This window comes from Helianthus annuus, chromosome 16 (genome assembly GCF_002127325.2).
Source record: "Helianthus annuus cultivar XRQ/B chromosome 16, HanXRQr2.0-SUNRISE, whole genome shotgun sequence".
NCBI lineage: Eukaryota > Viridiplantae > Streptophyta > Magnoliopsida > Asterales > Asteraceae > Helianthus > Helianthus annuus.
Genome location: NC_035448.2, coordinates 73,728,342 through 73,872,520, shown reverse-complemented (window position 1 = coordinate 73,872,520; position 144,179 = coordinate 73,728,342). Strand labels below are relative to the sequence as shown.

Genomic DNA, 144,179 nt, shown 5'->3' with positions numbered 1-144,179 from the left:
ATGAATCCTTAAGCAATCCCATCTTGAAGGCCTCAACAGCTGTGGCCATATCCAAGTTAGGAATATCCAAGGATTCTTTACTAAACTTGGTTATGTAATCCCTTAATGATTCATTATGACCCTGAGTTACCCTATATAAATCACTAGTCAATCTTTCAAACTTTCTACTACAAGAGAATTGATTATTGAATAAATTAACTAAATTAGCAAATGAAGTAATAGAGTAAGGGGGAAGACTTAGCAGCCATTTAAGAGCTGATCCAGTAAGAGTGGATCCAAATCCTTTGCATAAGCATGCTTCCTTTAACTTTTCTGGAATTGGATTGATCTCCATCCTCTCCCTGTATTGTGCTATGTGTTCCTCAGGATCCGTTGTACCATCATACAGCTTCATAGTAGGGATATGGAACCTTTTGGGTATCTCAGCATCACAAATTGGTGGTGCAAAACGAGATACCTTATGGCTTCCATCTGCAATCTCCGGGATAGGTTTGACTACCCCTGGAACACTTGATATCATATCCTTCAGTTTTTGTAGTTCTCTGGCCATAGCATGATTGATACCTGTATCCTGCATTAATCCATGGTTAGTGGTAAGAGAATTATTAAAAGTGTTACCTCCCATCGGGTTCAAGTTAGGAACATTGGGTGTGAATCCATATTGCTGGGATTCCAGGATAATGGATGGACCAGTGGAAGCAATGGTCTGCATTGGAATAAAATCTCCTTGATGGACATCTAGACTTCCTGTTTGCAAATTCTTCAAGGATCCTGGTATCTGAAGGGATCCTTGAACCTGGGATGATCCTGGAACGATGGAGGATCCTTGAACCTGGGATGATCCTGGAACGATGGAGGATCCTTGAACCTGGGATGATCCTGGAACGAAGGATGATCCTTGAACCTGGGATGATCCTGGGACGAAGGCGAATCCTTGAACCTGGGATAATCCTGGGACGAAGGAGGATCCTTGAACCTGAGATGATCCTCGAACGAAGGAGGATCCTTGAACCTGGGATGATCCTGGAACGAAGGATGATCCTTGAACCTGGGATGATCCTGGGACGAAGGAGAATCCTTGAACCTGGGATAATCCTGGGACGAAGGAGGATCCTTGAACCTGAGATGATCCTGGAACGAAGGAGGATCCTGAGTTCATGAAGGATCCCATATGTTGAGTATAGGATCCTGCCGGTTGGAAATATGATTCTGATGCCTGAGTCACTGCTGCTGGGCCGAAATGCATTCCTCTTGATCCACCCACATATTGAATGTCTGGGACCTCTGATGGCTGAGAAGTAATCATTGGAGTATCAAAATTCAAAGATTTGGGCATCAGTGGGGAATGATCCTCTGCCGTTTTCTTTTGTCTTTTGAGATCTCCGATTTCTCTGAGGATCCTGTCATTAGTTTCATCCTGCTGCTGCATACGATCCCTCATCTGCAAAATCAAAGTAAATATATCACTAGTACTGGGAACAGAAGAAGTTAGAGCAGAAGATGATGGTTTAGAGGAGATAGAAGTTGGTCTCTTCTCAGCATTTTTCTGAGATCCGGCTGGTGGTGGAGGCAAAGGTGGAATGCCAGTAGATGAATTGACTGCCGACATCGCTGTGGAGGTATTCTTCAACGACGAAGCCATGCAACACTCCGGAATGGTCATCAACAGAAAAACTTTTTATGAATGAAGCACCAATTGCCCCACGGTGGGCGCCAAACTGTTTTGGTCAAAAATCACACAAGGATAATGCAACCAAACTTTATGTAAACGGGGAATGATGCTTGGTATGATGAACAAAGTGAAGGATCACTTAAATATAAAATGCACAAATGACACAAGGATTTATACGAGGAAAAAGCCCTTGATCAATGAATGATCCCCGGCATAAAAAACCTCGGGTGATGGAAACTACCGATCACCAAACTTCAATATAACAAATAAAGGTTACAACTTCGGATGGTAACGAGCTAAGTACAAGGATCACTATAGTATCGTGTGTCAAAGCGTGAGGGAAGTGTGTTGTGTCTTCCGAATGTGGAAGAGAGCTATTTATACAAGTGTGAGTGGCCCTATTTTAGGTAAATAGACTAACTATTAGCTCGTTACCCTTTTAGGAATAAAAGTAAATCTAGCCTAAATTATCGCCCTTAAATTATGCCGAGTTTCCATATCGTCCACAACGTTCATCTCTGATTAAGCATATGCCAAAGTTGTAAAGACGAGTCCCTTGTTTACGTTGCTAAGAGCGGATCCTGCCAGACATTCCTGCAAGATAACATTAAATCCAATGAAAACAACTGTTAGTATGAGGATCCCTGTGATGGTCTGTGATCCTGATCCTGGAACTCTTCTGAGGATCACTATCTGCCAAAGAAATAAGGATCACTGGTTAGGATCATATGTAAGGATCATAAGTCATAAAAATCCAGCCCTAACAGTTAGTAGCAGGAATTCACACCTAATAGCCTGGGGTAATATGTCCCCCTGTGGCGATTTTAGTAGTATTCCTAATCCTACTCCTCTTACATTAGATGCACCATCAGTATATAATGTCCAGGATTCTAAGTTTTCTCCTAGTTGTTGCACTTCTAGGTCTACTTCATTTTGAATATCACTACTGAAATCAGCCACAAAGTCTGCTAGAGCCTGAGACTTTATTGCATTTCTAGGTTCATATATTAAATCATAGGCACTTAATTTTACCGACCACTTAGCCATTCTGCCTGACATCTCCTGTTTCCTAAGCACATTCTTAACAGGATAATTAGTTTTAACATGGATCTTATGTGTTTCAAAATAATGTCTAAGCTTCGTTGATGCCATGACCAATGCTAGTATTAATTTTTCTAAGTGAGAGTACCTAGTTTCAGCATCTAATAAACTTTTGCTAACATAATAAATAGGATACTGCTGACCTTCGTGATCCTTTACGAGTACTGCACTTACTGCATTCCCTGATACTGCAAGATACAGGGATAATGGTTCACCATCCTCAGGCTTCATCAATAGAGGCGCAGTTGAGAGATATTGCTTCAAATCCTGCAGGGCTGCTTCATGCTTCTCGCCCCATTCAAATTTCTTATTCTTTTTCAGGATATCATAGAATTCTTTGCACTTTTCCGAGGATCTTGAAATAAACCTATTCAAGGCTGCCACTCGTCCTGTTAACCGTTGAACATCCTTCATATTCGAGGGTGACTTTATATCCAAGATAGCTTTGATCTGCTCCGGACTTGCCTCTATCCCCCTTTTTGTCACCATATATCCAAGAAACTTTCCTGCCCCCACTCCGAAATGGCATTTAGCAGGATTTAGCTTCATGTTGTATTGATCCAGGATATCAAATGCTCCCTTGATATCCTGGAGGTGATCCTCAGCCTTTTTAGATTTCACCACCATATCATCGATATATACCTCCATGGTGTCCCCCAGTTTGTCTTTGAACATCATGTTTACCAATCTTTGGTATGTTGCACCTGCATTTTTCAAACCAAAAGGCATAGCCGTATAACAATAAATACATGTTGGTGTCATGAAGGCAGTATCCTCCTGGTCAGAAGGCTCCATTTGGATCTGTTGAAATCCTGAAGATGCGTCCATGAAAGTTAGCATTTCATGCCCGGCAGTGGCATCTACCATCGAGTCTATATGAGGCAGAGGGAATGGGTCTTTTGGACAAGCTTTGTTCAGGTCTGTGTAGTCTACATAGACTCTCCACTTCCCATTCTTCTTTTGAACCACTACCACATTTGCTAGCCATCTAGGGAATTTGACTTCTCTAATCATCCTGGACTTCAATAATCTTTCAACTTCCTCTTGGATAATTGCATTCCGCTCAGGGGCGAATTTCCTTCTCTTTTGTTGTATAGGCTTGAATGACCTGTCAATTCCAAGCTTGTGTGTAATAATGTCTTTGGATATACCTGTCATGTCCTCATGCTTCCATGCGAATGTTGACATCCTGCATTTCAGAAAGTTAGTTAATTACTCTTCAATATCCTGAGGGATATTGGTCCCTACGAGCACCGAGATATCAGGATTATCCTGATCCAGGATAACTTTCTTCACATCCTGCTCCGGATTCTCCACGATATCCTGGGCCCGCATCTTTAATTGCTATGCTGCACTTGGTTTGGTCGAGGATTTCATTGAGGATGAGTAACATTCTTTCGCCTCTTGCTGATCACTGTCGATCTTGACAACTCCCCAAGGGGTAGGGATCTTGATGCATTGGTGATATGTTGATGGTACGGCTTTCATATCGTGAATCCACGGTCTTCCTAGGATGATGTTATAGCAGGATAGAGAATCCATCACACAGAAACGTTGTATCTTGTTGACTCCTTCAACGTATACTGGCAACTTTATCTCTCCCACTGTGTTTCTAGCCTCTCCACTGAACCCAACAAGCACGGTAGACTTTGAAGTGATATCCATTGGAGATACATTCATTCTCTTCAGAGTTTCTAGTTGGATTATGTTGACGGAGCTGCCATTATCAACCAGTATCCTGCGTACAAAATGGTTAGCCACATATAACGTTATTACCAGAGCATCATGGTGAGGATCCTGGACAGTATCCCTGTCATCTGCATCAAAAGTGATCACTTTGTCAGTTGTGAGGGTAGTCATCCTGACAGATTTGTCTCCCCTCTCAGCCTTAGCTTCTTTTGCATGTCTCTTCGCCGCCGAATACGAAGTCCCACAAATGTCTGATCCTCCCGAAATAAAGTTGATTATCTTGGCATCCGCGGGAGGTGAGGCTGCTCGTTCAGGATCCTTTTCAGTATCCTGTCCTTTATTCTTCTTTCTTCCCAAGAGATCTTTTAGATATCCCTTGCTCAGAAGATAGCTTATTTCCTTCCTCAAGGCAATGCAATCCTCCGTAATATGTCCGAAATCCTCATGGAAGGCACACCATTTGGATTTATCCTTCCAATCAGCTTTTTATTGATTCTTCCGAGGCCACCTGGCTTTATCTCCCAGACCCTGCATAGCATACATTAGTTCAGGTATATTAACAGAAAAACAATATTCGGATAATTCAGGATATTCTTCGGGATCCTCGTCTTCAACAGCATTCACTCTCTTGTTATCATTTCTGCCATATGGCTTGGAGCGGTAGGGATTGTACGAGGATTCTGACTTCCTGTTAGTTGATTCGTATGTTGAGGATGCATTCATCCTTTCTTGCATTTTCTTGTCGTCCTCCAATCGAATATATCTTAGAGCCCTGTTACGAGCCTCGTCGAGATTCCTGCAGGGATTCATTACAAGATCCTGATAAAACTGAGAGTCCTTTTGCAACCCCATCTTAAAAGCTTGCACAGCTGTTGCAACATCAAGATGTGGGATATCCAAGGATTCTCGACTGAATTTGTTCACATAATCCCTCAAGGATTTCTGAGGTCCTTGAGTTATCCTGTAGAGATCACTGGTTAGTTTTTCAAAACTCCGACTGTAAGAAAATTGACTATTAAATAAATTCACTAAGTGGGCAAATGATGTAATCGAATGCGGAGGAACATTTAACAGCCATTTTCAGGCTGATCCTGTCAGAGTAGAACCGAAACCCTTGCACAGGCAAGCTTCCTTGAGATCCGGAGGGATAGGGTTGATCTTTATCCTTTCCCTATATTGGGCAATATGCTCTTCAGGATCCGTGGTTCCGTCGTAAAGCTTCATGTTCGGAGTCTGAAATCTTTTTGGGATTTCAGCATCACATATAGGACGTACGAACCGAGATATCCTGTGGCTATCCTGGGATACTTCAGGAATTGGCTGCACCACCCCAGGTACACTGGATATCATATCCTTTAGCTTCTGAAGCTCCCTGGATAATTCGGACGTTACAGCTGTATCCTGCAAAGATCCAACACTGTTAGTGGCAATAGCATTATTATTATTAGATACGTTACCAGTCGGAGGATTCTGCCCATATCCTGAAGCATATCCTGAGCTCCTCACGGTTGACATCCTAACCGAGGAGGGTATTTCAGGAGTATGATTCTGAGGAAGGCTGGGCACAATATTCCCCCTATTATCCTCAGTATACACAGCTGAACTAAAGTTCAAAGTTCTGGGCTGTAATGGAGTGACGATATCCTCAGCAGGTCTGCTCGAGCCGGATTTCAGGAGTTGTATCTCCCTCAACAGCATCTGGTTTGTTTCCTGTTCCTGCCTCATTTGTTCCTGCACACTCCCAAATAAGGTTAGAATTTCATCATTAGAAGCCAAAATCGGAGCAGATCCCTGAACATTCCGAGTAGGGGTAATGTCCTGAGGTTGCGAAGAAGATTGCATCCTTGGAGGAGGTGGTGGAAGCACCGGACCAGTAGTAGCAGAAGTTGTAGCAGACACAGTGGAGGAACTCATGTTTGATCTTGAGGCCATTATGGACAATGTGGCAAAAAGTTTTGAAAATAGAAAACTGATTAGCGATTTGACAAAAATTTTTAGTAATGAGAGCACCACTTGCCCCACGGTGGGCGCCAAATTGTTTTGGTCAAAAATTACCGAAGCAATTAAGTGATCAAATTAGTTAAGTGAGGTAGTGTGCTAAGAGAATGTGTTCAAAAAAGTGTTAATTGAGTTATTTGCAAATACAGTTTCAGGATACGGCTCAGGATATTGAGTCGTATCTGTGATCAAACAATGAGCAAAAAAGTAAAGTAAACGACACGAGATGTACGAGGAAAGCCCTTGATCAATCTAGATCGCCGGCATAAAACCTCGGGAGCTGACAATCGCAGCTGCCTTGTTCTTCTATTGCTTCAAATATCAGGATACAGTGCAGGATGCGGTGCGGATCGACTAAGTGTTACAACGAAATTTGAGTACAAGTGTGGTGTTTGCAATGAGCTAGAAAGTGAAAGTATGCGAGAGTGTTAGTGGAGATTGTGTGCCTTAAACTGATCCGCCCCCATCTATTTATAGTAAAGATAAAATAACAAACTATCCTAAACTTCCGGGATCCACCGAATATTCCTTCATCGAACGTTGCAGTCCTGGTCTTTCGGGCTCAACGTCTCTCCTTCAACAAACTCGTCCGAGTCTTGAGAAGAAGAAGTCCTCTTGACCGTTAGCAAGTCTCAGCCTTTAACCTGCACGTGGTTAATTAATAAACCTCAGGATATCGCCCAAGATGTTAGCAATATCCTCTTCCAGCATCCTGGTCACAAATAAACAAACAAAGGCAGGATATTAGTCAGGATATGTATGCTTAGAAAGCCATAACATATATTAGTGGACTTTTATTAGAAATAATATTCCGGAAAGTTTAACACAAAATTAAGTATAAGAATACTTAACTATTACAAGAAGATACGTATTATCGTACGTATAAATTCACACCGGAATACGACGCCAATACATGGCAAGTTATACAAATACAAATATACCCATCCTTGGGAAGGATATACATGTTTAAATACTTGAGAAGTATGATTACAAAAATATTGTTTAGCGATTATTCCAAAATTAAATATAATTTAAAGTTAAGATATTTATTATTTTAACAAATAATTATATATTTGGAATAACATTGATGACACTTTGAAAACATAACTCAAAGACACTAATCATTACTAAGTCAAGGCACGACCCGCTCGTCTAATAGACCGTAGTACGCATGTAGGTAGTCGTGCACTTGTAACGCCCCAAATTTCATATCTTTTAATATAAACTATATGTATAATGCCGTAAGGGTAGATGGTAATTTTAGACTATTACAATAATAATAGTCGGTTAATTTTGCTAGTAAGTCTAATTATTTAGAATGAATAAAACTAAATAAGAGGAAAGTAACTTGGTTAATGGTTAGATATGTAAATGACATGTTATGAAAACATGAGGGGCTGAAAGTGAAATATGGCTATGAAAATAATAAAACACAAACTTTTAGCAAATGGTGGGCATTTTATGTGTGTGTGTCGAGTTCAAGCAGGAAAGAAATAAACAAAACCCACCTCTTCAACTACATGTAGAAATTCAGCAAATTGAGGATGAAATAGGACAAGATTCTTATGCATGTGATGAAATTCTTAATCATCTAAGAGTTCTCTACATAAGGTATGTTGAAATTTGTAATTTGGTGAAGTTGTATGAAGTGGGTTATGATTAATCCGTGAATTTATATGAAATTAAGCATGATTGTGTGTTAGAATCACCAAATAGAACTTGTGTTGGGAAGGATTTTAAGTAATTTGATGATTAGAAGTGAAACCCACTTCTATGGTGAAGATGATGACATAGGTGTTTCACCCATGTCAAATCCTTGCTTGAATCATCAATGTGTATGTTGTATGTAATGGACTATTGCTAGATAGGTTGAGTATGGTATGTAATTTAGTTTATTCTAGTTTCATTTGATGAATTATGTATGAACTTGGAAGATCATGCATAAATTAGTTGTACATTGTGCATAGCTAGTAGTACGCACGCCAAGTGTTTGATGAAATGTCTAGGTGAAGTTAGGATGTGAGATTGTATGAAATGGCTTGACATATATGAATGAAACATGATAATGATGTAATTAGTAGTATACTAACTTGAGGAATGTGCTTTAGATGGAACTCATACAAGAATTCGGGTTGAAGGTATGTGTTGGTCAAGACTATGCATTAGAAGCTTGTACATTGTGCTTGAACGGGCGATGCTCCCCATGTGTTTTTATTAATCACTTAATTTCAATCAAGAAGTGAATGTGTACTAATATATAATATATGACCATGCTAGTAAAGGATGATGTTATGAATTACGTTAGGTTGTCTAACTGAACAATGTGGTTGACAATTTATGTTGTATGCGTGTTAGTGAAAGTCAATGTAGATAAGAGCTGGAAAATGTGTATTAATATGAATAAGCATGAGTACTAACATTATTATGGCATGACGACATGAAAGGATAGGAACCACACTAGCATGGACCAAGCATGAAAGGCTAACGGGTCGAAATGGGGCAAGGAAGCGGTTACGAACATGGATGCACGAGGTAAGTGATTTCCGTAATCACTTCGTAGTACAAGTAAGTAATAAAGTGTTGTAATGAATTAAATATGATGTTTGAGGTCAAATATGTGTTAAAGTCTTTCGTCGTAAATGATGGGTTTAAGGTTGACCAAAATGCCCATGATGGGTATTTTGGGGTAAACGAACTTAAAGGTGGTTTAGAAGCAAGTTGTTCGATTAGAGTAATGTTTTGGGCAGGTCTGGAAGTGGGGATGATGGTTTGGTCAGTCATAGACCAATTAATGCGCGAATACCCTTAACGGGTCAAATAGTTAGAAAATAGTTAAGTCGAATGTATGTAAGTTAAGGATTTCCGTAATCCGGAGGTAAGATTTTATGTTCATATGATAGAATGTGAATTTACAAGCATGTAGGAAGAAACGGGAGGTCAAACGGGTAAACGGTTCAAAAGTTACGTGCGTTTTAGTGCGTACGGACGACGAAACGAACCTGCAGAAAACTGCAAAAACTAGAGGGCGTCGCCGACGGGTAGGGGTACCCAAAGGTGGGATCCTAAAGAAATATGTAGTAATATGGTACCCAAAGGTGGGATCCTAAAGAATATGTAGTAATATGGTACCCAAAGGTGGGATCCTAAAGAATATGTAGTAATATGGTACCCAAAGGTGGGATCCTAAAGAATATGTAGTAATATGGTACCCAAAGGTGGGATCCTAAAGAATATGTAGTAATATGGTACCCAAAGGTGGGATCCTAAAGAATATGTAGTAATATGGTACCCAAAGGTGGGATCCTAAAGAAATATGTAGTAATATGGTACCCAAAGGTGGGATCCTAAAGAATATGTAGTAATATGGTACCCAAAGGTGGGATCCTAAAGAATATGTAGTAATATGGTACCCAAAGGTGGGATCCTAAAGAATATGTAGTAGTATGGTACCCAAAGGTGGGATCCTAAAGAAATATGTAGTAATATGGTACCCAAAGGTGGGATCCTAAAGAATATGTAGTAATATGGTACCCAAAGGTGGGATCCTAAAGAATATGTAGTAATATGGTACCCAAAGGTGGGATCCTAAAGAATATGTAGTAATATGGTACCCAAAGGTGGGATCCTAAAGAATATGTAGTAATATGGTACCCAAAGGTGGGATCCTAAAGAATATGTAGTAATATGGTACCCAAAGGTGGGATCCTAAAGAATATGTAGTAATATGGTACCTAAATGTGGGATCCTAAAGAATATGTAGTAATATGGTACCTAAATGTGGGATTCTAAGTTAAGAATTTCCTTAAGTAGATACGTATGAAGGTATGTATGTATGTATGTATGTATGTGTGAATATAAGTGGTATGTATGAATGAATGTATGTATGTATGTATGTAAGTGTGTATGTAGGTAGTATGTGTATGTGTATATATATATCCAAGTGAGTATGTACGAAAGTGTGTGCACGTATGTAGGGTTGTGAGAAGGCATGTAATAGGTATGTATGTAGTCATGTATGCATGTATGTATGTAGGTATGCACGTATGTAGGAACGTACGTATGAATGTAGGTACGTAGGTTTGTAAGTAGTTATGTGTGAACGGATGCACATATGTAAGTATGTATGAAAGTATATACGCATGTATTCAATGAAATTGAGTATTGACGATAATAATAGTGTGCCTTGTGAACGAAGTGTAACGCAGGTACAATGAGAAAGTCTCACCACGGAATGTACGATCAGATGGAAAGCTGGGATGTAAAGAATTAACGGAACAAAAGTAAACGTGAATAAATCTTGTATGTTTATAATGCGTACTAATGTTATGAATTTAATGTGGTGAGCGCAGGTAGTACGAGTCATGAGGATCATCAAGGAACAGAGATCGAGGATCGAGTCACTAGTGAGATTGTACGGGAACGTTGATGTATATAATGTAGTAAACATAAGCTATGTTTTTACTTAGTAAATAAGTCGATTGATGGATTTATGTGAAAGAGTTATGTTAAAGTTAATTTTTAAATAAGTTAAGGTGTTATAATGAAAGAAAGTTTATGGCTTGAACTTCCGCTGCGACTTTTAGTCAAATACGTATTAGGGCGTAACAGCGTTCTAGAGGAAGCTTTGAGTTACATCGGATACAAGGAACGCAAAACTGTGAGTTCATGTCCCCCTTTTCTCTTAACTGTTTTCAGTTTTATAACTTCGGGGGTGAAGTACATGTTTCAAACGATTACAAATGCTTACAAACAAATACAATTGGTATGGTTAGCTAAGGAAAGTACAGTAGATCATGTGAATGGGTAGGCGCATACTTAAGGCCATTAATCCTCGTAGTAGGACCGAGGGACATGAGTAATAGATCTATTTGGGTGTAGCGAGCCCCATCCATGAGTCCGTCGAATGGGCCATGTGGTGACTATGTCTCACAGCCGGAAGCCCGGTACAAAGTCTGCTAGGTTTGAGTCTTCCTGCACCATGTCACGTATATTAATGTGTTAGCTACACATTAATTAATCTGTTTCCTTGTTGCTTTCATACCGGGACTTATAAACTTACATACATACTTACAATTATTTCAAAGGTTTATACACATACTCAAACAAACACATGAACTCGCTCAACTTTTGTTGATGTTTTCAAACTACATGTATTTCAAGGAACTAGTAAATGGATCTGGCGGGCGTTGAAAGTTTTATGCTGCGATAGGGATAAAGATGTCATCCATGGTCTTTAGGTTTGGTCAGTGTGTCTTATTCCTGGACGAGACACGTCTTCCAAACCTTAGTTACATTTAATATCTTTTGACGAGTCCTTAGTGAACACATAAATAATTTGTATGGTTTGTAAAACTAGAAATTGAAGTCTATGTTTTCAACAATGTTGTTTGTTTTAAACTCATTTAATGGATGACAAATCTATGGTTTTATCATATAGTTGTTGTTATGATTGAATGCAATGGTATTAAGAAGGTCACACCATAATCACGCTTCCGCAAAAGTCAGGGTGTGACACCACGCGTACCCTTTCTTCGACCGCCCGTTCCTTCGCCTTCGCCTTTTGGGCTGTGACCTCCATATAAGCTTTGAATTGGGCCATAAACACCTCCATCTTCGAATCGCCACCCATTTCGTTTTTTTCTTTGAAGCCGCCTCCCTTTTTTATTTGTCCCAGCCTGGGGGACGTTTCTCCTCCCGTACGTCGTACTCTTCTTCGTCAAACTCGGCGTCGTCGTTTAAATTAATTTGACATCTTGCGTCCGAGCCGCCGACACTAAAACTACTGGTCTCCGAGGTTTTTTGACGTTTTGTCATCTCAACCTCATTCGGAACCGGCGCCCACTTTTGGGCCGTTCGCAAAACTTCCCAAGCCCGAATATATGGGAAAGCGGTTCTATGGTTCGTCTTGTATTTATCCATTGCCACTTTGAAGACATCGTCGTCGCTCATCACGCTACGGCGCCCACTTATATATAATTTATTATATTCCTCCGAAAACCGGTTCACGACCGTACTCATCTTTCGCCACTTCGAAGATATCGAGTCGATATCTCGATTCCTTGTTCCATTATCTCAAGGAACTTTGTTACTACCGCTTTCCAAAACCCCTCGCCCGTTTGGTTGTTACCTACATTTAACAAAAGTATATATTAAAAAAAATTTAAATTAATATTAAAAAGTATATACTAAAAAAAATTAAGTTAACTTTACGTATCTTTAATGGGGTGTGTGGATGAGCTAATATACGCCTTCACTAAGAGATTGGATCTTTGTTTTGCCTTCTAGTGGGTTGTCGAGGACGTCTGGTTGTTGCCGTTTGGGACGACGACGGGGTGAGGGGAAATGGAGGGCAGGGCGGCGACGGTGAAGGATAGGGCAGGGACGAAGCCCGTACCACACAGCCTAAAGGTTCAATTACACAAAAAATAGGGGAAAACAAAGAATTAACAGCAAAACGACAATCATAATCAAGGCAACCTCAACATGATTTATGGTTTACATGTTCAAAACCCTAGAAAAATTAGGACAATCTGCTTCCGCCAACAAACCACAGTAAAACAATCACTTTCTGATGGTAATAAGATTTACTTTTATATTACTTTTCACTTGTAAACTATTTACACTAACATTTTTATTCCTTTGGAGATAAATTGAATGTTACCAATTCATTTTTTATACGGTCGAGTAAACATACATTAAAAAACATATATCCTTAACTATAATCGAAGTAGCCACTTCACGCAAATTACCTTAAACCATCCGTAGTGGGGGTGGTTTGGGCGCTTTTTTCACCTAAAACGCCCCATAAAGCCCCATTGACCGCCCCCGAGGTGTTTTTTTCGAAAATTTTTGGTTGGGTGTGGCCACAAAAACGTCAGATTGTTGAATTTTTGACTAATAACAAATTTCCAACTCCTTTATTTGTTTTATTTTTCTAAAAACGGTAATAATTAGGTAATCATTATTGGGGCATTATGAGGCATTATACCACTACACATCTTTTTAACTTCAAACCTCATAATGCCTCTTTACTGACTAAGCGGCCATGTGTCACTTCATGCCAAAGGGTGGGACATTTGTTTCACTCACCACCACACATGGTCTTATGATGTATTGGCAGCCCCATAATCTTTTATTGTGGATTGAGATTATGAGTTCGAGTCTCACTAGTAAAAATCTCTAGGTTGAGCCAAGGGTTTTATCATACATTAAAAACATTTATCTTCCATTTGTTGTACATGCATAACTTTTAGGGATATTAATTCCAATTTAGAGAAACTCCATGAATGGGCACCGACATACTTTTATGGTTTTATCTGTATGATTTTTACATAATAATATCGATACTGGTATTGATATTTTTTAAACGGGTACTAGTATTCTTATATCATAGTTTTCAATTCATATAAAATATAGTCCTAGCTCTTGAGCATATCTTTTTTTATTTTTATTCAATAGTGTAACGAACTAAATTATCACCTACGTAATGTCCACTGCAGCGCTTGAGGCATCCTACCAGTCACAATAAAAGTTGCAATCTTTTTTCTTTTTTTTGTGAGACAAAATACGTGAAGAAAAACATCACCTTCAATTAAAAATAATAAAATAGCAAACTCACAAAAAGAAAAAAAAAAAATCAAATATTTTATAGATATTAATTATCACATATTCCAGTAGGAGTAGGGCGGCTGAGTTACATCATCATAATCACACCACCACCTCAAAAAGAGATGGAGAGATAGATCCCACAACGCATACGCCAAGGTTACCCAACATATCGTCTTCATTTTTTTTGTTGATAATTATAATGCATTTTATTGGTGTTTCAGTGCCTGAACACTGAGAGTAATGGCCACGAGTAGGAGAAGTGGAGCACCTGCAATCGGCATTGACCTGGGAACCACGTATTCATGTGTTGCAGTTTGGAGAGATGACCGAGTAGAGATCATAACCAACGAGTACGGAAACCGAACAACTCCATCTTGTGTTGCTTTCACTGATGCTGAACGTCTCATTGGTGATGGTGCTATCAATCAGATCACTTTCAACCCTAATAATACTGTATACGGTTAGTCTGCAGGTGTTTTCTTTTTCGTCTTTTTTTTTTTTTTTTTTTTTACTTTGTATTTATGTATTTTATTTTGTTTTGATTCAGATGCGAAGAGGCTTATAGGCAGGAGATTCAGTGAGATCATGATGCAAGATGACTTGAAGTTGTGGCCTTTTAAGGTTATACAAGGAACTAATGACATGCCAAAAGTTGTGGTTAACTACAAAGGTCAAGAGAAACAGTTTACTACAGAAGAAATCTCATCAATGGTTCTTGCCAAGATGAAACAAGTTGCAGAGACATATATTGGTGAAACCGTTAAATCCACTGTCATCACAGTTCCAGCTTACTTCAATGATTGTCAACGTCAGTCAACAAAGAATGCAGCCACCATTGCAGGCCTAAAGGTCATGCGTATGATCAATGAGCCAACTGCAGCTGCAGTTGCTTATGGTGTGGCCCATAAGTCGCGAATTGTTGGAGAAAGGAATGTGCTTGTATTTGATCTTGGTGGTGGCACTCTTCTCTCCATTGGTGAAGGCAGTTTCTTTGAGGTTAAAGCTGTTGCTGGTGACACTCATTTGGGGGGTCATGATTTTGATAACAATTTGGTGAGTTATTGTGTTGAGGAGTTTAAGAACAAATGGAACAAGGATTTGTCTGGAAACAAAAAAGCGTTGGCGAGACTGAAAGTTGCGTGTGAGAAAGCAAAGATAATTCTTTCATTTGCCACCACAACTTTAATTGAAATCCATGGTTTGCATGAGGCTATTGATTTTTCTTTGAGAATTACTAGGGCCAAATTTGAGGATCTAAATATGACTATTTTCACCAAGTGTATCAAGAAAGTGGATACATGTTTAGCCTATGCAAAGATGAACAAAACAAGTGTACATGAGGTGATTCTCGTTGGTGGGTCGACTAGAATACCAAAGGTCCAAAGTATGTTGCAGGAGTTCTTTGATGGGAAGGAGCTATGCAAGAGCATCAACCCTGATGAAGCGGTTGCATATGGAGCAGCGGTTATGGCTGCAATGTTATCTGGTGAAACTAGCGAAATCCTAAACGAGTTAGTGCTATTGGATGTTACTCCTTTGGCACTTGGTGTTGAGGTACTAGGAGAGAAAATGTGTGTTGTTATCCCACGGAACACTTTGATACCTACATCGTTTACTAAGAAATTTGTAACAACCAAAGACTACCAATCTTCTATAAGGTTTAAGGTGTACCAAGGTGAACGGACAAGATCTACAGATAATTATTTGTTGGGGCAGCTTTTAGTTTCTGGAATTCCAGCTGCTCCTAAGGGAGTCTCAGTAGTTGAGATTTGCTTTGAAATAGATGCTAATGGTATCCTTACAGTCACAGGAAAGGTAGTTCTTACCGGAAAGACTGAAACTCTTACTGTCACCAATTATAGAGGTCGATTGTCGAAGCAAGAGATTGAGAAAATGACTAAAGATGCGGAGAAGTTTAAAGTTGAGGATCACGAGTACAAGAGGAAAGTGGATGCATGCAATGGCTTGGAAGACTGTTTGTATGTTTTAAAGAAGAAGTTGAAAGGAGATGATAGGACCCCAAAGGTGTTAAAGAACATGAAGTACGCATATGAAGAAACCAGGAAATGGCTCGCTGATAACAAAACTGCAACAGGTGATGAAATCGAGGCTCGGAAGGAGTATCTTGAATTCGTATCCTCCCTTGCATTTTCAAACTAACTTGCATGCTGGTGTATTTGCATGGTGTTTTGCTGATTTTTTGGGCTGGTAACACATGTTTTTGTACATGTAATGAATATGACTATAACACATGTTTAATTTTGTACATGTAATGACTAATGAATATGGCTTTCTCATGTAATGAATATTACTTCAATGCCAAAGTAATCTATTAGTCGCAGATGTGATAATGCGCTTTGAGGTCCTGCATTCAAGTTGATATAGCGTTTGTTGACAGTTATTTTAATCTTTTATGAGAAATGGGTGGACAGAGTTCGGTTGCACTCCATGATTGGATTGTTTTACAGCTGGTATAGTTAGTTGTTTAGCGTATAGCTGGTTACAAAAGAATCATCCGCGAGTATCGACCAGTCACCAATGTTGAGTTCAAGCGACATATGCGAGAGTGGCAATGTGTTTGTTGGAATATATGCAAATGGACTGATCAAGATTTAAAATAGAAATCCTTAATGGTAATGGGCTTTCACTAACCCTTTGAAGACCTATTGATAAAGATTTTTGTACATTGATCATTGTAACTAGGGCCACAGTCGAAGCTCAAAACTATATTTAACAATCCTATAGTGAAAAATGTATACATTTTTATGCAGTTTTTCTTGCTAAATCTTCGTTCCAAAGTCTACTCGCTCTAGGCCATAGTTACAACAGGGAAAATGTCAAACAGTTTGAAGCAAAGCATCCAAATTTCTTTTGTGGTTTAACCGGGTTTGAAACTTTGAATCTTAAAGAAAATAAGATCAAACAGTTTAAAACCTCATAACAAATGGTTTTTTGCTGTCTATGATGAAATCTTGCTGCAAAACTGCTGTTTCTTGACCTTTGAAATATTTAATTCTTCATCATCTAGGGTTCAGAGTTATGAACTTGATCGATATGGGTTCATAAACCTAATGCTCTAAATTTCTTGCTGTTTAATTTTGTGAAAGTTGCTGCACTAGGGTGTGAATTGAGTACAGTTTCTTACAAAAATGGCATATTTTCATGGTAGCAATTTTTCTACATTTTTGTTCATGTGATCACAATTTACAAATATGGGAATACTTGTTATATTTTTTACCTTTTTTACTTATATTTTTAGTTTCATGTTTGGTGTTGAGGATTTTGTGACAACGTGCTCTTTATAATTCTGATGTTTTCAAAGCATAATGGATCATTCATATAAACATGTGCTCTTTCTTGTGGGAACTTGTGTGTTTCCTTGCAAACTTGTTAGCTTTTCTGCAATTCTTGGAAGCTTGCTTGTTTATGAAAAATCTAGTGATTTGCACAAAGTGAAGGTTAGTTTCTGTTTTCTCCTTGGTGCTGTTATTATCCTTATTTGTACCATTGTTATTGTGATTATTTATGGCTACGGTTATTAAACCTATCTCTCTTTGAACTTTAAACACTACAATTTCTAAAATCACGCTTCTGTTGGTTCTCTGGTATCGTTACGAGAATAAGACCCCACTCCATTGTTACTTCCGACCTCAAATTCATTTAGAAATCTCCGAATCAAGATCTGGAAGCTTTAAAACTGGCCTTCAAAGGCAAGCCATAAAAAAGCATAATAACAAGAAGTTCGAGGTTGTTACGGTTTGTGTGAAGTGGATTCCATCAATTTTTTTTTTTTTTTGATCCACCTCTATTGAAAGAGCAAGGTAGCATATCAATGTTGACCCGTTCACCTTCTAATGGGTTGGTTTGGCTTTTTGTATAATGTGTCAAATTAGTCGATATTATTGTGGTTCAGATTTTGCGCTTGATTCTAGATGATCTTGATGATATAAGAATGAAATGGCATCAACTTAAGTTCAAGGGCTTGATATGTCTGGAGATAAAACAAGAGTTACTAGAATCACATACAGAAAATGGTGATTTTGGCCCTATAACTGCAAAGAAAAATGTTGAGAGTCTGGACTACAAAACATTGCATGATGTGAGTTTTCACCTCTTAAAATGGGCTGAAAGTGGCACAAGTATTTTTTAAACAGAAAAATCTCCTGATGAAGCACATGTAGACAGTTCATAAGGTATATGATCCATATTACTTTGTAATTGTTTTATAAATTATAAATTACTTTCTATTATTGGACAGATTTAGAATAATGCTATACAAAAAAATCCACTCTTATTGTTGTAGAATTTCGGTTCAACCTTTTTTTTCAGTATTACCTTAAAAGCTTGTATAAAATAATGACCACCAGATTAGGGTACTTTTGTATTTATTAATGGTTATTACTGATCACTAGATTTTAGTATTTTGTGGGGTTCTACTTGTTCTTTTTTTAATAATAGTTTGTTTTCTACATATTTTTTTTTCTGATTCTAGTGGTGAAAAAACGTCAACAAAGGAATGGTCTGGTTCAATGGAGATTAAGGGTAAGTGAGACTTGACGCATTTGAAAAGTTTCTTAAAAACATCCTTTACGTTGGTAATTTAGTGTTATCAATGGATTTTAGGATATTGGTTTTGCTTGTCAATCGAGATGATAACGTTAGTGATTAATCGAGTTAGGTGACGCGGGAATATAGACTTGTTTAATGCTAATGTTATTTGGGCCGTGTAAGTAGCAATTGATTTGTGTATAATAAATGATTATTTTGGGCTTAATATATTTTAGTGGACTTAATATTACTGTTTTAAAAGTCCATTACATTATTAATAGTCGGTTCACAGTATCTTATTAAAAGTAGACAATAGGTCATTGTACTTGTTAGAATAGCTAGTTAACTATTTTGATAAACATCCATGGAGAGAGAAGAGGGTGAGATAGCGGAGAGTTCCGGCAAGGAAAACGCAAATCAATATGGAGATTTTAATAAGGAAGAGGCAACAACTTTCTACATATCAAACATCCACCCCTATCTTTCCGATGGGGAATTATGGATAGAGTGTAGAAACTACGATCATCTTGTGGATGCTTATATCGCAAGAAAACTTGATGGGGGGGGGGGGGGGTGCGCTTCGGATTCCTTAGGTTCGTGAGGATCAAGGATGTGGAGAAGATGGTCAAGGCACTAAACCATTAAGCTTTTTTCGGCCGGAGGATTAGGGCTAATGTGTCAAAGTTTGTCAAGATTATTCAGAAGACAAAGGAACATACAAACACTTACCTGAAACAAGGAATGACGTGGGCAGACATTGCGATAGGGAAAAAAGTGCAGCAGGGAGACGAAGGGTGGCTAACTTTCACAAACGAATCCAAGGCGTATGTTAATTGGAGAGGGAAATCAGTTATTGGGGGATTCAAAAATCTTGAACTTCTCAAGGAAGCAAACATTATGAAGAAACAACTGGGTTTGGTGGATGACCAAGTAAGATATGTAGGGGGACTGAATGTTCTAATATTGTTTAACACAATAGAAAAAGTGGAGGATTTGCTGAAAAACGAGGATGATAGTTGGAAACGTTGGTTTAACAGCATGAAGAAGTGGAACGGTGAGCACATTTCGTTCCAAAGAGTAGCATGGCTGAGGACTAGAGGTGTTCCATTGCAGTTATGGATCGACGGGGTCTTCAACTGTATAGGGAAAGGTTTGGGAGAGTCTTAAAGGCATCTTGTGCAAATGAGAATGACTTAACCTGAACTATGATATGGTCGGAGTTCTTACGAACAACGGAGCAACGATTAATGAAAAGGTTATCATGGAGATCATGTTCTTGTTTAAGTGGTATTTTATATTTATTAAAAGATTTCAAAAATATAATATCTATTAAAATTAACAGATTTCGAAATCCTAATTAGATAAAACTTAACCAAAAACGGAAAACATCCTTTGATCCTCAATTTATTCCAAATTATAGGAATCTATTCGAATTTTCTTAAGAACCCTAAAAACATAAACTTGAATTCTGAAATCCAAATCTGAAAATTTTTAATACATTAAGGCAGATTTCGGAACACTGATTAACACATTTGAATTTAGGAACAATGATTTACACATTAAACATAAGATCCGAACTGTAACAGTGTTTCGGAAAAAGGTTTCGAATTTTATTAGGTTTTTCATAAGTTCTGTTTTCCAGATTTTAATTCCAGATTTCATGGATACAAAGAGAACTGATTTATCAACACATGCTCTGATACGACATGTTGACCAGTTCTGCTTAAACATAATGAAAAGCATATAAGAAATACCTGTAACTGCAGACAGCCCAGCAGAGAATCCAGTCAGAGCGTAGCCATGGAGTTCGACATAATTGTCAGAATGATCTGATTCCTCCTTATGGTGTAAGATGATGATGGTGAAACCAAATTCAAGGGAAGGAATTCGGATGGAGATAGAGAAGTAGAGGGGCAATTATAGTGATGTTATGATTAGTGTCTAACCTTTAACCTCTCTAGTTATCTCCTTATATATACACCCAAGACGAAATCTAATTAGTTAATAAGGGTAATATGGTCCATCAACAATTACCAACTAATTATATAATAGGTATAATATATTTTGATCTATATAATAGAAATGATTATAATGGCTACACAATTAAATATAACACTATAATTATATTTAATCTTACACGGTCATTTCAGGTAATCAACATCAAGCTGAACATGATGTAATTGAATTTCCAAGCGATAGTTTTGTCACTTCTGAAAATGGTGATGATTTTTTTTTGTTGATTATGTTGAGCCGGAAACTAAAATTGATCATTCTGGAAACGATGATGATACTTCTTTAGAGGACGACGATGACTCTGGAATCATTTCTAAGCTTAGTTACCGAATTGTAATGTTTCCATTAAACCTTAGCTTACATTTTACTGTTTTTTAATTTTTTAATCTTTTATTAATAGTTTTATTACCAGAAGAATGAGAAGGCATTGCAGCATTGGCTTGATCATGATCTTGAAGTGGTGAATATTACTAATATTTATGATGAAACATGTGTTTCATTATGAATTTATTGAAGTTTTATTTTTACATTTTTCCTATGCGTGCTGCACTTGAGAAGAGCTATCGGTTCTCCAACAAGTCGATGAGTTTGCAACAAAAGGAGTTAGCGCACCAAGAGGAAAGACCGGTTTCATACCAACTATTTTCAAACTGAAAACTGTTGGTATATTAATTCAACGTGCTCACTGTTGGACATTTTTGTCATCCGAAATCCGACTCGAGTTTACTCACAGACCGATTAAACCGCATCCAATAAATCCGATTGTTATTCAGTTCGGTTAGGGATAAATTTTCTATTGAAAAAATTGTTTTTGCTCAGTTTTTAGGTTATTTTTTGGGACTTGGTTCAAAAAATACACTAGAGGTAGATGATTGTATGAAAATTCTGCAAGAGATGCAAGAGGGTTTGGTATTGCTGCCAAAGAACTTGTAGAGTTCAATGGTAGAAATGGATGGAGAAAGAACTTGTTGTGAAGTTGGATGTTTCTTTTGAACCAGGGCGCACAGACATTAAAGTGCATATTATTAAGGAATGCAGAAGTAATTTGCTCCATCTTGGTATTTGGATGCGTGTTTTTAGAATGATAACTTCAAGTCATAATGTTCTGTTTTTAGTGTTTGGATTTTTTTTGCTGGAAATTATAGCTTCTTCTAAAACTAGCATAGGGACCTAGCACCTTTAATGGGTGTATAAAGAGAACTCTTTTGGTTGTTGACTTGTTTCCAAACAAAGCTGTTAGAATTGGTTATAACAATTTCCCGCATCATGCGTTTAATGTAAACTAAGGACCCTTATAAACATTTTGTTGTGCCATGATGTATAAAGAACGTAGCATGTTATGATTTTAACCATCCTTTGTAGCATTTAAAAACATACCCCGTCGTGAAGTGCATGTGCTTATATATATATATATATATAGGGTAAGGTTCCAGCGTGAACAACCTCCTAAGAGTGAACTGCGTGAACAAATCTTGATCGCTGATTAATATGATCTTGATTATTTAAAGGGGTGGCATGATTGTAATTAATATGTTAGATTTTATTGTTTTACTAAAATTAAAAGGGTAGAAATGTAATTATATTATTTTGCTTATTTAAAACTAGGAAAGCAAATTATTTCCAATAATAAGAGAGTAAATCCCGTAAATATACCATGTATTATACACATGTGTACATCGTGTTGGAATATATAGAATAGTAGAACACAGCAGTACACATGTGTACTACGGAGCTAAGACAACAATGTTGCGGGTCACATGTGTACTATACCATGTATTATACACATGTGTACTATCGTGTTGGAATGTATAGAACACAGCAGTACACATGTGTACTACGGAGCTAAGAGTTATACACAATAAAAAAGATGACTGAAAACTCTAGTTCAACAAAAAAAAAACTAAAACTATAATTCGAATCTTGCTACTATGACAAAAAACAATGACAATATTAAAATAAGTTAAGATTATCCTAACATATTTAAAATAAGTAATTGTTTTGTAGATGTCGAAAATTTTGGTAACTGATGATGATTTAAATATGTTAGGATTTTGAAATTAATAAGACAATAATTTAAATTCAATATTTATATAAAGTTACAATCTTACCCTTATTAAATGTATATGAAATCAATGGTTCAGATCAGTTCACGCGGTTCACTCTTAGAAATTTGTTCATGTTTGAACCTAATCCTATATATATATATATATTGTAACACCCTAAAATATAAAATTTTATATGTGTGCGTGTGTGTATACACATGAGTTGGTCGTAACCAAGGGTGACTTAACTAGGAATAAATAACCTAGTTAACTAAATGTTAGTAGATAACAAAGGAAAATAAGAATAAATGCACTTTTTAAAATAACCTTCAAACTTGAGGGGTTAAAAGGGGCAAAAATGAAACAAGTTTTTAGTTAAAACATTTAAAACACCAAAACACACACATATGTGTGTGTTTAGTCGTTGTTTACAGGAGAAGAGAAAGGGGTTCTCTTCAAGAACCCTAAACACTAAAAATTTTAACAAAATCAAGGAGAAATCGAGCTAAGAATTGGGGCTATAACTAAATTCGTGATCACCTAAGCTAGGAGATCACAAGGTATGTCGAATTTTGTAATTTGGTGATGTTTTGAATTTATGATAAACACTCATAATCGAAATTCTAAAGTGAATGTTGAACGTATGAGTGATATTGACATGAGTACAAGTCTAGGAACGAACCCTAGATGTAAACTTGTTAAATTATTGCCATGAATTAGTAATTTGGTTAGCTAATCATGTATGTGCTAAGTGGGTTTTATGATAATATGATGAACACTTGAATTAGAGTGTTAAATGGATGAACATTGATGTTGTGAATGCAAGTTCTAGATGTAGTTCATGAACACTAGACATAGATATTTGATTTTTGATGTTAAAATTGGTTAAAAGAATGACCATGAGATTAGATAAAAGAGGCATAAGAATCTTGCCCGCAAGATGTTTGTTAAAATGCCCGAATGAATGTAGATATGAATAAAATTATGAAAGAAACGCGTAATTGCCTAATTTGATTAATTACGTGTGATATGCGATAATACGGGTTCTAATAATGACGTTGATTTAAATTAATTGTGCATATCATATGATTAAAGGTAGTTGACTTTTGAAGGTCAAACTAACCAATGATGAAGTCGAATAGTAGTTTAGACATAAAATCCGTAAGATGTATTAGCCGTAAGTAATGATGACTAATCTAACCGTCTTACGAATTATGATGATAGTTTGACGCTTGACAAGCTAGGTGAAGCTTGGGAAGGAAGCGGGTTAAACGAATCAAGCATGAAGGAAAAGCGTATGTAGGATGCAAGGTAAGTAAAGCTTACACCCATTTATAAGATACGTATTTATTTTATAGGTTATAAATACGACAAAGGTTATATCCGAAATATGGGTTCTGACACGAAATGATATGAGTCGGAACGAATAAAATGATGAAAACCATGTTAATGGTAAAAAGGGTCGAAATGGTAAATTAGTCATGAGACGACATATATAAAAAGAGTTTTTGAATGGCTGCTTTATAAGGTAAGCCTAAACGAATAATAAGGGCAAAATGGTGATTTAGTCACGTATGTACGGATAAAATTTGAAGTTTAAGCGACACCATACTGCATAAGTCATGTTGGGTTGAACGCGTAAGAAATGGATTTAAAAGATATAACCATATGGTGAGAAATCCGAAATGGGTTAAATAATGAAATGGTAAATATATACCATTCAAATATAAGTGTAAAATGTTTGGTCGTTAGACCAAACGGGTCAAATGGTGATTTTAACGCCATTTGACAAATAACGACTAATAAGTACTTGTCGAGTCTAATGCTCACAGGGTAAAACGACTTATGGAATTTGCATTGCTATGGATTAGCAAATCATTAAGGCAAGGTATTAAAACGGGTCAATATTTTGACCCGAGCCAGCTACGCGTAAATAAGATTATAGTTAAACATGCGATTTTGGTCAAATAGCTCATTAAAAGTCCTTCGTTGTGAAAGGAGGGACTAAAGTTGACCAAAACGCCCTCGATCGATAAATCGGGTAAACGACCCTTAAGGGTTGTTTAGGAACATGTATTATGATCATGTAAGCTTTTGATAAGTATAAAAGTTATATGCATAAGCCTTTTTGGGTCAACCGCCTATAAAAGGGTCTTTTCCGTAAAATTGACTAACCGAAGGGTAGACTTCGGAATAGTTAGATTACCAAAGTAAATCCACCACAAATATAGTTGTGGTGGAAAGCAAATAGATATCTTAACGTAGAAATAAGATGCGAGTAATGATGAGCGAAATTTATGCTTATATGCTATAAACCTCTACACGGGTCAAAATAAAGTAAGTGGTTAAATGTTGGTTTAAGTGTTCATAAAATTTCAAAATAAACCAGTGAATGTAAACGCGTACACAAACCATGTAATGGGAGCGAAAACTCTAATTTTTGATAAGCTCGGGACGGGTAAAAATGATAAGAAATGACCATTGTTATATAATATGTAGTGTGATGTCAAAATGAAACGGGTCGAATAATCACATAGAGGATTTATAAGCCAATAGCTTATAAATCAGATTTATTGCAAACCAAGGTGATAAGTGTATCTGTAATTGTATTACGGTCGCATAGAAACAAGAATCACGTAAATCGGATAAGTAGATCGAAAGTTATGCAACTTTTAAGTTGAAATATTGTTTGAAATCATAGCTGGGCAAAAATGCAGCAAGAAAAAGGAACTTTCTGTCGAATTTGTGACAACTCGAACTTTAGACCTACTTTGTGTAACGATACGTGTTTATGAGAACTTTATTAATTAAATGATTATGTGTTTATGCTATATGTGATGTGCATTATACATGTTTGAATGAACCCGAACCACACACCATAACCCGATCGCACAACACACACAACAATCGCACAAGCCCAAGTTGGGCCACATTGCTCGCACACGGTTCAAGGGCAGCCCAAGCAAGGGCCGGCCCATTCCTCTTATGCGTACAAACACCCTTAGGGACTTGTTTTTCTCATTTGTTACAAAATACCTTACACACACAAGAAACCCTAGTTCTTTCTCTCTCGCTCTCACGAACTCACGGCAGCCGGTTCTAGCACCTCGAAGACTTCTCGTTGTTGATCGGTTCACCCACCTTCAATCGGTTAGTGTTTGCTTATGCTTTCTTGATGAATGATGTTATGATATGCTTAGGTTAAACCGATTAGAATTGCACATGCGATGATAGGCTAGGAACTGTGTGTGATGTTCTTGTGAATGATATGTGTTTAGGCTTGAGTAAAGGTAATCGGCTATACATGTATTTTATTCGAAATCCGAATGGTTTGGTTATTATACTCATGAAATCAGCTTGCATATGAATATGGATTTGGTTGTGTTAATCGGAATTCATACTAGGATTAGTTCAGGATGCTAGAATTAATTCGACTAAATGTTGTGATGCTTGTTCATGTTATGAATAAATGATGATTAGGGTTTGTGGAATTACATGTTACAAAGCCGTTTGATCGATGATTGCTTGAAAAAGAAACTGTTGATTGATAGGATAAGTTTGGAAACCTTGTAACTGATTGACTATAGTAACAATATTGCTTGAATTATGGAAATAAGATAACTGTTTGGCAAATTTCGGATCACACAAGTCCAGTCGCACAACATGGTTACAATCACGCAAGTTTGCCCAGTCGCACAAGGCATCTTGGTCACACAAGATGTCTACACGCACAAGCAGGTCAGTCGCACAAGCGGATCTGGTCGCACAAGAGGCCCTGATCGCACAAGGGCTATCCAGTCGCACAAGGACCAAGGATTTTGTAACTGGGCCATAGTCTTGGGCTGGGTAATGAAGCTGGACCGCACAAGTGTTATGATTTTTAACTATTGGGCCGGGTATTATAGTTGGGCTGGGCTAATCAAATCGTACAAGATTTTACCGGATCGCACATGTCACTTAAATGTTTCTTGTTGGGCCGAGCAGGCTATTAGACTGTTTTTGTTATTGGGCCAGATGCAAGGCCGATCGCACAACCCATTGTGGATCGCACAAGTCGTGCGGATCGCACAATAGGTTGGGCCGCTATTTGTTGGGCTTTATCTTTGGACTATACAAATTAGACGTGGTGGGTACTTGAATGCTACTGTCAATGTGATAACATGAATTATGTGTTGCCATGATCTATACGTGCTTGCAATGTGTTAGCTTATGTGGTACATGCGTGCAATACTTGAAAACAAAACCTGACTTGTATGGTAACCCTGTTAGGACGTGGTTGACCACTTTAGTTCAAGAACCCTCTCTCTCTTTGTGTATCTGCCGAGCAAACCAAGGTGAGTTCACACAGCCAAGGCATGGGGTTCCCAGGGTGGGAATGGGATTGGATGATTATTTCGTTCGTACATAGTTAATGGAACCTAATGATATGGTCCTCAGGGTGAGGATGGTAAATGATAAGATACAGCTAGACTAGTATACCTACTTGAACTGATCTTCGCACACACGCCAAGGGTTGGCTGCGATATTATGACTGATTTTCGCACACATGCCTTAGGGAGGCTGGGAACTATACATACTAAACGTCGCACACATGCCAGGGTGGCCAGCGATACAAATATACATAGTCTAGAATACTTGAGAACTTTCCTTAATCTTCGCATACATGCCTAGAGGGCTGCGATGGAAACCAATACTATACATGAACAATGAACGAACATAATACGACTCATACAATTACTATTACTGAACTTACTTTCTGTGAACTCGCTCAACTAGTTGTTGACTCTCTGCTGCATGCCTTGCAGGACCTTAGGTACTAATGGAGCTTGCACAAGGAGGAGCAGGTCGTTGTGGGCAATGGATTGATAAACACTTTATACGTTTCAAACATTTATTACTTATGATTGGGTTTTTACTTTAATGCTTCCGCTACACTTAATTATGTTGGTTTTGATAAACACCTTTCGTATTGATGGATAACTATTACTACTTATTACATGTTCAATATGATTGGTGGCTTGATCCTGGTCATGTCACGCTCCCAAGCGGTGGTACTCCGCGTGTGGATTTTTGGGGGTGTGACAGATTGGTATCAGAGCCATTGGTTATAGAGAACTCGGTTTTAATATGGGAAAAACGTTTTTATTAAAACCAGACTATAACCGGAACAGTGCTATCAACGATCCACAACGACGCTTCGCTCCACGTGCAAGACTCGACATCCTAGGTAATAAGGTTTATGTTTATTACCTGCATGCTAGAACTATATAGAACTTTGCTCGCATTACGTTTAGATACACATGACTTTATTACATGAGAATACCTACGTGCTTACACTTTTCTGTCATCGCCCTACTCGCGAACCACTCTCACTTACGTTACTTTTACTATGAAGATCATGTCTGGACGAATTAACATGACTCAAGCCCAGCTAGAGGCTCTCGTTCAAGCTCAAGTTGCTGCGGCACTTGCAGCTGCTCAAGCAGGTAGTATATCCTGTAGTCATAACTTACACTAGGATCTTTAGATCCTACACTCCTAAACTAGCCCTTGTATTTAAACTTTGCCCTATTCGTACACAATAGGTCAACACGCGCAGCAACCTGTCTGCACTTTCAAGAACTTCATGGACTGTCGTCCAAGTACTTTCAGCGGCACAGAGGGGGCAGTGGGACTCCTCCACTGGTTTGAAAAGCTCGAGTCTGTATTCGAGATGTGTGAATGCCCGGAGGCTCGCAGGGTGAAATACGCCACTGGTACGCTAGAAGGAATAGCACTAACTTGGTGGAACGCCCAAGTTCAGATCTTAGGGTTGGCAGTTGCTAACGCCACACCCTGGAACGACTTCAAGGAACTCATTAAGAGGGAATACTGCACGCGTGATGACATCCACAAGTTGGAGAATGAGCTCTATCACTTGAAAATGACGGGGTCAGAGATTGAAGCCTATACGAAACGATCAAACGAACTGGCCATTCTGTGTCCAACTATGGTGGACCCTCCAGTGAAGCGCATTGAGTTGTATCTCAAGGGACTTGCGCCAGAGATCCAGAGCCATGTTACATCGGCAAACCTCGACAACATCCAGGACATCCAGCGTCTTGCTCATCGACTCACAGATCAGGCAGTAGAACAGAACAAGCTGCCCAAACGCGTCAGTGCAACTACTACTCCAGCTGCTACTTCTGCTACACCCAACGACAACAAACGGAAATGGGATGGGGATTCCAGCAGGGGATCAGTTTCCGTTCAATCTCAAGCACAGCAGCGCAGGACGAACGACTACCAGAATTCGAGTCAGCAATCATCTGGCAGTCAGGGGCAGGGTGGATACCGGGGAGTTCACCCACTATGTAACAAGTGTAACAGGCACCACAGTGGAAGGTGTCGCAAAGAACGTTGTCAGAGATGTCTCAAGCTAGGGCACGAAGCCAAAGATTGCAGGAGCTCACGACCTGCGAACCAGAATCAGCAACTTCCACCACCAGCTCCTCAAAACCACAGCAGCAGCAACCACAACGTGGAAACCGGGGATGTTTCCAGTGTGGGGCAGAAGGTCATTACAAACGCGATTGTCCTCAGTTGAACCAGAACCAGAACCGCAACAACAACAATAACCAGGGCAACGGGCACAACAACGGTAGGAACAACAACAATGGCAACGAGGCAAGGGGTCGAGCCTTCGTGTTAGGACGAGGAGATGCAGTGAACGATCCCAACGTAGTTATGGGTAAGTTTCTCCTCGACGATATTTATGTTACTGTTTTATTTGATTCGGGTGCGGATACAAGCTATATTTCTGTGAAAGTCTGTAAATTGTTAAAACGTACATCAACACCCCTAAACACCAAACACGTCGTAGAACTAGCTAACGGTAAGAGTTTAGAAGCCACGTAGATAGTCAGGGGCTGTAGTATTGTCTTAGCCGGTCAAGTTTTCTCCATCGACCTTATTCCCATAGTCTTGGGAAGTTTTGATATCGTCATAGGGATGGATTGGTTATCCCAACATCAGGCGGAGATCTTGTGCAACGAGAAGATTATTCGCATTCCACGTTCTGGTCAAGAACCTCTCGAAGTTCAAGGTGACAAGAGTGGTGCTGTGGTTGGCATCATCTCTTTCTTGAAGGCTCAGAAGTGTCTGCGGAAGGGTCATACCACAATCTTGGCACTCGTTATAGACGCATCAGCAAAGGAAAAGAAACTGGAGGATATTCCAGTTGTACGCGACTACCCTCAGGTGTTTCCTGAAGATTTACCTGGATTACCGCCTCACCGTCAGGTCGAATTTCAAATCGAGCTCGCTCCAGGAGCAGCACCCATAGCTCGCGCACCATATCGTCTAGCTCCATCAGAATTGGAGGAACTGTCAAAGCAGCTACAAGAGCTCTTGGAAAAGGGTTTTATTCGTCCAAGCTCTTCGCCTTGGGGAGCTCCAGTACTTTTCGTGAAAAAGAAGGATGGCACTTTCAGGATGTGCATCGACTACCGGGAACTGAACAAGGTAACGGTGAAGAACCGTTATCCTCTACCACGCATAGACGACCTATTCGACCAGTTGCAAGGGTCGTGTTATTACTCCAAGATAGACCTACGGTCAGGGTATCATCAGCTGAGAGTCCGGGAGGAGGACGTCTCCAAAACCGCATTCAGAACTCGTTATGGTCACTACGAGTTTCTTGTCATGCCGTTCGGGTTAACGAACGCGCCTGCCGTATTTATGGACCTTATGAACAGGGTGTGCAAACCCTATCTTGACAAGTTTGTCATTGTCTTCATCGACGACATCCTAATCTACTCCAAGAGTCAGGAGGAACACGAGCAGCATCTACGCCTTATTTTGGAACTTCTTCGAAAGGAACAGCTGTACGCTAAGTTCTCGAAATGTGACTTCTGGCTTCGTGAAGTCCACTTTTTAGGCCACGTAGTGAACAAGGATGGGATCCATGTCGATCCATCCAAGGTAGACTCAATCAGGAATTGGCCTGCACCGCGTACGCCAACGGAAATACGCCAATTTTTGGGTTTGGCGGGGTACTACAGACGCTTTATTAAAGACTTTTCAAAGATTGCTCAGCCACTTACACTACTGACACAGAAGGGTGTCACCTATCGCTGGGGAGAGTCCCAGGAGACTGCTTTTCAGCACCTAAAGGATAGGCTTTGCAGCGCACCTATTCTCTCTTTGCCAGAGGGCACGGACGATTTTGTAGTATATTGTGACGCATCAATACAGGGTCTGGGTTGCGTATTGATGCAGCTGGATAAAGTTATTGCCTACGCTTCTCGCCAACTAAAGGTTCATGAACGAAATTACACGACGCACGATTTAGAGCTGGGAGCTGTTGTTTTCGCGCTTAAGATATGGCGACACTACCTGTACGGTACCAGGTGCACGATTTACACCGATCACAGAAGTCTCGAGCATATTCTTAAGCAAAAGGATTTGAACATGCGTCAACGAAGATGGGTTGAACTACTTAACGATTACGAATGCGCCATCAAGTATCATCCAGGCAAAGCCAATGTTGTGGCTGATGCCCTCAGTCGGAAAGACACTTTACCACGGCGCGTGCGAGCGCTACAGCTTACGATTCAGTCTAGCCTTCCTGCACAGATACGAGATGCTCAGGCAGAAGCATTGAAACCAGAAAACATCAAGGCTGAAGCCCTACGCGGCTCAAGGCAACGATTAGAACAGAAGGCAGACGGCGCCTACTATGTGACGGGGCGTATTTGGGTCCCACTTTACGGCGGTCTACGCGAACTTGTAATGGATGAAGCTCACAAGTCTCGCTACTCAGTACATCCAGGGTCGGACAAGATGTACCACGACATCAAAACTACTTATTGGTGGCCTAGCATGAAGGCCCACATCGCTACTTATGTCGGCAAGTGCTTGACCTGTGCGAGAGTCAAGGTTGAATACCAGAAACCAGCGGGTCTACTTCAGCAACCCAAGATACCGCAATGAAAATGGGAAGAAATTTCCATGGATTTCGTTACGGGCTTACCCAGATCCCAGCGTGGGAATGATACCATATGGGTGATCGTGGATCGACTCACCAAGTCTGCACACTTCCTAGCCATAAAGGAAACGGATAAGTTCTCCACTCCCGCAGACATCTATCTTAAAGAAGTCGTTTCGAGGCACGGGGTGCCCACTTCCATCATTTCGGATCGGGATGCACGATTCACGTCAGAGCTATGGCAAGCAATGCACAAATCTTTCGGCTCACGATTAGACATGAGCACAGCATATCATCCTCAGACGGATGGGCAGTCTGAGCGAACGATTCAAACACTTGAAGACATGCTTAGGGCATGCGTTATCGATTTCGGCAACGGCTGGGAAAAGCACCTCCCTTTGGTGGAGTTCTCATGCAATAACAGTTATCACACCAGCATACAAGCCGCTCCATTCGAGGCATTGTACGGACGTAAATGCCGGTCACCTCTCTGTTGGGCAGAGGTGGGGGATAGCCAGATCACGGGTCCAGAGATTGTAGTGGACGCCACAGAAAAGATTTCACAGATACGACAATGCATGGCGGCAGCACACGACCGTCAGAAAGCCTACTCGGACAAGCGTAGAAAGCCTTTGGAATTTCAGGTCGGGGACCGGGTTTTACTTAAAGTCTCACCCTGGAAGGGTGTGGTACATTTTGGCAAACGGGGCAAACTGAATCCGCGGTATGTCGGACCGTTCGAAATCATTGAGAAGATAGGCAAGGTAGCCTACAAGCTAAACCTACCAGCTGAACTCGGGGCAGTTCACAATGTCTTTCACGTGTCGAATCTGAAGAAGTGCCTATCAGATGAGACTCTTATCTTTCCTTTCAAAGAACTCACTATCGACGAGCGGCTGCAGTTCGTCGAGGAACCAGTTGAAATCACGGACCGGGATGTGAAGGTCCTCAAACACAAGAGAATCCCTCTTGTTCGAGTACGTTGGAACTCCAAACGTGGCCCAGAGTACACCTGGGAACGCGAAGACAGGATGACAGAAAAGTACCCCCAGTTATTCGGAACCTATGCAACCACTGCTGAGACTGAAGCTACTACTGCGGAATTTCGGGACGAAATTCCAGATCAACGGGGGGAGGATGTGACACCCCAGGAAAACCAGTGAACGATTGAACTTACCTAGCTTCCTCAGTGAGTGCATACCAAATTTCGAGACGAAATTTCTTTTTAGTTGGGGATAATGTGACAACTCGAACTTTAGACCTACTTTGTGTAACGATACGTGTTTATGAGAACTTTATTAATTAAATGATTATGTGTTTATGCTATATGTGATGTGCATTACACATGTTTGAATGAACCCGAACCACACACCATAACCCGATCGCACAACACACACAACAATCGCACAAGCCCAAGTTGGGCCACATTGCTCGCACACGATTCAAGGGCAGCCCAAGCAAGGGCCGGCCCATTCCTCTTATGCGTATAAACACCCTTAGGGACTTGTTTTTCTCATTTGTTACAAAATACCTTAAACACACAAGAAACCCTAGTTCTTTCTCTCTCGCTCTCACGAACTCACGGCAGCCGGTTCTAGCACCTCGAAGACTTCTCGTTGTTGATCGGTTCACCCACCTTCAATCGGTTAGTGTTTGCTTATGCTTTCTTGATGAATGATGTTATGATATGCTTAGGTTAAACCGATTAGAATTGCACATGCGATGATAGGCTAGGAACTGTGTGTGATGTTCTTGTGAATGATATGTGTTTAGGCTTGAGTAAAGGTAATCGGCTATACATGTATTTTATTCGAAATCCGAATGGTTTGGTTATTATACTCATGAAATCAGCTTGCATATGAATATGGATTTGGTTGTGTTAATCGGAATTCATACTAGGATTAGTTCAGGAAGCTAGAATTAATTCGACTAAATGTTGTGATGCTTGTTCATGTTATGAATAAATGATGATTAGGGTTTGTGGAATTACATGTTACAAAGCCGTTTGATCGATGATTGCTTGAAAAAGAAACTGTTGATTGATAGGATAAGTTTGGAAACCTTGTAACTGATTGACTATAGTAACAATATTGCTTGAATTATGGAAATAAGATAACTGTTTGGCATAATTTCGGATCACACAAGTCCAGTCACACAACATGGTTACAATCACGCAAGTTTGCCCAGTCGCACAAGGCATCTTGGTCGCACAAGATGTCTACACGCACAAGCAGGTCAGTCGCACAAGCGGATCTGGTCGCACAAGAGGCCCTGATCGCACAAGGGCTATCCAGTCGCACAAGGACCAAGGATTTTGTAACTGGGCCATAGTCTTGGGCTGGGTAATGAAGCTGGACCGCACAAGTGTTATGATTTTTAACTATTGGGCCGGGTATTATAGTTGGGCTGGGCTAATCAAATCGTACAAGATTTTACCAGATCGCACATGTCACTTAAATGTTTCTTGTTGGGCCGAGCAGGCTATTGGACTGTTTTTGTTATTGGGCCGGATGCAAGGCCGATCGCACAACCCATTGTGGATCGCACAAGTCGTGCGGATCGCACAATAGGTTGGGCCGCTATTTGTTGGGCTTTATCTTTGGACTATACAAATTAGACGTGGTGGGTACTTGAATGCTACTGTCAATGTGATAACATGAATTATGTGTTGCCATGATCTATATGTGCTTGCAATGTGTTAGCTTATGTGGTACATGCGTGCAATACTTGAAAACAAAACCTGACTTGTATGGTAACCCTGTTAGGACGTGGTTGACCGCTTTAGTTCAAGAACCCTCTCTCTCTTTGTGTATCTGCCGAGCAAACCAAGGTGAGTTCACACAGCCAAGGCATGGGGTTCCCAGGGTGGGAATGGGATTGGATGATTATTTCGTGCGTACATAGTTAATGGAACCTAATGATATGGTCCTCAGGGTGAGGATGGTAAATGATAAGATACAGCTAGACTAGTATACCTACTTGAACTGATCTTCGCACACACGCCAAGGGTTGGCTGCGATATTATGACTGATCTTCGCACACATGCCTTAGGGAGGCTGCGAACTATACATACTAAACATCGCACACATGCCAGGGTGGCCAGCGATACAAATATACATAGTCTAGAATACTTGAGAACTTTCCTTAATCTTCGTATACATGCCTAGAGGGCTGCGATGGAAACCAATACTATACATGAACAATGAACGAACATAATACGACTCATACAATTACTATTACTGAACTTACTTTCTGTGAACTCGCTCAACTAGTTGTTGACTCTCTGCTGCATGCCTTGCAGGACCTTAGGTACTAATGGAGCTTGCACAAGGAGGAGCAGGTCGTTGTGGGCAATGGATTGATAAACACTTTATACGTTTCAAACATTTATTACTTATGATTGGGTTTTTACTTTAATGCTTCCGCTACACTTAGTTATGTTGGTTTTGATAAACACCTTTCGTATTGATGGATAACTATTACTACTTATTACATGTTCAATATGATTGGTGGCTTGATCCTGGTCATGTCACGCTCCCAAGCGGTGGTACTCCACGTGTGGATTTTTGGGGGTGTGACAGAATTAGGCTTGTCACGCTACGCGACAGCAACCCAGTTCCATAGTCGCGTCAAGCGACATCTGTCGCGCCCCGCGAAAGAGAGGGGTGTTGCCTCTCGTGCCCCGCGAGGGACCAATTAACTGGCAAAAGTTTGTTTCATGTTCGTTTTGATATTCGAACTTGATTTAAACATGTTATAAGCTTGTATGACTAACCATTTCATGGTTTATAAAATGTAGGTATATCTTGGGATGCCGGATGACGATCAAGCTCAACGAAGAACCGAACACGATCAAGATACAAGCTTCCGCACTGTGTTTTGTTGTCGTTTTAAAACGACTAATTCATATATATTATGTTGTATTGTTTTAAAACTGAAAATGTTTAACAATCCCGTATTTTATAAATGTATATGTAATCGTAATTACACGTTTATCCTCGAGACTTATATGAAAACTGTTAAATAGAAGTAAGGGTCTTACATATATACATGCAACGTATATATGTTTTTTTTATCATTTTAAGATTTAAATTATATTCCTGCCCTGTATTGTCGGCTCCACTGCAACGCGCGGGTTTCCTACTAGTATATAACAAAACGCTTTCTATAATAACTCCCATTTAAAAAGTATGTGGTTACAACATTGAGTTTATTGCATAAATGGCCCCTATTGTTTGGTCAAGATCACACCTTTAAAGTACAAGTGTTAAAAGTTACAAGTATGGGGTTTGTGATTTTAGTTTTGTAAGATATTTGAGTTTGATACTAGCTTTTGTTAACTTTTTGATTAAATTTAAGAGTAAAGTAAAATTTTAGTCCCTAGTGTTTACACCCAATCAAACTTTCAACACTCATTTGAAAAAAATCAACACTCCGGTCCCTTTGGTTGTCGATTGCTCGCAATCAGGTCTCTCCCACTAATTTCTGTTATTCAACTGTTAGTTGACTTGGATATTTGTGTCTTTTTACTTAGAAACTTAAGGGTAAAATCATCTTTTCGTCATGTATAACCTTAAACAACCAGCGTCCTCCTCTCCATAACCCCACCTCCACCCTCCACCCTCCACCGGCTCCACCTTTCACCACCATACCACCACCACCACAACACCTCTACACCACATAACACCATCGCCTCTATCTTTCAGAAGATCCGTGAATCCGAAACGGCGCAAAATTTGTTAGATCTGATTTGTACAGCGGTAGTTGCTTCTCTGTCAACCTTTTCGGCCAATAGTTCTTGCTTTTCTGATCATTCTCTTGCTTTTCCGATAAATTTCTCTGCTATTTCTCTTACAAATCTCATTCTTTTTCTTACATATCTGATTTCTGTTCTTATTCCTGTTACATATTTTACCGCAACCACATCAAATTCAACTTCATTCTCACCAGAATATCATATCAGATGTTTGTTGTAAATGTTAAAAATCAAGATATCAAACCTAATTACAATCAATAGCAGCTATAGCGACTTTGATTTTCAGACTACATCAGAACAATAATACTTCGTCTCAGTCGTTGTTACCAGTGAACAACTTTTAATTGTTCTTATCAAGAAATCAATGTTTCTCTCAATCTTTCAATCCTTTAAATAATCCCCAACTCATATCATTCAACACCCTCCAACCTTCAATTTCTTCAGTCCATGATTTGCTTGCTATAACTGTTGTCATTTAACATAAAAGATGTTGTGATGAAGTTGAATTTTTTTTTAGATTATTTGCTATCCATAATGGTTTTCCTATAAAGTTAAGAGGGTGTGATTATGAAGCTGAATAATTGTGTGTTGCAGGGACTATAAAGGGGTTATGACTTATTCGTATTGTAATTTCAGTCCCTTAAGGGTATTATGGCCTTTTAACCATAATCCTAACGTTCAACTAACGGCAGTTAATGGGAGAGACTTGACTGCAAGCAATTGACAACCACAGGGACCGGAGTGTTGAATTTTTTCAAATGAGGACTGAAAATGTGATTGAGTGTAAACCTAGGGACTGAAATTGTGCTTTACTCTAAATTTACTAAAATGACCAAATTACCTTGATATAATACAATGTGTAGTTAATTGTATCTTAATTACATATATTGTACGTGTAAATAACTCAAACAAACAAAAAATCACCCCTTTATCAACTCCCATTCCACGTTCGTTTTTTCCTTCAAATCTACTACTTCTAATAAAACAAAACCATCTTAGGCCACTTGACAGGCTCTTACACCAATTATTGCCACCTGGCATCTCCTTAGGCCTTCTTTTGTTTGTTTAGGAGGGAAAACTTCTTCCGCTTCTTTTCTAAAGCCGTGATTGAACAATCCGTTTTACAAACCCCGCTCAAACCCTAAAAACTATAACGCCGCACATTGCATTTCTTCAATCGATCTCTTCAATCCTTTTATTTGATTTTATCCTGTAAGTAAGAAGGCTCATAATTTTCCAAATAGCGATTGACAACCACATAGCCAACATTGCCCATGAAATCAGGCCTAAGAAGATATGAAATGGTCGCCATACTTGATACCAATGCTTGGATTGTATGAATCGCCCTATCTGCTCTCTTTGTCTCAATCATCACAAGGACCAACAAACCATTTAGGTTATGATTCCTCTTTTTTTGCCATTAATGACGTATCGATCTGAATTGAATCAGTGTTAGGATTAGGGTTTAGAGCGTTTTTTTTTTGTATGAATAATGTTGATGTGTATATGTGATTAACATTGTAGGAGTTTTGAAGCATGATGACGAGGGTTTGAATGCTAAATCTCTTTCATCTTCTACATTTGAGATTCGAAAATTGGGTTTTTAGGCATGTAGTCGGGGCTCCTTACAGAATGCAGATTGCATTCTTTTTTTTCCAAATGAGCACCAATTTCCTTCACAATTGGGTTTTATCGTGAGGTTTCTTTTAGCTGGTAAACTTTTAGATTTTCTTCTTTGTACTCCCTCTTACTCTGTTAGTTGTTTTTCGATTTGGGTTTTTTAATTACACTATTAACCGAGATTTGAAGGACATTTTAATAAAGATTATCACTTTGCTTGAATCTTCAGTAATCTTGGATTACAATGTTGCAGTGACTCAGTTGATGAGTTATAGCGGCTGAAAGGAAGGCTAACTTAAATAATGAGCAACTGTGATGCAGCTGATGCTTTGTGTCTTCATTTTTCTACAGGTAAAATGTAGCTGATGCTGATGCTTTGTGTCTTCATTTACCCCTCTTTTAGTTTTTAACCTAAACGGGTTCACTGAAACTGACCCGTCCTGCAGTTTGTGTAACCACAGTTAAAAACAAAATGAAGGCTAACTTAACATGTAGCTGATACTTTGTGTCTTCATTTTTATACAGCTATAAGGGGGTAATATGATTAAAGGAAGGCTAACTATTTTTTATACAGGCTAACTTAAATAATGAGCAGCTGATGTTGTTCATATGCTTTTGGTATTCCTTTTGATGTCTTGAATATTTTATTTATTTATTGTCACATTGCTGAATTGTAAGTTGAATTCTTTTTATAGTACTATGTTCATCTTGGAGTGATATCTGGTGATTTAGCAAGATTTGAGTAGTGGGAGATTTAGTAAAGACTTATCGAGATATCTCTGGTGATTCTACCAAATCTTAGGTAATTGTTTTTTAAAATTATATTGTTCTTTAAAATTCTAAATACATAGAGAGAGGAGTATGGGACGGACCAAGAGAGTGGAAGGGGTAGTTTACTATTAATGTTTTTTAATTACATTTACCTCTGTTATTATTACTTTTTAACTCAAAAGTTGTATATACATTATTATTTTCTAAATAAAGCCATATCATAAACCAAAGGGGTGGTGGTTGTGACCCATTCGCTAAAGGCAAAGCTTTTAAGACCAAGCGTAGTCGTAGCAAAACAGGGCGTTTTTTTGCCCGAAAATGCAAAACAACGGCCGAGTCGCGGCCCCCGGGGCGTTTTTCTTGGATTTTAAAGTGTGTTTACATAAGGTTAAGATGTTTGTGTTAAAAGGGTATAATAGTAAAATTGTAGGTAGATATTGTTTAGTAGTCAGTTTACCCCCCGGTACACCTAACCTGCATTTAATAACACGTAACCAACACTGCGCATAACCGACACCTAAACGCATGAAACGACGCCAAAATGCGCGTAACAGGCATTAAACACATGTATCTGGCACTGGTTACTCGTGTAAAGCCGGTTTCGTGTCGAGTGCTGCTTCAGTGCTTACCAGGCTGGGTTACGCACGTGTCCCAGCCCGGATACGCGTAACTAGAGTAAAAAACGCGTAATAGACGATTATGGCTATTTACTCTTGGATTTATGATGTAATTTTTTGTTTATTTTACTACAGATGACCACCCACTAGGTTGAATGGGTCGTGTTCGGATCAACCCACGAAATCTCGGTTTGTGTTCGGGTTCATATGTATGATACGATTTTCGGGTTCGGGTCGAGTTTGGGTTCGTGTAAATTTTCGGGTTCGGATAGGGTTGAACCCGCCAATCTGCGAACACGACCCGAATCCACCGCATTTAATCTCACTTGATATATGTATTTATCTGTTAGCAATATGTTTTTATTTAGAAAAATCTCGATATATGTGTTTGTTTGTTAGCAATCTGTTTTTTTAGAAAAATCGTGATTTTCTTTACGTATTTGCAGATTTTCTTTCCTGCAATGACCAAAATCATTTCAACTTTAGGTCCTCGGTCACATTTCATCTTTAGCAGTGTGACATCTTTTGTTTATACTGACAACATCAACACCAATTTATAAACTAATAGACGGGTATAATGATGTAAATTATCGATGTTGTGATTGTCATTCATAACCTAATTAACATAAAGCGGAACAATTTATAAACTAATAGACGAGTATAATGATGTAAATTATCGACTCCGCCGCAACGCACGGGTTTCCACTAACTTAAAAAGCTTCTTCTCAAGTATACAACTTAACTTAAAAGGACTACCTGATGTGAGATTGATTTTGTTGTATTATTGTAGGAGCTCAAGAATGGTGATGTTGCAGCTGAAAATGAAGCTGATTCAGACGACGGTGCCAGTTCGGATGAAGTGCATGAGCTTTTATATACGGTTTAAGGTTTTAATTATAAACATAATTACTTTTGTTACAATAAATGTTATCCTACCGAAGAATGTTGTAGAGCTAGACTCTAAAGCAGAAGAGGGGAGCAGTGATGATGCGAGGACTCCGAGGGCTCAGGCGGAGAAGATGATGGTTCTGAAGAGGAGGATGAACCTAAAACCATAAAGATAACCGTTTATGTTCCATCAGCAACAAAAGCGGTTGGTGTTTTGTGTTCATATTTGTTTTGATTAATTTTAATGTGTATGGTTGTTTCACTAATAAATGTTACATATGGCAGCCTCAAACTCCAGCAATATGATCCAAAGCTTTGTTTGTCGGCAATCTAAGTTACTCTGTGGGAGAAATTGATATGTATGTACAGCTTATATATAAATTTTGCAACTTCACCGCCGTTTGACTGTTTTTGGCTACCAATTAATTACCTTGTGGACTTAATTTTTTCAAAGATGCGGGTGAAGTTGTTGAGCTCCGACTTTCCTTGAGAGATGGTCGATTTGTAGGTTATGCGCAACTCAAAAGGTTTATTTTAATCCTTTTCTTTATTATTTTAGTTAAATTCGGCATATTTCTATTTGCAGGCCCTTGAACTCAAAAATGAATTATTACGCGACCGTGCTGTGAGATTTGATTTAGCAAAGGAAAAGGGTGCTTACACTCCTGGGTACTGATTCTTTCTTATTAAGATTTCATATCTGATTAAAAGTTACAACATGAATCGACGATTGAAAATTTATTATGTTTACTCGACCGTGCTGTGAGACTTGATTTAGCAAAGGAAAAGGGTGCTTACACTCCTAGGTACTATTTCGTTCTTATTAAGATTTCATATCTGATTGAAATTTACAACATGAATCGACGATTGAAATTTTATTATGTAGCAATGATAGGTCATCACAAAAGAGTGGGCGATCTCAACTACGACCTATATTTGTAAGGGGAGTTGGTACCGATGACGGTTTTGACGATGGTCGTCTGGGGGTTCGCCGCGGTTCATTGCTGTGCTTACACACTAGGCTACCCTTTTCTGAAAGCTCTTGCATATCATAATTCCACAAGTCTCTGAGTTATACACTCCGGTGTTATTATTTAGAATCTTTATTTTTGGTCTGTTGCACAGGTTAAGAGTAGCCTTAAGGAGCAAAAGTGAAAGTGCACTAATTTAACGTTATTTTACTAATTTCGTGAAAATAACGTTAAAAGATGAGGACGGTTAATCATGCAACATTGGTGGCGTTGATAGCTGAAAGATAAAAGGGTACATGAACTAATCGGTCTTTGTCCCGATTGCTGAGTGTTATGTGCCTTATGTCCAAGGCTTGATGCAAAACTACGATCGAGCCAGGGGTCTCACTGGAAGCAGCCTCTCTATTCCTACGGGGTAGAGGTAAGGTTGTCTACATCTTACCCTCCTCAGACCCTACCTTTGCTTTGCTATTGGTGGGATTTACTGAGTATGATGATGATGATGGAAAGATTTCAAGGATGGCTATTCCTAAAGATTTTGAATCGGGTGCTTCTAAAAGGTATTTTTTTTTTAAATTTAAAAGTTAAATATGTGTATTTTGATCTTTGTTGTAATAAATTAATTTCGGGGACAAGATGACGGTGTGAAGATTGACTTTTGACTTTATTTGGAAAACCAGGGGTAGAATTAGGGGTGGTGGGAAAATCGACAAAGAGGGTGATACGAAACTCCAGCAAGCAGAAGTATTAGAGCAATAGGCTTTCAATTTATATTTCAAACCACAAAAACGGATTTCCTTCATTTACTTATCCTTTCAGTTATTTTATATCTATAGTACGTTGGTTCGTTTGGGTTATGTTTTAGAAGTTTTAACAAATATCTCAAATGTGTCGTGTATGGTAAAAAGGGAACTGGCCAAATAGTTGGATATTTGTGTTCTTTTATACACCGATTGTTTATGAATTTTGTCAATTTACTTAAAGTGAATTACTTGAAAAGATATCAATATTGAAGATGCTTTGGTAATTTGCCAATCATTTTGCAGCCAAATGATGATTCTGAAACCATTTTTTGGTTTTCTATATATGCCATTTAATGTGTCTTTTATATTTAATTTTTTGTTAATAAAGATGTTTTTTTTCACATGATTGAGACCTTCTGGATACCCAATTCATTTTCAAATCTTAATCTATTCATAATGTATGTTTAGATACTGTATATATTTACAATTCTTAGATTATATTTCATTGGATTTAAATGTTGTGTTTTTATAATGTTGAAGTGATAAAATTTATGGTTGGATGATATGCTTCCTTCGTTCGCAATGGCAGAGCTGTCGTCTCATCAGAGTGGGCGGTTGAAGAAAATTTGGTCAGGATTGTGTGCAAATTGAGAAGAGGGAAAGTAGGTTGAGCTGTTGACGCAGTTATGTTGGATGCTTTCGATTAAATGGAAGATTCACTAAGCACGTTTTTGTGGATTTCTTTGTGCATGTGCTTATGGTACTAATGACCGTGATTTCTTATATCGATTCTTTTCAACAAGAGTCCAGGTATACATTACACATTGATGCTCATTATGTTAGATGTACGGAAGAAGGGATGTATTTTTAAGTAAATATTGAGATATTGACTTTTTGTTATGTGTCGCAGCATGTGGCATTATCTACTGCAGCGAACATGTGTAAAAACTTCCATATGATGCAACTAATTTTGTAATGAATGACGTTCCCTTATTGACTAATCTTCTTTAGCACCATGATGCCAAAGTGGGTACTCTCAAGTTTAAATTTTATCTGTTGAAGACTGGTTAACTGATTTTCTTTTTATTTTACTATATTTTAAGGTTTTGGAGTGTGCTTCGGTTTGTTTGATTCGAATTGCGAAGGCGTTTGCCTCATCATCTGATCAGCTAGACAAGCTTTGTATCCATGGATTGGTTAAACAAGCAACCTCTCTCATTTCAACCAGCTGTTCTGGCCTCAGTACATCTACATAACATATACTGTACATACATGATTTTCTTTTCTTTTTTGATAAGATAGTATTACTATTTAGGGGCAGCATCACTTAAAGTTATCCAATGCAGGGCTTAATCTGATTGATATCCTATATGTGCATCTGGCTCTCCCTTAGGATCCAAAACTTTCTCTTTCTAAGGATCATTGGGGATTCTCAAAGGCATATCATCCGTTTGTTGCAACAATGCATGTGTCACCTTCCTTGAGTAGACCACCAGAGGAGGTAATATTGTTTTACATGTCTTATCTTAATTACCACAGTCTACTTTCATCACTTACACTCACGAACGACGTGTATTGAATAAATTTGTTTCATTTGGGTGTGCATATTTTTGGGATTATGAATTCGGCAAACATATCCAAATTTCATGTGAATTTAAACATATGCATTAGACTAGAGAGTGCCAAGTGAACAAAAAAAAGTTTTTGTTAACAAACTTTGGGTTAAAAATCTGAATCATGTTTCCATTGGGATATGTTATGACAAAGTTACAAGTCAAAAGTGAACAAAAGGTGTTGATCAGTTACCCACTTGCGGCATGGTTGAAGAAATCTTCAGGTCTTCGTGCAAAAGCACTTGACAAGATACAAATTTATTCATGTCATGGTAAGTTAAAGAAATCCACTTAATCTTCTTTATAAAATCACATTTAAATGTGTCGAAATTATGCAACGTTTTTTTGTCAAAAACATCATTTTCTGGGGTTTAAAGCAGTGTTTGTTTCAAATTTATGCACTTTTTGGGTCATAAAACGACACTTTTATGCGTCAAAAAAGTGAACTATTATGGGTTAAAAAACTGCAACGATAGTTTCAAAATGTTACACTTATGGGTCAAAAAATTAACTTTTAGGGTTAAAAAATTAAAGTGTGTGTTTCAAACTTCTGCACTTTTAGGGATTAAAAACCTGCAGCGTTTGTATAAAAATCTACAATTTGTGGGTAAAAAAACTTCACTTTTAGGGGTAAAATTTCTGCACGTCTATGGGTCAGAAAACTGCATTTTTATGGTTTAAATAGTTCAGTTTTTTCTGGTTAAATTTCTACACTGTTTGTATCTATTTTGTAGTTGCAATATTCAGCTTTGTAGGTAATATTTTTGCAACTATGTTCATGTGTATGCTAAAGTGAAAAAGGGAAAAGAGATGAGAAGTGAAAAAAGACAAAAAAGGCTATAAATTAAAAAGCATGTGGGCGAAGGAAACGTCTTTTCATCATCCCAAAAATATATGTATCTAATCTAATTTGGTTGTTTTATATCCGGCTTCATTTGGTCATTTACAAGTGTCTTTATTCCTTCTTATACTTACTTTTTGATATATAAGTAGTCACATATAGTTCTGAATGAAGTTGGGAACCAAATGTAGTGGATGATCTTAACGTGTCAAACGGTTTGGATACGGTAACTCTTGATACAAAAAAAGAATATCTAATGTTACAATTGGTTGCTTTTGTTGGTGTGGTTTAATTGGAATCATCACATAGTGGTGTATAATATCTTTTGAGGTTCATTCCTGGTCCATGCTTTCATTTATAAAAGCCAAAAGGTTCATAATGGATGGATTTTGTAGCCATCTTAATGTAACAAACCTACAATCTTGAATTCAACAAGCAATTGGGAGTTATTTTTTTGGGTAGTTTTGTTTGACCAGATATATTTTTAAACTTCTTGATGCTTAGATTATTGTTATTTTTTTAAATTATTGTAGGACAACGCGTGAGGTGTTTCCGGCTGTTGACAGAGGGAAGTGTTGAAACTAGCAACTCAGAGTAAAATTGATTGTCATCTTCACCAAAATTTATGTCGTGTCGTGGTTGATGTCTGAGCATTCAATTAAAGCTCCGATTGCGCCAAACGTTGGGATTGCTGTGAGGCATGTGCATCGCTCGCATTATGGAAAAAAAAGGTGTGTGTAGTTTTCATAATTAGGAATATATTCTTTTGGTATTGCTGTTTTGCCTAATGTTGAACATAATGAACGCTAAAATAAATAAAATACTAGCGCATAATGAGCAGGTTAAGTAGGCGCCAGTCTTTTTCATCTGGTAGGCTTAACATGTTTGGGAATACATTACATAGTTTTCCTTCATTTAACCAAAGTATTTCCGGAAAAAAAATCACCTCAGCATCTCGTGGTTCGTTTAGTCGAACTAGATTTGGGTTAAGGTAGGTTGTGGCAGCAGTGAGAGGGGTAGGTCGCAGCAGCGTTCATGTCTGGAGAGTGCATAGAATGGTGGTTGGTGGTATTTGTCGATTTAGATCTTTATCAGTTCATAGGTTTCATGAAATCTTAATTAGTTATATAACTTAAATTGACCCAAATCAACCTACTTTAAACACAAAAAATACCCAAAGCAACCCAACAACTCATATTTTTTTTTAGAATAAATCATGTCTACCATGAGTAGTTCAATTGATAACTTTCAAAATTATTGGACAGACTATTATTTTATGTCCAGAAATTACAATATAAAACAGTTGCCTGCTTTTTGTTTAAACAGTTAAAACTAACACAAGAGCATGATTTGGTTTTGAAAGATGAACTTATAAATAAATACTCCCATTTTAGCTTTTCAACAACCTACATTTGTCAACTAGAATTCTACTAGATATATTTATGTCACATTTGACACAACCGAACCAATGCTCACATCTGCTTGCTTTTTGAACCTTGATTTTTTGAAGTTTTGTTTTTCATTTATCTAAACTTTTAATAGATTTAGTTTCTTTGTGCTCGCAAGGACTATTTATCAATTATCATAGAAAACCTAAGAATCATTGCTATGAGAAAAAAATGATTTTACACAAACTTTAATATGTGTATGTGAAAAAAATAATAACTATAGAATATTTAAATATTATTTGTTAGGGTGCTCGGAGTGGGAGCCATGGAGGTTGCATTGGCACAATACCTGTAGTGTGTAAATAACATGTTTATAGCAGAAGTTTCTACGGGAGGTTGCTAGCCGAACACTTAATAGCTTAAGGACAACAAATAAACCAAAGGCTATTTGGCTTTTATTATGTTGTCCGACCCATTGTCCACCTATAGTCAATATATATATATATATATATATATATATATATATATATATATATATATAGGATAGGAGTTGGCCAGAAAGTCCAAATTTCCTAAAAAGTGTAAAAAGTCATAAAACACCATAATGTCAACCATAAAACACACCAAAAACCCACAAATAATATGATGAAGATTACTAAAACATCATGTATGTGGGTTTTGTGTTGTGTTTTAGATGTTAAGGCTCTGATTGTGGAATGACAAATATTATTGTGTTTTATGTTGTTTAGCATTGTGTGTTTTATACTCATAGTTCTACGATGGTGTGTTTGAAGTTTTTATGGACTATTAGAGTTTGAATATGGTGTTTTAGTAATATTCATTCTATTATTTGTGAGTTTTAGGTGTGTTTTATGCCTGAAATTATTGTGTTTTATGACTTTTTACACTTTTTAGGAAAAACACACTTTCCGTAGGATCCCCACTCTATATATATATATAAAGTATAATGTACAAAAGGGGTAATCGTACTTCACGTACGCTAATATGCTGACCGTCAGATCTGTTTGATCATCTCGCAATTAAGGTTTAATCATTAAGGGCAGATTAGTATTTTTCATTCTTGTCACAGGGGTAATTCAGACATTTACTAAAAACAAGGAAATTACGCGAGTTCGTTATCTCCAGCATCCCGGTAATTACGATCAGTATCAGTTTCAATTAATTTCCATTTTCAAATTATAAAATTAGCGGTTATTGGTGGGCGAGTAGGGTTTCATCAGTTTTTTCTTTGTAATGGATCCACAGAGTAGTAATGCTCGAAACATAGATGATGTCGAATTTGAAGATGCTGAGGTCGATACCGGACATGATGATGCAGAGCAATATCGGAATCCGACATCAGACAACAACGTTACCTTAGACGATCAGACTAGTAAGTTGTAAAGTAAATGGCTTTATTAAATGTGTTGTGTTTTATCTCCATCATTTTCACAATTATTAGTTTTCTTAAATGTATTTTTAATCACAAGTGTTTGTTTGAATTCAAGAGAAGTTTAATTTACTGGTTGTTTTTTGTTTATGCGGTATTAGATTCTGAAGCGTTATTATATTACATGCGTTATTTATAGTTGATGCGTAATTTTTTTTTTGTTTCAATTTTCATGATTTTATTTTATTTCTATGTATGTTTATAATATTTTCTTGTTGTCATTTTTTAAATTTAGATGAAAGATTGTATATCCCAGAGGTAGCTTCATCATGTGTTCCTGTTATTGGAATGGAGTTCTCTTCCATAGAACAAGCATATGTTTTTTATCAGACATATGCCAAGAAGGCAGGGTTCTCCGCTCGAAAAGGAGGTGAACATCATGTTGGTGGTATTATCAAGTCTAAATATTTTGTGTGTTCAAAAGAGGGGCATAAACCACAGGTATTTGATGAGAATTATTCGAAGTTGTCTAAGCCATATAAACGTAGGAACAGACCGACTATTCGAACCGGCTGTAAAGCACAAATTAAGCTTTGTTCGACGGATGGGGTGTTGTTTAAGGTTGATAAGTTTGTTCAATCTCATAATCATTCATTCGTGTGCCCCAAAGATATGCACTTATTACCAGCTTATAGACATCTGTCTGAGACACAAGAAGAGATGATATGGGAGCTTGGTACATTGAATCTTGGGCCAGTGAAAGCCTTTAATATAATGAGAAAAAGATACGGAGGGTTTGAAAATGTAGGCGCAACTAAAGACGATTGCAAGAATTTTAGAGCTAGGATACATAGCTACATCGGACAGTATGATGCAGATATGGTTATCAATAGGTTGACCGATAAAAAGCAGTTTATGGTTGATTATTCATTCTTTCATTTGGTTGATGAAAACAAACGATTAACCGGCCTGTTTTGGGCCGATGGCTTGTGCAAACGTAATTATGCTGAGTTTGGAGATGTCATATCGTTTGATGCTACATTTAAAACCAACAAGTTAGTCATCACTTCAAGCTTATTACTGTTATTTTTTTTATAATCATCTTGTTTTTTTATTCATTTTTTGAATTCACATTTTGAAGGTATAAAATGGTTTTTGTACCTTTTACTGGTATTGATAATCATCGTCGAAATGTGACACTTGGAGCCGGGTTGTTAGCATCCGAAAGCATTGAATCATACAAGTGGCTTTTACAGTCATTTTTGAACTCATTTGGTAAGCAGTCGAATGTGGTTGTCACTGATCAGGATCCCGCGATGAAACAAGCCATCGAAGCAGTGTTCGATAAGAGTAGGCATAGATTATGTATGTGGCACATAATGAAGAAACTTGCTGATAAGGTTAGGTTCAAATAGAGTATGCGTGATTATGTTTAGAACTGGATTAATAGTTGTATTGGCTTCATATGTTTATTTGCCCAGACTAAAAGTATTCATCATGCATTATTATTTTCATCATGCGTTATTATGTTCATTATTCATTTTTTTCATTACCCTTGTTCAATAAGTTCCAATTCTTTGGTTTAATAGGTCGGACATCAGCTGTGCAATAACGAAGACTTTAAGAGACGTATGTGTGACATTGTATGGACAGATTCGATTACGCCAGAAACGTTTGAGAGAGACTGGAAGCTGATAATGATTGATTTCGGTCTAACTGAGAATAAGTGGATTGATGATATGTTTGGCATGAGATCTTCGTGGATCCCAGCGTTCTATCGTCATGAGCCTATGTCTGGGCTTATGCGGACCACTTCTAGATCAGAGAGCGAAAACCATTTTTTCTGTCAAGTGGCGAATTCTCAACTTACCCTTGTTGAGTTCTTTAACCATTTTGATGGTGCAATGGACATTCAAAGATTCAACCATCGGAAGAATGACCATATATCTAGAAATACAGTCCCCGATAACTTTTCTGAATCTACTCTAGAGGATGATGCCATGAAAATTTACACCAGGTCAATTTTTGCTGATCAACAGGCAGAGTTACAAGGAACACTGTCCGAGTGCCTTCCGATGGAGACTAAAATTGAGGAACCTTTTTTGAAGATAAGTATGAAGGATTGGAAAGCTCACGGCGACGGTTTATTAGAGGTAATAGTATATACACCAGCTAATATGCGTTTATTGCCAAACCATGTTTCCTTTTTATTTTATTTTTATTATTTTTTTTGTGTAGGAATGTTTCAAGAAGGGGGAGGATGTAATTGCATTATGCACTTGTCGCAGGTTTGAACAATATGGATTGTTGTGCAAGCATATATATTTCGTGTTCAAGATGTTCAAAGTGAAGGAAATTCCCAACAAGTATGTAATGAGAAGATGGACTAAAGATGTGGTACCGAATGATCTTAATAATACATTTGATATTACTGTTGACGGTGATGATGCGCATAAAAAGGCCAAAGAGGTTGCGTATGAGATTATGCAGACTGGAGAGTATCTTATTGGTAACCTGATCAAAGATTTCGATCATCTACTTATAGTCAGGGATCGGATGAGAGAGATGAAAGAAATGGTTGATGAACTTCGCATAACCAAGCCCATCGACCCTAAGTTTGATAGATATTCAAGGTTAATTGGTTACGAGAAACCAAACACTGACGATCCACCTACAGTCCGTGTGCCAACTGGTATTAGAAACAAAGGACGTGGTTCACATAAGCGCATTAAATCAAAAAAAGAGAAAATTATTAGTCTAAAAGGCAAGAGAGGTCGGACATGCAGTCACTGCAATATCAAAGGTCATGACATTCGAACTTGCAAGGTGTTGAAGGGTGAAGCTACTGCTGCTGATAAGGTTGCCAATAAGGAGGGGAGGAAAAGAAGAGCAATTCAGTTAGAGAAGGATCCTAATTTAGTTGATGAAGAGGACGAGGAGGTTGAAACTGGTGACGAAGAGGAGTTTGAGGAGTCCGACGAAGCAGAAGATAGTGATTTTGAATGCGAAGACGAGTAGTGTTTGAACAACATAAACATTCCATATTTAATGATTTTGTTATGACTGAACTTTATGTAATCTATGACATTCACATGTTTTTTTTTACATGATATGCGTGATTAAATATCTCAATTGATTTTTTTACCCCTTTTTGTGATTAATCATAACCATACACAGGACTATTTGAAATGGAGACTTCAAGTGACCAAACACTGATTCTCATCTCCATAACTAGCGTAATAAAATAAAAACTCATGCGTGATAATAATTAACATGCACTTTTTTCATATCAATATTGCTAAAGCAACATTCAAAAAAGTATGAGACATCAAGTGACATAACACTGATTCTCATCATCATAACTAGCTATGGGTGGATGATTTGCCAAAATATACCCCCACATATAAGTTCAATACACATAAAACTAGACTTAAAACTACCATTGTTCAAAATACCAACAACACATTAGGTCATCCCGAAAATCAACAAAATAGTGTATTAATCAGCCATACCACCTACTTCGGTGACATTATCTTCCCAACCTCCTTCTCGGACGTCTCCATCTTCTCTTCAACGGTCTCCACTGCATCTTTCAGATATGAGTATACCAAGTTATCTGCAGATGCTTGATCCTTCATCAGTTGTATTCCTTTCTCCCTCAACAAAGACTTTGGTTCTTCCAGCAGCATTCCCCACACTTCCTGGTTTTTTTTTGTTGTTCTAATAGCCTTCCCTGCATATCCAGAATACTGTTACAAGAGTTAACATTAGAAGCAAGTTCCGTTAACCTGCGGGTATTCAAGAGCTCCTTGATTGCTTCGTTCGCGGGATCTGTCGACATTGTTGTTTTTGAAGAGAGTTTGATATATATTTTTTTTGAGTATATGCCTAATGGGGGGTGAGTGAATCATATATGTGTGTTACTGCGTAATTAATTTTGGTAGTTGAGAGATATTTTGGTAAGTTAAATTTAATATTTTACATCATTACAAGTCATATCGACTTAACAGTAGTCTATCTAGTTATAGGGTTTCATTATTTGGAGTGATAAGTATTTTATATATCAAGTTGTATACTGATAATGTTTGTCTAATTATCACTTCATGCGGGATAAAACTTGGGCATGCGTTATTTTTTTTAATTCCTGCGGTATAAATTGGACATGCGTGATTTCCTAACTTCAAGCGTTTTTTTTAATATAAAAGGAATCTAACTTGCGGTATAAATTGGACATGCGGTATAAAATCACGCAAGATACAAGTTAGATTCCTTTTATATTAAAAAAAACGTATCTTGCGTGATTTTACATAAAAGCAATCTAATTTGTATCATGCGTGATTTTTTGTTACATAACATATGTACTTGTAATGGGCCAAGAAAACTACAAAAAAAAAAAAAGAAAAGAAAAAACAGCTGTCATGGTCAATAATTTTATATTGTCCTCTTGCTCTGCAATTCCCTTTTATATATCGTTGGAAAACCGTTCAATTTTTATCCGTTCAATTTTTATTTTAAAATATGGCAGATTCTTGTAATTCATCGAGTGGTTCGTCTTCGTCATCTGGTATGCGTGCTTATCTAAAAAAGAGAATCGAGGATCAAATAGCTGAAGACAAGTCTTGTAAAGACTTGCTGGAAACTAACATTCATAGGGTTAGAGAGAACATGAAAAGGAGAGAAGAGATACTGAATTTGTTGTCTGGTATGTCAGATTCAAGTGTCAAAGAGGTGGCTATGATGTTTATGGTTGATCTTGGCAAGCGGGATGAGAAACAGTTAAAACAACTTGCGGACGCCATTACCGTCTTAGGATGCTCTATGGAGTTGAAGATCCAGTTTTTAGAGACTTATTTCTGATGGTTATTATGTATCGTCAATCATATGGGGTGTGAAATCATGTCTATCTAAGTGTTTTATATTTTGTATGAAAGTTGTGTGTTTGAATAATGAAAATGTCCGACTAGTTTATGTTTATAACCAGAAATTATTAGAATTATAAATAAAAATAAAAAATCCAACATGTCAAAGATGTTTGGAACAAAAGACAGCAAGATAGTAGTCCTACGACTTTTCATTTTGTTTCCCCTTTTTGAGGTTGAAGAACTGATCCAATCTGTTACTTATTTTGCTATCTAGATCGTGCAAAGCATCTGCGGGTATCGAATTCTTCATAAAGTCCGTAGCTTTGTCGTATACCTCTTTCCTTATAAGATTGTAGTCGGACAATACAATCTTACTAAGATACCTGTACCGCAAAAACCGTAGTTGTGAATCTTGCATCTTCTTTTGGTCTTCCGTTTTAAACCCTGCATTCCATGGAGATTTGCCCTTGTATGTCTCCATATGTCTCATAGTGAAGACACCACAGTCACAACCGTTTTGAAGAGTTCTCCAATCCATTTCCTTTCGAATTATTTTTGCCTTTTCCAACTTTGTTATCCACTCTTTTTGTCCAATTTTGCCTTTTAGGTATAGTATTAGAACTCTCCGCTATAAGCATGATAAAAAATCATATTAGTACCTATTCATCATAATAATAAAAAGCTACTTAGAATTACCAGCTTTTCGGGGCGTCCACGGTAGCGTTTGGTAAACGATTCGGCATACCTAGAGTTATCTATTAACTCGATATCTCCATTTTTCATGTTAAAGCATATGATCAGAAAGTAGTACTGGAATGAAGATGAGATCAAGTTTGTCAACTTTCTTCACCTGATACTTACACAATATATCGTCTACGCTTGGTCCGAATACTTTCAATCGATCACTATCTGTGATTTTTGGCTCAAACATTTCGTCTTGCTGCAAGAATTTTCGTGATTTTTCTCATTAAAATCCATCGCTCCATTTAAGCGTTAACAAGAGTGATTATAATATAGAATGGTTGGGTAACATTAAACATGTATTCATTATTAAACATTAATAGACGGGTGTGTAATATATAAAAATGCAACCATGCGTGATTAACATATTAAATTTTCAACCTTGCGTGATTATTGTTGAAAAACTTACCAATATTGTAGTTGGCAAGAACAGCCTGTAGGGTGAAGATTTTTTGTCCCTTTTTTTCTCTTCAAAGTTTAAAACATCTACAAATGCGTCCATTCCACCATATGATATGTATTGCGATGGGTGGAAGGTTTCAAATATGATTTTTAGCGTTTCGACTCCACTGTCAGACTTGTATATCAATGTCCTGTTTTTTAATACCAACAAAGAAAAGTTTAAAAAAAGATGAAAATTTTAAACTAATTATTAGGGTTAAAAATCTTACCCAATATCTCCCACCGGAGCTAAGAGATAACAGATGATTGTTTGGTCACGTCCCAAAAGTGGCTCATATAAGTCGGTTACCCTGTTGCAGTAAGGTGATCTGTATGCGTCACCTAGTTCTGCCATCCGCTTTTCGTTCTTTTCCCTGATCATGTTGATACGCGTTCTCACTAGGTGTGTATGCCTCTCGTCATCCGTTTTATTTGTGTTCGCTGACACAGGAGTCTTTTGATTACTTGCACTTGATGTTTGTAGGATTGGAGCCAATTTTAAAAGTGTCTCAACCGACTGCATTTCTGCTTCGGTCACTTCATCAGGTTCATCAGCTGATGTTGTCGGAGGCTTTTCTTTATCATAGGCGTCGGTTATTGTATTCTGTTTATGTGCTTGTTGCTGACTGCACTCTGCCAAATTTACATGTTGGTCCATGTTGTTTACCACATCTGCTTGTGCCACTGTTTTTATGTTTGATTTGGTTAATTTTTTTGTAATCACAAGCTACAAAAATGTACCTTTTTTTAGTAATGAACGTATTTTTGTTACCTTCTGTAGCCTGTCTGTATACGCCTGGTTCGATGGTTTGTAAGGCAGCCAGGCATGAGTCCGAAATACCACCATCATCAAATGGGGTATTATGAACATCATCACATCCTAGAAAATCCCAAACGTTTTGGTTTTTATTAATCATAATTTCCTGTAAATATTAACAAATAAGAGAAATTATTATATACCTTTATCTTTCCCTGTGTTTTCATGTTCCAACCTTGCGTCTCCATCGCCCTCTAACTCTTGATTTGTTTCGCCACCCTGTCCAACTTTGTTTTGAACCACCTCATCACCAGCAGAGCTTACGTCATCAGGTATCGAAACTGTATTTTTAACCGCATCATTCCATTTTTTACACCTTTCCATAATTTCAACATCCCAGAAAAACTTCTCCTTTACCCCCTTAACGAGATTATTCATATCCGAAACCAGAGAAATGTATTTCTTTATATTATTGTCCATTGTTTTCAACAACACCTGCGGAATTGGACATTCAAAAAGTTCAATCGTGATTACCAGTCTAAGAAGCCAAGTTTCATTTTTTTAATATCATGCGTGATTATCAGGATATGTGTTACTACTAAAAAATTGGACCAACAGCTCAAACTTGTGGGTAGTAAATAAAATTAGAAGCCCATTGCACTTTTTATGGCATCAAGATTTATGCTAATGGGCCTCCTATTTGACAGTCATATATATTTTTTCCTTAGTCCAGACTTATGTCAGCCCAAACCAGCAGCAGCATACGTTCATTTTTTGAAACCCCAACTGTCAAATTCTGAAGTCCCCAACCATGCGTTATTAATTTGTTGTCCAATATGCGTTATTACATGTACAGTAATTATTTTCTAACATCATAAACAAGTATTATAGCATGTGTTATTGACAGTAACAAAAACAAAAAATCCAGTTTACCTTTTTACTTTTTTTCGAGGCTTCCCACGCAGCATGATCATAGATCACCCCGGTTAGTTGAACCGGAGTGCTGCAGTAGTCAATCTCTTTTTGCGTTTGTGTCCCTATGTCCATTTCATCTAAATTCAAAGCTGAAATATGTTCATTCGGATTCCACCCATCAAACCAATCCGTATTTGATGGTATGTCACCTTCGTCAATCGGATCTTCCCCATCCAGGTTTCCAGCCAGGTTTCTTCTGTTGTAGACATGTGTCGTATCCACTGGTGGTATTATGTACTCATCCGTATCTTCCATACGTTGATCTAATGTATTGAATTCGGTGAGGTTTTCTTGTACCGCAGCTGCCTCGTGTATCGGGATGTTGTCAGCGAAAAGGTCAGTGTACAGCGTCGAAGTGTTCTGTTTTACGATTTTGAATGGTGCGGCCGTAGACTCTTGATTTTGATGATCATTGCCGTTGATGCGTGAGGCAGTAACATGTTGTTGATCCTGGCGATTATCATTTGCTCCTTCGTCTTTCTCCACTTCATCACAATCTTCAACATTTAGCGGCCCGTTGTTGTATAAATATTCTTCCACGTCGTCGATCATACCAGAGGTTACATACTGTATGACAGGCATTTTGACAGCTTCATCGAAAATTTTGTGTCTTTCGTTGAAATAATGGCTGTATAGAAGCTGCATATTGTTTTTTTGAAAAAAACCAAATTATTAATATTAATATCGTATTTAGCATAACCTTTAAAGATGTGTACATAACATACCGTTAGGAATGCAACCGGGCCATTGTATTGTGAGTCTAACTTTTTCCAACCTTGTCTTGTTCGTTTCAGCGATTCTAAAACGAAGGAGCACCAATCCAGATTTGGAATGTCTTCCTCTTTGTCAATTGCAAGTAGAAAACTTTGTTTAACAGTTGTTGACTTTGTTATCTCTACAAACAAAGTGTTCCAGTAGGCTAGGAAATTTAGCTTGAATAATCGTCCGCCAGTGGTTTGCTTTGACATAGTTCTTGCAAGTAAAGTATGAGTAATTTTGTTTGTGTCTGGCCACTGGTTTTTGAACTCATCTATGGTTGTTTCTGCGCCTTGAGTAGCCGTATTTTTCTCCACTATTGCTCCTTTCCTAGGCTTATTTTTTTCTCGTACAATAACATTACCCTTTGGAATACCAAACACGTCATGTACTGAATCTCGGGTGATTTCTATCTTGTGATTTCCTATGTTTAGTGTGCTGTATTGCTCGTCATAGTTTCGTACGAGCCAATACCCTAAACGTGTGCTTATATGATAAAGCTTTATATTAAGGACCTCACCAAATCCAATGCTCTTCACATCCGCCACCTGCGCTTCAGTAAAGTGCTTAACTGTATCCATAAAACCTGAAGGACTGCACCGTAGGCTTATTACATCATGATGATAATCATAGTACGGTCTTGGTTCTGTCCTAATAGGTTCTGCATCGGTAATCTTCCGTTTCCCCTCGATAGGATCCATCTGCTTTTCGTTTTTCGATTGTTTCTTTTTTACTGGCTCAAAGTCATCACCATCTTGGTTAGTTGTAGTATTTGGCCTTTTTCTTGTGTTTTCACCCCTTTTGACTATCAAGTCTCTAATAGGTACTTCAAAGTCATCATCATCATCTTGTAGACTTAATTTTGTATGCTTTTTATTAACCTTTAATTTCTGAGGTTGCTTTGTCATTATCGACTGAATCGGGGGCTCAAAATCATCATCATCTTCAGCAACCCCTACATCATATTTCAATACAAAATTTAAATCAAGCAAACAATCATGCTAATGCCGCTTGTTATCTCAAAATCTCCAATTTCACAATTTTTAAGCTAGAACCGCTAGGCCATATCAAATATTCAACATATGTAATAGCTGGCATGCTAATGCCGCTTGTTACCTCTAAATCACCAATTTCACAATTACCGCAGAAGCCCCAATATTATAAGTTTCATATTTAAAACTTGTAAATTTCCCAATTCACAATGTAACCTAATTCAATATTACATATCAATCATGCTAATGTCGTTTGTTAGCTCAAACGATTCAATTTCACAATTAGATCAGACGCCCCAATATCAAGTGGTAAAATTCCCAATTTCACAATGTAACCTAATTCCGCTGGTTCATTCAAAAGAATCATCATCATCTAATGTTAAGCCTGCTAATCCCGCTTCTACATATCAATGAATCAACAAAAAATTACGCTTGTTCTTATCAAATAACGCTAGTTAAGCAACCCTAATTTTGGCTTAAAAAACTTCAATCAACATCAAACCTGTAGTTAATGTCGTTTGTTAGCTCAAACGATTCAATTTCACAATTAGATCAGATGCCCCAATATCAAGTGGTAAAATTCCCAATTTCACAATGTAACCTAATTCCGCTAGTTCATTCAAAAGAATCATCATCATCTAATGTTAAGCCTGCTAATCCCGCTACTACATATCAATGAATCAACAAAAAATTACGCTTGTTCTTATCAAATAACGCTAGATAACCAACCCTAATTTTGGCTTAAAAAACTTCAATCAACATCAAACCTGTAGTTATGCCGCTAATGTGCACCGGCTTCACCGGATCATTTCTTTTCTTGCTCCGTCTTTCTCTTTTAGCTTCTTCAACATATAATGTAACCGCCGATTAGTTCAACTACAAAGTTGGGACTGGCTAACAAAATAAACGGGGTTCAGAAGATGATTTAATCGATACCTCTTAATGCCGTATTCGTCATTCTCAAGTGAAATCGATGGTCGTTGGTTGTTCACCGTTGTTAATCGTCTTTCTCCGTCGGTCGGAATCGTTTGAAAGTCACCGAAATTTTTGATTATCAAATATGGTTTTTTGATTAGATACTGAGATTTAGCCGGGTATTTAGGTATAGGAAATTGACCATTATAACCTTTGGTTCACATAATTACGTTTTAGACAGACATTTAAACAATTATTTAATCACGCTTTTAATCCCTTGATCCTACGGTCAGGATTATCACGTATGTAATGTACGATTACTAATAATGTAGGTTAACCGCTCTCTCTCTCTCTCTCTCTCTCTCTATATATATATATATATATATATATATATATTTGAAATATAATTCACTACAATTAGCAATCAACATTACAGCAAGTTTCGAATCAATTTCAATAGATTTTTTTTTGTAGTGCCTTGAAATAAAGACTCATGAGGTTTGTCTTCTTTGTTTCATCATTTACTATTTGCTAAAGAAATCATACGTAAGAACAATTTGACACAACCATATGCAGATTGACCTGTTACGAAGAAAATGTTACCTATAAGCTGAACCAAAATCCAAGAGCTGACCCGGGAAAGGTCACATGCAAGCTGACCAAAAACCCAAGCAACGATCTGACCCGTATGGCTACACAACCCATGCATGTCAACAAAGAAAAGCATGTGCTTGATGATGCGTTCCGGCAAAGCATCAATGCTGCATTGTTTACAGCAAAAAAAAAAAAAAAAAAAAAAACCATAAGAAAAGCATACTTTCTACAGGGTATCTCAAGAGTTGGATAAAATAATTTGGCCCTCTAAATATAATATATAAAAAGCTATCCAAACATATTTTACCTTGGCACTGTTTGGAACAATTTGTCTTAACTCTTTTGTTTGATATTGGATCATCTGGCGATCCTTTGGTCAGGTCTAGGAATCCAGGTTTAAGTCTCTTAGGATTAGATTTTGCTGATTTCATTAGTCTTTTTAGCATACCCAGATGCAAAACTGCAATCTTTTTTAACTTCACGTCTTTGGTTAGCCGAAGAACTAACTTGTGATAAAATTATTGAGCTAGTATCAGAAAGCGCTTTTAATGACTCCGAAGAAGACAGCTTAAGCGTCGGTTTAGTCGACTCACTGAGCGCAAGCCAAGCTGCACCCATAACCGGACTAACCGCATCCGCGACTCCATTAGAAAACCTATTCCACAAAGCCTATTTACACGTATCACCTTGGCCCTCTGTCTCCAAATCTTCAAAGGAACTCACCTCCACCACGATGTTAGACGGCGACCAATCCAAACAATCGTCACCACCACGATCCATCACCGCCGATCACGCTGGTGACTCCGGCACCATGACTGTAACCAAATCTGACTCATTGCGAATAACCTGACACACGGTGACGTCACCGACGTAACTGGGTTTTATTCCAATAAATTGATGTATTAAAAGCCCAAAACTAAATCGAATGATTCATGAATAGATCACAAATTTTCATAAAAAAAAAAAAAATTCCTAACACAAACCACATATAGGAAATATCAACATACCAACATAAGTTTTATTTGTGATTAACTTCCTCTTTTGGCCAAATTTGCAGCACATATTGGACAAACACAAACAAAAACTTAATCTTAGATAAACAATTGATGGCAGATATCTAAATGTTTGAATCAAGATAATGAATGCGACTTTCAAAATATAATAATGGGAAATTGATACCGGGTTTTTGAGTTCGAAACATTGTTCTTCCTGCAAATGGTAACAAAGCACAGGGATTTCAATTTCAAAATAAAAAAAGGGCAGGTAAACCAAGCCCTATCATCATCTCCATCCGTTCGGGAAGACTAACATAGAACGATAGAAGAAAAAGTACCTGGTGTTGTTATTTTTTACTGGATTTTTACTGGATCTTCGATTGAGGACGATTCAGACGCCCTAGTGATCGATTAGGGCTATAGATGGTGTTGAGCAAGGCTAGGGTTTTGCAGGTAACCGATGTGAGGGACGAAGTCGAAACCTCCGGCAATTAAGGGAAGAAAGGGAATAACTCAGTTGCCGCTTTCGATTTCGTTTATCGCCGGAACTGGATTCGGGGCCTGGCGATGGTTATCGGTGGCATAAGCGGGTGAGTGACTGTGTGCTGCTGTATAACGGTGGTAGTGACCGACAGATGAGGTCGCCAAAACCTAGAAGCGAGAACCGTAGCTAAGCCCGACGCATGGTACGCCACCGTTGGGTGTGGCGGCCTGCCGCATGCTTCTCCCAGTCCCTCTCTTTTAGGTCTAAAAGTAAGAGAACAAAGCTTATGTGGGTAAACTTTAAAACCAAAAAGTTTTGTGATGATAGTCTCAAAATAGAAAATATGACTGGCGCAAACACCTGATGGCATTTGATATATATAACTAGGGGTTAGACCCGCGCTTCGCGGCGGGACGCACTGACTTATTCATCACTAAAAAAACTAAAACATCTTAGATAAACCCAAAAAACATGAAACATTATTATATTAAATTAGCAGCTAACCGTTTAGAAATTGACCCGTGCCATGCGACGGGAACTCTGTACATGTACATTTGCAATATGACCCATTACATGTACCTTACATACCTGTCCTGTTACGTACAACTTATAACTACGACGCTGACATAATAAAAAATGCAATATGCAATTAACAAAATCTTACCAGCAGCGATGCTCTATACAATCTGATTTGTTACGCATCCTTTGTAGTAACATGGTCGACACTCGTCTAATATGTGTCCTGTTACCAGTAACACACAACTTTGAAACTGACATGTTAAGAGATGCAACGTGCAGTTAACAAAATCTGACCCAATACCACGACCATCTTGGATCTTTGATGTAAGGAAGTTGACAAAAACTTCCCGCATACGAGAAGCGGGCGTGCTTCAGTGCTTCACAGTTTCCGCGACATAAGAAGACGAAGTAAAAAACAGATCCTTTGGAACACATGGTGCAAGGATAGATGCACGTCAACATGCTTGCAGAAATGTTTGGTGCCCATCCTCATCATGTAACAGACTGCATGTACCTGGAAGATTACAATAAAATCAAATACAAAAGAATTAGCCTAAAGACCAATTTAGAGATGTTTGGATTTTCATTTAATTAATTATCTGATTATCTAGGGTTGTATAATTAGTGTCAATATAGCCTAAGCATGGCAAATCAGCAGGACGGATAAAAAAAATTACAACTTTTTACCTTTATAATTTACTTTTGGAGCAAAGTATTTAGGAAATCTATAAATATACACTTTGGATGACTTTTGACCCGTTCGGCCCACATGCCCTCTTTGTTTTTTTCTTACACTTTTACCACTAGAGATAAAATACAAACTAAGTCGGGCCGCTAGCAAATAGGTCAAAACCCTTAACTACTTTTTATCCAAATCAATGCTCACTACTACTTATGTTAAGTTCAAATAGTCGTAAAACTCTGGTTTATAATATGTATAAAGAACAAAGTTAACTCTAAGCATCCAGTGAAAAATAGTAGAGCTAATTATTTTTCCTTTGAAGACACTTAACAATTCAATTAATAATCAACAACTGAAGTTATTATATCATTTCAAAAGACCACCCTTTTGCTTAAATTGTGGAGAGTGCATTGCTAAACATAACAGGTAACCAAAAACGTTTTTGTCACCGCAGCATGTTGTTTGAGTTCATGCTTGATAGTAGCCTCATTAACTTACATAGAAAATGACTTCTCTCTTGTATCATCCATCCCTCAAATTATATATTTCTACTATTGATAGGTAATAACTAAAGTGATCCTACAACATGCTGATATCTATCATATACTAATCATAGGAATACTTATTTGAGTACCAACATGAGAAAGGATTTACCATGTATGTGGCAAGCGAGGGCCAAGAACCAAACTAAAGCATGTTTGACCTAAGCTCTTGGAAATCAAGGAACACGGTTTGCATCATGTCATCAAATTCTGTAATCAACATTAGAAAACCAATGTTACCTGTTTAACTAAACACATAATTGCATTGTTTTCTTGAAAAAAAAGAACCAAACTGATTACCCTATGCTTCAATATAATAAAAAGCCTAATTAAGATAAAGGATGATAATGTATATCCATGGGTCCACCGTCCATATATTAATCCAATAACGCACTAGAGCAATAGGAAACTCACAAGCCACATTGGGCTAATTATCAGAAAACTAAGATACCAAGTTAGAAGAACAGAGGTGCTCTGTAACGAATATGTAATCAAAGTCATAAAAACAAATGAAACTACATTGAGCAAAATTGACAGGAAACTCACCAGGCCACATTGGGTTAATCTCTCTTCCACCACCATTAGCGGCGGCGGCGGTGGCTGGACGCTTTCATGAGAAAGGTTAATCTCTCTTCCACCACCAATGGGTTAATCCCTCAACTTCTAAGTAAACACAGCAGGGTTAATCTCTCTTCCACCACCATTGGCGGCGGTGGTGGTGACTGGACGCTTTCATGAGAAAGGTTAATCTCTCTTCCACCACCATTGGGTTAATCCCTCAACTTCTAAGGTAATGCGTAGTGGGGCGTTTTAGCCCCTCATAGCGCCGGTATGGCGCCTTGCACACCAAAACGGTGGGCGCTATGCCCAAAAAAAAAAACAACGGCGTGAATATTATCACGGCGCCATGTGTTGATGATTTTGATTTTTGACCGTTTAACAACGGTCATATTTAATAAAAAAAAATCAATTGTTTTAAGTTTTCACACTATATATAAACTCCTACTCTTCCATTTTTTTTACAACTCAATACATTCCCACTCTCATTCTCTATATATTTTTAAAAAAGCTAGTCTCACCTTATTAAAAAAAATGGGTTCCCCGTCGGAAGACTCTTTCACCGAAATTCACCGAAAATTTTTTTCACCCGACGAAGACGCGGCCGAGGAAGAAGCGGTTACGAGTGCATGTACTTTTGTGATACAAGCATTTGAGCACATTCGGCCTACTCCCCCTCCACGACCCATCTTGCGACGCACCTATATCTTGCGAGACCGTGAAGCCGCGAACGAGCGTTTGATGAAAGACTATTTTGATGCGACACCGGTTCACGGACCGAATGTTTTTAGACGACGTTTTCGGATGAGCCAAAGGTTATTTTTGCGCATTAATAATGATTTGGAAAATAGGTATGATTTCTTTAAGCAAAGAATAGACGCGCGAGGATATCTAGGCTTCACCTCAATTCAAAAGGTCACATCCGCCTTACGCGTATTATCATACGGAAACACGTACGACATCAACGACGAGTATTTGAAGATGGGGGAGAAAACAACCCGAGATTGCTTGGAACATTTTTGCTATGGTAATTTTTATTGTCTTTTATTTATTTACGTTTACATATTTATTTTTTAGTAGCTTACATATTTAAAAATTAGTAGCTTACTAATTTTTAAATTTTAGGTATATGTCAGTTATATGGAAAACGTTATTTGAGAAACCCCACTTGGAACGACCTTCAAAAAATATATGAGGTGCATCTAGAAAAGCATGGAATACCCGGCATGATTGGTAGCTTGGATTGTCGTCAATGGCGTTGGTATAATTGTCCAACCGCATGGCGAGGTCAACATACACGGGGTGATCAAAAAGGGCCAACTTTGGTATTACAAGGTGTTGCGTCATACGACCTTTGGGTTTGGTCGGCCTTCTTTGGTGTAGCCGGGTGTTTTAACGATATTAATACGTTAGAGGCTTCACCATTAATAGAGGGCTACATTTCTGGAACTATACCAAAGGCCGGTTTTCATGCAAACGGGAACGATTACGAGCATGGCTACTACTTGGCCGATGGTATCTACCCTGAGTATTCGATTATTGTTAAAACGTTTTCTGAAACTTTCGATGAAAAAAGAAAGTATTTTAAAAAATTACAAGAGTCTTCGAGAAAGGATATCGAGAGGTGTTTTGGGGTTCTACAGCAACGATGGCATTTTATCAGAAATCCTTGTCGCATGTGGCATAAGGATAGAATACGAATGACCATGTATGCTTGCATCATTTTGCATAATATGATCATTGAGGATGATGGAAGAGCGATATGCCAAAACTATATTCCCGAAGATTTAGTCGAAGGAACCCAAGCGACAATGGAAGAGAGACTCGCAAATGCTCAACTATTACGATCTAGAGAAATACATAACACGTTGAAGGCGGATTTGGTTGAGCATGCTTGGGCGATTCGCCCAATTCGATTCAACAGTGATCACGACGAAGATTTCGAGGAAGAAGAGGTTGAGGAATTCGAAGACGGGAACTTTGATGACGTAGGTTTGGATGCTGGAGAAAACGAAGAGGAAGAAGGAGAGAACGAAAATGAAACCGAAGAATAAATTTATTTTTTAGGTGTAATTTTTTTTTGTTTAACTTTTTTTTAATTTTAATGTATTGTTTTTTATTTAATGGAATGTTTTTTAATTTTATAAAACTTATAAATTATTTAAAAAAACGAAAATTAAATTAATTTAGTAATGATGACAAAGGGGCTTTATGACTACGGCCTCAAATTGCATAACGCCCCATAAAGCCCCTTGCTGACGTGACATGCCACATGTCGCATAACGCCCCTGAAAGGGCTTTATGACTACACATGCCCTAAGTAAACACAGCAACTAAAGTCACAAAAACTGAACTTAGTACCGGAATCTTAAAAAAAATTTGGCCGATGCGAGTTGCCGTCGCCGGTCACTTATCTGGTTGGTTACGGAAGGAGACGGGACACGCGACGGAAGGGGTTGTCGCCAGAGCACCGTCGTTCCTCTTCCGTACGTTGCCGAAACTTGATCGTAACCGTACTTCTCCTTCGTCACTGTTGGAGCTATGGCAGTCTTCAATCTAAAATCCTTAGATAATTTCTAGTCGTGTACGATCGCAAATCCTGCTCGCGGCCACCAAGGACCACCGTGAAAAGTGAAAACCTAATCCACCTCTTGAACCACCACCACCACAATCTTTCCCGATGACTGGCGAATTTCCGATCGCTGGTTGTGTAGAATCTTCCTGATGATAGTGATGCCTCTCTCTATGTCTAGGTCTTTTCAAACTGAGGAAAAATTGTAGGAGGCAGAGTGGCAAAAGAGAAAATAGAAAAAGTTGGTGGTCAATCTGAAAAGGCAAAAAAACCCCTGGCGCAAACATATATTGTTGTTTGATATATATAATAATAATGAGAAACTAACTCTGGATTTAAATTCCATCTGCAATGGGGATACATCTTAAAGTCTTAACTACCTCTGAATTTGGCGATATTGATCGTGATACAATCATGAATGATAGCAGCTCAATCCCTACACGGCTGCCCTGATAAATGTGGGAATGTAAGTATGTAACAATTCCATATCCTTTTGGGACAAAAAGGTTGCTACTTAAACAAATTCTATTAGGTAAACTGTACCAAAATACGAACCGAAACACCACTCTCAATCTGTTGGACTTTTAAATATTACACCTTGGGTTATTTTGGGTAATAGATTATTTACAAAGAGGGTTCAAATGGGCATACTTAAAAATTAAAAAGGTAAGGTATGGGTCAAGATAGGTATCTATTGGCGACCTTTAGACGTGGAGCCTAAGTTTGGAAAGGCCTAGAACAAAATTGATGATCTACATGGGCTTCAATGCCAGTAGATATTATATGTTTTTGTTAAGCCACCCGCGAAACTCGCGGGATCTTAGACTAGTCAATCAATATATGGCCACCACCAATATTTGCTAGAGCCAGGATTAAACCCACGATTACATGTCCCCATCTTCAAGTCACCTTTAGTAGCCACCTCTAGTTTATCACCCGTTGCTACTGATGGTGAAACAAATATTATAGAGGGTTTGGATGATTCACAGAGAAATCAATAAAAATGTTCACAAATGAATCAGTTCTTATAAACAAAAGGCTAAATTGCACTTTTCGTCCTTTATGTTTCAGGGTTTTTGCAGGCGCTGTCCTTTAAGTTTAAAAATTACACTCTATGTCCTTTATGTTTGTAACCTATAACAGGCGGTGTCCTTTCTCATAAACCCAGTTAACTTTTTTATGTTAAAACCCCTCACCTTAACAGCAGGGACCATATGTGTAACTTTGTAAACATGAGGGACCTTTAATGTTAAAATAATTGTCGTTCCATCTTTCAGGGACTAATTATGTAAATTAATTAAATACCTATCATTTTATTAAAAAAATTATTTTAATAACAAAAGATTTAGAAAAAAAACTTATAAACTCTTTCTCACCTCTCTCCAACTCATCACCACCACTATCCACCTCACACCTGCTACTGCCATCCACCATTGTTAACCCCCAACAACCTGCACGGAGCAGTCCAATTAAACCCCTGTTCACCATCTCCCTATATTAAACCCCAAAAAAAACCTGGTGTTTATGGTTTTCATGACGTCGGATCTGAGAACAGACTTCATCAACGTTCGTCGCATCTGAATGGTCTTCATCAACGAACCTCGGATCTGAAGAAATGTCGTTTCCGGTTTAGAAGTATGGTGTCAGTTTAAAAAGTATGGTGTGATCTGAAGAACACTCGGATCTGAATGCTCTTCATCAACCTAATCGGAGTCGTTTTTCCGGTTCCCGGACTTCAACTTCGCCGGAATCGACTTAGTGAGTTATGGTCGGAGATTATCGGTGATGTACCGTTTTTAGTGAGTTAGGGTTAGGGTTTGGTGATGAGGGTGGAACGATGTCGTTTAAATGGGATTCGGTGTTGACGATGGTGGGTAATTCGTAAAAAGCACTTGCATTGGAAAAGTTGGCTTAACTTGTTCTGTTTAATCCTAAAAGAGCTAACAGGTTTCATTTTTTTAAATTCTTTTTGTTCTGTGATGATTTATAATTTTATGGTGTTCTTATGATAATAAATAACGTCACCAGGAAAGTAAGCTAACTCACTAAAAATTAAAGGTCCCTCATGTTTACAAAGTTACACATATGGTCCCTCCTGTTAAGGTGAGGGGTTTTAACATAAAAAAGTTAACTAGGTTTATGAGAAAGGACACCGCCTGTTATAGGTTGCAAACATAAAGGACATAGAGTGTAATTTTTAAACTTAAAGGACAGCGCCTGCAAAAACCCTGAAACATAAAGGACGAAAAGTGCAATTTAGCCTAAACAAAACAAATAAGATGTATAAAGAGTAAATTTCAAAGTTCGTCCTTTATGTATGTCTAATATATCAAAGTATGTCCTTTATCTTTAATAACCTCAGAAAACATCCTTAATGTTTGAAAAACTAATCAGGTTATGTCCTTTACCCTAAACCTTGTTTGTTTTCCCAGTTAAATCAGGTCATGTGAGAAGCACATGAGGGTATATTGGTCTTTACCTTAATAAAAACCCTAAACTCCACCATCATCTTCTCATCTTTCAATCACCTGCACATCAACATACCCCCTTCTTCTCTCTATCTAACAATCCTACCACCACCACAACCTGGCAAATTCAAGAGAGAGTGAGAGAGAGAGAGAGAGAGAGAGAGAGAGAGAGAGAGAGAGCAGAAGAGGAGGCAGGAAAGAGAGAGAGAACCGGCGGAGCCGGTGCCGTCGTCTACGGCGACGGTGGTTCCAGCGACCCTCTCGAGTCACAGCAGTCGTGGGTTCAGTCGACACCGGGTTAACATGGTCGTCTCTATTCCGGTAAGGGTTTTGAGTATTTTTCGGTTAAGTTCCAGTTTCACTTCAAAATCAGATTCTGTTTGGATTTATTTTCAGATTCATTACAACCCAGTTTTAGTTTGGGTTCGGTCCAGTCAAAGTAGCCAACCGACTCAGTTTCATTTTCGGTTCAGATTCGGTGTCGGGTCAACATCAGTCAAACAGTCAACACGAGTGGGTCGTGGTGGCGGTGGTGATGGCGGCGACAGGTGGGTCGTGGTGGCAGTGATGGCGGCGACAGGTGGGTCGTGGTGGCGGCAGGTAAGTTGTGGTGGTGGTAGGATTGTTAGATCTCAATAAACCACTTTGTTGCCCTAATTTTGGTGAGTTGTAAGAAATTGGGGGTTTTTTTGTTCATGGGTTATTGATGATAATGTTGATGATAATCTGGGTTTTGAAGTTTTGAATATCCGGGTTTTGAAGTTTTGAATATCTGGGTTTTGAAGTTTTGAATATTTTTTTCTTTGTGTTTTGAAGATCTGGGTTTTGTTTGAAGTTTTAAAGATATAATGTGCAGATTATGAAGCTTATAGTTAAGAGAAAGAAGATTTGAATTTTTTATAATTTTATTTTTCTAGTATTAAGGTAAAGACCAATATACCCTCATGTGCTTCTCACATGACCTGATTTAACTGGGAAAACAAACAAGGTTTAGGGTAAAGGACATAACCTGATTTGTTTTTCAAACATTAAGGATGTTTTCTGAGGTTATTAAAGATAAAGGACATACTTTGATATATTAGACATACATAAAGGACGAACTTTGAAATTTACTCTAAATCCATAGTAATTAACTGAAAAGGAAACTCGTAGACTTTTCAACATACTTTAGTGTGTGACCCTCAACTTGGTACCACCTTAAAGGCACATAACCAAATTTGTAACCTTTAAACTTAGACATGAAATATGGGCCTATATCAAACTATATGGAACATTTGTATAAAGAGTAAATTACAAAAATCGTCCTTTATGTATTTCACTTATTGCAAACTGTGTTCTTTGTCTTCAATAATTACAGAAAACGTATTCGATGTTTGCAAACTCTTGCAAGTTATGTCCTTTAGCCCTAACTCAGTTAATTTTTTGTGGTTAAATCTGACCAAATGGACCCCACATGAGGGTATTTTGGTCATTTTACTCTCATGTGGGGTCCATTTGGTCAGATTTAATCGCAAAATACCCTCATGTGGGGTCCATTTGGTTAGATTTAACCACACAAATTAATTGAGTTAGGGCTAAAGGACATAACTTGCAAGAGTTTGCAAACATCAAGTACGTTTTCTGTAATTATTGAAGACAAAGGACACAATTTGCAATAAGTGACATACATAAAGGACGATTTTTGTAATTTACTCTTTTGTATAATTAACTCTATTGATTATTATGCTCTTCAACTATCATCTTTTCAAATGAAAACGATCATGATTATAATGATACTGTTTTACTAAATGAGTTATCTCTTTTAGAGTCAAGTTTGTTTCCGTTGTAAGCTTCACTCCATTTTACGAAAAAAATAGTGTAAGCATTTACATTATCTCAACTTCACACAATTTTAGCCATTTACCTATGTTTACTTGCTTTTATAATACGATCTATCATATATTTAGTGTTTTCATAATCAGACCAAGACAATCAATTAGCCCAAAAACCTAAAATAACGCCAGTACGATCGATTGTGGGACACGACTATCGATCACCTGGTTTTGGGCATGTTTCAGTTGGATCGAAAGACCCGGTTCACTAGTTGGACTGGGTTTGAAAATCAACGAGGTCCAACCAATGAACCAATACTTATTGATTACATTAAAACAACTCTCCAAAACCGAAGGGTTTAACTATACCAATCTTAAAAACCTAACCCCAAAATCACAAACTCATCAAAAGACAAGGGGGCTGTTCCTTCCATTACCCATTCTACTCAAGCCGCCATGTCCAAGTCAAACCCACAAGCTTTGACCACAGAAATTTTCCACGGTCAAACTTCAAAATTTTCCTTCGTTGTTTAGCTTCCTAGAACATGACATGTTCAATCCCCTTAAATATCCATTTTCAATTCAAAAAAATAAACCCCAACCTTTCAAATCATCAACCAAAGATTCCCAAAACTAAAACCTCATGGCTTCATCAGGTGGCAGTTTAAACACTTCCAGTACAACTTCTCAGTATCCATCCTTTTCTTTCTCTACATCTTTCAGTGATCTAATTGCTTCTAACAACAACAACAACAATCAAGATTCTAGCTGGGGTTTCTTTGCTGCTGCTGGTGGTGTTGAAAGTCCAAAACTACCTGCAACTCCATTTTCACCTTCTTCTTTTCTTTCTACACCAACTGGTTTGAACCAAAATCAGTTCTTGGACTCTCCTTTCTTTCCTTTCAATTCAAATGTAATCTTTTTTTTTTTTTTTTTGTAAAATTTTGATTTTTTTAGATGGGTTTGTGAAATTGAGCTAAAGGGTTGTGTTGTTGGTGCAGATTGTTCCATCTCCTACAACTGGAAGCTTTTCTGGTTTGGATTTTAAGGATGAAGAAAGAAAGTATTCTGGTTTTTCTTTTCAACCACAACCAAGGCCTGTTTCTGCAAATAAGATGGTATGCGAATTGCAATTTCCTCTGTTTTCTGACTAAAAAAACTTATTTTTATGGTGAATTTCTTTATTTTAATCAAGAATAGACTCTTGTTGATTCATGTTATTTTTTAATAATCACTAAATAGTAACCAAGATATATATATGTTCCTTTAAAGTCACTTGGTTTTCAACATTTATGAAAAAAATGCATAAGATTTGAACTGACAGTTGGGAACCTTGATTTCTATTGGATTGTCCTTTAGGCCTAACCCAGTTAGTTTTTTCAGTTAAATTTGGTCACGTGCTTTGCACATGAGGGCATTTTTGTCAATTCAAAGGTAAGTTCAACGGCAGATTTACAGCTTAAAGCTTCTGTAACCTTTGAATTGACAAAAATGCCCTCATGTGCAAAGCACATGACCAAATTTAACTGAAAAAACTAACTGCGTTAGGCGTAAAGGACAAAACGTGTATGATATGAAAACATAAAGGACAAAACTCGTCAATTTTGAACATAAAGGACAGCGTCACAGCGCCTGAAAATAGGTATAAAGATAAAGGACAATCCTTGAAATTCACTCTTATTTTTAGCATTTAATTAAGATTTATGGTATTAGTATATGCATATATTGGTTCTGTTTGAAGTGTTAAATGTAAATTACTGAATGAATTGTGTTGTTGTTGTTGAAACAGGAAGAACAAGTGAAAAGTCAACCACAAGAATGGAGTTTAACCAAACAAACTGATTTCATGTCAGAAATGAACAAACCCAAATCAGAAACAACACAATCTGCTGCTCAAACCCAATATGTTTCTGATCAATCTCAAGCCGCTAGAGATGGAACAAGATTAGAAGATGGTTACAACTGGAGAAAGTATGGTCAAAAACAAGTCAAAGGAAGCGAAAATCCTCGAAGTTATTACAAATGTACATACCCGAATTGTCCAACAAAGAAGAAAGTCGAAAGAAACTTAGAGGGACATATCACCGAGATCGTTTACAAAGGAAGTCATACTCATTCTAAGCCTCAAAATGCGAAGAAATCATCTTCAAACAATTACATTGAAGCCCCAGCTGAAAACAATCATTTTGACTCTTCGGCATCATTTGGGGATGATGACTTTGAACAAGCCTCGTCCATTAGTAAATCGGGAGATGATCATGAAAACGAGCCCGAAGCTAAGAGATGGTAAGTGTCGCTATGGTTCAAGTTTGAGTTTGACCGGCTAACCGTTGATATGTGCTTTTTAATCTAACTTTCAAACTGGTTTGTTGTATAGGAAGGGTGAGGCCGAGAGCGAAGCTATTTCGGGGCCTGGGAGTCGAACGGTTCGAGAACCGAGAATCGTGGTTCAAACCACGAGTGATATTGATATTCTTGATGATGGATATAGATGGAGGAAATATGGGCAAAAAGTAGTTAAAGGCAATCCTAATCCAAGGTAGTTTTGACATCCCTCAAATCATTCTTAAAATAGGTTATGTTACATGTAAAAGCCTGTTTTAACATGCAAGTCGTCGTGTCAGAAGTTAACACCCGCATGTTTACCTATAGTTAATTAACTTTTCATACTCTTTTGATGATGAAATGCTTATAATTCAATCTAATTAACATGGAGTTTTTTAAATTATTTATAGGAGTTACTACAAGTGCACATACGTAGGCTGTCCCGTGAGGAAACACGTTGAACGCGCATCACATGATTTGCGAGCAGTGATCACAACTTATGAAGGGAAGCATAACCATGACGTGCCTGCGCCGCGTGGTAGCGGGAGTTACAACATTAGTCGAGCACCAACCACCAATAACGGTAGCACCAACAACAATTATGGATCAATGGCTATTAGGCCGTCAACAAACTACTCAACTAACATTCAAAACGCCACAGGGTTGACCAACAATGGTGGTCAACAACCGTACACTCTACAAATGTTGCAGAACTCTGGAAACTATGGTCTCATGGAGGGTTCGTATGTGAGTCAAAACCGAGGAAAAGACATCTCACTGTCGAGTGCCAAGGAAGAACCCGAGGATGATTTGTTTTTCAACTCTTTTTAGGTTAAAAAGGTAAGGGAAACCGATCAAAACATGAATCAGTTTTGGCCACTAATCTGGTAGGAAATTTTAGGTGTTTGAAGGGGTTGTATTTCTTTTGTATCATAGTAATAAATTGTAACTTTGTTGGAAATATTCTTTTGTGAAATCAAATAACAATATGTTCTTTGTATTCTTTTTATTTACCAATGAAAAATCCTACTTGTGAGGTCTATTTTTGCCACAACACTTTCCTAATATAACTTGAGAGACAACCACGAATAAGTAAATAACAAATACATCAACACGGCACATAAATGGGGTCCGAATATGTAATGCTTACGTCCCATAAACATACATACATAGAGTGCATGACCACTTCTAGAGAATGATCTATCCATTATATTTCAAGGGTTAGAAACATACTTGACTTGTTCATCTAAAGTAAATGGCCTCTTGAATTGATTACATCAATTGCTTCATGGGAAGTTATTAAAAAATTAGCTATATTGCAAGGTATTATCATCAACTAAAAAATATTCCTTTTCAGGATCAGTTGTGATCTTCAAAACTTTACCGATGCTATGGACGAATCCCTCGCTTAATCTAAATGAGTAAAAGATCCTAGCCGCACTTAAAAGCCAACCACTCTATCGTTGAGTTAGCATTGTGTGTTCAGAAAGTATTAGAGGCTCGTAAGATTTATGGAATTTTGTAACAGTACCCTTAACTATTAAGAATATCATATTTAATAATTTTCTAATGATATCATGAGCGAAAAATTGTTAGCGTAAATTAGTTACATGGGTTAAAACTTATTTTATTCTATTTTATTTTTTTGAACGGTAAATTTGGTTCACTTGTGGGAATCGAACCCAAGATCTAATGGTCTTTAAGCCTTATCGCACCCCTAAGATGCCAATAGGCTAGAATACCATGGGCAAAACTTATTATCAATTATTCTATGAAATCGTCATTATTAAGATTCTTTATGAAAAAAATTTATGGAATCGTCATTATTAAGTTTCTTTTGTGAAAGTTACTTGTTGTATATTAATTTATGGATTAACAAGTCGGCCATGATTGATCTGTGGAGTGATTAATAGATAATGTAGTATACAAAATGAATGGTATAAGTATTTGAAGACAATCTGTACAAGTTTTTGATAAAAAAAAAAAGCGCACAAAATAAGGATTGAATCGGTTAAATAGAGGTCTGTTTGACTAGGTTGTACCCAGAGAGCATGGCGGATAACCCAAGAATAAAAAACGCAAGAAATTCCATGCTAATACATGCGGCTGACGAGTCAGTAAAGATGTTGTCAGCTCCTTCTCTCATTCTGTTAGTCATTGGCACCGCCGATGACGCGGCTGATATTAATAGGTATGCTATAATCTACAAGATAAATCATGTTATTAGAAAAATCTTATATGATGATTCAAATTAAATAAAGAAAGTTTTGAATTTAAGGAGAGATACAAGTATCAAAAGTAGCAAAATGCAAAACTACAACAACATGGTCCTATCACATATCTTTAAACAGAAAAATAGTTTTAATGTATTATTATGTCACAATCTTTGGAAGCTTCCAAAATGCTTTGACAGCCAGAACTCTCAAATACCCAACTGTCCTCTAAATATAATATTAAACTATTACAGCACCTCATCCACATAACAATTTTCAGTTTTTTTATGGTTCATAACATCAAATATAGTTTCTTAAAATAAGTGTTTGTTAAACAAATATATAATAATTAAAATAATATAATATATTTATATATTATAATAGTTAACTCTTACATTAAAATAAGAAACTTATATATAATCATGAAAACATATACTTTAATTTTTTCGACTAAACTCATATCACATCATTCTTTTACAGAGGATTTGAACTCGCAATGTGAAATGCATCACTTTACAACAAGCTACTATTCTGTTGGTGACTAAAAATTTAAATATACCTTTGTTATATCATCGATAAATGAACAATGTTAATACATAAATATCTATTCTTTTATTGGCGTGTATTCTTATTTTTTAGAGGGACACCATTCCAACACCTAGATATTATTGGGCTACATTAATTTAAGGAAATTTTAACCAACTTTTAAGGTAGGTTGGATGGTTTAGCCAGAGATCTGGCAGCCGATTTGGTTTTGGGCCAATTGCAGTATTTTTCTTTCAAAACTATCACACATCAATTTTCTTTTAGTTTGTCATAATTATAAATATTATGAATATTAGATATTTATGTATATTTTTTTTGAACAACTAATTTCTTTAATCGCTTTCGTTGTGGGACTTGAAACCAAGATCTTCCCCTCTTCAACATAATTGTATATTTAAAAGTATACAAAGTCTAGTTAAAGTATGCGGATTCGATTTACATTATCTGTCCCAAAACACAACCATGAATCAAACCGTTTAACCTAATTTCCGTAACCATAAACTGCCAAATTAACCATATAAATCCCAAACCAGCTGAAGCGAAACTGCCAAATTAACCATATAGCAATCAATTTAAATGGTTCACTCAATTTCAGAAGTTTGTTAAGCGTAGTAATTTATACAACTTTTGTTATTTCGTTAAAGTCAGATGCTATGTTTACTTGTACCGTACAAGCGACTACTACAGCCTAACAACTGGCTATCATCAACCCTACCAACCGTTTTTACCAAAAATAACAAAATCCCAACCACATTATTATTATAATCAAACAAACAAACCTGATCACCAAAGAAATCAATCATCGCCATATTCCGGCCAGAAACTATCAATTTTCCGGTTGACATCTCATGAATCTGCCGCCACGATTGCAATCCAGTATATAACGTCGACAAAATCGCTATCGCCAATGCGTACCTATAACCACAACAAATCAATTCGATTCCATTACATGACGTGAAACAAACAGTGGATTTAGATCCACCAATCAGAAAACAAACCTGTATTCTTCATATTCATCGAAATTTCTTCCGGGGCCGTGCTTATTACTCGCCATGATTATGAACGCAAGCAATGAAAACAGAAACCCTAACGCTCTCAACCCTAGCGATACTCGTTTCAACATGTCTTCGTGTCGCCATCGTCGGAGGACGCCGGTGACGCCGTACCCTGGTGGCGGAGGTAGCGGCGTTTGCGTTTGCGAATGATCGGAATCCACTGGTGGTGGTGTAGGTTGTGGCATCTTCTCCGGCGGTGGTGGCGATGACATACCGGCGGATGTGAAATTTGGGTGTTCAGTTTATAGTGTATTTGATGATGATGATTGTGTTTTGGTGTATGGATTGTGAAGAAATCAATGTTCTTGAAGGTACTTCCAATGGCGAGACGAGAAGCAATATTGTTCTTTTTGACAACTCATTTAAGTTATTATTTTATCTGTTTTATTTCTGTAAAAGGGCTTTTTTTTTTTTTCTTTCTGTAGAGCATAAAATAAATAATAATGTTTGGTTGGAGTTTACAAATTGGGGTTTCATATATCCATCCTACTCAATTTTTAATTTTTGAAACAACATCTGTAGTTTTTTGTTTGCATTGCTTTTGAGCTTATCTGTCTAGTTTTTCTTTTTACCTTTCATTTGACCCACTAAATCTAACGTCTTTCAGATAAAATCCTTTAAATTGTAGGTCTAGTAAATATCATTATTAAAAGTTATTTTGTTTAATGTTATATGGTAGATTTTTTTAAATTTCTCTTTAAGTTTTTTAACACATAGTTTTTTAAGTTTCTCTTTAAGTTTTTTAACACTTTGACATTTTATTTATTAAGTAGATTTTTTTTAAGTTTCTCTTAATTTTCTTTAACAATTTATTTATTTTAAGCTCATTAAACACTAAAATTTATTTGAAATTAAGCTCATTACTTTTTATTTAATATACGCATTAGTAAAGTTTAAAACTATATAAAACTAGCCCAATAGTTTAATTAAAGCTTAAGCCTAACTAAAGCTAAACCCTTTCAAAATTAGCTTAATAGGAGCCCGTATTTTTCCGCTCGCACAGGGCCCAAATTTTTTTGAGAATTTTCGGAGACGGCCCTGGTGGTATTTTCATAAAAGGTTATATCTCCTACCGTTAAAGTAGTTAAAATAGTATGGTAACATGGAAATAAGCTCCAGATCGTCTAAACTTCAAATTAAGTACGAGTCATTATAAGCTTGTTTGTTGGTTCGCTCATTTTTCCTAAAAATGGCACCATAAGATGACAATTTTTTTTATGTTTCATTCAAGTATATTTAAGCATATTTTTATGCATAAAAACATATTTAAGGTGTTGTACTTTTTTCAATACTACTATTTGTTACTACACATGTGCGAAATCCTGGAAAGGATTGGTCTTGTAGCCTACAAGTTGGATCTACCCGTAGAACTGAATGGCGTTCATGATACATTTCATGTATCTAATTTGAAAAAGAGTCCAACTCAAGAAACAGTTGTCATTCCTGCCGATGAAGTCCACATTAACGACACACTCCACTTTACCGAAGAACCTGTTGAGGTTACTAATTGGAAGGTTAACAAGACGCGTAGGAGTAGTGTTAAACTCGTCAAGGTTCGATGGAACGCGCGACACGGCCCAGAGTTTACTTGGGAGCGTGAGGATCGCATGAAAGCAAAATACCCGCATTTGTTCCCCAACACCCCTGCAGCTAGTAGCAGAACTAAAATTTCGGGATGAAATTTTCTTAATAGGGAGAGAATGTGACAACCGTCAAAAATCTAAGTATCCGTACAATTAATTAACCATGATTAGTGCTTAATGACTGTCCTGAATTACAATTAATTGCTTTCTGATTACTGCATCATACTTACATGTGCATCACATATTGCATAAATGTCACATCATTATTACATGCAAACCATATTGACATAAATGATGCACAAAGCACAGTTAGCACAGTTAGCGGATAACTCAGAAAATGCTGACGAAGTTCAGTACATAGACAGGCAGTGTTTTAAGACCTAGTATGGGCCAGAGACTAAGTATCACACTAGTATGGTATGTAGGGAAGTAAGGACCACAAAACTGCATTCCTAAGTGATAGTTTAAGTGCCGGAAAGTGCGTAAAACCCACTTAAAGTGCTGAATTCAGCAAAAATTAGCTTTTTAACAAGTTTGTATCATGCAAAAATATGACTAAATGGTCCTGAATGCTTTCCTAAGTGTCGTGAATTAAAAGTGTCACAAAAGGATACATAAAGGACACTAAACGGTATAGTTTGACACTTTAACGAACCAGAATCTAACCGAACGACCGGACACTACCCGAAACACCAAAATTATACTAGAAACATCGTTTTAATGTTTCTGAGCTAGTTATGATTCTCGAACACCCTAACACACTATATAACACATAACATGCATAAACACTAAACATCACCCTTAGAATCTAACCATCTAACTTAACTATCCATCACAACCCAACCCTATACCCCCCTGGTGGACGGTCACCAAGGATGTGGCCCACCCTTGATCTCACTTGATCTCCTTAGATTTGGTTAGTGGATTTGTTGTGTACTTATGGGACATATTAACCATTGGATAAACTCCTAATATGGTTATAAGTATAACCTTGAAGTTCATAATTCTCCCATCTCTCACACATTAACACACACACAAAATCCTCTCTCCCTCTCCTCCATTCTCGGCCGAGATCAAGTCCCCACACCACCACCATCATTCAATCTTGTTCATCCATTCCATACACTCACAAAGGTGCTAGAAGGTCTACAAGAAAGCTTGGTGGTCTTGGAGATTGAAGTACCTCTCTCATTTGCTATTATCCACCACATTTGTCACCTTCGTCTTCTTGTGTTCTTCCCTAGCCCTTGTGCTAGTAGTAAGCTTCTTGTCACTGAATTTACTCCTTATTTAGTTGGTTAAAAGATGATATGTGATGATAATCATGAGGAACACTAAAGAACATAATCAAGAAACATGAACATAAGCTTGATATATGATGAAAACTTGATGAAACTAAGTTGTTTATGTTATGAATGCTTGTTGATCATTGATTTGTTTGTAAAGATGATGTTGATCATCCTAGCATCTTGCTAAATCATGATTAGAAACATAGTTTAGCAAGATGAGAAATGTAAGAAGTTGTAGGATGAAAGATCGTTGATGTGCGTGAAGTGTGTTATATTTTTGATGAGTATTTAAGCCCCTTTTTTACACTTTTAGCCAAGTTTTAAATTTATAAAACACGATATTCACTAACACTAAACACACATATGGGCAAGTGCACCCATCGTGGACGTAGTATAGTCTTGGTAAGATACCGAGGTCGTCCAAGGACACAAGAGCTTTTAATACCGGTTTATCCTCAACGTCTAATCAAATCAAAAAGTTAGAAAAATGTTTTAAACTAAGAAAAATAAAAACTAACTAAATGCTGAAAATAAAAATAAAATAAAAACAGATAGACAAGATGAATCACTTGGATCCGACACGTGTATTAGTATAACCTTTGATTATTTTCGCACTTTTGCACTTGTTTAAGAGATTATCTTAGTTATTGTAGTAGGCCCCTCTTTTGAAGGCGACGTTACCCTCAACCCAGTAGTTTGAGTCAGCAAGGATACAATCCTAAAGGGTCGGATTATTGAAAGATAATGAATTAAGTTATTAATGCAAATTGTGTTAGGCCCCGCTTTTGGCGGTGACGTTACCCTCGGCTAAGTAGTCTGAGTCAGCAGGGATACAGTCCTAAATAGCCGGGTTATAGTATTAATAGTAGTTAACTTATGAGGGGGTCAAAGAGTTTGGATCCCCGCCATCCAATACCTATGGGCATTGAAGGAGATCCTACTAAATTTGACCCAGGTCCCAAGCAGGACCTCTAAACGCTGAACAAGGGCAAGACCCTTACCAAACCGTTCCCTTAACCCACGACCAGGTAGCCAACATACCTCCATATAGACCGTGGAGATATGAATGGTGAAAATCTTTTATTTTATATAGACAGTAAAATAATGCCAAGACACCACGGACAAACGATAAGGAAAGATCACCTTCAACATAAGTAACTAGTTATTAAAGTCATTAATACAAAACCAAATAAAAAGTGCAAAAGATTAAAAATAAAAAGTATTATACTAAACACTTGTCTTCACCAAGTGATGTAAGAGACTTAGGCAAACATGGCCTTGATTGTCAAGAACTCTTACGATCAATCTTGGATCCCGAGACGACTCACACACTCTACGATGGACAATGGATGATGGTGGTGGATGATGGTGTTATGGTGGTGGTGGGTGGTGGATGAAGTGTGAGAGAGGTGGTGTGCCAAGGGATGAGAGAGAATGAAACCAAGCTCCTCTATTTATAGGCTGAACAGAAGGCTGGACACGGCCCCGTGTCCGCTGGACACGGCCCCATGCCCGTCTGACATTCTCTCTCTTCATTAATTGTAATTCGCAATTACAATTAATGCGCCTGCTGTACTTTCACCACGCCCCCGTGCCCGCTGGACACGGCCCCGTGGTGGGCAATGGAAGCTTCTACTGGTTTGTCTTTTCTGCTGCTTCCTGGGCACGCCCCCGTGTTCGCTGGACACGGGGCGTGTTCAGACTCTGTTTCTTCTCCTTTGCTTTGGGAGGTGCCGTTGAGGGTCCGGGCAGTCTACTTTTGTTCCTTTTCTTGTATTTATGGTAGAATTAGTTGTTTTTTTGCTTCTTTTGTGATTTTGAGCTTATTTCATCCTGAAAATACAAAAGGAAGACAAAAACACTCTTTTTCCAACATTAGTACTTAAAAAGGGTTAGTTTTATGCCTTAATTGATGTGATTTATATGTTGCATTTTACACACATCAATCGTCCACCCCTAAATCATGAACTTGAAAAGAATACTTGATTTCTTGAAAAATAATAATCAAAGTGAGTTAATAATCATATTGATCTAAGATTTATGAATGGCTTTCCAAAAAGAACCAAGTTTAAAATATGATTTTAGTAGATTTTGGTTCTTACTTAAACATACACTATTTTTTTTGTGATAAAACAAGTGTAGAAACACTTGTGAAGCAAGAAGATTTCAAAAAGAAATGTTTTTGTAAAACATGTTTACAAGTTGTAAACACCTAAATCTTTCAAGAATGAAACTTTTAAAGAAGTAAATACAAACCTACTAAACACACTACCAAGTTACTACAAGTTTTCATAAAAAGTTCAAGTTCATGCTGTTGTGTAAATTACATAATTTTGGCACTAGGTAAGTGTTGATTGAATTGTTGATTGCATGTGATGATTTTAAAAAGAAAATGATATGCTTTGATAGCATGGACAACTTCATTTTTAGGGGAAACTATGGCAAAATTTTCTAAAAATATAAACACTTAGAAAAATATTTTCAAACAAGTAGTTACAAGTATATTTTAACCATGAGTTCTAAATATAAACTTTGCCATAAATTTTTGTTACAAAAATACAAATATTGGAGGTTCGTTTTTATAAATAAAAATGGCTAGATATATATTAAAGACATGTGTGTGAATATTTGTATACTTTGTGTAATAGTTATATTATTTTAGGGTTAAAATAATATGACATAACAAAAATACCAAGAAATTACAATCCAAAATAATACCAAAAATTTCAAGGAATAAATATATAAGTTACACACATAATAATGGGAAACCGAACGAAATAATGTAACTTACAAAATATTCTGGAAAATACCTTTATAAATATATTTTTGGTAAATAATATTTTGGATACAAGAAATGAAAATATAGTTTTTGTAAATATTACCAAGTTATATCATATTTTCGACAAGGAGAAAATAAATTATTTTTGGGAAGTAAAAATATATTTTGTTGGAATATTTAGAAGATATATGATTTTTGGAAAAACATATATTTTCTTGGACGAACTTGAAATACATTATTTTTGGATAAAAACAAGTTTAAATATATTTTCTAAAGTTAGACTTGAAAATATATTATTTTGGAATTACAAATACAAGAATACGAATACACATGTATGAGATACCCCCATCCTTGGGAAGGGAATATAAGTATAAATACTTGAGAAGTATTATTACAAAAATATTGTTTAACGGTTATTCCAAAATTAAATATAATTTAAAGTTAAAATAATTATTATTTTAACAAGTAATTATAACTTGGAATAATATTGAAGACATAAAAGAAACGTAACTCAGAAAATTTAATTCTAAGACAAGGCACGACCTGTTCGTCTAATAGACCCTAGTACATTGTAGGTAGTCATGTTTGCTGAAGGGATTTGAGTTACGAGTACCGAAGACGCAAGACTGTGAGTTCATGTCCCCCTTTTCTTTTAACTGTTTTCAGTTTTATAACTTCGGGGGTGAAATACATGTTACAATTGTTTACAAACGTTTTATACATGGTATGGTTAGCTAAGGAGGGTTACTGCTTGATCATGTAAGTGGTGGGTACAACACTTAAGGCCATTAATTCTCGTCGTAGGACCGAGGGACATGAGTGATAGATCTATTTGGGTGTAGCGAGCCCACACCCATGAGGACCAGGGTGGTCCATGTGGTGACTATGTCCACATACTAATGCCGTGGCAAAATCCGCTAGGTTTGAGTTTTCCTGCACCATTTCACACATACCATTGGCCTTGCAAACCATTGGTGATCTGTTTTTCCTTATTGCTTCATACCAGGGCTTACATACATACAGACATACTTTAAAGGTTTATTCATACACACGAACAATCACATGAACTCGCTCAACTTTTGTTGATGTTTTCAAATTACATGTATTTCAGGGAACTAAGTGGATCTGGCAGGTGTTTGCATGTTTCAAGCTGCGTCATGAATAAAAGATGTCATCCAAAGTCATATGGGTTTAGGAGATGTATCTTAATCCTGGACAAGATACATGGTTCTAAACTCGGTTTTATGTAAAGTCTTTTGTCGAGTCTTCGTGAACTCTTTAAACATGTTGCATGGGTTGTAATTTAAATTTGGAGTCTACGTATCAGACAATTTATGTTGTGGTATTTCAAACTTAATATATGGATGAACATCTACTGGTTTTTATCATATAGTGTTGTTATGATTGATTGCTATGGTATTAAGAAAGTCACACCAATAATCACGCTTCCGCAAATGTCAGGGTGTGACAGCTTGGTATCAGAGCTTCGATCGTAGCGAACTAGGATTCTTTCTCGAGTCTAGACTATGATCATTAGGGCTCTCATGAAAATGTTTTCATAACGTGTCTTCATTGCATACACAACATGTCCAGATCCAGGAAACAAACATTTTGGCAAACAAAAGACACGAAACACATTTCAAAGTTTATGTTCATAATTCAGTCTAAGAGACTGGGAAGCTTAGTCTGAGAGACTGGGTAGTTCAGTTTGAGAAACTGGGGAGGTTTAGTCTGAGAGGCTAGGTAGTTCAGTATGAGAGGCTGGATGGGATAGTCTGGGAAGACTAGGATGAATACATGCTTACATTGTTACTACTTACATGCTTATTTGATGATTGTTGATATATGTGTATATGTTGTGATCGTTTTGATTACAGACACCATGTCCTCATCTAAGAGTGGACTGTCAGATACAGTTGACCCCATGGCCATAGTTTTAGACGATGAGATTGTCCCAGACCCTGAGATTTTTACCTCTGATACTGAGAGTGACGATGACGATGATTTCCAGCCTTTTGCTTTACCTGAATTTGGCGACATTGTACCGCATGCTGATGGTTTACCCGATGAGGATATCTTTCTTGTTCCTATTCCTGACCAGGACCATCTCATCCTCGGACATCCCGACGATGAGCATGTCATGGTTCCGATCCTCGCCCCTTTTCCTCTTGCAGCTTTTCCTTTTGAGGATTTTCCTTTTGATGCCATGTCTGATGATGATGTCGATCTTTTTATTGAGGGTCTCCCTGACGATGCCCAGGATGATGGAGTTCCAGTCGATGATGTCATTGCTGTTCCACTTGTTGAGATTCCTATCATTGAGATTTCATCTGATCATTCTGGTCCTGATTCTTTTGAGTCTGTATCATCCACTACTTTGCATGCACTGGGACTGCAGCGTTACCCCACTGATTCCGATTCTGACATGGCTATGTCTGCCGCACCGATTCCTCCACAGGACTTCGAGTTTGATGATGAATTTGATCTTGACATTGATCCTGAGCATGAGATTGGCTTTGTTCCCGACGATCAGCCTTTTGATGCACCCGTTGATCTCGAGCCGATACCTGCTGATCCTGAGCTGGCACCAGCCGACCCTGAGTCTATGTTTACACCCGAGCCTATACCTGCTCATGATCCTCTGCCTGAAAATGACCCTGTACCTGTTGGCATACCTGTTGTTGCACCACTTGTACCCGATCCGATCCCTGCAGCCGCTGACCATGCTCCTTTTGCTGATCAGATAGATCCCCATTACGCATTCACCCGTAATGGGTGGATAGAGGACGATGACGATATGCCTCCATTTGTTGAGCCTGTTACTCCCCCACATGCACCTACACATGCACCTGTTGACGTTGCCCCGTTTCACCCACATGTGTCTGATATACACCGCACTGACTTGCCGATCATATTCTTACAGGATATCCCTCCACCCCGTCCAGGGGAAGGTCCGTCCAGCCAGCAGCCTGGCCATGTTCCACCTGTGTCAGCAGCTTTTCCCTTCATGCCTCAGTTTTCACCTGCTGCTCATTTTTCTTCTGCACCATCAGGCGAGCCACTCATATGGTTTCCGCCCAACACTATGCCAGTTTCTGATCCATACCATCCCTCCTATTTTATTGGCTACACGAGGGATGAGCTACTCCTGTCCTTGCAGCTTCAGCAGGAGATTTTGTGTCGTAGAGTCATGGAGTTAGAGAGGATTCCACGTCCTCCACCTTGTACATGTCAGTCACCTTTCGCGACTCCACCTGCTCCTCTTCTGCCATACCCAGATTTTGACGTCCGATTTCTGACCATGGAGCAGCAGATTAGTTATCTGTTGCGTCGTGTTCATGCTCTTGAGAAGGAGTTAGTGCATGTGCGAAGTTTGCTTTTCGTTCATCCACCTCCTCCTCCTCCACCATCAGCATAGTCGGTTTTTGGTCTTATGCAGGTCACTTACTTTTGATGAGAGTGTCGCTATTGAGCCCAGCTTGCACAGCCTTTTGAAGACCACTTTTTGACTTTTGACTGTTGTAGATTGATAGACGATTTGGACAAGGGTGATGTGACCCTGTAGTCCCTTTTGATGTGATATGATACACTTGTAGAACTTGTAAAACTGTAATCGTGGTCGATGATATATGAAAGCTCAATCTGTAGGATCGTTTTCGGACCCAAACGAGTCGATCAGAAGAGTTTATCTCAGTTTCAGAGGCGGAAACTAAGAAACTGAGTTCATTTCAGCAAGTATTTCACTTTAAACTGTCGATTTGATTGATAGAAAGCTGTTTTACAATGATTCGACACTTCGGCAGCACTTCGTGGCAAAACCGGAATGAGAGATCATGATTTCGCTCTAGACTTACCTATATATAGTGTTTAGAGTCCGCTTGAACATGACATGTTCATTTCAAGCGGAATCACCACTTTACCCCTCAAGCGAAATCAGTGACAAACATATTCGGGCGGAATTAGGATACTATGGTATTTCGCTTGAAATGACAAGAAGTCATTTCAAGCGGAATCAGCTACAATAACTACATTCTTGATTCCCGAGCCCTAATCTACCTATTTCTATACAAGACTCGATAAAAGACGAAGTCGACAGACGGATGCACCAACAAACTCCCCCTCGGATGTTGACGGAGTCTTCAGTATCGAGTCTTCGGTTGTCAAACCTTCAGTCTTTATCAGTCTTTGTGCTTCTCTTCGAAGTATTCTCCGTTGTAAGCATCCTTACTCAATCTCTATCACCAACAAACTCCTCTCCATCGAATGTTTAATCAGAACCTGGCATTTTGTTCTTCAGACTCCCCCTTTCAATCTGCTGGGATCGTAGTCTGGAAATCTTCAACTTCAGGTATCGGAACCTGTTATTTCCTGCATAACTCTACCAAACACATAAGTTTCTTAAAATTTCAAGATTGAAAATTTAGAAACCATTTGCAAAAACATCCAAAATGATTTACACTTTAATGACCACTTGTAAACAAAACTTCTTCATACACTCTTTTCCAAACCTGTTCATCAAGTTTAGCACTTGGAATTTTGAAAATCAGCTTTTCAATACCAGTTGTCAAAAATATTTTTGTATTTTTACAAAAAAATTATGCTAAAACACACTAAAAACTTTTTTGGATTTTTGAATTTAACATGAATGCAGTAAAGAAATATTTACATACAATCTTTTTGTGAGTTTGTGTAAGAGGATCATATCAGTTTTTGAGACACGTCATCAACACCGTTAAGCTTGATTTCATTTTAAGTTTTAAACAATTCACCTAGATTGTCAGTATATTAGTCCACTAAAATTTTCACACAAACTTCAATTGTTTCGAGATACGATATTAGTGTTTTAGATACTTAAACTTATTCGCGTGTCCCATCATTTGAATATACTCCCGTATCCATATCCCAATATTCAGTCTTACAGGCGAGTATACCTAGATGATATCTGTAAGGGTTTGATACGAAACCGTGAGAGCTCAGGTCAGAACTTCCGTTCAGCAGAGAGATGACGGCTCGACTTTAGGTGTGTCCCCTTTAGAGGATCCTTTTTACTATAGCACATGATTAGCATTTTGCAATGTTTCATCATTTTTTATGCTGAGGGCGTTGCTTATTTTAAGCATTTGCAGAAAGTATTATACGGGGACTAGGTCAGAATTTCCATTCAGCAGAAGTCCCGGGATAATACCCCAGATATCTCTAAGCATAAAGACCTAGTATCTCAGAAAGAGGGACCCTTCAAACAAGATTTCAGGGGTTACCTATATATCCAAATTTTGTTCCCCACGAAATAAGCAAGTTTGAATTTAGGTTTATATCTCGTCACAATTTACTAAGTGTGTAAAAACCTACTGACACATCCGCAATGAGATTGTTTATCACATTTGACTTTCCATTTCTTTAGCATGTTGTGACCTTCCACTGATGTACTATCATTTCCTCTTTTATACAACAAAAACTCATTGTTGATTTTATCATGTTTTTGTCTTTTTCAAATTTTCTAATGGTTTTGAATTTTTCAGAAACTTTTACTCCCCCTAAAATACAAACACAATTAAAAGAAAATTTGAAAACAAACTGTACAGGAACGTGACAACTGATATGAATTGCCTCAATTCTCCATCCATTTGGCATAAACAATCAGAACTCCCCCTCACAACAAACTATTTTCCCATAATGATTTCAAAACACTTAAGTTTGTTTTAATAAAAATGGTTTTTCCGGAAAATTAGTTTTGTTGATTTTACCACTTGTAGGAAATGGGGATCAATTCATCACATTGATTACCAATCTTTTGAATAATAGTTAAATCAAGTCCAATTTAATGACCTTGATTAACCGCAAGTAAGATCAAAAACCAATCTTTTAACAAACAAATCTTATCTTTCAACCATGAGTCGGTTTACTTACCAATCACTTACCACTTGTAGGTTGAAATCTCAAAATGCCGATTCATACTCCACACTACCAACCTGGGAGTTCCGGCAATTCCAGCAATAGTCAAAATTTTAGATTTTTTAAACAAAAACATTTTCAAGAAAGATGTCGATTCATGCTCTGCGATTACCAACTTGGAAGCTCCGGCAAGTTAGGTTTTTACACTTTGAAAAATATATCCACCCAAGCCTGACCATCCTTGGGTGAAACAACCTCTTCATCACTGTTACTTTCAACAGAATTATGAACTTTCCTTTTGGAAGCATAAAATTCTTTCACACCTTTGGCTTTACCATTGATCATTTTGCCAAAAATGTGTTTCACATTTCCGTTGAAAGTCTTTTCAACATCAAACTTATTCTTTTCAGAATAAAATTGATTTGAAATTTCAACTTTTCCAACTTTCTTTTTAAAGTTTTCAGCCTTTAGTGGTGGAAAATTTTCATCATCCACAGTTGGAACTAATTTCTCAACCTTTTTATCAACACTTGGCTCCTCTGATTTTATGGAATCAGATTCATCACCAGAACCATTTCCCGAACCCTTAACCACCCATTTTTGGTTTTTAAGATTTTCTTTTCTTTTAACCACATCCTTTGAACATTCACCCACTTCAAAAATTGAATTTTCAAAACCCGTAAATTTTCTGATTGAAAGTTCAGTTTTCACAACAATCTTTCCTTTCAGTTTACCAGAGACCTCCTGTTGTTTGTTTATTGCCTTTGGACAATTCCTGGCAATATGACCTGCAGTTTTGCATTGAAAACAGGTTCTTGTCTCTGTCTTCTTCTGAACAACACTCTTCTTCATTTCTTCTTGCTTTTTCGCAAGGAAATCTTTGTTTGTCTCCTTTCAGAATGAACTCTTTTGTTCTTTTTCAGCACTTGTTCCTGAAACAAAAACAATTTTTGGTTTATAAATTTTCTCATTTTTATAGTTTTTCGGTGAACTAAAACCCAATCCATTCTTTTTGAAATTACCATTATGGTTTGATTTCTTTCGATAACCATGACCATAATTGTAACCCATTTTCTTGTTTAAACGTTGTTGAATTCTTGAGGTGTAAGGTTTAGGTTTTCCAGAAAGATTTTCATCTTTTATTTCAGAAATATCAATTTCTGTTAGTTTGAAAACCTTTTTAATCATTTCTCGTTTAACACCTCTTATTGGAAAAATCTCATAAGAATATAATTTGTCAGAATCTTTCAAAGTATATGCTACTTTGACCAGTTCGTCATTCAAATTAGATTTTGATAACAAAAACTCCTTATCATAAACCCGTTTGTCCTTGTTGATTGTTGACTTTGACTTGTCGGACTCAGACTTTGACTCGGATTTGGACTCCGTTTTTGACTCCTCTACATCATCTTTATCCAACACCTGATCAACCATACTTTTTATCAACTCGGACTCATGATCAGTGTCGGACGAAGTGAACGTAACATCAATATTTTCTGGCAAGTTATCTGACGACACAGACTCCCACTTTAAGTTTGTTGCCTTTTCAACTCTTTCAGAATTTGGATTTCGAGGAGAATATCCATTTTCGATCGGTGACGGACATCTATTGTAGACAACACTTGGTTTCTTACCAGAAATTTCAACTTTATCATCTTCTTTTGTCTCGGATTTCTTCTCTTTCGAAATCTTCTCTACCTCAAACGTCTTCAATCTTTCCACAATTGGGTAAATCCTGTCAACAACAAAAGTAGAACATGAGTAGCTTTTCAATAAATTGTTAACCCTTTCAGTTTCAATTCTTTGTGTTGCCAACTTCAATTCAAGCTCAACACACTTCTCGGTGTAGTAGTTAACATCGTCAAGCTGTCTCATGTATGCTCCTTTGAGTGTGTTCATTGCTACAGCTTGTTCACTATTTGACTCATTGTACTTGTTCATTTCTCTGTCCAAGGTATCATATGATTCTTTCAACCGTTTTATGTTGTGGAGCAACTCATTGTTTTGCTTGATCAGAGAATCACAATTCATGCACTTCTCAGGAACTTTGACTACCTCAGCATCTGTTTTGATTTCAAATTCTGGAACTTCTTTTACTACTCTCACTTGAACTTCTTCTTCTCTTTTCTTTTTCTCAGCTTCATCTTTTCTTCTTTTTTCTTCTTCTTCCTCTTCATATCTTTTCCATTTCTCCTCTTCAGCTTGTCTAATTTTTCTGTATTTTTCTGCCCAATATTCATCAGAAGCATTAGCAACAAAAGCTTTAGCGTTCATCATCTCTTTGTCCATGAATTCTTCATTTGGGCAATAATTGTCCCAAGTGAAACCATCTGGCAATTTTTCATCGTCTTGTTCTGCCAAACATACTTTACTATCTTTTGGAATGTATTTATCCCAACTAAAATCACTATCCTTTCCCTGATTAACCATACACGCTCTCTTTGAATCTTCAATTTCTTTTCTACCATGTGCAGTTTGAGCCTGTTGAATTTGATGTGGCTGTTGTGTAACTTGATGATAAATCGCCTTTTTATAGTAATCGTTGTTTCCGAAAGGATTTTGGGCTCCATTTGCTTCACGATTTGTGCACTCCCTCTTGAAATGCCCCTTTTCCCTGCATCGAAAACAAGTAACTTTAGATTTATCAAAACCTAAAGCTGAAACATATGCATCACGAAAATCATCTCTGCCAGTAATTTGTTTAAACTTTTCAGCACGTCTCAACATACTAGCCATGCACCATTTTATGTCCATTAACTCCATCTCCTCAGCATCAATTTGATCGTAATCCTCTTTCGTGAGCATTGGATTCCCGATCCTTCCTGCAACTAAACCTCCATAAGATTCAAGCACAGTCACCAACAAAGACATGTGGCTTTTAGCAACTTCCTCAGTATAATTCTGATCATTTTCCAGATTTAAAGCAATGTTGCATTGAAGAACTTTTCCACTCTTTGTTGTAGAAAAATGTGGATCAAACGATGGAAATGAAGAGAAACTCATTTTGCTACTTGATCCTTGAGATGTGTTTTCAGAAGATCCTGTTGTGCTGAAAGCAGTTTCAACCTTTGGAGAAAAATTGATTTTATCACTAACACCACTTTTGAAATATAAACCGATGTCTTGTTCTCCATCATAATTCTTCATTCTAGCAATCTTTATTTGCTCCATCTCTTGGGCTTCAAGATGTTTAATGAATCTTCCTAGTGTTAGATTATTATATTCGGCTATATTATTCCTCAACATCATCAAAAATGTTCCCCAAACATCATGTGGCAACGCATCTGCCAGCTTCTCAATCAGCTCATCTTTGCTTTTGTTGATACCCAATCTTGTCATATTTTTCACCAAGTTGCAATATCTTTCAATAATCTGCTTGGTGCTTTCCGTTTTCAAGCCACGGAATAAATCAAATTCTTTCTTCAACAACGACATTTTGTTTCTGAGCAAATCATCATTACCAAGAGACTTTGCTTCTAATTCTTTCCAAATCGAATATGCACTACCATCATGTTGAAGTAGAATCAAGATATCTTCTTTAATTGCCTGCTGCAACAAACTAACCATTAACTTCTCATCTTTGTATTTCTTTTTCTCCTCAGGACTCAATTCTCTAATTGGTATTTGCTTTCGATCACTGCCAAGCGGTCTGAGATATTGCACTTCAGTATGATCCCAAGCATCCAAATGAAAAGCTTCAACCCAGTTACCAAAACGTTCAGACCAACTATTATAATCATCAATATCCATAAGCTTTGGTGGTTTTTGAGTTGTTCCAGTTTCATTTTCAAGCATTGTGTTCTGAGTAATTGTCATCGGACTAGCAAAGGCATTGTAGAACTCGTTGTCCATGATTCGGTTTTCAAAAAAAAAAAAACACTAAGGTGACTGTTCAAGCGAAATAGCAGTTTTAAAGCAAGACCCATTTTCAAGTGGAATCAAAATATTACTTTTTCAAGCGAAATCTTGGTTCAACCGGAATCACCAAGATTTTGAAGGGGAATCTTCGTTTCGAGCGGAATAGCAAATCTCAAACGGAACTAGCAAAAATTTCAAGCGGAATCCCTTTTCTGAGCGGAATCAAGATCAAAATTCAAACGGAATTATGATTTTCAAGCGGGATAACCAACTGGAGCGGAATAAGCACGAACTTTCAAGCGAAATCTTGATTTCAAGCGAAATAAAAAAAACCAATTCCAAGCGGAATCACTGTGACGTCATCTTTCTTCGCAGTGATTTCAAACGAAAATACCAAAATGTTAAGTTTTCGATCAAATTATGGCCGGAAACTTTCAAGGCTTTGTTAAACTATGATTCCGAGTATACCGTGAGCTTTTCAGCCGATTTTGACCATGAAAAGATGTTCAATTTGAAAAAGAAGGTGTAGAAATCAGAAATCACAGCTGAATTGGTATGGAACTCTTCCTCCTGAGCTCTGATACCACTTGTAGGATTGTTTTCGGACCCGAACGAGTCGATCAGAAGAGTTTATCTCAGTTTCAGAGGTGGAAACTAAGAAACTGAGTTCAATTCAGCAAGTATTTCACTTTAAACTGTCGATTTGATTGATAGAAAGTTGTGTTACAACGATTCGACACTTCGGCAGCACTTCGTGGCAAAACCGGAATGAGAGATCATGATTTCGCTCCAGAATTACCTACATATAGTGTTTAGATACCGCTTGAACATGACATGTTCATTTCAAGCGGAATCACCACTTTACCACTTAAGCGAAATCAGTGACAAACATATTCGGGCGGAATCAGGATACTATGGTATTTCGCTTGAAATGACAAGTAGTCATTTCAAGCGGAATCACCTACAATAACTACATTCTTGATTCCCGAGCCCTAATCTACCTATTTCTATACAAGACTCGATACAAGACGAAGTCGACATACGGATGCACCAACACAATCGCAATATTCTCATTACATGCATTGTTGAATTACTTGTTTGTGTTATGAATGTGATGTTGTATGCTTACTTGCATTGATAAATGCTATTACGTATACATGTCATGCGTTTACTATACTTATTATGGCCTGACCGGTGCAATCTTCTTTAGAAGATGCCACATCGAAGAGAAACTCGATTTCCCACCACAGAGGCTGAGTTACAAGAACGGATTTCACAAGCGATAGCACAGCACGAGGCCTTGCGCTCTGAACATAGCGGGGGTACCTCAGGAAACAACCCACCTCATGGTAATGTTTAAGTCACTAAAGACACATTACGTTACATTTGGACATTCCATGTACGTTCGCTAATGCTTTCTGTGAATGATGTTGATTGTACAGGCTGTACCTATAAGCAGTTCCTAGACTGTAAGCCTCTGAATTTCGACGGCACCGGGGGTGCTGTCGCTTTCGTCAGATGGGCGGAAAAGACCGATTCTGGGTGCTAAGAATGAGCAAGTGTGCGCTAGAGCACCAGGTCACCTACATCTCTAAATTGTTCTTAGATGGAGCGCTATCATGGTGGAATCTCCAAGTTCAGACCTTGGGAGAAGAGGCTGCTTATGCCATATCATGGGACGAAATGAAGGAACTCATGCGCAAGAAATATTATTCAAGGGCTGAGATACAGAAATTGGAAACTGAGTTTTGGAACCTCAAGATGGATGGCCCAAAGATTGCTGAATACGTGCAGAGATTTCACGACTTATCGCGCGTCGTTCATTACATGGTTGATCCGAAATTCAAGCGCATCGTGCGTTTTATTTGGGGATTGGCACCCCAAATCATGAGCATGGTGACGACATCAAAGCCTGCCACAATCACAGAGGCTATTGATCTGAGTGTAGCACTAACTGAAGAAGCAATCAGGTTGAACAAGTTTTCGATCTCTGACCAGAAGAAGAAGGAGACTCACGTTGAGTCATCAGATGAGAACAAAAGGAAGTTCTCAAATTTTAAGAAAGGTACCAACAGTGCTAACAAGAAGAAGGATGTGAAGCCACCAGTCGAAGTCAAGACTGGTGTTGAAAACAAAGGAAAAGGATATATAGGCACTCTGCCCAAATGTGATGTGTGCCAGTACCATCATGCTGGCCAGTGCAGAGTTAGGAAATGTGAGTCTTGTGAAAGGTTGGCCATTCTAAGGAGACATGCTAGGCTGGTACTAGTCGTGGTAACGGTGGTCAGAGAGGTTATGGCAACGGGAATGGAAACGGTAACCGTGGTGGAAATGGATATGGAAACCGCAATCAAGGAGGAAATGGCGGTAATGGTAATCGTGGTAATTTTGGAAATCAAGCTGGTAGTGGAAACCGTGGAGCAAACAACAACCAGGGTGGTAATGGAAATGGAAATGGTCGGGGACCAGGTTCCTTTAACTGTGGAGATGTGGGGCATTTCAAGAGAGAATGCCCAAAGATCAACCAAGCTCAGGTAAGGGTTTTCAACATCGGAGCTAGGGAAGCTCGCCAGGATTCGAACGTAGTCACTGGTACATTCCCTATCAACCAACACTTTTCATCTGTATTGTTTGATACTGGTGCCGATTATAGCTTTGTATCCCTAGAATTTAAGAATACACTTGGGTTGGTAGCTAGTAAGCTAGATATTCCGTACTCGATAGAGCTAGTTAATGGAAAGCTAGTAGAAGCGAATGAAGTCATTAAAGGTTGCGTAATAGAACTCGGGGAGCATGAGTTTACGCTTGATCTTCTGCCAGTCGAGTTGGGAAGCTTTGACGTGGTAGTTGGAATGGATTGGTTGTCAAGTAACTGAGCAGAGATCGTATGTCACGAAAAGATCATTCGCATTCCGATGGCGAATGGAGAAACAACTGTGGTGCATGGAGAGAAGCATGATACGCCTCTAAGGATCATCAGTTGTTTGAAAGCTCGAAGATGTTTGCAGAAAGGATGTGTTGCCTTCTTGGCACACGTTGTGGACAAGGAAGCCGCTGAGCCAAAGCTGGAAGATATCCCAGTTGTTAGGGAATATCCTGAAGTCTTCCCCGAAGACTTGCCAGGATTGCCACCGCAGCGACAAGTCGAATTCCACATTGACCTAGTTCCAGGCGCTGCGCCTGTAGCGAAGGCACCGTATCGACTTGCACCCTCAGAATTGCAAGAGTTGTCGACACAACTCCAGGAGCTTTTGGACAAGGAATTTATCAGACCAAGCTTCTCGCCTTGGGGAGCTCCAGTTTTGTTTGTCAAGAAGAAAGATGGTAGTTTTTGCATGTGCATCGACTACCGTGAGCTAAACAAGTTGACTATCAAGAATCGGTATCCTTTGCCAAGGATTGATGACTTGTTCGATCAACTACAAGGTTCAAGTTTTTACTCCAAGATCGATCTTCGATCAGGTTATCACCAGTTGAGAATTCAAGAGGAGTGTAACACCCCGTATTTTCTTAAATAAAATATTAAGTTCCCAAAAATTTTCTTTCGTAGCGGAAACTCCCAGTCATATATTTAAACCATAAAACCATTTAGAAAAAAATGATTTAATTGTCAAAAAAAAAAAAAAAAAATTGGGTGTTACTCGTCGTTCATAGCAATAGAATCATAAACGAACCTTTACATATAATTAAGAACATAAACGTCCTGTGAAAATTTCTCTACCCGTTCCTCACCAGCTTCATGTCTAACAATCTTAACTAACCAAAAAATGATACACATCGATTTTCGAAAACAAGTGTCAGCTTTTTAAAGCTGAGTAAGATAAAGGTTAAATCATAAACAAGTAAAATATCATTAGTTCATTAAATCATTCGTTTCATGTGATTGCAAGTTATGATCCAAACACCACAACATGATCAAGCAAACAACCCTAAGACCGTGCCTATCGTCATCTTATCTAATCTTTATCTTTTCATCTTATCGCGTTCATATCATAAACATTTATCTTTATTGTATCACGTGGTTTTATTCATTATCTTTCAACATTCATCTTTCATCGTTGTAAACCACGTGGAGGATAGTCCTTAGGTCTCCAGAACTACACATGGTAAACCATGCGTATCGGGTAGACCGGTCGGGGGAAAGTCCACTACAACCGACTAAGTGAAGGAGCACAAAAGCAGTTCACTATTGTCGTTAGCCATCGTCCGTAGGCAATAACGAGCAAGTACTTCACGCATGTGGCTCTTGGGAGTGTCTTTAAAATCTTAGTTGCCACGTACCGCTCCTGGTGTATGCACACCAAATCTTGGGATGGATCCATCGGAGAGTATAACCTCTCAATCATGTTCGTTTTCTTTTTTTTTTAGTTCATTATTTTCTTTTCTAAGTCTTTCTTTAATCTTTATTCTTTTAAGATCCTTAACATGCATGTGTCTTAGGGAGTCAAAGTCTAGTGTCGTCTACATCGTTTCGTATTATGTAAAGGCGATTTTCATCACTGGCAAGTATAATCATCACACAAGCAACTAACTAAAGTCATCATGCGAACAATAGTACGAATAAATACTACACCCGTAACCTGACCCACCATATTAGATCATATGCATATAATACCCATATGAATCTAAATTAACTTGCAATAATAAGTAAAATAGTTTTGATGTGTACCCGTGATTTCAGAAAACAATATCTTACCTGAACAAGGCTCACTAGTCAAACAACTTTACGATCGCTTCTCACGACAACGCCTACATTTATATGAATAACGCGTACTAAGATCATGTGTTAAAAGAAATGATTCGCTATCTAACTTGAGTCCTTATTCGACCGGTTGAGTTTCTTAATTGTGTTAATTGTCCTAACTTATCTGATTAGTTAAATCTATAAACTATAGCAGGACAAAAAGAAAAAAAAATGTTCGCCGCCTAATTCAAAGTATACCCTATCATGTTTACTATAAAAAAAATAATAATTAATGTTTACTATAAAAAAAATAATAATTAAACTGAACACCCATACTGATGTAGTGCATTGGAAAATTGGAAAATGATACTCAAAATCGTTTTATTATAAGGTCATCCTTGTTTTGAAAATAAAATCATCCACTTTAGCAAATCCCACTAATATGAAATTTAGTGGTTGACTATGTAAAACCATTAGTAAATATAAAGAGTAAAAATACAGAAACATGGATTTATCTCAACCCACATCTTTATTTATATATTTTACTTATTATATAAAATAGAAAATTGGAGGTTTATAATCATCTTCTTTCTTAGACGAAGATGCAGTCACCTGCATCTACCTTTCACAAATCAATTTACAAAAGCTACATGTTTAGTTTAAATGGAAAATCTTTTAAATTAAATTAACAAAGCTACAGAAATCCAATCACTATATTACTAATAATTTTTTTTTCTTATTGCAAAATATAGGAGCCATACCAGTTTTCAAAATAATATAAATATATCCTACTGATATGTATAGGAGCCATACCAGTTTTCAAAATCATATACAAATATCCTACTGATATGAAGTTACATATATTTTAAACAATTAGATGAATATACTTGTTTTCTAAACAAGAGGTAGATCCCCCCCTCCACCAACTTGATTGAAGCTTTACCCCATGAAAACACTAACATTTCCATTCATTACATCGTGTGCGTATGTATATAGCCACACATATATGTCATAAAAATTTATTCAAGTTCAATCAAATCAGCCATATATACATATTCATGATCCTTATTAAAATAAGCATGCTCATGGTGAACAAAACCTACAATGGTTAAAGGTTTAAAACTCGACAGTTGACCTTTCCTAAGCAGAAATCATAACATCTCTATGATTATCAATGAAGATTACCTTCAACACGCGACTACGACTCGATGCTTTCACCGCCGAATTCACCGAGCTGGGACTCCGAGTTTGCCTTTTTCTATCGCTTGTTTATGCGTCTCTAACAAGTGATATAAGATGGGTTGTTTTATTTTTGTAGGTGAAGGAAGGCTAGCTGTCATGGGGATTCTATGCGAAAAATCCGGCCGACGTTTCTCTCGCATCTCTATCTCTTTCCTTTTGTTTTCATATATTTATATTTATGTTTATGTTTATTTAGTTACCATATACATGCAAATGGATATCAACCATTATTTGTGTTAGTCCTATCAAATCTAAAACCTAAATATAAACCACAGTTTACGTAACCTTATATTTGTCAAATTCATAAAAATATAAACCCAAAATATAAATAAAAGGTTTGGTAATAGAAACTTAAATAATAATAATAATAATAATAATATAATAATAATAATAATAATAATAATAATAATAATAAATAACACGGGTTTCACAAATATCTTCCCCTAAAAAAAAAATTACGTCCTCGTAATTCAACCGCAGTCAGTAATAATAATAACAAAAATAAAGTCAACGCTCTTGGATCCCATCCTCTCGTTAAATTGCTTCCTTGCCGGTCAATTGAAAGACGCTTCCATTATTTCGGGGAGCATCGTTCTTCTTTTTATTCCCACCACCAATTCCGTCATCTTTCTTTTGGGGACAATCAGTACTGATGTGTCCCATTTTCCTATAGGTGTAGCACAATGGATCTTTGCTCGTACATTCTTTTCCTAAATGCCCTTTGTCTCCACATCGAAAACATCTCTGAGTTTCTTTTGTGCACTTCCCGGTATGCATTGAGTTGCAACCTGAGCACCAACTCCATTTTCTTTGTGCCCCCGTATCTTTCTTAGTTTGCTCTGATCTAGTGGAAGATCCTGATTTCTCATCCCATTTTCTCTTCTCTCCACTAACTTTCTTTTCTTCCCGAGCTCTCTTTTCTTGTTCCTCTAACACAAGATCATCTTCAACTATTTTTGCTTCCTGAATAGCTTCATTTAAGGTTGTGGCTCTTCGCACAGCAGACCTATAGGCAGCAGGTAGACCCGCTAGGAAACGATTCACTACTTCTTCCTCATCTGGTGCAACTTTCCGAGCAAACTTGAGTTTTTCAACAAATTTACTAGCGAACTTAGCTACAGTCATGTCGCCCTTTTTCAAAGTCAGAAATTCTTCTATCATCTTGTTTCGATCCCTCCTAGTGCAATGGTCTTCATTAAACCTTTCTATAAACATGGCCCAAGTCAAGTTGTTAACAGCTTCTTGCCCCAAAGCGGCACTAACAGTGTCCCACCAATCCAAAGCTTTCCCTTTCAACATCCGTATAGCATACACCACCTTGTGAGCATCATCACAGTCACACGAATCAAACGCCTGTTGTATCCCCCGAATCCACCTTTGGCTCTCTGTTGGGTCTGTACTTCCTTCGAATTCAGGTGGATTGCAAGTTAGGAATGTTTTGAATGAACAACCTCCTTCATTGCGAGGCATGACTACCCGGTTAACCTGATTGACTCTAGCTCCATTATCCCCAACAACTTCTTGTCGATCCTGAACTTGATTTCTTTGTTGATATCGTCGTAACTCTTCCCGAGTTCTTTCTAGCTCATCTCTCATTTGTTGAAACTGGTTCATCAACTCTTCTAGAGTAGGAGGTACCACAGGCTCTCGAATTACTGGCCCATGACCTTGATTATGTCTGGCCAGGTTCCTTTGTCTAGTAGCAACAAGCGGTCGGATATCTGATGCGGTAACACTTGCTTCCTCACCATCTACCTATCTTGAGGGCCCAACTGCCATAGCTCTGGTGTTCACCATTCTTTGATCTAGTATAAGGAATGGTTAGACTTATACAATCTTAGATGTACATACTAATACATGCTGCTTCTACCATATAAACATAGGGCAAATATGTTAAGTCACACACTCTCAACCCATACTCAAACCACCTATGTTCGTAAGTCATTGAGCAAAGTTCTACGGTTTAAGTCTAGGCACCTAAGCGTTGTACCTAGTTCGCTTAAACTATTGCTCTGATACCAACTATAACACCCCGTATTTTCTTAAATAAAATATTAAGTTCCCAAAAAATTTCTTTCGCAGCGGAAACTCCCAGTCATATATTTAACCCATAAAACCATTTAGAAAAAAATGATTTAATTGTCAAAAAAAAAAAAAAATTGGGTGTTACTCGTCGTTCATAGCAATAGAATCATAAACGAACCTTTAGATATAATTAAGAACATAAACGTCCTGTGAAAATTTCTCTACCCGTTCCTCACCAGCTTCATGTCTAACAATCTTAACTAACCTGAAAATGATACACATCGATTTTTGAAAACAAGTGTCAGCTTTTTAAAGCCGAGTAAGATAAAGGTTAAATCATAAACAAGTAAAATATCATTAGTTCATTAAATCATTCGTTTCATGTGATTGCAAGTTATGATCCAAACACCACAACATGATCAAGCAAACAACCCTAAGACCGTGCCTATCGTCATCTTATCTAATCTTTATCTTTTCATCTTATCGTGTTCATATCATAAACATTTATCTTTATTGTATCACGTGGTTTTATTCATTATCTTTCAACATTCATCTTTCATCGTTGTAAACCACGTGGAGGATAGTCCTTAGGTCTCCAGAACTACACATGGTAAACCATGCGTATCGGGTAGACCGGTCGGGGGAAAGTCCACTACAACCGACTAAGTGAAGGAGCACAAAAGCAGTTCACTGTTGTCGTTAGCCATCGTCCGTAGGCAATAGCGAGCAAGTACTTCACGCATGTGGCTCTTGGGCGTGTCTTTAAAATCTTAGTTGCCACGTACCGCTCCTCGTGTATGCACACCAAATCTTGGGATGGATCCACCGGAGAGTATTACCTCTCAATCATGTTCGTTTTTTTTAGTTCATTATCTTCTTTTCTAAGTCTTTCTTTAATCTTTATTCTTTTAAGATCCTTAACGTGCATGTGTCTTAGGGATTCAAAGTCTAGTGTCGTCTACATCGTTTCGTATTATGTAAAGGCGATTTTCATCACTGGCAAGTATAATAATCACACAAGCAACTAACTAAAGTCATCATGCGAACAATAGTACGAATAAATACTACACCCGTAACCTGACCCACCATATTAGATCATATGCATATAATACCCATATGAATCAAAATTAACTTGCAATAATAAGTAAAATAGTTTTGATGTGTACCCGTGATTTCAGAAAACAATATCTTACCTGAACAAGGCTCACTAGTCAAACAACTTTACGATCGCTTCTCACGACAACGCCTACATTTATATGAATAACGCGTACTAAGATCATGTGTTAAAAGAAATGATTCGCTATCTAAATTGAGTCCCTATTCGACCGGTTGAGTTTCTCAATTGTGTTAATTGTCCTAACTTATCTGATTAGTTAAATCTATAAACTATAACAGGACAAAAAGATAAAAAATGTTCGCCGCCTAATTCAAAGTATACCCTATCATGTTTACTATAAAAAAATAATAATTAATGTTTACTATAAAAAAATAATAATTAAACTGAACACCCATACTGATGTAGTGCATTGGAAAATTGGAAAATGATATAATACTCAAAATCGTTTTATTATAAGGTTATCCTTGTTTTGAAAATAAAATCATCCACTTTAGCAAATCCCACTAATATGAAATTTAGTGGTTGACTATTTAAAACCATTAGTAAATATAAAGAGTAAAAATACAGAAACATGGATTTATCTCAACCCACATCTTTATTTATATATTTTACTTATTACACAAAATAGAAAATTGGAGGTTTATAATCATCTTCTTTCTTAGACGAAGATGCAGTCACCTACATCTACCTTTCACAAATCAATTTACAAAAGCTACATGTTTAGTTTAAATGGAAAATCTTTTAAATTAAATTAACAAAGCTACAGAAATCCAATCACTATATTACTAATAATTTTTTTTTCTTATTGCAAAATATAGGAGCCATACCAGTTTTCAAAATAATATAAATATATCCTACTGATATGTATAGGAGCCATACCAGTTTTCAAAATCATATACAAATATCCTACTGATATGAAGTTACATATATTTCAAACAATTAGATGAATATACTTGTTTTCTAAACAAGAGGTAGATCCCCCCCCCTCCACCAACTTGATTGAAGCTTTACCCCATGAAAACACTAACAATTCCATTCATTACATCGTGTGCGTATGTATATAGCCACACATATATGTCATAAAAATTTATTCAAGTTCAATCAAATCAGCCATATATACATATTCATGATCCTTATTAAAATAAGCATGTTCATGGTGAACAAAACCTACAATGGTTAAAGGTTTAAAACTCTACAGTTGACCTTTCCTAAGCAGAAATCATAACATCTCTATGATTATCAATGAAGATTACCTTCAACACGCGACTACGACTCGATGCTTTCACTGCCGAGTTCACCGAGCTGGGACTCCGAGTTTGCCGTTTTCTATCGCTTGTTTATGTGTCTCTAACAAGTGAATTAAGATGAGTTGTTTTATTTTTGTAGGTGAAGGAAGGCTAGCTGTCATGGGGATTCTATGCGAAAAATCCGGCCGACGTTTCTCTCGCATCTCTATCTCTTTCCTTTTGTTTTCATATATTTATATTTATGTTTATTTAGTTACCATATACATGCAAATGGATATCAACCATTATTTGTGTTAGTCCTATCATATCTAAAACCTTAATATAAACCACAGTTTACGTAACATTATATTTGTCAAATTCATAAAAATATAAACCCAAAATATAAATAAAAGGTTTGGTAATAGAAACTTAAATAATAATAATAATAATAATAATAATAATAATAATAATAGTAATAATAAATAAAACGGGTTTCACAAGGAGAGTATTCCAAAGACGACCTTTAGAACTCGATATGGACATTACGAGTTTTGGGTAATGCCGTTTGTGTTGACAAACGCGCCACCAGTGTTTATGGATTTGATGAACAGAGTCTGCAAGCCATATCTCGATAAATTTGTGATTGTGTTTATCGACGATATTTTGATTTATTCAAGGATGAAGAAAGAGCATGAGCAACATCGAAGAGCTATCTTAGAGCTGCTCAAGAAAGAGAAATTATACGCAAAGTTCTCGAAGTGCGAGTTCTGGTTGCGCGAGGTTCAGTTCCTTGGTCACGTGGTTAACGAAGATGGAATTCATGTGGATCCCACAAAGATTGAGGCGATCAAGAATTGGGAGACTCCGAAGACACCAACCGAGATCCGCCAGTTCCTAGGTTTGGCAGGGTATTATCGCAGATTCATTGAGGATTTTTCAAAAATCGCTCAACCTTTGACCTCCCTTACCCAGAAAGACAAGAAGTACGAATGGGGAGATAAACAAGAAGAAGCTTTGCAGTTGCTGAAGAACAAGCTTTGCGATGCACCCATCCTATCCCTACCCGAAGGCACCGACGACTTCGTGGTATATTGTGACGCCACGTGTCAGGGATTGGGATGTGTGCTGATGTAGTGACAGAAGGTTATAGCTTATGCTTTGCGCCAGTTGAAGGTTCACGAGAAAAATTACACCATGCATGATTTGGAATTAGGTGCAGTGGTGTTTGCATTAAAGATCTGGCGACATTATTTGTATGGCACCCGATGCACGATCTTTACTGATCATAAGAGCCTACAGCATATACTCAATCAAAAGTTGCTTAATATGAGACAGCGCCGATGGGTGGAGCTGTTAAACGATTATGATTGTGAAATCAAGTATCACCCAGGGAAGGCGAATGTCGTAGCAGACGCCTTAAGTCGAAAGGAGAGAATCAAGCCCATAAGGGTTAGGACTTTGGAAATGATTATTCAAACGGAGCTCTCATTGCGCATTCGTGCTGCGCAGAGAGAAGCTCTTAAGAAGGAGAACCTTGTGAATGAATATCTCCGTGGGATGGAGAAACAGTTAGTACCCAATAAGGAAGGAACGTTGTGTTTCATGGGAAAAATTTGGGTTCCCCTCTTTGGTGGGCTTAGAGAGGTAATTTTTGATGAAGCTCACAAGTCAAGGTACTCGATCCATCCAGGATCGGATAAGATGTATCAAGATTTAAAGGATTTTTACTGGTGGCCGAGATTGAAAGGTGATGTTGCAACGTATGTTGGCAAATGTTTGACTTGTGCCAAGGTAAAAGCCGAATATCAGAAGCCTTCAGGTCTTCTGCAACAACCTGAAATACCCATGTGGAAATGGGAGCAGATTTCAATGGATTTTATAACGAAGTTACCAAAGATGCCCAGAGGTCTTGATACGATTTGGATAATCGTAGACCATCTGACAAAATCCGCACACTTCCTGTGGATCAGGGAAAAAGATAACACAGGTAAGCTAGCCGAGCTGTACCTCAGAGAGATAGTTGCACGGCATGGAGTGCCTCTCTCGATTATATCTGATAGAGACGGAAGATTCGTGTCAAGGATTTGGCAATCCTTCCAAGAAGCCTTTGGTTCTCAATTGAATCTGAGTACTGCATTTCACCCACAGACAGATGGCCTGTAACACCCTTAAATTTTTCACTTGATTTTAGTAATAAAATACGCCAATTATATCAAAATATTATTTTAGTGATATAACATCCGTTAAGAACATCAACCTTAGTCGACTAACGTTTAAGTTAAAACATACCAAAAGTGGTTTAACAAGTAATTACAATTCATACATAATACTACTAAAGAGTTTAAACATTGCGGAAGCTTTCAAAATGTAGCGTTCGGTTCTTCGTTATTCGCTTGACCGCCATCCGTAAGATCCATTACGTCACCTATGGTCAAAACCATTAAAACATTAGTTTTGACATCAACAAATAATATATAAACACGAGAACTAACTTCTGATTACAAAGAATAAATTACAGATTTGCAGGTTCCACCGTAATTTACGGTGTCACCGTAAATTACGGTAGGTCCTGTAAATTTTTAGTCTGCCGTAAGACAGGGGCAAACCACCGTAAACAATTGACCTCTACCGTAAATTACGGTTCCACCGTAATTTACGGTAGTCCCTGGGCATCCATATTTTTGTTTAAATTGTTCTTTATGCTCAACCCCAATTTCCGGGTTTCGCTTTTCTAGCACATATACATTCTAAATTCTTGTATTTTATGTATGTTATCAATCAACCAATATCAAAGATCAACCCACTATATTCCGAGACATTAACCATGCCTTAATTTGATTATTCGACCCGTTTGGCTCGTCTAAGGAATCCTCCATTTTTAACGACTACCAACGAGTTCTAACCAACTTTGACCTATTATTCAATGTAGCGTCCTCTTCGCTTTAATTCAAACAACTATTATTCTAAAATTTCTATTACGCATTATATGATTACTAAAATCTACTTAATGTAACGGATCAAGTTACATACCTTCAAAGTAGCCCTTTTTGACGTGGTTCGCCACCCGCTTGCCCGCTTGACGCTCCTGCGCCCGTTCCTATTGAGTTCAATTATCATATGTTTAGAACTCTCTTTTCAAATCATAATTCGCATAATACACTAAACATTGGGATTATGCGTTTAAACTTGGAATTTCAGTTCCAAGCCTTCATAGAGGCATTTCAACAAACACCTCTTGAGCAGATTTTTACATAATTATATATCACATCTTTAGTTTATCAATTAGCCATGATTTCACATAAATTCACCATTTTACATGATTGTAAGCTCCTAATTGCTGAATTCATCTCAAAATTACCAAATTACACTAGATTAACAATCTATTTCCTAGTGTTCATTCCAATTCACATAACCCATTAATCACCTACAATGGTGATCATAGTTTCCATCAAATTCTTCATGATTTCAGCCTCTATTTGTCTAGGGTTTGTCTCTAAACACTATAGTTATGCCTAAATCATCATAAGACGAACATGCAACTAAAATCTCAGATTTTTCCCCAATTCATGAGAATTCCAAGCTAAGAGTTTTCATTAAATTTCACATACCTTATAATCCTCTTGCGATGAGGATCACGATTCTAAGCTTGGATTTTCGTTTGGACCAGATTTACTCCTTCAATTGAGAGTTTAAGCAAGATTTAGGGTTTGAGGAGTGGGGATCGCCCCTTCTCTTGTTCCTGGTCGACCAACACCTCCAAATGGGGTGTTTGGTTTTTGTTTTACTAATTTAGTAACCAAAGTTTTAAACTTTGGCAACTCAAGTCCCTCTAATTTGAACAACATTTAATTTAGTGGCTTTTAATTTCTATTATAGATTATTCCTAAACTATTAACCAACTAGGTTAAAATTTCTAGTTGGTGAATTCTCATTTATTTATACTTTATATAATTCTAATATAAAGTTTTATATTTTCGGGGTGTTACAAGTCCACCCCCCTTAAAAGGGTTTCGTCCCCGAAACCGAAGTACGTACCAAATAATGTTGGGTGGAGACGTCGCATCTCCTCTTCGGGCTCCCACGTGGTGTCCGAACCTTTCCTGTGCTCCCATTTGACCCTGACTTGGTTAATCACCTTGTTCCTCAAACTTTTCTCTTTGCGATCTAAAATCGCAATTGGTTTTACTGCATAGTTGAGGCTGTTATCCACCTCGATATCATCATAGTGGATGTGAGCAGTTTCGTCGGCCAAACATTTTCGGAGGTGCGACACGTGGAACGTGTTATGAATCCCACTCAACTCCTCGGGTAATTCGAGACGGTAAGCTACTTTACCAACCCGTTCAGTGATTCTGAATGGCCCAATAAATCTCGGGCTTAGTTTCCCCCTTTTTCGGAATCTAATTATGCCTTTCCATGGGGAAACTTTCAGCATAACCATGTCTCCAACCTGAAATTCAATTGGCCTATTTCTTTTATCCGCATACGCCTTTTGCCTGTCTTGAGCCGCTTTCAAGTGTGCCCGAACTATGTCAATTTTCTTATTTGTAGTTCGGATTATATCAGTAGGTGCTATCCCTCGTGGACCCACTTCTCCCCAACATACCGGGGTTCGACATTTTCGGCCATATAACAGTTCATACGGGTCCATTTTAATGCTCGTGTGATAGCTATTGTTGTATGCAAATTCGACCAAGGGTAGGTGGACATCCCAACTACCTCCGAAGTCAATAATGTACGCCCGCAGCATATCTCCCAACGTTTGTATTGTTCTTTCACTCTGCCCATCCGTTTGTGGATGATAAGCAGTGTTAATGAACAATTTAGTCCCCATTTGTTCTTGGAATTCCTGCCAAAATTTCGAAGTAAACCGGGTATCCCTATCAGACACGATGGATACCGGCACCCCATGACGTGCTATTATTTCATTCGTGTAAACCTCTGACATCTTTTCTGACGTATAAGTCTCACGGATCGGAATGAAGTGAGCACTCTTCGTCAATCTATCTACCACTACCCATATGGCATCGAAACCACGGCTCGTTTTAGGCAACTTGGTTAATAGGTCCATTGTGATATGTTCCCATTTCCAAACCGGAATTTCTAACGGTTGGAGTTTGCCGTATGGTTTCTGATGTTCCGCCTTGACTTGTAAACATGTCAAGCATTTTTCTACATGTCTCACTACATCCCTCTTCATTCCGGGCCACCAATAGTTTTGCTTCAAATCATTGTACATCTTGGTCGCCCCCGGATGAATTGAATAACGGGACTTATGAGCTTCGTTAAGTAGAAGCGCCTTCACTCCACAGGTATGTGGGACCCATATCCTTCCGGATCGAGTCTTCAACCCGTCATTCCCATCCGACAAATCCTTCAACTGACCTATAATTCTTTCTTTCTTCCAATTCTCTTCTTTTATTGCTTCTAATTGCGCCTCTCGAATACGTTCAAGTATACCCGAGGTCACCACGAGTTGCATCGATCTAACTCGTATTGGGACATAGTCCGCTTTTCTGCTCAGCGCATCCGCCACCACATTAGCCTTTCCGGGGTGATAATGTATTTCACAATCGTAGTCTTTCACCGTTTCCAGCCATCGCCTTTGTCGCATATTTAACTCTTTCTGATCGAAAAAGTATTTTAAACTCTTGTGATCGGTGTATATGGTGCACTTTACCCCGTATAGGTAGTGCCTCCATATTTTTAAGGCAAATACCACCGCAGCCAATTCAAGGTCGTGTGTAGGATATTTCTTCTCATGTATTTTCAATTGTCTCGAGGCATAAGCTATAACTTTGCCCCGTTGCATCAAAACGCATCCGAGCCCCGACAATGAAGCATCCGAATAAACTACCATATCTTCGACCCTGTCCGGCAATGTCAGTACCGGAGCTTGTCTTAACTTCTCTTTTAGCGTCTGAAACGCTCTTTCTTGATCGACACCCCAAATAAACTTCTCTTTCTTTTGGGTTAGCTTTGTTAGCGGTAACGCAATCTTGGAGAAATCTTGAATGAATCTCCTATAGTATCCCGCAAGCCCCAAAAAGCTTCTAATTTCCGAAGGGTTCTTCGGAGGATTCCATTTTGACACAGCCTCAATCTTGGACGGATCCACCAATACTCCGTCGGCACTTATGACGTGACCAAGAAATTGTACCTCTCGTAACCAAAAGGCACACTTAGAGAACTTCGCATACAGCCTTTCTCGTCTAAGTGTCTCTAACACTTCTCGTAAGTGGTTTGCGTGTTCAGCTTCACTTTTTGAATACACCAAGATATCATCGATAAACACGATGACCGACTTGTCCAACATTGGCTTGCAAACCCGGTTCATGAGGTCCATGAAAGCCGCGGGTGCATTTGTTAGCCCAAATGACATTACGAGGAATTCATAATGTCCGTATCTGGTGCGGAAAGCCGTTTTCGGTACGTCTTCTTCTTTGACCCTTAGTTGGTGATACCCAGATCTAAGGTCAATCTTTGAAAACCAGTTCGCACCTTGCAATTGGTCGAACAAATCATCTATCCTCGGAAGCGGGTATCGATTCTTTACCGTAAGTTTGTTTAACTCCCGGTAATCGATACACATACGCATGCTTCCGTCTTTCTTTCTGACGAACAACACCGGTGCACCCCAAGGAGACACACTCGGCCTAATGAACCCCTTATCAAGCAAGTCTTGGATTTGGGACATCAACTCTTGTAACTCCGACGGTGCGAGTCGGTATGGAGCTTTGGCCACGGGTTTTGCGCCCGGAATCAATTCGATTCCGAACTCTACTTCCCGTTCAGGCGGTATTCCCGGTAAATCCTCCGGAAATACATCTTGAAAGTCTCTTACTACCGGTACATCTTCAATCTTCCGTGATTCTTTCTCAGGCTCGTTTGCGTATATCATGAACGCCTTGCATCCTCGCTTCATAAGCTTGTGAGCTTTCATCATTGAGCACACTATGGGGTTACCTCCTTTTTCGCCATAAATGGTAACGTGTTTCCCGCTCGGAGATGTTAATTTTATCTCCTTGCGGAAACACACGACTTTTGCATGGTGCTGGGCTAGCCAATCCATCCCGACGACTACTTGAAATTCCCCCATTGACATCGGGATTAAGTCTATCAAGTATTCCTCATCGTCGATGCTTAATTTGCAGCCTCGACAGACATCACAAACTATAAAACTTTTATTGTCCCCTACTTCAACCTCTAAGGGCACAGGCAATTTCGTCAATACAAATGAAGGATGTCGAATAAACCCATTCGAAATGAAGGATTTATTCGCACCCGTATCAAACAATACACGTGCTGGAATTGAGTTAATCGTGAATATACCTGAAACCACATCGGGTTCTGTTTTCGCTTCAGCCGCGGTAAGTTGGAAGGACCTAGCCTTTGCTTTGGGGGCTTCTGCTGGAGACTCCTTCACGTCTTTCTTTCCGACTAAGTCCGGGCATTCGGACTTTTTATGGCGGGGTTGATAGCAATTGTAGCAAACTGATACTTTTCCCGGGCATAGCGAGGCCGTGTGCCCCGTCTTATTACATATGGGGCATGGCTTGTCTTTGAATCGACATTCCCCCTTGTGTCCTTTCCCGCAGACTTTACAATTTGGCGACCCACCCTTAGCATCCACCTTCTTTCCCGATTCTCCCGTTCAGGCCTTCTTTGTAGGGCTTGGATTTACATCGTGTGCCCTTCGCTCACCTCTTTCCACTTGTTTCTTTAACTCGATTTCACGTTCCCGGGCGGTGTTGATAATCTCCGTGAGGGTCTCGTATTTTGACGGAGTCATAAATTCCCGGTATTCAGCACTCAGCATGTTGTAATAGTAATATATCTTTTGTTCTTCAGTGGTGACTAACTCGTCACAAAATCTGAGCTTATCCAGGAAGATACCCGTGATCTTATCGATTGTCTCACCCTTTTGTCTCAGCTGGATGAATTCTTCTTTGATTCTGTTAATAACTGCTTTGGGACTGTGGTGTTTAAGGAATGGCACCTTAAACTCGTCCCAAGTCATCACCCTCGCCGCTTCGGCTCCCATTTCCTTCTTCTTGTTATCCCACCAATCCTTGGCTTGGTTTCTCAATTGACCCGTTCCGTAAGCGACAAAGTCACCTACGTCACAATGGGTTCGTTCAAACACTCCTTCAACATCGCTTATCCATCTTTGGCAAATTATCGGGTCGACCTCCCCGTTATAGATTGGCGGTTTACACGCCATGAATTCTTTGTATGAGCACCCTTTACGTTCTCCAGTTTTGTCTTTCATAAGGTTGACCGTATCCTCCAACCTTTTAACTCGTTCTTCTACGAGTGACAACATCGTACCTTGAATCTTGTCTATAAACCCAGATAGACTGCCTTCAATTGCCTTTCCTACTTCCTCGGCAATTATCTCTTTCATTTGTTCGGTGCTTGTCGGCACCGGTTCATTATTGCTTCCTTTCGACATCTTGAAACTGAAATGTTTACATCAGGTGTTAAACATTTCATTTATGACATTGCTTTGTTTGTTTCGGTTTAGCCAAGTTCCTAACTTGCTTTAACCGTTCACATTTTATGCACTTTCCGGGTTTGAGTGTGTTAACACACCCTTCCCATGCATATCAATTTGTTCCTCATTCCTTACATAAGACCTAATCTACTAACATAATAAGTTAATTCTTACCGGACGATCGATCAAGCTTGAACCGAACACTTTGTTGACAACCTTAAGCTCTGATTACCAACTTGTAACACCCTTAAATTTTTCACTTGATTTTAATAATAAAATACGCCAATTATATCAAAATATTATTTTAGTGATATAACATCCGTTAAGAACATCAACCTTAGTCGACTAACGTTTAAGTTAAAACATACCAAAAGTGGTTTAACAAGTAATTACAATTCATACATAATACTACTAAAGAGTTTAAACATTGCGGAAGCTTTCAAAATGTAGCGTTCGGTTCTTCGTTATTCGCTTGACCGCCATCCGTAAGATCCGTTACGTCACCTATGGTCAAAACCATTAAAACATTAGTTTTGACATCAACAAATAATATATAAACACGAGAACTAACTTCTGATTACAAAGAATAAATTACAGATTTGCAGGTTCCACCGTAATTTACGGTGTCACCGTAAATTACGGTAGGTCCTGTAAATTTTTAGTCTGCCGTAAGACAGGGGCAAACCACCGTAAACAATTGACCTCTACCGTAAATTACGGTACCACCGTAATTTACGGTAGTCCCTGGGCATCCATATTTTTGTTTAAATTGTTCTTTATGCTCAACCCCAATTTCCGGGTTTCGCTTTTCTAGCACATATACATTCTAAATTCTTGTATTTTATGTATGTTATCAATCAACCAATATCAAAGATCAACCCACTATATTCCGAGACATTAACCATGCCTTAATTTGATTATTCGACCCGTTTGGCTCGTCTAAGGAATCCTCCATTTTTAACGACTACCAACGAGTTCTAACCAACTTTGACCTATTATTCAATGTAGCGTCCTCTTCGCTTTAATTCAAACAACTATTATTCTAAAATTTCTATTACGCATTATATGATTACTAAAATCTACTTAATGTAACGGATCAAGTTACATACCTTCAAAGTAGCCCTTTTTGACGTGGTTCGCCACCCGCTTGCCCGCTTGACGCTCCTGCGCCCGTTCCTATTGAGTTCAATTATCATATGTTTAGAACTCTCTTTTCAAATCATAATTCGCATAATACACTAAACATTGGGATTATGCGTTTAAACTTGGAATTTCAGTTCCAAGCCTTCATAGAGGCATTTCAACAAACACCTCTTGAGCAGATTTTTACATAATTATATATCACATCTTTAGTTTATCAATTAGCCATGATTTCACATAAATTCACCATTTTACATGATTGTAAGCTCCTAATTGCTGAATTCATCTCAAAATTACCAAATTACACTAGATTAACAATCTATTTCCTAGTGTTCATTCCAATTCACATAACCCATTAATCACCTACAATGGTGATCATAGTTTCCATCAAATTCTTCATGATTTCAGCCTCTATTTGTCTAGGGTTTGTCTCTAAACACTATAGTTATGCCTAAATCATCATAAGACGAACATGCAACTAAAATCTCAGATTTTTCCCCAATTCATGAGAATTCCAAGCTAAGAGTTTTCATTAAATTTCACATACCTTATAATCCTCTTGCGATGAGGATCACGATTCTAAGCTTGGATTTTCGTTTGGACCAGATTTACTCCTTCAATTGAGAGTTTAAGCAAGATTTAGGGTTTGAGGAGTGGGGATCGCCCCTTCTCTTGTTCCTGGTCGACCAACACCTCCAAATGGGGTGTTTGGTTTTTGTTTTACTAATTTAGTAACCAAAGTTTTAAACTTTGGCAACTCAAGTCCCTCTAATTTGAACAACATTTAATTTAGTGGCTTTTAATTTCTATTATAGATTATTCCTAAACTATTAACCAACTAGGTTAAAATTTCTAGTTGGTGAATTCTCATTTATTTATACTTTATATAATTCTAATATAAAGTTTCATATTTTCGGGGTGTTACATGGCCAGAGCAAGAGAACGATTCAAATGCTAGAAGATATGTTACGAGCCTGCGTAATGGACTTAGGTGGCAGTTGGGACACTCATCTACCTTTGGTTGAGTTCTCCTATAACAACAGTTACCATGCAAGCATTCAAGCTGCACCGTTTGAAGCCCTCTACAGACGCAAGTGTCGATCACCGTTATGCTGGGCAGACGCGGGTGATAGACAACTTGTTGGTCCCGAATTGGTTCAAGAGACGATAGATAAGATTATTCAGATCCGAGAGCGCATCAAGGCGGCTCGTGATCGACAAAAGAGCTATGCGGACCAAAGAAGGAAACCTTTGGAATTTGAAGTTGGAGATATGGTTTTACTAAAGGTCTCACCTTGGAAAGGTGTAGCACGCTTTTGGAAGCGTGGAAAGTTGAACCCGCGATATATTGGACCGTTCAAAATCCTGGAAAGGATTGGTCTTGTAGCCTACAAGTTAGATCTACCCGTAGAACTGAATGGCGTTCATGATACATTTCATGTATCTAATCTGAAAATGAGTCCAACTCAAGAAACAGTTGTCATTCCTGCCGATGAAGTCCACATTGACGACACACTCCACTTTACCAAAGAACCTGTAGAGGTTACTGATTGGAAGGTTAACAAGACGCGTAAGAGTAGTGTTAAACTCATCAAGGTTCGATGGAACGCTCGACACGGCCCAGAGTTTGCTTGGGAGTGTGAGGATTGCATGAAAGCAAAATACCCCCATTTGTTCCCCAACACCCCTGCAGCTAGTAGCAGAACTAAAATTTCGGGACGAAATTTTCTTAACAGGGGGAGAATGTGACAACCGTCAAAAATCCAAGTATCCGTACAATTAATTAACCATGATTAGTGCTAAATGACTGTGCTGAATTACAATTAATTGCTTTCTGATTACTGCATCATACTTACATGTGCATCACATATTGCATAAATGTCACATCATTATTACATGCAAACCATATTGACATAAATGATGCACAAAGCACAGTTAGCGGATAACTCAGAAAATGCTGACGAAGTTCAGTACATAGACAGACAGTGTTTTGAGACCCAGTATGGGCCAGAGACTAAGTATCACACTAGTATGGTGTGTAGGGAAGTAAGGACCACAAAACTGCATTCCTAAGTGATAGTTTAAGTGCCGGAAAGTGCCTAAAACCCACTTAAAGTGCTGAATTCAGCATAAATCAGCAAAAATCAGCTTTTTAACAAGTTTGTATCATGCAAAAATATGACTAAATGGTCCTGAATGCTTTCCTAAGTGTCGGGAATTAAAAGTGTCACAAATGGATACATAAAGGACACTAAACGGTATAGTTTGACACTTTTACGAACCAGAATCTAACCGAACGACCGGACACTACCCGAAACACCAAAATTATACTAGAAGCATTGTTTTAATGTTTCTGAGCTAGTTATGGTTCCCGAACACCCTAACACACTATATAACACATAATATGCATAAACACTAAACATCACCCTTAGAATCTAACCATCTAACTTAACTATCCATCACAACCCAACCCTATTTGTCACACCCCGACCGCATAAACAACAAATCACGGCGGAATCTTCGGGGAGTGTTGTAACAGAATCATTGTTTCATAACACATGGAAATTGAAGTTTTGTTTTATTGGTTAAAAGAGTTACAATGTCATAACAAACAAGGAAGTATAACATAATTAACTAGTCTTGCATCTTTTATTGTCACTAAGGCCCGAGTCCACCAAAGTGTATCTTGATTAATCCTATGCATCATTTCCTGAAACACATGTGAAAATAGGTACGTCAGCATAAAAATGCCTGTGAGATACATAGGTTTTATTGATTTAGGACTCATGACTTATAAGTTTAAAGAAAATGTTTAACAAAAATTAGTCACGATCCTTGTAAAATGTTTTCTTTTATAAATCATACAAAAGTGATAAGAAATCAGATAATATAAAAGAACAATGCAAAATGAAATGAATAACCAAGTAAAAATGAGTTTGTATAAAATATGTTGTTTGTAAAACAATCTTTCATGAAGATATGATATAAGTGTAAAATGTATTGTCTAACTTGAAATGGTTTAAATAACGCTACGATATGTAATACCATAAAGCACTTATATATAGGAAGTATCAGCAGCGTATCCACCATGCTTTTATCATATTATATGTCGTTTCGGTATGTAAATCATTTACACAAAGAAACCACCAAAATATATTGTTTAAACAAGTGTTGAAATGCTTATTGTATAATCAAAAGTCTATAGTCAAATATAAGTCATGTAATGTGTAAACAAATGTTATGTATGGTAAGTAAAATGTGACTACTTAAACCAATTGTAAAAAATGTACAAAACAAAGTATTCTGAATAAATCAAAAGTCATGTTTTGCAAGATAAATGCATGCTTTAATGATACAAACACTCATGCGGTAAGTTTAAACGTATACATTCAAGCCTTGAGACAGTAGGATAACCTTAGAGTAAAGGTTATCAAAAGTGTTTTCGGATTCAGTCATTCCTTACGTCCAAACAAACCTAGGATATCAAGAACAAGATTTGTCAAGTCCTATGGTACCATTACTTACTACCGAGCGGCGTAGCTAATGTTAATGAACGTATTTTAGTTCGTTAAACAGACCAAATGTCATAGCAAATGTAAGCATGTTTTATGAAAACAATGTACCTAGTATGCTAAGTGAACATACAAGGCAGAAATGTAAAATAAAGTGTCCATATGCTAAGTGAACATATGTAACAAAAAATGTAATGTAAAACAATGTACTAAGTATGCATTAAATGGACATACATAGCATAAAATGTAATGTAAAACAATGTGTCCATATGCTAGTAAACATATGCAACAGAAATGAATGTAAAACAATGTGCTAGCATGCTAAGTGAACATACATAGCAAAACATAATGAAATCATGTACTATAAGTGTACTAATGAACATAGCAAATATGATATAAGAACATGGAAAGCACAAAAGTAAGAAGTAGGTACATGTGTTTCACCCCAAAATGTTTGAAAACAGTAAAAGAGGGGACTATGTACTCACTTGAGGGTGCTTAGGAGTCTTGAACAACAACCAAGCAAAGCTAGAGGGATCACGGAAATCAAACGACACCTAATATAGATAACTATATAAATAACCGGACCTACGTCGGAAGATCGGATAGAATGAGGTTTCGTAAACCAAATGAGTATAGGAACTCATGTAATATGGTTTAAGAAAGCCTACATCCTAAAACAAAACCTATCCTAAGTGCTTACGACCCATTACGACTCGTTAAGATAGCTTACGCTACTTTAACGCGTCGTTTGCATAAAACGCGTTCGGACCGCCAAACTAGTCCTATGACAAGTAATATATGCCTTAACATGTTTAATATTGTTGCCTAATAAGTTTAGATATCAAAATTTAGGTTACATATGCTTAAAATGAATTTATGCGCAAAAAGGGCATTTTGGTCATTTTCCTAAGGCATATAAACTACCTATCATACAACTAACTAAACAAAGTGACCATAAGGTATAACCTCGGAAGGTTATTCCCTATACAACTATGGTCACCTAATGTGTTTGGTCGAATCCTAATGATTGACCAAACGGGTCAGGTTCGAAAGTCTAAGCGGTTGTTTAGACCGCTTACCTTACGACCCTATATAAGCACTGTTGGTGCACTGAATATCTGTTAACTACGTCTGTATCGAGTCTTAGGTCTAGATAGGTTAGATTGGAGCACGGAAATCTAGAAATGGTTTTTAGCATGTAATTTCGCTCATGTCATTTGAAGCGAAATCAGGATCAAATGTAATTTCGCTCCTGTGTGTATATATGTTAATTTCGCTCCAAAGTGTTACCTGGTGATTTCGCCCGAAAGGTGATCACATGGGGTTTCGCTTCTGTCATCTGGAGCGAAATCAGCTGTTCTATATAAACCCTATGTGTGATCTCACTTGTAGCTTTTGGAGCGAGATCAAGTCATGTGCTAGGTGTCGAACTGCTGTCAAAATATACTCAGAAAGCATTAATAGAGAAGGAAATTGAAAGGAAAAGCTGTTGTTACTTTGTTTACACTGATTCCGCCTTTGTACACAAAGATGAACTGCCTTAACTGACTATTTAGGGACATACAACGGTCCAACAAGTGGTATCAGAGCTCAGGACGAGGAGTTCATACTACTATAGGTTGATTCTACCAGATTCTCTTACTTCTACTCACTTCTTCTCATACTTTTCTGATTTGAACTGGTTCCTACGGTTGAAATAGCCTGAATTTCGAGTATAACGTGTAAAACATAGAATTAACAAACCCTAGAAAGAATCAGGTTAAAATTCGGCTTAAAAATGGTAAAAATTACCTAAAAACTTGATTTCGCTCGTAAGGAACATCGAAGGTTTCGCTTATAAGGGTTAATTTCGCTCGAAAGTTACTTGGTCATTTGGAGCGAAATACCTAATTTCGCTCGTAGGATCATACTTTGCTAATTTCGCTCGTGTGATACAAGCTGATTTCGCTCGAAATCAGTCAAAATTTGATTTCGCTCGAACCTGTTTGTTGATTTCGCTCGTAATCAGATACTGATCTGATTTCGCTCAACATTGATTGTTGATTTCGCTCGAAATAGCTAATTTCGCTCGAAATCACTGTTTTTCAAAATTTCGAAAATTTTTCTAAGTGTTTGCTGATTTTTCAGGTACACTCAAGATGGATGACATTTTCATGAACCGGTTTAGCGACATGTATGCGTTTGCTGGAAATTCGGGAGATGATACATCTACAAGCAACAATAATGAGAACCCGCCAAATGCAAATAAGAAACTATCAGATGCTTTGGAAGTTGAAAGTGCTTTCGGAACTTACAACAAACCACCGAAGTTGATGGCTATCGAGGAGTATAGTCGGTGGGCAAAGAAATTCGAAGATTGGTTGATGGCTTTTGCATTTCCTAGCTGGAAGAGTCTCAAAAACGGATACGATGCTGGAGGCAAAAAGGGTGAAACTTTATCAACATCTGATGAGATAGAATTGTTTGTTGCTGAGCAGAAATATGTTGCGTTGCTGTTTCAATCTGTTCGTGAAGATATAATATCTTTGATCGAATACTCTAGTGCTAAAGATCTCTGGGAAAAGTTGAAAGACAAATGTTTAGGGAGTGCAGAAATAGTGAAAAACAAAAAGAAACTACTTAAAAAAGAGTTTGATTTGTTTGGGTGTTTAAAGAATGAGTCCGTCTGTAAAATGATTGAGAGGTTTGGGCATTTAAAGCTGGAACTAGCGAGACATGATATTACTTATCCTCAAGATGAGCTAGTTGACAAATTGTTCGATTCGTTACCGGATGAAATGGATTGGCAGTACTATGCGTTGATGCTGAAGAATATGATCAAGCCTGCAGATCTTACTGTGGATTTGTTGATTGAGAGACTTGAAAGTCACGAGCTGGAGCTAAAGAAGACATACAAAGTCAATCACTCATCGTACCAGCAGAACTTGGATTTGTATTATCCAAAGAGCATGATGCCAAAGAATAATTCTCCTAAGACTGCGTTTTCTGCTGAGAATGTCTCCACAACGAACAAAGAGAGTCAAAGCAGTGGATATCACAGTGGTTATCACAGTGGGTCTTCATCAAATTCAAACCAGGCTGATACAAAGAATTTGTTTCATTGCAACATCGCTGTAGACATGAAGAATGCTCAGAATTTCAGCGAAGAGTCGGCAAAACAGCAGATGGTTTTCCTTGCGTCAATATTGGAATCGTATGAAAGTCTTGTAGCAGGGAAGATTGGCAACACCAAGCTAACAAAAGAAGATTATGATCAAATAGATCCTGAAGAAATGGAACTGACTGACATAAGGTGGTGCATGGCCAGTGCTGTTCGTCGAGCACAGCGTTTCATGGAAATAACCGGCAGGAAGTCAATTGGTGGACCATCTACCAAGTTGGGGTTTGATAAGTCTAAAGTGACATGCTTCAAGTGCAAGCAGAAAGGACACTTCAAGCGTGAATGCAGAAACGCATATGTTGATGAGTCTGAGAACCCGTTCAGGGAAGATTATTACAAGAAGGCGATATATCATCAGAACAAATCGGAGCCGCCAAGAATGAAGCAGATTGAAGAGAACAAAGAGAAATCTAGAGCTCTTGCGGTGATTTATGATGATGAGGGTTATGACTGGAGTGAACTGTTACCGGAGGAAGATGCGGTTGGTTACACTTTCATGGCAAAGAATGAACCTGTTCCGTTGAAAGACAAGAGAACTGAAGAACAGAAGTATAATTACAGAAGGTTGTTGGCCACAAACAGAATGATCAGAATATCTGGTATCTTTTCGGAAGCAAAAAGAGCAAATAGATGGGATCCCGATAGGGAGTGTTATCTTGATCCGTATGGAAACATTGCTATTGACCATAACACTCTTGATTTAGAGGCCATAATCAAAGAGTTAAAAGATGATGATGATTATTGGCAGAATAAATGGTGGGGAACTGGAGACGAGAAGGAGAAAGAAGAGAAAGAGAAGAAGGAGGAAGAAGAAAAAGATAAGTCAAAGAAAGTTGATACTGGGATCATTGACACTACTCAGGAGTTGACTGCAGAAAACCTTGGAAAGATGGCTGACAAGGTGCTGGCAGCTAAGGCGATTGAGGTAGATTCTAAATCCGTGTCTGAGTCTAAAAGCCAGGTCAGTTCAAACACGTCAATGACTGAATCAGGTAAGAAAGTCAATGGGGATGTTGATTGCAAAATTGCATCAAAGAACGCAAATTTTGTAATACGATCACGTATCTCAACAGTAAGAAGGTTGATGATCTGACAGCGAAAGTCAGAAACGTTGAGGATCAAATTCTTGATCGTGACAAGATGGTTAAAGCTTCAACTGAACGGTTAAAAGAGTTAACTAACAAAATTGAAAATGATAAAACTGATCATGAAAGGATTAGACAAGAAAATGAAAAGTTAGTTCTTGAAAACCGTCAAATCACTGAAAAATTTGAGAAGCTTAAAAGCATAATGAAAGATAATGATGATCGAAATAGTAAAACTTATAAAGAAAATGTTCAACTAAAAACCGTGCTTAGGATAAAAGAAGAATCAATCAACCAACAACTGGATGAAATCGCTAAATTGAAACTTAAAGTTCAAGAGGCTGAAATTGAAAATGAGCGAATCCAGTTGAAGCTTAAGAGTTACAACTCCGCAAGCTTTGTTTTGCAACACATTGTTCCCAAACCCATAGGGAAAAACAAAGCAGGCGAAGATGTTTACTCAGACGGAACTGGGGTGGGTTTTCATCAAGTTCCACCACCAATTCTTGACAATTATACTGAAAAGCAATCTGGGTTGGTTGAAATTGAGGAAGAGAATGAAGTTAAACTTCCTGAGAACATTGATGTTACATTTTCTTCTTCATCATCTCATGATAGTGTTCAGACAGAGATTGTTAAGAGCACAGTTGAAAGTGTTTTGATGTCTGATTCAGCTGAAGATGATGGATGTTTCTTGGATAAATACATTCCGAAACAAAAATCCAAAAAACAACCTAAATGATGAACCTACTCTTGTCATGTACAAGATGTCGGGATCTGATAAGTTGTATTCGGATTCAGAGTTTCCAATTGAGAATGTAAATGTGAAAAAGTTAACAAATGTTTTCAAGTTGGTTGAAGTTGAATTATCAGAAGCGAACAGTTTGAGTCAAACAAAGAGACAAATGAATTTTGAAAAAGATAAATCATACTACAAGAAACCTGTTATTCCATCGCGTTTTTATAACAAGAATCAAAACAATTGGTCGGGTGGTTATCAGGGTGGTAAGAGTTATCAAAAGAGAAATGTTCAAAACAAGAGGGTTGTTGAAAAGAAAAGGTTTGTGAACAGTTCGAGTGTCACACTCCAATTTTTCCACGTGTCACCGGTGGGCCCGGTGGGGAATATCGTGACGTAGTTGATATCATCATAGTCAAACAACACAATTTAAAATGCACAGCGGAAGCAAAAGATGAATATATTACAATCCGATATAAAGTAATATCAAAGTATTACAAACGAAAAGTAAAGGATCCACAGGCGGATCAAAGATAAATGAAACATTGTTCAACAGACTTCAGGCATCTAAGCTTGCGAGACTTCTATATGATGCTAGGAGAAACCAGCCTATTCCGTTTAGCACCTGCACTTAGCCTTTTTGGAAAATACGTCAGTTTTCACTGGTAAATACAATTTAACTGGCTCATTTTGAAAATGTTTTAAAAATTGATTTGAATGCACATGGCACAAAAATTTTTATAACTTGGGAATAATTAATCAATTTAATCTTGTAAAAGAATTACATGTTCGTTATGCGTTCAGTCGCCCGGTTCGTGCCGGGTTTAAGGTTAATTGACACACCACTTAGTATAAATCCGCGGCGGGAAGCCCACGTTTATACCTTAATAAATATGGACACATTACCGGGTGTACGCCTACACCCGGGTGTCAAGGTCGTGGCCATTTCTTAAAATGATGCCAAGGATATCCGGGACATGGTCATTAAACTCCCAAAGGCGCAAAACAAACAAAACTAGTTTTCAAACGGGTCACATTGATAATACCTAACTACTAATGAGTTAGGGTCAATTGCCCGACCAAGCGGTATTTTATATACCGTACCCCCAAGCCCATATAAGGGAAAATAAGTAAAAAGTATTTACCTGAGCAAATTTATACAATTTATCCCAGCCGTATACCACCAAGCAAGTACAGATAGCTTTTACTGGGCTCCTAAATCTGGAATGAAGGTTTTTAATAACCTATTAGAATCCTAACGGGTCCTTTAATTTGGCCTAAGCCTAGACCGGTTAGTTCTTAAATGAAGATTACGGTTTAAACGCACGATAAGGCGAAGACCGTTTTAGAATGTGGTTTTGACCCGACAAGCTTTCATGCTTGTTTAATATGGGTAACTTAAACACATTCTGGAATTTGAGATAAAAATGATATGGTTTGACCCGTTTCGGCTAATATATGCAACTAGTCACACACGCCGACCCGAACGCGTTAAGTGCGTAACGAGTAGCCAAATAAATCATGAACATTTTCCATAAGTTAATATGCCTTAAATATGTTGTGATATCAGTAGGATACCTTCCGTTATGCCCAAAACAAGTTTAAGACCAATTTATGCCCCGAAGGGGTATTTCGGTCATTTTAAAGGTTATAAAAGAGGTTTAATATAAATCTGAGTTACAGGTCTGATTAAATCAGTGGATATACCTAATTTAATAAGTTATAACAGTAGGGTATCATATATATGTGAAATTTATTAATTATAACCATACCATGCACCGAAGGGGCATTTTGGTAATTTCACATAGGCTTAAAATGTCAAAACTGAAAACCTGAGTTTATAACTTTTCCTTACTGTTAAAATATAAAAAATTACTGAATATATCAGTGGGCATCAACCCTTATATGTTTAAAATAGTTTTAATACATACTATGCGTTAAAAACGCTTAAAAGGGCGATTTGGAGCTATTTCTGGGTTTTCAAAGGAAAGTTGATATTTTTATTATTCCAGAAGGCTCAAAATAATTTATTTATCATATTATATCAGTAGAAAAAGGTTTGATATCAAAAAGATTTGTAAAACTCATTTTATAGCCCAAAAGGGCAAAACCGACAAATTACCGAATCAAGCTTAGAACCCTATGTTATGCCCAGCCTAAAAATAAATAAAAAACTCCAAAAATCCCAAAATATTATTTTATATCAGTAGGTATAAAGTTTGGTATCAAAAATTGGGTTTAGATAGGCTATATGCTAATTACGCCGTTTAATTCATAAAAGCTTTTCATTTACGCTAATGAGCATAACTTCTAATCTAGACCTCCAACTGATGTCAAATTTTAGGGACATGTTTATAAATCAGTAGTAAAGATTATTGTCCTTTCACATTTTCAAATTTCTCGTTTTAGGGTCAAAAGGCATAACGGTCAACATTTAGGCATTTAACGGAAACATGCATGAACTAGGATTTCTATGGAACCAAGTTGTATAACCTTGGAGGGTTATACTAACTTATAATATGGTCCTAATGTAATCCTAAGGCATATCTAAATTAATCTAAATCGGGTCAGAACTGAAAGTCAAAGCAAAAGTCAACTTTTGCGACTTTCCGTCCCGGACCGAGCCTATACTTAGAATTGTCGGGTTGAATCATGCTTAGGCATGTTCAACTAATATTTACCAAGTCAATAAAGTTACAAAACTGATTTTATAGCTTCTATATTATTAGCTATGAATTTTATTTAAACTAACCCGATTGACCTTTATTTGACCCGACAATTAAACTAAGTAAACGTGGTAATTAGAAGGTGCCCTTTTGAGGGTTAAACACCTACCTAATTACGGTCACGTAGCCATGTTCGACACGAACAATGGCTAAACCGTTTAAAAGTCAAAGCGTTTATCGAAACGCTTGACTTTCCGGTTATAACCGCTAAAATAATTAAACTAAGCACGAAAGGACACTTACAAAGGGTCCAAGCAAGGAGGTTTGATCCTATATTCTCAGGTATGAAGAGCAAAGTCTCCAACTTAGAGAATTTAAGGATCAAGTGTGAGTTGGGAGTGAAATGGGTGGGGGTATTTATAGTTTTCGTACAACCGTTAAGATCGTTTATCGAAAACCGAGCTTCAATCTTAACCATCCATGTGGGCACATGGTTTACAAATACAAGGGGCACTTAAACTATCAAAATTGGCCCATAGATTGATCAAAAACCATTTGCAAGAGCTAGAATGAGCTGGAAATAGCTGGAAACAGATTTTGCTGGTCTAGGGATGCCTTACGGATCGTAAGCAAAGGTCCATACGGACCGTAAGGACCTTGCAGGTCAGCAACTTTCAAAAATGGCAAAACAGGCCCCTGCACCCCCAAACTTGGTTTTCGATGCATTTTTTGACACGTTTAAGCCCCGTTAACCTCATTTCAAAGCTCTAAAATGAAGTTAAAGAATAGGGAACTTAAAACATGTTCAAAAACATCTCGGATGCCGGTTCGTTTGGTCGTACGGTCCCGTTGTTCGACTAATTACGACGAAACACGGACGGACGCTAAAAACGATCCAAATTATGCGACGAATGGAATTTTATCAAGCCAAACACTAAAATAAAATATTTTAGTGCTTACATAAATTTTTGGATGTCCGGGGATATTCAGAATGTGAGATATGCGCGAAAATGCAAACTTGTGCACTTTTTGACACTTTTAGTCCCTGCATGACTTAAAAGTTTATTTTTGCGCACCAAACACCTCTAAGCCTATATCTAAGCTATATAAAGGATAAATAGGGTATTTTTAACTCATGGTCATATTCCGGAAGGTCCGATACTATACGAATCGATAGACTTTTGCAGTTTGACGCAAATAGCCCCTTTTATGCGCGAACTTGCGCATATCATCGTTTAATAGTATCGAAGCCTTATCCAACCCATATTAAACATTCTTAGGAGTATTATTAAATATTACAATGCTTAGGGTTTGCTAAAAGGTCATTCAGAGGTATAATTAAACATATTGACACTTTTAGTCCTTCTAACTTGCAAAGTTGCGCGTACCGTCACTTAAAGGCATAAAATCCTTGGACGGCCAGCAATTGGCATTCCCGAGAGTATAATTAAATATCATGAAGCTCTCGGGTTGTTAAAAGGTCACTCAGAGGTAAGAATTAACATGTTGACGCTTTTAACCCTTTATTACGCAAACTTTCAATTAATTCCGCAAACGGCTATACTTGATTAACAAGTGGCTCATTTGTGAATATAAAACCGTAAAAGGTTATTTAGAAATTATTTTGGGTATGGTAATACTTCCAGTTCTTTTATAATTAATGTTTTTCGATTTTTCGAAAAAATTAGTTCCTTTAATTCAAGGTTTGACTTTATTAGGGTTTATTACACGTGTCAATACATCATTGGACATGATTTTACGAGGTGTTACATCCTCACCCCCCTTAAAAGAAATCTCGACCTCGAGATTTGCTAAAATGATGGAAGCACTTCTTGTCGCATAATAGACTTAACTTCTATAGCATATCTGGGGCTTTTCCAAGCACTCCAGTTGACCTTTATAATAGGTATACGTATTCTTTGGAGCTTTTTAACCTGTCGATCCTTGATTGATACAGGTTTCTTATCATATCATAAATCTGCATATCTTTATATGATAATACATTTTAACTTATCGGCGAAACATATCCTTAAATCATCAGTGTGGGTCGCATTGCGAGCTCCACTAAGCTCCTTATATATTTTAGCTTATAAGCTATTTGATCTTAATACATTCGATTCCTTCGAATGGTTCTATATATTCAGAGCTCAACTAGCCTGATAATTAACAGATTGGTACACCCTTCCAGGGTGATATCTTTGTTGAACTTTATCCCTCAATCAAAAAAACTTAGGAGGGTTGCTAAATTCATTAATCCTTGATTTTTCTGCCGAATACTGGCAACCTATAGATGATTACGAATTTGCACGATCTTATTTGTTGTTTACAAGGCAACTTTCAGATCCTGATAATTGGTCTCACCAATTTTCTGTCTAACAATAGATGTTTAACATCTCATCTATACAAGGTCTCCCAAGGAGCAGCCTTAACACTTATATCAACTATTATCGAAAAGCTTATCATAAGGTGAGGTGGTTATTCGAACCACTGCTTAAAGCTAATCTTAAGGAATAGCTAATCCTTTCAGTGAATCGAACAGATCGTCGATCCTGGGCAACTGATAGAAATTCTTAATTGTTGCCTAATTAGGGTTGCGGTAATCAATGCACAAGAAAAAATGAACCGTCTTTCCTAATACCCTCTTAATTGTTGTCTAAGGCTATATGAATCCTTTATTTTAAAACTTACTTAATCAGGGTTTCGATTCTTCCAATGATGGTACTAGCTACCTTGGAGATTTCATAATAGAACAACCCTAAATGGGATATAAACCTTAACTCTACTTGCCTCTCAGGAGGTAAACAGGGTAATCTTAGGAGAAGATAATCAAGATACAAGGAGATTACAGAGATTTTCCAAATCTCAGGCTCCAGTTCATCCATCATTGCTCGTGTCAAATAAGTGACATGTTTATGTTACAAGTCCACGAATTCCTTATTCGGGGACATTTACTTGGACAATTCCATTATGGATATCTTCTTTGAATACCATTAGTTGATTTTTAGTACCATATGACCATCGGGATATCCTTGTGGTCCCATGCATTAAACCTCCATACTGATCAGGCATGGAAGCAATCTATGGAACATGTTAAGATACACCAATCCTCATATGGCGCTTTTATCATACCGTCTGGTATTCGTAATCGATGGAGATTAAAGAGATATCAACTATATGTGCTGACGCACTTCCTCTAGAGAGAGGATACTTCTAGAATTCTGCAATTGGAAGTTTCTGACAAGAACAGAAGGAATGGTTCTTATGATTTTGTTTGTAAGTTTTACTTTACACTTAATATCTGGGGTTCTTACGGGAGAATTTCTTAAAAGTTTGCTAAATGTATGGTCTTATGAGAGACTTAGCAACACCTGAAACCAACCGAAATTCTTAGCAATAAAATCACAATAAGGGGGGGTTTATCTAGGATCATTAATGCGAACTGCCTCTAATCATTCATCAGGAGGGTTCAACGCCTCCATTCTTAATCCCTTTAAATTTAGCTGCGAAATCTTTACAAATTTTAGGGCAGTCTCAGCTTTGACTGGGTATTTCTTATTCTATAAAACGCGAGCGGCTAAGGTAGATCCATAATGGATTCATAATGAGCAAGTTTGAGACCTATGAAATTAATTTATCTAGGAACAACCGGCTAATTTATCGGACCTTTATCGTATCGATTCATGGTCTTGGGATTTACATCTTGGGTTGCTCAGAGGTATTTTAATAACATGTCGCCCATGGGTCGTTCAGAGGTATTTTAATAACATGACGCCCCTTTTTAAATCCTACCACACATCCGTATTTGATCCGGGTCCCTGACACGTTTGTCCCACGTGACACGTGTCTTTATTTTATTGAACACGAATTTTCGAGGTGTTACCTCTGCTAACCACCATCAATTGCTTGCATTCAAGCTTAGATTTTTGGGTAATTGGAATAGGGTACTATCTTAGTCAAAGAATTAAAATTTGCGACATACTGTCAACATCCTAGAACTTTTCGATGCGAATAACAGATCTTTCTAATAAGGTCCTTAACACTTAGTCCATCTCATGGTGTACAAGAGGATCTTTCTTGTGGACTTCATTAATGTCCCTACTAATTAAGGGTGTTACCATTGAATGGCTGTGATGCATACCTCATGGTGTTCTTTTCAGCGTAACCACTGATACACCTAATGGATTCTACTTCATCAATTAATTTCTTGCCATCGATGGTCCCCTTTTTATGACTTTTCTCATAGCCTTTCCGACAGTTGCGTTAATCACAGTTTTGGAGATTAGCTCCATTAACATCGAGGTTCACATTTGGTGCACCATTAACATTTGTCGCATCTCTAACATCACGACTTTTGTTTGTCTCTTCCGAGTTTTCCATACTCGAAGCTTTGGTATTAAATACCGAATTCAGCAGATACATAGGCAATCCATACCATATGTCTTCTTGAATTTTCAAAGGCTCACCATAAGGAGTCTTGTTAACTACTTGCTTCTCATCACCCATAATATGAGCTTAGCTATAAGATGACCAATCCATTCCTATCACTATATCGAGTCCCTCTATTTCAACGGAAACAAGGGTAGTGGAAAAGAATGGTTCCTAATGGATACAAAACATCCATCTAACATTGCCGAAGCAGACTCTGAGGTACTATTGGTCAATTCTACTTTATTCTTAACGCTTAGAGTTTTTAACAGGCAGCTTTAAGGATTTACCAAATCCATTGTCTATGAAGACTTATCTGAACCTGAATCAATAATACTCTAGCATGAGCGTTATTGACAAAGAAAATACCTATTGTGACATTGTCATCCTGACTAGCCTCTTGAGCATCCCTTTGAGAGCTTCCAGCTTTGGTCTTCTTAGCCACTCCAGGCTTTTTGGTTTTAGTTGGGCAATTAGTTTTGATGTGCCCTTTCTCATTGCAACCATAGCAGGTTGCATCTTTCAACTTCTTGCAATCCAAGGTCTTGCAAATTCCACACAATTTAGCACGTGGGTCTATCGCGCATTTTCCAAAATGTTGCTTTTTGCAGTTACTGCATTTGGGTTTTGCCTCCTTTGGCTTGGACTGGTTTGAACCGGTCCTTACCCTTTTTGCAACCTTTATTTGGAGTATTATTGCACTTTCACTTATGATCCTTTAATACGCGGTCCACGGCTTCGTTTATGGCTGTATCTATCATGGCCTGCAATTCTGAGCCTGCTAAGTTCAATCTTGTATCATCATTCTGATCGGCTTGATGATTGCGCGCTTCAGAGGGGTCAACCATTGTGAAGCTTTGAAGGCTACTAACCCAGTAGTAATAATTGGCTTAATTATATAGGGAATTGTCGAGTTTGATGATCAAATAGCCGTGGTGCAAATAAACCATATAGGCCAATAGATAGTATTAAATTTATTTGATTATGTTTTGCCTAGGTTTTTAAATAAACCATCTTAGGCGTTTAAACGGAATGTAATCCTTCATATTTATTAGACAGGGAACGTCAGTCACAACTGTCGATGTCTTACTGACATTTTATATAGCACAAAGGCTTGTTCCAAAGGACTTTAGATGGCACAGAGGCCTTGTCACTAAGGGAAATTTTTAAAACATAATCAATGATTCCTTTGGATCGGAAGATTTCACAGTTCTTTGTTTGACAAAAAGTTATGAAATAAAACTATCTTTTTCATATATACATCTTTGCTCGAAGGCATACATTTCAAATGAATGTTTCGATGTATTCATCATGTTCGACGTTTATTAGCCATGATTCCTATTGACCATTTATGCTAATTAAGGGGTTCAGAAAATTCCTAATATAAAGATGACAAGTGTGATTTTATCGCATCACTATTGTCAGGAGCGTTAACATGTTTACAGGTGTAAACAAGGATTTCGAACCTCTAGAATAGGCTCATATGAATTTACTAAAATTTATAACCTATGGTTTTTCAATAACCATTTTAGTTAATTTGTTAAATATATAACTGTTCAGGATTCTTATCATGAATCCTACATTATAAGTTAATAATGGCACACAAGACCTAGTCACATGGACAAGTTTAATTTATAAACCAGGATTTTACAGTATCCAGGTATTTAGGTTTGAACCACAGTTCATCACCTTTTATTAACAGGGAGTCGTAAGCTACCACTGTCTTTAGTCACAGAGGACATTTAATTATTACCCGTAGGCACTTCATCCTCAAAGGATGGTTATATAATTACAGGGAATTTAAATTAACCCAATTTAAAAGATGGCCTATGTGACTTTACTGATTCACAGTTTGCCAAGAATGTTAACATACTTACATATGTGAACAAAATTTTGGAATCTTTTAGACAGTTTTACCATCTTGGCCATGTCTATAATGACTCGTGGCTAGGTTTTACCCCTAAGATTCTCTTTTAATATTAAACGCTGAACAATCCTAAATTGAGATGTTAATTATGGATCTGAATCTAATTATGGAGATACCATCTTGGCCCTGTCTTATATGACACCTGAGCTAGGTCTTGTCCTTTTTAGATTTTGCCATCTTATTATAATGGTAGATCCTATAATAGGAACGTTATTTTAAATCTAACCGTCCCACTAAAATTTATAAAGGTACTTGGTTGCCCTAAACGGGACTTCTAAGGAATAATGTTGTCCTCAAAGGGACTGAAAGATAAATATGTCCTTATAAGGACTTCTAAGGAAACGATCTTTTAGCAATAGGAGTTTCTTCTTCATTTTATTTCTGAATGTTTTCTCCTTGGTTGCATGTTCATCCTGGTCGCAGTACAAAGCTCAGCATTCCTAGGCTTCGAATGGGAAGAATCTCCATTATGGCTTCTTTGTTTGGCGACATATTAGAATATATAGAATTAAAAAACATAAATTCTCTAAATAGAGATGAGGGTATTCCTATGTTAAGTCTAGACTCAGAAGGTTTAAGGAATGTGCTACTGTGTCATTGAGATTAAACACAAAAGGCTTGTGTTTAATTCACTCAATGTTGGCTCTGATACCAACCTGTCACACTCCAATTTTTCCACGTGTCACCGGTGGGCCCGGTGGGGAGTATCGTGACGTAGTTGATATCATCATAGTCAAACAACACAATTTAAAATGCACAGCGGAAGCAAAAGATGAATATATTACAATCCGATATAAAGTAATATCAAAGTACTACAAACGGAAAGTAAAGGATCCACAGGCGCATCAAAGATAAATGAAACATTGTTCAACAGACTTCAGGCATCTAAGCTTGCGAGACTTCTATATGATGCTAGGAGAAACCAACCTATTCCGTTTAGCACCTGCACCTAGCCTTTTTGGAAAATACGTCAGTTTTCACTGGTAAATACAATTTAACTGACTCATTTTGAAAATGTTTTAAAAATTGATTTGAATGCACATGGCACAAAACTTTTTATAACTTGGGAATAATTAATCAATTTAATCTTGTAAAAGAATTACATGTTCGTTATGCGTTCAGTCGCCCGGTTCGTGCCGGGTTTAAGGTTAATTGACACACCACTTAGTATAAATCCGCGGCGGGAAGCCCATGTTTATACCTTAATAAATATGGACACATTACCGGGTGTACGCCTACACCCGGGTGTCAAGGTCGTGGCCATTTCTTAAAATGATGCCAAGGATATCCGTGACATGGTCATTAAACTCCCAAAGGCGTAAAACAAACAAAACTAGTTTTCAAACGGGTCACATTGATAATACCCAACTACTAATGAGTTAGGGTCAATTGCCCGACCAAGCGGTATTTTATATACCGTACCCCCAAGCCCATATAAGGGAAAATAAGTTAAAAGTATTTACCTGAGCAAATTTATACAATTTATCCCAGCCATATACCACCAAGCAAGTACAGATAGCTTTTACTGGGCTCCTAAATCTGGAATGAAGGTTTTTAATAACCTATTAGAATCCTAACGGGTCCTTTAATTTGGCCTAAGCCTAGACCGGTTAGTTCTTAAATGAAGATTACGGTTTAAACGCACGATAAGGCGAAGACCGTTTTAGAATGTGGTTTTGACCCAACAAGCTTTCATGCTTGTTTAATATGGGTAACTTAAACACATTCTGGAATTTGAGATAAAAATGATATGGTTTGACCCGTTTCGGCTAATATATGCAACTAGTCACAGACGCCGATCCGAACGCGTTAAGTGCATAACGAGTAGCCAAATAAATCATGAACATTTTCCATAAGATAATATGCCTTAAATATGTTGTGATATCAGTAGGATACCTTCCGTTATGCCCAAAACAAGTTTAAGACCAATTTATGCCCCGAAGGGGTATTTCGGTCATTTTAAAGGTTATAAAAGAGGTTTAATATAAATCTGAGTTACAGGTCTGATTAAATCAGTGGATATACCTAATTTAATAAGTTATAACAGTAGGGTATCATATATATGTGAAATTTATTAATTATAACCATACCATGCACCGAAGGGGCATTTTGGTAATTTCACATAGGCTTAAAATGTCAAAACTGAAAACCTGAGTTTATAACTTTTCCTTACTGTTAAAATATAAAAAATTACTGAATATATCAGTGGGCATCAACCCTTATATGTTTAAAATAGTTTTAATACATACTATGCGTTAAAAACGTTTAAAAGGGCGATTTGGAGCTATTTCTGGGTTTTCAAAGGAAAGTTGATATTTTTATTATTCCAGAAGGCTCAAAATAATTTATTTATCATATTATATCAGTAGAAAAAGGTTTGATATCAAAAAGATTTGTAAAACTCATTTTATAGCCCAAAAGGGCAAAACCGACAATTACCGAATCAAGCTTAGAACCCTATGTTATGCCCAGCCAAAAAATAAATAAAAAACTCCAAAAATCCCAAAATATTATTTTATATCAGTAGGTATAAAGTTTGGTATCAAAAATTGGGTTTAGATAGGCTATATGCTAATTACGCCGTTTAATTCATAAAAGCTTTTCATTTACGCTAATGAGCATAACTTCTAATCTAGACACCAACTGATGTCAAATTTTAGGGACATGTTTATAAATCAGTAGTAAAGATTATTGTCCTTTCACATTTTCAAATTTCTCGTTTTAGGGTCAAAAGGCATAACGGTCAACATTTAGGCATTTAACGGAAACATGCATGAACTAGGATTTCTATGGAACCAAGTTGTATAACCTTGGAGGGTTATACTAACTTATAATATGGTCCTAATGGAATCCTAAGGCATATCTAAATTAATCTAAATCGGGTCAGAACTGAAAGTCAAAGCAAAACTCAACTTTTGCGACTTTCAGTCCCGGACCGAGCCTATACTTAGAATTGTCGGGTTGAATCATGCTTAGGCATGTTCAACTAATATTTACCAAGTCATTAAAGTGACAAAACTGATTTTATAGCTTCGATATTATTAGCTATGAATTTTATTTAAACTAACCCGATTGACCTTTATTTGACCCGACAATTAAACTAAGTAAACGTGGTAATTAGGAGGTGCCCTTTTGAGGGTTAAACACCTACCTAATTACGGTCACGTAGCCATGTTCGACACGAACAATGGCTCAACCGTTTAAAAGTCAAAGCGTTTATCGAAATGCTTGACTTTCCGGTTATAACCGCTAAAATAATTAAACTAAGCACGAAAGGACACTTACAAAGGGTCCAAGCAAGGAGGTTTGATCCTATATTCTCAGGTATGAAGAGCAAAGTCTCCAACTTAGAGAATTCAAGGATCAAGTGTGAGTTAGGAGTGAAATGGGTGGGGGTATTTATAGTTTTCGTACAACCGTTAAGATCGTTTATCAAAAACTGAGCTTCAATCACAACCATCCATGTGGGCACATGGTTTACAAATACAAGGGGCACTTGAAAACCATCAAAATTGGCCCATAGATTGATCAAAAACCATTTGCAAGAGCTGGAAATAGCTGGAAATAGATTTTGCTGGTCTGGGGATGCCTTACGGATCGTAAGCAAAGGTCCATACGGACCGTAAGGACCTTGCAGGTCAGCAACTTTCAAAAATGGCAAAACAGGCCCCTGCACCCCCAAACTTGGTTTTCGATGCATTTTTTGACACGTTTAAGCCCCGTTAACCTCATTTCAAAGCTCTAAAATGAAGTTAAAGTATAGGGAACTTAAAACATGTTCAAAAACATCTCGGATGCCGGTTCGTTTGGTCGTACGGTCCCGTTGTTCGACTAATTACGACGAAACACGGACGGACGCTAAAAACGGTCCAAATTATGCGACGAATGGAATTTTATCAAGCCAAACACTAAAATAAAATATTTTAGTGCTTACATAAATTTTTGGATGTCCGGGGATATTCAGAATGTGAGATATGCGCGAAAATGCAAACTTGTGCACTTTTTGACACTTTTAGTCCCTGCATGACTTAAAAGTTTATTTTTGCGCACCAAACACCTCTAAGCCTATATCTAAGCTATATAAAGGATAAATATGGTATTCTTAACTCATGGTCATATTCCGGAAGGTCCGATACAATACGAATCGATAGACTTTTGCAGTTTGACGCAAATAGCCCCTTTTATGCGCGAACTTGCGCATATCATCGTTTAATAGTATCGAAGCCTTATCCAACCCATATTAAACATTCTTAGGAGTATTATTAAATATTACAATGCTTCGGGTTTGCTAAAAGGTCATTCAGAGGTATAATTAAACATATTGACACTTTTAGTCCTTCTAACTTGCAAAGTTGCGCGTACCGTCACTTAAAGGCATAAAATCCTTGGATGGCCAACGATTGGCATTCCTGAGAGTATAATTAAATATCATGAAGCTCTCGGGTTGTTAAAAGGTCACTCAGAGGTAAGAATTAACATGTTGACGCTTTTAACCCTTTATTGCGCAAACTTTCAATTAATTCCGCAAACGGCTATACTTGATTAACAAGTGGCTCATTTGTGAATATAAAACCGTAAAAGGTTATTTAGAAATTATTTTGGGTATGGTAATACTTCCAGTTCTTTTATAATTAATGTTTTTCGATTTTTCGAAAAAATTAGTTCCTTTAATTCAAGGTTTGACTTTATTAGGGTTTATTACACGTGTCAATACATCATTGGACGTGATTTTACGAGGTGTTACATCGAGTTCACTTGCTGATGAAGAGAAAGAGATTTTTTCAAAATCGAATGAAGAGTTCTTTGAAAAGAGAGCTTCACAGTCTCAATCTGAAGGCACGAGTCGGGTAACTGATACTCGAACATGCTTCAGATGCAATCAAGTTGGTCACATTGCACGAAAGTGTACCAATGTCAAGCCTAAGATTAAAGCTGTGAAGACTCAAAAGAAGAAAGTTGATGTGAAGGGTAAAGCACCAATGGTTGTTGAGAAAAAGAGTGTGAAAAATGATAACATCAAAGTAAAGAATGAACCCGTAAAGAAAGTAGTAACTAAAAATGACAAGTTTTATAAACGGGTAGCATTATCTCAACAAGTTTGGAAACCTAAAACTGAGAAAAAGATTTCACCTTCTGAGGATTCAATTCCTATTGATTATGATGCAAATTTTCCACATCTGAAGGCTGAAAACTTTAAAATTCAAATCGCGAGAGTTAAAAGTGTCAAGGTTACACCCAAGACTGATGAGGCTTGGGTGGACACAATGTTTGACTAAACAGTTTGAATTGCCGGAGCTTCCTTGATCGTGAAGCATGAATCGGCATCTTTATTGAAGTATTTGAATCAGTTTTTGTGATATGCGCAGGATCTTCCGAGATTAGTCTCACGCTGGATTATGGACAGCGGAGCGTCTCGACATATGACAGGGAAGACTGCATTGTTGTATGATGTGAAGAATATCAATGGAGGTTATGTTGGTTTTGCGGGTAATCAAGGAGGAAGGATTATTGGTGAAGGAACGTTATCAAATGGGATTGTGATGTTTGAGAGAGTTAACTACATTGCTGAGCTTGAGAACAATCTGCTGAGTATCTCGCAGATTTGTGACAGGATGTATACCACTCACTTCACTGATAAAGAATGTTTGATCTTAAAACCAGGATTTGTTATTCCTGAAGAATGGATTATCATGAGGGCACCAAGAGTTAATGATCTGTACGTGTTGGATATGAGCGTAGCTACTACAACCACTGGTCAGGCTCATTGTTTCGTGTCCAGAGCAACTGAAAAAGAATCGAGATTGTGGCACCGTAAGATGGGACATATACATCTTAGAAAGATGAATCACTTGGTGCATAATGATTTCGTTACAGGAGTTCATGTCAAAGGTTTTCATCTGGAAGGGGAGTGCATTAGTTGTGTTAAAGGCAAGCAAAAGAAAAAGTCACACCCTACAAAGCAAGTTAATTCAGTCTCAAGACCCCTAGAAAGACTTCACATGGATTTGTTTGGTCCAGTGAATGTCAAGAGTATTACGGGAGACAAATATTGTCTTGTGGTTACTGATGATTATTCTAGATTTTCGTGGGTTTCTTTCTTGAAAACGAAAGACGAAACGTTTGATAGTTCGATGGCGTTGTTCAAAAGAATTGAGAATCTGTACCAAAGGCGTATCAAAAGAATTCAAAGTGATAATGGTACTGAATTCAAGAACATCAAGATGGAAGAATTTTGTGATGAAAGAGGTATTTTGCATGAGTTTAGTGCTCCGTACACTCCACAGCAGAATGGAGTTGCAGAACGTAAAAACCGGACACTAATCGAAACGGCTAGAACTATGCTCGCAGATTCAAAGTTACTAATAAATTTTTGGGCTGAAGCTGTTTCCACCGCATGCTATACGCTCAACAGAGTTCTCACTGTCAAAAAGTTCAACAAAACATGCTTTGAGTTAATCAATAACCGCAAACCTAATTTGAAGTATCTTGAACCGTTCGGGTCACCCTGTACTGTTCTAGAGCCTTATGGAAAGTTTGGTCCGAAGTGCATTGAGGGTATATTTGTTGGTTATGCAAGTCCTTCGCGACGTGTCTTCGTTCCAAGTGAGAAGTGGATTATTGAAGCTGCAAATGTTGAATGTCAAGGTTATACTATGCCGCCACAAAATCCAAGAGATTCCTGGCGATATCATTATGACAAGTTGTGGGATTCATTTGACATGAGAGAAGAAGAAGAAGATTTCTTTGATGAGTTGGATATTTTGCGTGAGTACGAGTCACAGCAAAGGTTCCCAGCTGAGTATTCGAGGCGACCACGGGAAACTTCAAATGACGATGAAGCAGGTCCGAGTAATGCTGGTGAACACGACGATGTCCAACAAAATGAAGTTGCTCAAGATAATCAGTCGGCAGAGAATGATAATCAAGAAGCTGAAAACATGCCAGTATTTGACCATGGAGATTCAGATTCTGAGGGGGAGCAGTTTCAGGATTTAAGTCAAACATACCAAATTGGTGAACAAGGTGCAAATCAAAATGTTACTAATCTGGAAGGCGATGTGGATGTTCCAAGCGAAGTAAAGCCACGAACTCTTTCATACCATCCAGAGGAGTTAATCATTGGAGAATTGCAAGCAGGCGTTCGCACAAGACGTCAAATTGACCAGGGCCTTACATGTTTTTATTCTACAGTAGCACCTTTACAAACTGATTTTTCATTAAGTTGTTTTATCTCGTAGATCGAACCACGAACTTACAAAGTGGCGCTTACTGAAGATTCTTGGGTCAATGCGATGCAAGAAGAATTGAGTCAGTTTGAAAAGTTGGGAGTGTGGAAGCTAGTGGATTTGTCGGATGGTCATAGAAAAATCAATACAAAATGGGTATTTAAGTGTAAGAGAGACGACAGAGGAGTTGTTGTACGGAACAAAGCTCGACTCGTTGTTCAGGGTTTTAGTCAACAGGAGGGAATTGATTTTACAGAAGTATATGCTCCTGTGGCACGACTAGAAGCAATCAGAATTTTCCTTGCATTTGCATCTTGGAAGAATTTCAAAGTATATCAGTTAGATGTAAAATCGGCGCTTCTTTATGGGAAGGTTAAAGAGGAGGTTTATGTCGGTCAGCCACCGGGCTTTATCGATCCAATCCACAAGAACAAGGTCTACTTGCTGGACAAAGTGCTGTATGGTTTACACCAGGCCCCAAGAGCTTGGTACAAGACTTTGTCTCAACACCTACTAGCCAACAGCTTTATACGTGGAAAAGTGGATGCCACTCTCTTCACTAAAGAGGTCGATGGACATCTTCTGATAGTTCAGATTTATGTGGATGATATAATTTTTGGGTCGACAAATGAGAATCTATGCAAAGATTTCGAACAGGTGATGAAGCAAAAATTCGAAATCTCATCAATGGGGGAGATGAAATTCTTTCAGGGACTGCAAATTGAACAACTACCTGAAGGAATTTTCATTCATCAAACGAAGTACGTGCATGATATTCTAGAGAAATTTGGAATGTCAAGTTCTACTCCAGTTGCTACCCCTCTTGCAACAAATCATGGGATTCACCCAGATCTCACCGGAGACAGGGCTGATGAAACGTTCTATCGTTCCATGATAGGTTCTTTAATGTACCTAACTGCTTCACGTCCTGATATTATGTACCCAACGTGCCTCGCAGCAAGATTTCAATCTAACCCAAGAGCTTCGCATATGATTATTGTGAAGAGGATATTACGCTACCTGAAGGGAACTCCTACATTGAGGTGGTGGTATCCTAGAAAAGGCGACTTTACGCTCGAAGGGTATTCCGATTCGGATTTCGGATGCTGCAAAGTCAATACAAAATCAACAACTGCAGGATGCCAGTTCTTTGGACCTAGATTGGTTACCTGGCAGTGTAAGAAACAAACGTCTGTGGCGCTATCTACATGTGAAGCGGAGTACGTGTCTGCTAGCAGTTGCTGCTCTCAGATCCTGCGGATACAGCAACAGATGCGCGACTACGGTTTGCAGTTTCTTAACACACCTCTTTTTGTTGATAATAAGGCCGCAATTAATATAACAAAGAATCCAGTACATCACGCTAAAACTAAACATATAGAAATTCGACATCACTTCATTCGAGACTGCTTTGATAAGAAGTTGATTCGAATTGAGAAAATCCACACTGACGAACAGAAAGCTGATTTACATACCAAAGCTTTTGATAAAAAACGGTTTAAATATTTGTTAAAACTGAATGGTATGAAGCTTCTTTCGGTGTCGGATGGCATTATTGGCGTTGATGAGAGTACTATTGCGGATGAAGATGAGAAACAATCTGCAATGGTTTGTCGATTTTTTACTTGTTTTGGTATTTAGGGGGAGTAGATATAGTTTCAGAAAATACAAAAACAGTAAAAAATGTAAAAATACAAAAACATGATAAAAATTCAAAATCCAAAAACAATAGAAAACTGAAAAAGAGCTTGTGTAAAAAGGGAAAATGATAGTACATCGGCTAGACAGTTACAGTATGCTAAAGAATTATAAAGTTTAGATGAGTTAAACAGTGTCACTGATGTTGTGTCGATAGGTTTTCGCACATTTAGTAGATTTATTCGGGATATAAACCTAAAATTTCAAACTTGCGTAATTCGTGGGGAACACTACTTGGATATATAGGTAACCCCTGAAATCTCGTTTGAAAGGTCCCTTATTCTGAGATACTAGGTCTTTATACTCAGTGATATCTGGGGTATTATTCCAGGACTTCTGCTGAATGGAAGTTCTGACCTAGTCCCCGAATAATACATTCCGCATTGCTTGAAATATAGCACCACCCTCAGCATAAAAAACGATGAAACATTGCAAAATGCTAATCGTGTGCTGTTGTAATAAAAAGATCCTCTAAAGGGGACACACCGAAAAGTCGAAGCCGTCATCTCTCTGCGTATACGGAAGTATCGACCCGAGCTCTCACGGCCCTCGCATTTAACCCCTGACAGATATCATCTGTGGTATACTCACCTGTAAGACTGAATATTGGGATTCTGGATACGGGGGTATATTCAAGAGGTGGGACACATGAATGAGCTAAGTTCATAAGACATCTAAATTATATCCTGAATAGATTGAAATTTGTGTGAGAATTTAAAATGGATCAGTATATTGACAATCGAGGTGAATTGTTTAAGTCTGAGTATGAAATGAAGCTTAACGGTACTTGTAATTTGTCTGAAAAGCTGATATGATTCCCTGACACGCTCACCAAAAATATGTTTGTAAAAAGTTCAATTTCTTTACATTCTGCAATTTAAGTTTATGTATTTCATTTCTTAGTTTAGAACACTTTGCTAAAAATCCAAAAAGATTTTTCATTTCTGCTTTATTTTTTGACAAACCAAAGTGGAGAGTTAATCGTTGGATTCTCGAAGATTGAAGCATATGCAGGAAAAGTTCTGAGCTGAAGAATGAGGAGAGCTTATTTTGATGGAGATTGGATTGATGAAAAGTTAAAACAAGTTCATTAATTTGATGCTTGTTATTTTCAGAAAATGTTTGAAAATGTCTAACAAAATCAGTCTGTATTGTCAAAAGATCAACCAAGGTCATTAAATTGGACTTGGTAGATTAATTGAGTAATCAGGATCATTAATTTGGACCTGAATACTTGAGTGGATTTCTAGAACTGATAGACTATGTGTTTTTATGAAAAGATAAGTTTGTAATGATTGATGTTTGAGACACAGGTTTTGGACTTCATCATTCCCACGGCAACTAAGTGTTAAAGTTTGAGCCAGATCAAGATATCAAATTCCAGCATTCTGAGAGGGGGAGTCTGTGAAAGGGGGAGTCTGGAGTTCTGGATCAATAGTCAAAGGGGAGATAGAAGATGGAGCTAGGTCAAGAACCTGAACCTGTGAAGATAGAGTTTTTACGATATGAAGACAGAGTTGGAAAAGACCAAGACTGAAGACTCAAAGCGGAAGACTTCGTCAACATCCAAGGGGGAGTCTGTTGGTGCACTGAATGTCTGTTAACTACGTCTGTATCGAGTCTTAGGTCTAGATAGGTTAGATTGGAGCACGGAAATCTAGAAATGGTTTTTAGCATGTAATTTCGCTCCAAATGACATTCATGTCATTTGAAGCGAAATCAGGATCAAATGTAATTTCGCTCCTGTGTGTATATATGTTAATTTCGCTCCAAAGTGTTACCTGGTGATTTCGCCCGAAAGGTGATCACATGGGGTTTCGCTTTTGTCATCTGGAGTGAAATCAGCTGTTCTATATAAACCATATGTGTGATCTCATTTGTAACTTTTGGAGCGAGATCAAGTCATGTGCTAGGTGTCGAACTGCTGTCAAAATTTACTCAGAAAGCATTAATAGAGAAGGAAATTGAAAGGAAAAGCTTTTGTTACTTTGTTTACACTGATTCCGCCTTTGTACACAAAGATGAACTGCCTTAACTGACTATTTAGGGTCATACAACGGTCCAACAAGCACTAAACCTAAAGTGACGAGCTAAACATGTTAAAACATGTTTAACAAGGTTTGAAAACAGGTTTGGTATCAAAACAGAGGGTCTTGATACCTAAAAGTAGTTTGGTTACAAAATACGTAAGAATACGCATTCTGGCCGAAACTACGACTCGTCACTATGTCTAGATAATGTGGTAATCAGTAGGTATAGTCACAAGAGACTAAAACCATCGTGATTACGCTCATGTTATGAAGTTCAAACGAACTTCATGTTGACCATAAACTGGTCAATGCAGAAAGTAAAAAAAAGTTTGACTTTCGTGCTTAAAACGCGAAAAAGAACGAAAGAATACTTACAAAAGGTCCAAGAATGGAGGTTTGATCCGATTATTCTCAGGTATGAAGTGTAACCACTTCAACTTAGAGAGCAATCAGATCAAGTGTGGGTTTTGAAGGCAAATCGGTTGGGTATTTATAGATTTCATAGAACCGTTAGCATCGTTTCCTGAAACCTGAGCTTCGATCTGAGCCTTACACTTGCACCCACTGATTTGTGAAACCATGGGAACCCCTAAACCAGCCCATAGGATCATAAAAACCATTTACACAAGAGGGAAACAGCTGGAACAAGCTGGAAAACAATTCTGCTGAACTGGTGCAGGCTTACGGACCGTAAGCATACCCATACGGTCCGTAAGGACCTGGTTTGCTGGCAGAATGTCTGGCAAAATGGCAGAACAGGCCCCTGTTCAAACGAACTTCATGTTGACCATAAACTGGTCAATGCAGAAAGTAAAAAAAAGTTTGACTTTCGTGCTTAAAACGCGAAAAAGAACGAAAGAATACTTACAAAAGGTCCAAGAATGGAGGTTTGATCCGATTATTCTCAGGTATGAAGTGTAACCACTTCAACTTAGAGAGCAATCAGATCAAGTGTGGGTTTTGAAGGCAAATCGGTTGGGTATTTATAGATTTCATAGAACCGTTAGCATCGTTTCCTGAAACCTGAGCTTCGATCTGAGCCTTACACTTGCACCCACTGATTTGTGAAACCATGGGAACCCCTAAACCAGCCCATAGGATCATAAAAACCATTTACACAAGAGGGAAACAGCTGGAACAAGCTGGAAAACAATTCTGCTGAACTGGTGCAGGCTTACGGACCGTAAGCATACCCATACGGTCCGTAAGGACCTGGTTTGCTGGCAGAATGTCTGGCAAAATGGCAGAACATGCCCCTGAGTCTCCGAACTTGATTTTTGATGCGTTTTGACACGTTTAAGCCCCGTTAGCCTCATTTTAAGGCTCTAAAATGATGTTAAAGTATAGGGAACTCAAAACATGCTAAAAAATATCTCGGATGTCGGTTCATTTGGCCGTACGGTTGCGTTATTCGGTTAATTACGACGGAAGTCGTAACGGACGCAAAAACGATCCAAATTACGCGACGAATGGATTTTTATCAAGCCAATCACTAAAATATAATATTTTAATGATTACATAAATTTTTGGATGTTCGGATGTATTCAGAACGTAAGTTATGCGCGAAAATGCAAACTTATGCACTTTTTGACGCTTTTAGTCCCTGAATGACCAAAAAGTTTATTTTAGCACACCGAACTCCTCAAAGCCTATTTCTAAGCTATGTAAAGGATATTTAGGGTATGTTTAACTTATGATCATGTTCCGGAATGTCCGTTACAGTACGAATCGGCATACTTTCGCAGTTTGTCGAATTTAGTCCCTATAAGCGAATAAACTTGATTTCGGCACACCAAACCTTCCGAAACTTATTTCTAAGTTATGTAAAGGTTATTTAAGGTATGTTAAGCCTATGTCACCGTTATGGAGTGTTTTTGCATTAAACTGGTTATATTTACGCATCAGTGCGCGTATAACCTTCTAGAAAGCGATTTAGAGCCCGAAATCGAACAAGAATTGATATGTGCAAATGATACACATATTTATACAAATCCCAAGTATGAAATACAATATTTCATTGGTTTGGTATTTGTTTGATGGTTGAAGTGACACAGGTGTCACACTATACCCCCCCCCCCCATGGTGGACGGTCACCAAGGGTGTGGCCCACCCTTGATCTCACTTGATCTCCTTAGATTTGGTTAGTGGATTTGTTGTGTACTTATGGGACATATTAACCATTGGATAAACTCCTAATATGGTTATAAGTATAACCTTGAAGTTCATAATTCTCTCATCTCTCACACATTAACACATACACAAAATCCTCTCTCCCTCTCCTCCATTCTCGGCCGAGATCAAGTCCCCACACCACCACCTTCATTCAATCTTGTTCATCCATTCCATACACTCAAAAAGGTGCTAGAAGGCCTACAAGAAATCTTGGTGGTCTTGGAGATTGAAGGGCCTCTCTCATTTGCTATTATCCACCACATTTGTCACCTTCATCTTCTTGTGTTCTTCCCTAGCCCTTGTGCTAGTAGTAAGCTTCTTGTCACTTGAATTTACTCCTTATTTAGTTGGTTAAAAGATGATATGTGATTATAATCATGAGGAACACTAAAGAACATAATCAAGAAACATGAACATAAGCTTGATATATGATGAAATCTTGATAAAACTAAGTTGTTTATGTTATGAATGCTTATTGATCATTGATTTGTTTGTAAAGATGACGTTGATCATCATAGCATCTTGCTAAATCATGATTAGAAACATAGTTTAGCAAGATGAGAAATGTAAGAAGTTGTAGGATGAAAGATCATCCACCCCTAAATCATGAACTTGAAAAGAATACGTGATTTCTTGAAAAATAATAATCAAAGTGAGTTAATAATCATATTGATCTAAGATTTATGAATGGTTTTCCAAAAAGAACCAAGTTCAAAATAGGATTTTAGTAGATCTTGGTTCTTACTTAAACATACACTATTTTTGGTGATAAAACAAGTGTAGAAACACTTGTGAAGCAAGAAGATTTCAAAAAGAAATGTTTTTGAAAAACATGTTTACAAGTTGTAAACACCTAAATCTTTCAAGAATGAAACTTCTAAAGAAGTAGCTACATTTTAAAGGGTAACTAAACCTACTAAACACACTACCACGTTACTACAAGTTTTCATAAAAAGTTCAAGTTCATGTTATTGTGTAAATTACATAATTTTGGCACTAGGTAAGTGTTGATTGAATTGTTGATTTCTTGTGATGATTTTAAAAAGAAAATGATATGCTTTGATAGCATGGACACCTCCATTTTTAGGGGAAACTATGGCAAAATTTTCTAAAAATATAAACACTTAGAAAAATATTTTCAAACAAGTAGTTACAAGTATATTTTAACCATGAGTTCTCAATATAAACTTTGCCATAAATTTTTGTTACAAAAATACAAATATTGGAGGTTCATTTTTATAAATAAAAATGGCTAGATATATATTAAAGACATGTGTGTGAATATTTGTATACTTTGTGTAATAGTTATATTATTTTAGGGTTAAAATAATATGACATAACAAAAATACCAAGAAATTACAATCCAAAATAATACCAAAAATTTCAAGGAATAAATATATAAGTTACACACATAATAATGGGAAACCGAACGAAATAATGTAACTTACAAAATATTCCGGAAAATACCTTTATAAATATATTTTTGGTAAATAATATTTTGGCAAAATATTCCGGGTTACTGGTTGATCATGTGAGTGGTGGGTACAACACTTAAGGCCATTAATCCTCGTCGTAGGACCGAGGGACATGAGTGATAGATCTATTTGGGTGTAGCGAGCCCACACCCATGATGACCAGGGTGGCCCATGTGGTGACTATGTCCACATACTAATGTCGTGGCAAAATCCGCTAGGTTTGAGTTTTCCTGCACCATTTCACACATACCATTGGCCTTGCAAACCATTGGTGATCAGTTTTTCCTTATTGCTTCATACCAGGGCTTATATACATACATACATACTTTAAAGGTTTATTCATACACACGAACAATCACATGAACTCGCTCAACTTTTGTTGATGTTTTCAAATTACATGTATTTCAGGGAACTAAGTGGATCTGGCAGGTGTTTGCATGTTTCAAGCTGCGTCATTAATAAAAGATGTCAACCAAAGTCACATGGGTTTAGGAGATGTATCTTAATCCTGGACGAGATACATGGTTCTAAACTCGGTTTTATGTAAAGTCTTTTGTCGAGTCTTCGTGAACTCTTTAAACATGTTGCATGGGTTGTAATTTAAATTTGGAGTCTACGTATCAGACAATTTATGTTGTGGTATTTTCAAACTTAATACATGGATGAACATCTACTGGTTTTTATCATATAGTGTTGTTATGATTGATTGCTATGGTATTAAGAAAGTCACACCAATAATCACGCTTCCGCAAAAGTCAGGGTGTGACACCCTGACGGGTGGTCCGTAGGACAACCCTTAAAAGGCTTAACATAACGCACATTCTACATTTTATCCGGTTATTTGCGTGAATTAGGTAATCACAAGTTGATGATGATGCAGGTGTTAAAGTGTACAAGATGCGGGTTTTAGGAAGCTTGAATGGATACTAGAAGTTGGCATAATCAAGATGTGAAGGACTCAAGGGAAATGAAGGAAACAAGAGCAAAAGGCCACTCAGTGCCGTAACCTACGGCCTCTGCCGTAGGCTACGGTACCTTAACAATTGCCGAATTCATCGCCGTAAGACAGGAAAGCAGGGGCGTAAAAGAGTGATGATCACCGTAAGCTACGGCGGCCGGCCGTACCTTACGGTGCTATGTTGACTGTTTCTATTAGCTGACCGCCGTAAGCTACGGTAAGCGGCGTAGCTTACGGCGACGATTGACCCAAAAGTGTAACTTCCGCATTAATTGATGTTTTGAAGATATTTTATGGTTACTCATCATGGGTTTCGGTTACAAGCTGGTATGGAACGAATTTGGGCATAAATTGGAGACTTGGAAGCTGGAGAGAACATCTTAGAACTATCTATCACTAATCTTTATCTAGCTTTTGTTGGTGAAACTTGTGAACACTATTTTTCCTTTTCAATTTCTTGCATCATGTTTGTTAAAGCCATGAGTGGCTAGTTTCTTGGATGATTATCTTGTGTTGAAGGTTGTGGTAAACTTTTGTGTCTTTTATTTATATTTCTAGAATAACAATTCCTTTCCATTTGAATTGATTGTTATGATGCATGATTGATTGTTAGTAACTTGTTGATCTTTATGTTAATCTAGTTTGAAACCATACGTTCTTGGTGCCGTTGGCAATCGAGATATCATGGGTATAGTTAGGTTTGGGTAAGGGTTGATTGATCATCGGGTGAT

General features: G+C 37.7%; 7 protein-coding genes and 2 long non-coding RNA genes across 23 annotated transcripts; 5 read left to right on the top strand and 4 right to left on the bottom strand.

Moving 5' to 3' along the window:
- The first annotated feature begins 14,308 nt into the window (after nucleotides 1-14,308).
- LOC118488207 (heat shock cognate 70 kDa protein-like) lies at nucleotides 14,309-16,228 on the top strand. Its single transcript, XM_035985439.1, has 2 exons — nucleotides 14,309-14,528; nucleotides 14,616-16,228. Exons 1-2 carry the CDS (start codon nucleotides 14,309-14,311, stop codon nucleotides 16,226-16,228), a joined length of 1,833 nt encoding a protein of 610 aa, XP_035841332.1.
- Nucleotides 16,229-23,112: 6,884 nt separating this feature from the next.
- LOC110915808 lies at nucleotides 23,113-35,636 on the top strand. The gene is made up of 3 exons (XR_002579286.1): nucleotides 23,113-23,231; nucleotides 23,896-23,982; nucleotides 35,439-35,636. It is a non-coding gene; the product is annotated as an uncharacterized LOC110915808 (long non-coding RNA).
- Nucleotides 35,637-37,440: 1,804 nt separating this feature from the next.
- Nucleotides 37,441-50,324, top strand: LOC110917505 (protein FAR1-RELATED SEQUENCE 5-like). Of its 7 annotated transcripts, XM_035985847.1 has the most exons (20): nucleotides 37,442-37,791; nucleotides 37,920-38,108; nucleotides 38,269-38,366; nucleotides 38,711-38,817; nucleotides 39,539-40,496; nucleotides 40,577-40,650; nucleotides 40,746-40,818; nucleotides 40,878-40,960; nucleotides 42,595-42,815; nucleotides 42,916-43,031; nucleotides 43,109-43,269; nucleotides 43,352-43,506; nucleotides 43,773-43,890; nucleotides 44,993-45,190; nucleotides 46,938-47,000; nucleotides 47,114-47,240; nucleotides 47,533-48,292; nucleotides 48,379-48,637; nucleotides 48,827-49,390; nucleotides 49,476-50,324. In XM_035985847.1, the coding sequence occupies exons 17-20, from the start codon at nucleotides 47,586-47,588 to the stop codon at nucleotides 50,253-50,255; spliced, it is 2,310 nt and encodes a 769-aa protein (XP_035841740.1). In that variant the 5' UTR covers nucleotides 37,442-37,791; nucleotides 37,920-38,108; nucleotides 38,269-38,366; nucleotides 38,711-38,817; nucleotides 39,539-40,496; nucleotides 40,577-40,650; nucleotides 40,746-40,818; nucleotides 40,878-40,960; nucleotides 42,595-42,815; nucleotides 42,916-43,031; nucleotides 43,109-43,269; nucleotides 43,352-43,506; nucleotides 43,773-43,890; nucleotides 44,993-45,190; nucleotides 46,938-47,000; nucleotides 47,114-47,240; nucleotides 47,533-47,585; the 3' UTR covers nucleotides 50,256-50,324. The 7 variants fall into 7 exon arrangements, 6 of the variants coding, with proteins under 6 accessions (XP_035841738.1, XP_035841740.1, XP_035841741.1 ...); XM_035985848.1 differs by lacking the exon at nucleotides 43,773-43,890 and having other exon boundaries at nucleotides 37,443-37,791; nucleotides 40,746-40,795; XM_035985846.1 differs by lacking the exon at nucleotides 43,773-43,890 and having other exon boundaries at nucleotides 37,444-37,791; nucleotides 38,245-38,366.
- A 1,877-nt stretch (nucleotides 50,325-52,201) lies between these two features.
- LOC110918340 lies at nucleotides 52,202-60,097 on the bottom strand. 8 transcript variants are annotated; one of them, XR_004884430.1, is made up of 14 exons: nucleotides 59,604-60,097; nucleotides 59,450-59,479; nucleotides 59,278-59,308; nucleotides 58,578-59,116; nucleotides 57,698-58,437; nucleotides 57,529-57,600; nucleotides 55,739-56,724; nucleotides 54,972-55,652; nucleotides 54,242-54,533; nucleotides 54,054-54,161; nucleotides 53,512-53,965; nucleotides 53,250-53,433; nucleotides 52,796-53,039; nucleotides 52,202-52,727 (listed from the first exon to the last, which is right to left on the bottom strand). XR_004884430.1 is itself a non-coding variant. In XM_022162688.2 (14 exons), exons 5-14 carry the CDS (start codon nucleotides 57,717-57,719, stop codon nucleotides 52,606-52,608), a joined length of 3,000 nt encoding a protein of 999 aa, XP_022018380.1. In that variant the 5' UTR covers nucleotides 57,720-58,437; nucleotides 58,578-59,116; nucleotides 59,278-59,308; nucleotides 59,450-59,479; nucleotides 59,604-60,097; the 3' UTR covers nucleotides 52,202-52,605. The 8 variants fall into 8 exon arrangements, 6 of the variants coding, with proteins under 6 accessions (XP_022018380.1, XP_022018376.1, XP_022018374.1 ...); XM_022162688.2 differs by having other exon boundaries at nucleotides 52,961-53,039; XR_004884429.1 differs by lacking the exon at nucleotides 57,529-57,600 and having other exon boundaries at nucleotides 58,280-58,437.
- A 9,384-nt stretch (nucleotides 60,098-69,481) lies between these two features.
- Nucleotides 69,482-72,226, top strand: LOC110915516 (probable WRKY transcription factor 26). The gene is made up of 5 exons (XM_022160231.2): nucleotides 69,482-69,814; nucleotides 69,903-70,019; nucleotides 70,691-71,187; nucleotides 71,279-71,440; nucleotides 71,637-72,226. Exons 1-5 carry the CDS (start codon nucleotides 69,545-69,547, stop codon nucleotides 72,055-72,057), a joined length of 1,467 nt encoding a protein of 488 aa, XP_022015923.1. The 5' UTR covers nucleotides 69,482-69,544; the 3' UTR covers nucleotides 72,058-72,226.
- Nucleotides 72,227-73,129: 903 nt separating this feature from the next.
- On the bottom strand, nucleotides 73,130-75,466 carry LOC110916562 (CASP-like protein 4B1). The gene is made up of 3 exons (XM_022161265.2): nucleotides 74,984-75,466; nucleotides 74,765-74,900; nucleotides 73,130-73,429 (listed from the first exon to the last, which is right to left on the bottom strand). Exons 1-3 carry the CDS (start codon nucleotides 75,250-75,252, stop codon nucleotides 73,238-73,240), a joined length of 597 nt encoding a protein of 198 aa, XP_022016957.1. The 5' UTR covers nucleotides 75,253-75,466; the 3' UTR covers nucleotides 73,130-73,237.
- Nucleotides 75,467-82,573: 7,107 nt separating this feature from the next.
- LOC110919326 (cell surface glycoprotein 1-like) lies at nucleotides 82,574-84,109 on the top strand. The gene has a single exon (XM_022163597.1). The coding sequence runs from the start codon at nucleotides 82,574-82,576 to the stop codon at nucleotides 84,107-84,109; it is 1,536 nt and encodes a 511-aa protein (XP_022019289.1).
- A 12,792-nt stretch (nucleotides 84,110-96,901) lies between these two features.
- On the bottom strand, nucleotides 96,902-97,963 carry LOC110919327. Its single transcript, XM_022163598.1, has one exon. It carries the CDS (start codon nucleotides 97,961-97,963, stop codon nucleotides 96,902-96,904), a length of 1,062 nt encoding a protein of 353 aa, XP_022019290.1.
- Nucleotides 97,964-102,974: 5,011 nt separating this feature from the next.
- Nucleotides 102,975-111,040, bottom strand: LOC110918291. Of its 2 annotated transcripts, XR_002581209.1 has the most exons (4): nucleotides 110,920-111,040; nucleotides 110,342-110,408; nucleotides 103,766-103,832; nucleotides 102,975-103,160 (listed from the first exon to the last, which is right to left on the bottom strand). It is a non-coding gene; the product is annotated as an uncharacterized LOC110918291 (long non-coding RNA). The 2 variants fall into 2 exon arrangements; XR_002581210.1 differs by lacking the exons at nucleotides 110,342-110,408; nucleotides 110,920-111,040 and adding an exon at nucleotides 104,344-104,464.
- Nucleotides 111,041-144,179: the final 33,139 nt, after the last annotated feature.

Bases quoted from the DNA above. Each gene is read 5' to 3' on its own strand.
- LOC110919327 (XM_022163598.1), bottom strand. From the start codon at position 97,963: ATGAGAGATGAGCTAGAAAGAACTCGGGAAGAGTTACGACGATATCAA.
- LOC110919326 (XM_022163597.1), top strand. From the start codon at position 82,574: ATGTCCTCATCTAAGAGTGGACTGTCAGATACAGTTGACCCCATGGCC.
- LOC110915516 (XM_022160231.2), top strand. From the start codon at position 69,545: ATGGCTTCATCAGGTGGCAGTTTAAACACTTCCAGTACAACTTCTCAG. The intron at 69,815-69,902 runs GTAATCTTTTTT...TTGTTGGTGCAG, and splicing joins TCTTTCCTTTCAATTCAAAT to ATTGTTCCATCTCCTACAAC. The intron at 71,188-71,278 runs GTAAGTGTCGCT...TTTGTTGTATAG, and splicing joins GAGCCCGAAGCTAAGAGATG to GAAGGGTGAGGCCGAGAGCG.
- LOC118488207 (XM_035985439.1), top strand. From the start codon at position 14,309: ATGGCCACGAGTAGGAGAAGTGGAGCACCTGCAATCGGCATTGACCTG. The intron at 14,529-14,615 runs GTTAGTCTGCAG...GTTTTGATTCAG, and splicing joins CCCTAATAATACTGTATACG to ATGCGAAGAGGCTTATAGGC.
- LOC110916562 (XM_022161265.2), bottom strand. From the start codon at position 75,252: ATGTCATCGCCACCACCGCCGGAGAAGATGCCACAACCTACACCACCA. The intron at 74,901-74,983 runs GTTTGTTTTCTG...TTGTGGTTATAG, and splicing joins GATGAATATGAAGAATACAG to GTACGCATTGGCGATAGCGA. The intron at 73,430-74,764 runs GTTTGTTTGTTT...TTTATCTTGTAG, and splicing joins TTGATTTCTTTGGTGATCAG to ATTATAGCATACCTATTAAT.
- LOC110918340 (XM_022162684.2), bottom strand. From the start codon at position 58,403: ATGCTTTTCTTTGTTGACATGCATGGGTTGTGTAGCCATACGGGTCAG. The intron at 55,653-55,738 runs GTATGTTATGTA...AACAATATGCAG, and splicing joins GCCCGGTTGCATTCCTAACG to CTTCTATACAGCCATTATTT. The intron at 53,434-53,511 runs GTAAGATTTTTA...ATTAAAAAACAG, and splicing joins GCTCCGGTGGGAGATATTGG to GACATTGATATACAAGTCTG.
- LOC110917505 (XM_035985845.1), top strand. From the start codon at position 47,586: ATGGAGTTCTCTTCCATAGAACAAGCATATGTTTTTTATCAGACATAT. The intron at 48,293-48,378 runs GTTAGTCATCAC...CACATTTTGAAG, and splicing joins GCTACATTTAAAACCAACAA to GTATAAAATGGTTTTTGTAC. The intron at 48,638-48,826 runs GTTAGGTTCAAA...TTGGTTTAATAG, and splicing joins TGAAGAAACTTGCTGATAAG to GTCGGACATCAGCTGTGCAA.